Source organism: Eublepharis macularius, chromosome 1, assembly GCF_028583425.1.
Source record: "Eublepharis macularius isolate TG4126 chromosome 1, MPM_Emac_v1.0, whole genome shotgun sequence".
Taxonomy (NCBI): Eukaryota; Metazoa; Chordata; class Lepidosauria; order Squamata; family Eublepharidae; genus Eublepharis; species Eublepharis macularius.
In genome coordinates, this window is record NC_072790.1 from 21,440,541 (window position 1) to 21,566,439 (window position 125,899).

Below are 125,899 nucleotides of genomic sequence, written 5' to 3' on the forward strand. Positions count from 1 at the left end.
AAACTTTCAGTTAGGTCACAAGGTCTACAGGAAACCAACTCACACTGATCGGTACTTACACAAAAACTCCAATCACCACCCCCGACAGAAAAGAGGCATAATGAAAACATTAGTGGATCGTGCAAGACGGATATGTGAGCCGCACTTTCTCAATGAGGAAATTAATCATCTAAACCACGCACTTCAGGCAAATGGCTACTCCAGAAATGAAATCCGAAGAGCAATCAAACCCAGGATGAATCAAACAACCAAGGAAAAACAGTCTCCTACAGGAAAAGTGTTTTTGCCATATATCAAAGGAATTACTGATCAGATGGGAAAGCTTATGAAAAAGCATAACCCTCAAGCAGTATTCAGACCCACCCGAAAAATACAACAGATGCTACGATCAGCAAAAGACAGTAGAGACCCCCTCACCTCTGCAGGAGTATACCGTATACCCTGCAGCTGTGGACAAGTTTACATCGGGACCACAAAGCGTAGCATCCAGACAAGAATAAAAGAACATGAAAGACACTGCAGACTTGGACAACCTGAAAAATCAGCAGTGGCTGAACATAGCCTAACTCAAACAGGGCACAGTATCTTATTCCAGGACACCAAAATACTGGACAACACTTCCAACTACTTTGTCAGACTGCACAGGGAAGCCATTGAAATTCACAAGCATAAGCAAAACTTCAACAGGAAAGAAGAAACCTTAAGAATGAACAGAGCATGGTTTCCAGTTCTGAAAAACACCAGGCTACCAAAACATTCTATCCTCGACAATAGCCCTGCAGAGAAGATTAGCACATCAAGTACCAATCCATATGCAAAAGAACCTCCTCAGGATACAGTGAAGCCTCCCGCCATTAGCATTCCACACCCTGGGAAACTCTTACAGGATGACTCAGCTCAACCCCACCCCTCCTGAGTAGATACAAATGACCTACATCTTTTCCACACTGTGACACTGAGAGATCTCTGTCTTTTGGTGCTACACCTCTGAAGATGCCAGCCACAGCTGCTGGCGAAACGTCAGGAACTACAATGCCAAGACCACGGCAATACAGCCCGGAAAACCCACAGCAGCCATCGTTCTCCGGCCGTGAAAGCCTTCGACAATACATATTATTCCATTATTCCCCATAGCTATGGGAATTATTCCCCTTTATTCCCCTACAGGGAATATAGGAATATATTCCCTATACCTACCTATATTCCTGATAGGTAGATGCTTTAGGCTGATCCTGCACAGGGCAGGGGGTTGGACTATATGTTTTGTATGGCTCCTTCCAACTCTATGATTCTATGATTCTATGAAGCGTACTTCCCATTCTTTCCTATGGGCAATTGCTTTCTCCATTAATCCCTATGGGCAGGTGTGTTTTCCATTATTCCCTGAGGGCAATTGCTCTCTGCAGTGTTCCCTATGGGTTATCGTTTCCCATGGAATCCATGCTTATTCTTAGGGAATAATGAAAACAACGATTGCCCATAGGGACTAATAGGAACAATGATTGCCCATAGGAAAGAATGGAAAGCATGCTTACCCCTAGGGAAAAATGGAAATTGTGCTTGTTCATAGGGAATAATGGGGACAGTGATTGACTATTGGGAATAATGTAAGGTATGTCTGCCCATAGGGAATAATGGGAACCATACATGCCCATAGGGAATAATGGGGACAGCAATTCCCCATATGGAATAATGGAAATGATACTTGGCCATAGGGAAAAATGAAAAGAATGCTTGCCCTTTGGAAATAATGGGAGCACCGATTACCCTTAGGGAATACTGCAGAGAGTTATTGCCCTTAGGGAATAATGGAAAGCATGCCTGCCTGTAGGGAATAATGGAAAAAGCGACTACCATATAAAAAAGAATCGAAAGCATGCTTACCCTGAGGAAATAATGGAGACAGCAATTGCCCATAGGGAATAAATGAAACCATGATTGCCCATAGGGAACAATGGGGATGTTGACTTCCCTCAGAGAATAATGAAAAGAGCAATCGCCCAAAGGGAATACTGGAGACAGTGATTGTCCACAGGGAATAATGGAAAGCATGCTTGCCCATGGTTAAAAATGGAGACAGCGATTGCTCATAGAGACTAATGGAAACAGTGATTTCCCATAGGGAATAATGGAAAGTTCGTTTGCTCAAAGGGAATAATGGGGACAGTGATTGACCAAATGGAATAATGGAAACCATACTTACCCATAGGGAAGAATGGAAAGCACGCTTGCCCTTAGGAAATAATGGGAACACCAATTGCCCATAGGGAATACTGCAGAGAGCAATTGCCCATAGGGAATAATGGGATAGAGAAAGCGATTGCCCATAGGGAATAATGGGAACCATGCTGGCCCTAAGGGAATAATGGAAAGATTGCCTTTTGGGAATAATGGAAATCACCCTTTCCTATAGGGAGTAATGCAAACAGTGATTGCCTATAAGGAATGATGGAAAGGACGCTTGTCCAAAGGGAATAATGGGAACAGCAATTGCTCATAGGAAATAATGGAAACACCATTTGCCCCAAGGAAATAATGGAAAGCACGCTTGCCCATAGGGAATAATGGAAAACGTGCTTGCCCTTCGGGAATACTAAAAACACTGATTGCCCATATGGAATAATGGAAAGCAAGATTGCCCTTAAGAATGGGGAAAGTGATTGCCCAAGGAGAATGATGAAAACAGCAGTTGCCCTTAGCAAATACTAAAGACAGCGATCCTCCTCAGGGAATAATGGAAAGCATGCTTGCCCATAAGGAATAATGGAAACCATGCTTGCCCTTACTGAAAACAACAATTGCCCATGGGGAATAATAGGAACAGCGATTGCCCATAGAAAATAATGGAGACAGCGATTGCCCTTAGGGAATAAGTGAAAGCTCACTTGCCCTTAGGGAATAATGGAAACAGCCACTGCCCTTAGGGAATAATGGTAAAAGCAATTGCCCCTAGGGAGTAATGGGGACATCAATTGCCCACAGGGAATAATGGAAAACATCCTTTCTCATAGGGAATAATGTAGACAGTGATTACCCATAGGGAATAATGGAACGCCAATTGCTTGTGGGACAGATGATGAGAGAGGGATCCTCCATGTTCAGAGGCCATCTATCCTGAAATGCCAACTGCTTGAGGGATAAATGATTAGAGAGCGATCCTCCATGTTCAGAGGCCATGTGTCTTGAAATGCCAATTGCTTGTGGGATAAATGATGGGAATGTGCTCTTGGTGGCCAGGTCTAATCATTAGCTACAAACCATGCTAGTTAAGAATAGCTTATTCACAGCAATGAGCAGTGCATCTTTGATATAATAATAACAACAACAACAACAATGACAACAGCTATGCTTATGTACCGCTCTTCTAGAAATCTTAGTGCCTCACCCAGAGCCGTCAGCAAGTTAATGTTATTATCCCCACAATACAGCTGCGGAGCTGGGGCTGAGAAGGGTGAGTTACCCAAGGCCACCTACTGAGCTCATGGCAGTAGTGGGATTCGAACCAGTAGATTGCTGATTGGCAGCTGAACCCCTTACCCACTGTGCTGCAGCAGTGGCTGAAGACACGCAGCAAAGGCGGACCATTCAAACAGTCCTTGAATGCTTCCCAGAAGCATCTGGCTGACCACAGCTGGAAACAGAAGCTGGTCTAACAGCTTGCAGGTCCTTTGTTCCCTGAATGCTCCTTCCCCTTTAAGAGCGTCACAGCACAGCTTCGGCATCGTCCTGTATTTCAAGAGCCACATAGGATGGGAGAGCTTCAGTGCCCAGCAGCAGCTCTTACAGGAGCCCTTGCTGAGAAATCTGCCCACGGGCCCTGTAGTTGTGCACTCCCTGACAAAGGAGCTCTGAGGCTTTTGCCCCACCCCCGCCAGCCTGCAAATCTGCTCAGGGCTGTCCAATCTGCGAGAGGAGGGAAGGGAAAGCTTAGCTGTGCAGGACTTCTGCAGATCCTGCAAGGGGGGGGGGGACACACAAGGAGGCAGCGCTCTGGCCTCACTGTTCAAAGTGAGCCAGGTGCCTACACCGTTGCCCTTTGTCCCAGCAGCTCCACCCCTTCCTCTGCCCCCCTCCCGCTGGAAGCAGTGATTGAGTGGTGGATATTCCTCTGAAGACCCCCTTGCCCTCCTCCATTTACTGTTGCTGCTGGGAGCAGCGGGCATTGCCAAGCAGGACTTCCAAAGAAAGCATTCCTTGTTGGCGCCCTCCTAGCTTGACACGGTGGTGCAGCCCTCTCAAGGCCCCGCAGTGGATGTGCCACTGCACCAGGGTAGGGGGTGCCAGCAGGGAGGGCTTACTTCATGTTAGGTCCAGACATGTCCCTGCCTTGCTTGCACCTGTCCCCTGTGGTGCCGCCTGTGGTGCCGCCTGTCTGGCCTCTGACTGTTGGCTTCAGAGCCACCTAGTCAGCCTCTAGGCAAATGGCCCTCCTGGTAGTCAGAAGGCTTCACACTTTGTAAGGCCTCAGAATTGGGGTTTACTCTATTGGGGACTCTGCCCCTCTTTCAGCCATGCTACCCCTGAGGAGGCTGCCATTCACTTCAGGAAAAGATCTCCCGAATCTGGGAAAAGGAGCTTTCTTTATACCCTTCCCCTTCCTACCAGCGCTGCCCTGGTGCCAAACTTCTAGCCCTCAGGGTGAGGCCCAACACCTTGGCCAGTGTTGGCCACAACCCTATGATTATGCCCTCCCTCTGACCTTCCAGGGGCAGGTTGACCGTTCCCCCAACCCTGCCCCTTTCTGTGGGCTGTACCTTGTGGGCTGGTTGTTGGTTTGCCACGGCCTCTGAAGTTGGCCATCGCTTGAGTGGATCCAGGTGGTGCTGTGGTGCCAGCTCACAGGTCAAACTGGGCTCCGCGTCCTCGGGCAGCCGGACCGCCCTTGCTGTGGCTCATTTCCACTTCCTGCTGCCTTATCGCAGCTGTCGGGCATCTGCAGGAGCCACGGAGTAGCCTGGGGTTTCCATAGGCACACCTCTCCATCCTGCCGATGGGGCTTTTGCTGCTCATGCTGCTTCTCCTCACCTTGGTAGTTTGGCATAGTGGTTAAGAGCACGGGACTCTAATCTGGAGAACCGGGTTTGATTCCCCACTCTTCCACTTGAAGCTAGCTGGGTGACCTGGGGTCAGGCACAGCTTCGAGGAGCTGTCTCAGCCCCACCCACCTCACAGGGTGTTGTTTGTTGTGGGGATAATAATAACATACTTTGTCAAGTGCTCTGAGTGGGGGTTAAGTCATCCCGAAGGGTGGTGTATAAAAAGAACGTTGTTATTGTTGTTGCTATCATTATTATTTGAATTATCCGAAACACAATAAAAATAAGCAGGACACATGTTGTTGTTGTTGTTGTTGTTGTTGTTGTTGTTATTGCTGCCGTTGCCTCCAGGTGTCTTCCATTGGGGTAGGGAGGTGGGGGTTCCTGCAGAGCCTGACAATGGACAACTTGCAGCAGAAACGGAAGGACGGCCAAGAGTCTTTGAAGGAGTGTGTCCGGCTCCATCGCTGCTTCCATGTGGAGGGGGGCCTGAGAAGGGGCCTGAGAGATGGGCTGCGCTGCAAGAACAAAGGGCCTTCTTCCCGCTGCCACCACTCTTACCAGAACTGCTATTTTAAGGGTGAATTAGCAAGCAGTTTGGCTTAAGTTAGTGCAGATCTTTATCAGTGTATACCTTGGTCCGAACTTCTGGATTGCTCACGCAATAAAGAGGCGACAACTAATCAATACAAAACGTGTTTACTAGGATGTTGTGTAAGCCTACATTAGCACATACAAGCAAGAAACACACAAGGGCTAAGAAATACAGTTTGGAAAAATAGAGCCATTTCCATTAGCAGGGAACCCACTTGAGATCGAAGAAGCGGGGCGATACTTCACCTGATCACAGCAAGAAGCAGAAATGACAGCAGAGAAGCGGGGCAATATCCAATGCCTGCACTATATATGCAGAGTGAAGGTTGGGGGTCAGGAGAGGAATGGAGTGCGCCTCATGGCAGGCAGAGCCTGCTTAAGTACCCAAGAATGTACCCTGAGGCGGGGGCCTCCCGGGTGGTTCTCCAGAGGGGAGACAAAAGTTTGATGCCTCTATAACTATCTCTAATGGGCCACTTTAGGGTCTGAATGTGATTGTGACACCTTAGAAAGAGGGGACAAAGGAGGGAAGGAAGTGCGGGGCGGGTTGATTGGACCTGTCAGGAAGCTGGAGTTGTCTTGATGGAATCTGTCCTGGAATGTGGTGGTTGTAATTGATATGCGTCCATTAGGTGTTCTGGACAGTTGGCCCATAGCCTCCATCTCAAGGCAGCTTCCAGCAATATGCATATCCGGGCAAGGCTGGACTCCGTGAACGTGACAGGAGCCTTGTCTTGGAATGGCAGCCTCAGAGCAAACTGTACATGGTGACTCTCTGCTGCCTGGGAACATGGCTTCTCTCCTGACACTCTTTGTGGACTGGCTAGCAGGCTGCCCAGTGGCAGGGGCAGACTCAGTGACTGTCCTGCAAGGAGCTCCCCACGGGAACTGACCAGGGGGTGCCTGACCAGGCTCGCGGAGGGTCCTCCCAGATGGTGCTGTGCTGCTAGTAGCATGGCTCTGGGCCCAGGTGGGGTTTGTGCCCAAGGAGGCAAGAATCAGGTGTTGGTGACACAGTCCACAACAGCAGAGAGGCAGGAGGCAGGCATGGGCCATGCTGCCCCTAACAGAGTTCTTGACATAGTCCATAGCAGGAGGGGGGGGTCACTGGGAACACCACAGGCAAGCCCTGTAGCCAACGACTCACTTTTAATCACTGTGGAATGGCCAGCAAGTGCTCCTTTGCAGGGATAAAAAGTGAGGTGTTGCTAATACAGCTTGGCTGTTATAAAGCAGAATGAACAAACTTGGATTCTGCATTGGAATGCATTGTGTATTAGCAATCACTGCCCATACATACAACTCTGGTGTCGCTTATTCCGTATGGACACACAGGGTCTTCATTATTCCCAATGGGCAAGTGTGTTTTCCATTCTTCCCTATGGGAAAACATTGTTTCCATTAATTCCCTAAGGGCAACCACTGTAGCCATTATTCCCTATGGGGAAGCATGATTTCCATTAATCCCTAAGGGAAATCTTTGTCTCTGTTGTTCCCTAAGGGCAATCGCTGTTCCCGTTATTCCCTATGGGGTATCACTGTCTGCATTATTCTTTATGGTCAGTTGCTATTTTCATTATTCCCTATGTGCAAGCACGCTTTTTCTATCTGCAATCGCTGTAACCATTATTCCCTATGGCAGCATGCTTTCCATTAGTCCCTATGGGCAATTGCACTTTTCATTGCTCCCTATGGTCAAGCATGCTTTCTATTATTCACTATGGGTAATCGCCGTCTCCATTATCCCCTGTGGGCAACTGCTGTCTTCCTTATTCCCTATGGACAAGCATTAACTCTCTGTACCTTCATCACAAACTATTCTCAAACATACCTCTAACCATCTTTGCATGTACCAAAACCTTCATAAGCATACTTTCCCATGGCTAGCTCCATTTTAGGGAAGCATAGTCTCTTCTGCTGCTCTCAGCATTTGTCTAGAGGACTTCAAAAGTTCTATCCTATTCTTTAGAGTTTTATTACACATCACACCAGTATTTTTTTTTCCTAACTGGCCATTTACAGGGCTGTCTTCCTACTGGGATTTGCACCTTACATAAATTCACTCAAGGGGTGCTTCCTATTTCCTGGGGAAGTTTCTAAGTCTTCCCCTCAGCTCCTGATTCCCTTATTAAGAGTTTCTATCTTTATTTTCTGTTCCCTATTTGTGTTTAGGAGTTCCTGGACTTTATTTTCCAACTCTGCCATGTCCTCCTGAGGGGTTTCTGGTGACATTGGTGCTGGGTTCTGGGTGCGAAATACAATCTTTCCCTTTTCTCCTGTTAAGTTTGGGCAAATTTAGCTCTTACTCCTATAGAGTAAGAAACATATAGCGAAACATATAGAAAAGGCTACCTAGAGATGAACTGTGCTAGAGCTAGAAATAGAATGTGAACACTGCAAATAGATAAAGAGTCGGACAGAACAATGTATATGAATAGATAGATAGAAAGACAGACAGAAAAACAAAACCATTAGAAAAAAAAGATGCAAATAAATAGATACGCGATTGCCCTTTGGGAACGATGGACATCATTCTTGCCCATAGGGAATAATGCAAACATTGATTGCCCATAGGGAATAATAGAAAGTATGCTTGCCTAGAGGGAATAATGGGAACAGCAGTTGATCATAAGAAGTAATGGAAAGCACGCCTGCTTGTAAGAAAGAATGGGAACAGCGATTGCCCATAGGGAATAATGGAAAGCTCACTTGCTCATAGCGAATAATAGGGACAGTGATTATTACCCTTACAGAATAATGGAAATCATATTTGCCATAGGGAAGAATGGAAAGCTCTTATGAAATAATGGGAACACCGATTCCCCATAGGGAATACTGCACAGAGAAATTGCATATAGGGAATAATGGAAAGCACGTCTGCCCAGAGGGAATAATGGAGAAAGCGATTGCCCATAGGGAATAATGCAAATAGCGATTGCCCATAAGGAATAATGGAAAGCATGCTTGTCCAAAGGGAATAATGGGAACAGCTAGTGCCCATAGGGAGTACAGGAAAACACATCTGTTCATTGGAAATAATGTGAACAGTAATAGTCCATAGGGAATAATGGGAAAAGTGATTGCCCATAAGGGAATAATGGAGACAGCATTTGCCCATAGGAAATAATGAAAAGCACACTTGCCCATAGGGAATAATGGAGACAGCGATTGCCTGCAGAGAATAAAGGAGACAGAGATTGCCCATAGGGAATAATGGAAACCATGCTTTCCCTGAGGGAATAATGAAAACAAAACAGTAATTACCCATAGGAAATAATGGAGACGACGATTGCCCATAAGAAATAATGGAGACAGCATTTGCCCACAGAAAATAATCGAAAGCACGCTTGCCTATAGGGAGTAATGGAGACAGCAATTGTTCTTAGAGAATAATGGAGACAGCGATTGCCCATAGGCAATACTGGAAATCATTCTTGCAGTCAGGGAATAATGAAAACAATGATTGCTAATAGAGAATAAGAGGAACAGCGATTGCCCATAGGAAAGAATGGAAAGCACGCTTACCCATGGGGGGAGTAATGGAAACCATACTTGCCCTTCATGAAGAATGCAACATCCTAGTAAACATGTTTTGTATTAATTAGTTGCCGACGTCTTTATTGCATGAGCAATCTGGGTTCGGACCAAGGTATACACTGGTAAAGATCCGCACTAACTTAAGCCAAACTGCTTGCTATTGGGCAGATTTCTCAGCAAGGGCTCCTGTAAGAGCTGCTGCTGGGCACTGAAGCTCTCCCATCCTATGTGGCTCTTCAAATACAGGACGATGCCGAAGCTGTGCTGTGACGCTCTTAAAGGGGAAGGAGCATTCAGGGAACAAAGGACCTGCTTTCTGTTTCCAGCCGTGTTCAGCCAGATGCTTCTGGGAAGCATTCAAGGACTGTTTGAACGGTCCTCCTTTGCTGCGTGTCTTCAGCAACTGCTGCAGCACAGTGGATAAGTGGTTCAGCTGCCAATCAGTAATCTACTGGTTCGAATCCCACTACTGCCATGAGCTCTTGGGTAACTCACCCTTCTCAGCCCCAGCTCCGCAGCTGTATTGTGGGGATAATTATAACTTGCTCACGGCTCTGGGTGAGGCATGAATATTTCTAGTAGAGCAGTATATAAGCATAGTTGTTGTTGTTTTTGTTGTTGTTATATCACTGCTAATTGCTGTGAATAAGCTATTCTTAACTAGCATGGTTTGTAGCTAATGAATAGACCTGGCCACCAAGATCAGACGGCCCTCATTTATCCCACAAGCAATTGACATTTCAAGATACATGGCCTCTGAACATGGAGGATTGCTCTCTCATCATCTGTCCCACAAGCAATTGGCGTTCCATTATTCCCTATGGGTAATCACCATCTACATTATTCCCTATGAGAAAGCATGTTTTCCATTATTCCCTGTGGGCAATTGATGTCCCCATTACTCCCTAGGGGCAACTGCTGTTACCATTATTCCCTATGGGCAAGCAAGCTTTCAATTATTCCCTCAGGGTAACCGCTGTCTCCATTATTCTCTATGGGCAATCGCTGTTACTATTATTCCCTATGGGCAATCATTGCTTTCATTATTCCCTATGGGCAAGTGAGATTTCAATTATTCCCTAAGTGCAATCGCTGTTGCCATTATTCTCTATGGGCAATCGCTGTTACTATTATTCCCTATGGGCAATCGTTGTTTTCATTATTCCCTATGGGTAAGTCTCCATTATTCTCTATGGGCAGTCATTGATTCCATTATTCCCTGAGGAGGATCGCTGTCTCCAGTATTCACTATGGGTAATTGCTGTTTTCATTATTCTCTATGGGCAATTGCTGTCTCCATTATTCCCTGTGGGTAAGCGTGCTTTCCATTGTTTCCTTGCGGCAAATGCTGCTTCCCTTATTCCCTATGGGCAATCACTGTTCTCATTATTTCCAATGGGCAGATGTGCTTTCCATTACTCCTAAGGGCAATTGGTGTTCCCATTATTCCCTTTGGACAAGCATGCTTTCCATTATTCCTTATGGGCAATCGCTATTTGCATTACTCCCTATGGGAAAGCATGATTTCCATTATTCCCTAAAGACAATCACTGTCTCCATTTTTCCCTATGGGCAAAAATGGTTCTCATTATTCCCTATGGGGTTTATTCCCTATGGGGATTTCCATTATTCCTTAAAGGCAATCACTCTTTCCATTATTCACTAAGGGCCAGCACGCTTCCCATTATTCCCTACAGGCAATCGCTTTCTCCATTATTTCCTCCTCGCGGGCGTGCTTTCCATTATTCCCTATGGGCAATTTCTCTCTGTAGCATTCCCTTATGGGCAATCATTGTTCCCATTATTTCTTAAGGGCAAGCGTGCTTTCAATTCTTCCCTACGGGTAAGTATGGTTTCCATTATTCCATTTGGGCAATCGCTGTCTCCATTATTCCCTATGAGCAAACGAGCTTTCCATTATTCCCTTTGGGCAATCGCTGTCTCCATTATTCTCTTTTTTTAAATATGTTTTTTTATAATTTTTCCAGATAGAAAAGAAAAGAAAGTAAGTATAAGATAAAAGGAGCAAGAAAGTTTTCAGTACAATTTCAGTAGGCTTGCTTATATCAACGTTATAGTTCTCCAAGTCTTCTAATTAATCTCAATACCATTATAACTGTACGTTCTGATATTTCATACAGTATTGCCATCTTGTCGGATTTTATTCTGTTACCTTTGTGTAAAAGTCTTCTTCCACTCGACCACTCAGTATGGAAGTTAGTTTGTCCATTTCTGCAGTTTCTATTATCTTCTCTATTAGTTCCTCCTGTATTGCTTGTCGTTTCTAGTAGGACCCAGGTAGAATTCTAGCTGCAGTTACTACATGATTCTAGCTGCAGTTACTACAAGTGCATCTGTTCTTTGTTTATGTCCGGCATACAATTTAATGAAAAACTCTCTGGTTTGAGAACAATTGAAATTTGTAATACAGTTTGTATGAAGGCATGCACCATTATCCAGTACTTATGCACCTCCTTACAGGACCACCACATATGAAAAATGTCCCTGTGTGTTTCCCACATTTCCAACATTTATTTGACACATCTAGAAACAGAATGCGTATGACAAAGAACAAGAACTAGATAGGTAGATAGGATTGAAAAACAAAAGCATTAGAAAAAGATACAAGCGTAGCCTTTCTGATCTGTTTCTCTGTATATCTCTCTTACTAAGAATAAATATTTATCTATAGCTTTCTTTTTCGTTCCACCACCATCTCTTTCTATGTATGTCTGCCCTTTCTATCTCTTGCTATCATTTTCTCTCTATATCTAAATTGTTTTTAATATACCTTTATCTTCAGATACACAATATGTGTATCTATCTTTTTCTAATGTACAACTTTTTAATGCAAATTTTTTTCTTTTTTAAAAACATTCTATTTATCTACCCTGTTCTGTCCAACTATAAGTATTTCTGTTTCTAGCTCTAGCACAGTAGCGTTTTCTATCTTTCTTTTTATATGTCTCTTACTATTTTTTCTTTCTATTTCTATCTGTTTCTTTTTATGTCTTTCCACCATTATTGGAATCGATCTCTTTCTATGTTTATCTGCCGTTTCCTATCTCTATCTCTACTATCACTTTCTTTATCTATCACTTATCATTTTGTGTATATCCTTCTCTATCTTTATCTATGTGAATGTTTTTCAAAGTGTCTATCTACTTTGTTCTGTCCAACACTATGTATTTGTAGTGTTCGTATTCTGTTTCTAGCTCTCGCACAGTTGATCTCTATGTAGCCTTTTCTCTTTCTCGCTCTGTATTTGTCTCTTACTGTCTATTTGTGGTTACCTATATCTCTTATATCTTTCCACCACTATGTATCTGAATCTATCTATGTATATCTGCCATTTCCTATCTCTTTCCATCGCCAGATATTTTCTCTTTCTTTATCTCTATCATTTTCTAAATTCCTTTCTTTATCTTCAACTATGTGTATGTACTTGTATCTATTTTTTCCTAATTTTTTGTTTTTCAATCCATCTTTCTATCTATTTATTTATCTTGTTCTTTCCAATTCTATATCTATTTGCAGAGTTCGCATTGTTTCCAGCTCTAGCACAGTTGATCTCTACGTAGCCTTTTCTATCTGTTTCTCTGTATCTGTCTCTTAATCTATCTATCTGTCACCTTGTATTTCTATCTGTATCTTTTTTTATCATTTCACTACCAGCTATTGGAATATATCTCTTTCTATGTATGCCCTTTCCTATCTCTTTCTATCGCTACTGTCATTTTCTCTATACATCTATCTCTTTCTATATACCTTTCTCTAACTATCTTTATCTATGTGTATGTATCTGTATCAATCTTTTTAGAATGTATTTGTTTTTCAAACTTTCTATCAATTTAGCTATCTTGTTTTTTTCCATTCTATAGCTATTTCTATCATTCGTATTCTGTTTCGAGCTCTAGCACAGTTTGTAGCCTTTTCTATCTCTTTCTCTCTACTACCTTTTTCTCTCTTTTTATATCTATCCCTATCTATCCCTATACCTAGCCCTATTGTCTACTTTTCCCTACCTTTCTCTAACTATCTTGATAAGAAAAAGCAGAAATATATAGAAATGGATAGATTCAGATAGATAGTGGTGAAAAGACAAAAAAAACAGAAATAGAAAGTAACAAATAGTAAGAGACAGATACAGAGAAACAGACAGAAAAGGCTTCATAGATATCAATGGTGCTACAGCTAGAAACAGAATGCAAATGCTAAAAATAGATACAGGGTCAGACAAGACAGGATACATAAATAGAAAGATGGATTGAAAAAAAGAAAAGACAGATAGATACACATACACACATATACACATATACACATAGATGAAGATAGTTGGGAAAAGGTACATAGAAAACGATAGAGATAGATAAAGAAAGAAAATGATAGCAAGAGACAGAAAGAGATAGGAAAGGGCAGATATACATAAAATTCAGATAGATAGTGGTGGAAAGATATATCATTTTCTATTTACGTTTCTGTAACTATCTTCACCTATGTTTCCATCTATGTGTACGTGTATCCATCTTTTTAAATGTTTTTGTTATTCAATCTATCTATCTATCTATCTATCTATCTATCTATCTATCTATCTATCTATCTATCTATCTATCTATCTATCATCATCATCATCATCATCATCATCATCATCATCATCATCATCATCATCATCATGAATATACTGTCATACTGAATGAGTATATATTTTTATGTTCAGAATGGGAACCCTACAAATAGAAAGATTTGAACTGAACAAGATACATAAACAGAAAGATTGAAAAACAAAAATTAGAAAAAGATAGATACATAAACATACATATAGATGAAGATAGAGAATGGTATATAGAAAACGATAGAGAGATATATAGAAATAAAAAAGACATTGGAGATAGAAAAAGATAGGAAATGGCATACATAGAAAGATAGATTCAGATAGCTAAGGAATAGTAAGAGCCAGATACAGAGAAACATAGAAAAGGCTACATAGAGGTCAACTGTGCTACAGCTATAAACAGCATGCGAACGTTACAAAAGTTGAACAGAACAAGATACACATACATACATGTAGATTAAGATAGAGCAAGGTATAAAGAAAATGATAGATATAGAAAGAGAAAATGATAGAGACAGTAAGAGATATAAAAAGGCAGATATACATAGAAAGAGATTGATTCAGCTAGATAGTGGTGGAAAGATATAGAAAGAAAGAGATAGAACTAGGTAACCACAAATACACAGTAAGAGTCAAATACAGAGAGACAGATAGATAAGGCTACATAGAGATGAACTGTACTAGAGCTTCAAATTGATGTAGTCAGATAGAAAGATTTTGAAAGATATATAGAGTTTGAAAAAAAGAAAGATTAGAAAAGGATACATACACGAAGATAAAGGTAGTTAGAGAAAGGTAAATAGAAATCGATATAGAAAGAGAGAAAATTATACCTAGAGATACAGAGAGAGACGAAAGGGCAGGTAGAAAGGGCAGGTATATAGAAAGAGATAGATTCCGATAGATGGTGGAAAAACAAAAAAAGATACAGATAGAAATACAAAGTAACAAAATAGACATTAAGAGATAGATACATAGATAGAAAAGGCTACTGTGTTAGAGTTAGAAACAAAGCGAACGCTACCAATGGATTGGAAAAAACAAGATAAATAAATAAATAGAAGGATAGAAAACAAGATAGACAAAAATAGATACACATACATATAGAGAAAGGTATATAGAAAACGATAAATATCTTAAAGAGAGAAAATATCTGGAGACGGAAAGAGATAGGAAAGTGCAGATATACATAGAAAGAGATTCATAGAGATTTCATAGAAAGTGCAGATATACATAGAAAGAGAGAAAGAGAGTGGTTGAAAGATATAGAAAGAAAGATATATAGGTAACCACAAGAGACAAATACAGACTACACATACAGCGAACACTACAAATACTTATAGTCGGACAGACACGGGTAGATAAATAGAAAGTTTGAAAAAGTTTTTCATTAGAAAGTTGTACATTAGAAAAAGATAGACACACATACATACATATAGATGAAGATAGAGGGTATTTAAAAACAAGGTATATATATACATGTAGAAAGAGAGACAATGATAGCAAGAGAGAAAGGGCAGACATACATAGCAAGCGATATATTCTGATAGATGGTGGTGAAACGACAAAGAAAGATATTCAAGTTAACAAATAGAGACAGATACAGAGAAATAGATCAAAAGGCTACATTTGTATCTTTTTCTAATGCTTTTGTTTTTCAATCTTTTCTATATCTATCTTGTTCTGTTCGATTCTTTATCTATTTGTAAACTACACATTCTGTTTCTAGCTCTAGAACAGTTGCTCTATGTACCCTTTTCTGTTTGTATCTCTCTCTTACTGTATATTCGTAATCTTCTATATCCGTTTCTTTCTATGTTTTTCCATCACTATCTATCTGACTAACCCCTTTTGATGTACCCTTTCCTAGCTTACTTCTTTCTCTAGTTGTCTTTTTCTCTCTCTATTTCTACTGTTTTCTATTTACCATTGTATAACCATTCTCTAACTATACATTTGTATCTTTTTCTAATGCTTTTGTTTTTCGGTCCTTCTTCTGTTCTGATTCTTTATAGCATACATATTCTGTTTCTAGTTCTAGAACAGTTGATATCTATGTGCCTTTTTCTATGTTTCTATCTGACTCCACCACTATCTATCTGACTCTCTCTCTCTCCCTTTCCTATTGCTTTCCATCTCTAGCTGTCTTTCTCTCTCTCGCTCGTTATCACTATCGTTTTCTACATACCTTTAACTGTCTTCATCTATATGTTTATCTTTTTCTTTTTGTTCTTCAATCCGTCTTTCAATCTTTTTATCTATCTTGTTCTATCCGACTCTTTATCTGTTTGTAGCGTTCACATGCTTTTTCAAGCTGTAGCGCAGTTGATCTCTATGTAGTCTTTTCTATGTGTTTCTCTGTATCTGTATCTGTATCTTTCTGTGCCTTTCCACCACTATCTATCTGAATCTATGTATTTCTGTCCTATCCTAGCTCTTTCTGTCTCCAGCTATAGCTTTCGTCCTTTCTATATCTATCTCTATCGTTTTCTATATACCCCTTCTCTTGATCTACATGTATGTATGTGTGTCTTTTCTAATGTTTTTGCTGTCTCTCCTTTATCATCTGTCTGTCTGTCTATATTCTGTTCAACTTTGTATCTATTTGTAGCGTTTGCATTCTGTTTCTAGCTGTAGAAATCTGTTTCTAATCTATGTTTCTCTGTATCTGTCTCTTACTGTCTATTTCTTACTTTCCATCTCTATCTTTCTTTCTGTGTTTCCACCACTATCTATCTGAATTTATCTCTTTCTGTGGTATATCTGCCCCTTCCTATGTTTTTCTGTCTCTAGCTATCTTTCTATATATATATATGTTGTTTTCTATATACTATTCTCTATTTTCATCTATATGTATGTTTATGTATCTATCTTTCTCTAGTTGTTTTTCAGTCCTTTCTGTTTATGTATCTTGTTCAGTTCGACTCTATATCTATTTGTAGTTTGCATTCTGTTGAACAGTTGATATCTATGTACCCTTTTTTATCTTTCTCCTCTTATTCGTAACTTTATATCTGTTTCTTTGTATATCTCTCCACCTCTATCTATCTGAACCACTCTTTCTATGTATATCTGCCCTTTCCTATCTCTTTCTGTCTGTAGCTGTCATTTTCTTTTTCTGTTTCTATCGTTTTCTATATACCTTTCTCTATGTGTATGTTTATCTGTCTTTTTCTTATTTATATATTTTTCAATCCTTCTTTCTATCTGTCTTTCTATTTTGTTTTGTCCAACTTTATATGTATTTGTAGTGTTTGCATTCTGATTCTAGCTCTAGCACAGGTGATCTCTGTTGCCTTTTCTAGCTGTTTCTCTGTAAAGTCTGTTTGTTACTTTCTGTCTCTGTTCCTTCCACCACTATCTATCTGTCTTTCCACCACTATCTATCTGAATTTATCTCTATCTGCCCTTTCCTCTCTCTTTCTATCTCTACCTATCATTTTCTCTCTTCCTATATCTATCTCTATAATTTTCTATGTACCTTTCTCTATTTGTATGTATGAGTATCTATCGTTTTCTGATGTTCTTGTTTTTCAATCCTTTCAATCTATTTATGTATCTTGTTCAGTTCAACTCTATATCTATTTGTAGGGTTTGCAGTTTCTAGCTCTAGCACAGTTGATATCTATGTACCCCTTTCTCTATATCTTATTCGCTATTCATAACTTTCTATTGCTATTTCTTTGTATGTGCTTCCGCCTCTATCTATCTGCATATATCTCTTTCTATGTACATCTTCTCTTTCCTCTCTCTTTCTATCTCTAGTTAACATTTTCTCTCTTATGTGTATGTATGTGTACCTTTCTTTAGTTGATCTTTATGTAGCCTCTTCTATCTGTTTCTCTGTATCAGTTGCTTACAGTCTGTTACTTTCTATTTGTCTGTTTCTTCCTAACTAGAGCTAGATATAGTTTGACAAAACAAAATAGATAGAAAGAAGGATTGAAAAAAAAGTGGCAAAACATACACATAGATGAAGATAGTTAAAGATATAGAAATGGAATGCTCTCTCTCTCTCTCTCTCTCTCTCTCTCTCTCTCTCTGCTATATGCTATATGCTATATGCTATATGCTATATGCTATATGCTATATGCTATATGCTATATGCTATATATATATATATAAAGAGATAACATGACAGCTACAGCTAGAGACAGGAAAGAGCAGATGTATATAGAAAGACATTCTGAATGGAAAGACATTCAAAGAAACAAGTTATGAATAGAGAGTAAGAGATAGAGAGAAACAGATAGAAAAGGGTATATCAACTGTTGATATATATATCAACTGTTCTAGAGCTAGAAACAGAATGTGAACCTTACAAAGTTGAACTGAACAAGATACATAGATAGAAAGAAGGACTGAAAAATAAAAACATTAGAAAAAGATAGATACGTAAACATACATATAGATGAAGATAGAGAATGGTATATAAAAATGATAGAGAGACATATAGAAAGAAAAAAAGACATCTAGAGATAGAAAAAGATAGGAAAGGGCAGCTATACATAGAAAGAGATAGATTCAGATAGGTAGTGGTGGAAACAGATAGAAAGAGAGACCGAAAGTAAAGTAAGAGACAGGTACAGAGAAACAGATAGAAAAGGCTACATAGATATCAACTGTGCTAGAAACAGAATGTGAACTCTACAAATAGATATAAAATCGAACATAACAAGATAGATAACTAGATAGATAGGAGAGAAAGCAAAAACATTAGAGAAAGTTAGATACACATACATACATGTAGATCAAGATAGAGCAAGGTATATAGAAAACGATATCGAAAGAGATAAAATGATAGCTAGAGACAGAAAAGAGATAGGATAGGACAGAAATAGAAAAAGAGATAGAAAGAGAGCGATTCAGATAGATAGCAGTGGAAAGATATACCAGAAACAAAATAGCCTGCAACCATTTTGCAAATGGAGACATCTGAAAGAGAGATAGAGATAGGTAACCACAAATAGACAGTAATGCTACAAATAGATACAGAGTCAGGCAGAACAAGCTAGATAGATTGAAAGACAGGTTGAAAAACAAGAACATTAGAAAAAGAGAGATACACAAAAAAACATAGATGAAGATAGAGAAAGTGATAGAGATCGATATAGAAAGAGAAAAAGAGCTAGAGACAGAAAGAGATAGGAAAGGGCAGGTATACATAGAAAGGGATAGATTCAGATAGTGTTGGAAACACAGAAAGAGATATAGAAGTTTACGAATACAGTAAGAGAGATAGAGAAACAGAACATAGATATCAACTGTTCTAGAGCTAGAAATAGATTGCATATGCTATAAATTTTTATACAATTGAACAGAACAAGATAGATAGAAAGAAGGTTTGAAAAACAAAAGCATCAGAACAATATACAAATGCATAATTAGAGAATGGTATGTTAAAAATGATAGAAAGAGAAAGAGAAAAAAAGACAACTAGAAAAAGAAATAGATAGGAAAGGGCAGCTATACCTCGAAAAGGATAGTCAGATAGATAGTGGTGGAAAGACACAGAAAGAAAAACATAAAGATGTAACAAACACCGTAAGAGACAGAGAGCGAAAGCTACTCAACTAAATGTGCTAGAGCTAGAAACAGAATGCAAATGCGATAAAACAAAGATAGATATAAGAAAATTAAGATAGAAAATGATAGTTTGAGAGACAGAGATTGGAAAGGCAGATATACGTAGAAAGAGCTAGATTCAGAAATAGAAAGAGAGAGATAGAAAGTAAGAAATAGACACTAAGAAATAGACCCTCTATATACAGAGAGAAAAGTTTACATAGAGATCAACATTGTTAGTGCTAGACACTGTATTAGAGCTAGTTTCTTTGTATCTCTCTTTACTACTTACTATCTCTGTTTATTTCGCTTTCCATCTATATATTCCTATCCCTTTCGGTCTCTAGCTATAATTTTCTCTTTCTATATGTCTATAATAACTTTCTCTATCTTCATCTATGTGTTTCTACCTTTTCTAATGTTTTTGTTTTTCAGTCCATCTTTCTATATATCTAATTATCTATCTTGTTCTGACTCTATATCTATTTGTAGCGTTCACATTGTTTCTAGCTCTAGCACAGTTGATCTCTATGTAGCCTTTTTGATCTGTTTCTCTATATCTGTCTCTTACTATTTTTTAACTTGTATTTTTATCTGTATCTTTCTTTGTCTTTCCACCACCACCTATTGGAATATATCTCTTTCTATGTATAGCTGCCCTTTCTATCTCTAGCTATCATTTTCTCTCTTCCTCTATCTATCTCAACTGTTCTAGAGCTAGAATCAGAATGCAAATGCTTCAAATACATATAAAGTTGGACAGAACAAGATAGAAATATAGATCGAAAGAAGTATTGAAAGACAGAACAAGATGCATATACATATAGAGTTGGACAGAACAAGGTAGATAGATAGATAGTTTGAAAAACATACATTAGGAAAAGATAGATAAACATACATACACATAGATAAAGATAGTTAGAGAAAGGTATATAGAAAACGATAGAGAGAGATGTAGAAAAAGAGAAAATGATAGCTAAAGAGAAAGAGATAGGGAAGGACAAATATACATAGAAAGCAATAGCTTCAGATTGATAGTGGTGGAAAGACATAGAAAGAATCAAGTAAACAGTAAGAGACTGAGAGAGAAATAGAAAAGACTACAGAGATCAACTGTGCTAGACAGAGCTTTTTTTTCTGGGAAAAGAGGTGGTGGAACTCAGTGGGTTGCCCTCAGAGAAAATGATCACATGGCTGGTGGCCCTGCCCCCTGATCTCCAGACCTGATCTCCAGGTCTGGAGATCAGGGGGCAGGGCCACCAGCCCTCCGCGCTACTTGGCACTCTAACTAACTTAATCTATGTGTATATATATGTGTATTTTTCTAATGTTTTTGTTTTTCAGTCCTTCTTTCTATCGATTTATCTATCTTGTTCTGTCTGAATCTTTCTGTTTCTAGCTTTCTAGCTCCAGCACAACTGATGTCTATTTATTGTTTCTATTGTTTCTCTGAATCTGTCTCTTACTGTCTCTTTGTTACATTCTATCTCTAAATGTTTCTTTCTATGATTTTCCACCACAATCTATCCGTATCCATCTGCAGCATTTGAATTCTGTTTCTAGCTCTAGCACCAGGGCTTTTTGGGCTTTTTTTCAGGGGGAATGCGGGGAAACAGAGTTCCAGAACCTCTTGAAAATGGTTACATGGCTGGTGGCCCCGCCCCCTGATCTCCAGACAGAGGCCCTTGTCCTTGTCCTTGTGTTTGTTGGTGTGTCTCTTTTTTATTGTATTGTTAAATGTTTTATATATACATTTTAAATGCTGTTTTAAAGTGTTAAAGGATCTAATGCCTACTAGACACTCTGTTTTGGGTGGAAAAGCTGCATACTAATGCCCCTTTAAAAAAAACAAACATAAAATACATTTTTGTTTTCTTTGATATGACCTCATGATAAAGTTTGCTCATGCCCAGTAAAGAACTATCTCCTTGGAATATGAAGAAATATTCTCCTCTCTCAGGCTGACTATGTCAGAACTGTGGCTAGATAAAATCCTTACTCCAGTCTGCCTTCTGCAATTAGACAAAAGTCCATTGTTTCCAAAAAGCATTTAATGAAGAAAAAGATTATTATAGTCCACTGGCCTGAATGCAATATCCAGGTTGGTACATATGCATTGTTACCAATGCCAGGCAAAGCAAGAGATACATATTAAATATCATAGCTGACCCATCCTTCCCCCACAGTTCTCAAAATATTCCCTTTGAAGCTGCAAAAGCGAAAGCTTCCCCAAGGCCGGTTCTTGGTGGAACGTCGGTAGCCAAAACAATGCTGGTCTGTGAGATAGCTGCCTGGGAACCTCTGCACCTGGGGAAGAAAGCACTGAACACTGAAAGGATTAAATATGGAGTCGGTTAAGCATAGGTATACAAAAGAGCATTCTGATCCTGACATTCTGCCCCCCCTAAGAACCCCCCCCCCCCGGTTTATGTGGATAGCAAGAGTGGAACGCTTTCACCAGTCTAGGGGCATGGACATGTATAGCACTGACCCACTCATCAAACCCCGAATCAAAGTCCTTCCACCTAATTAGGTAAAACAGTTGGTTTCGTTTAATTTTTGAGTCCAGGATTTGTTGTACTTCGTAGTGGGTCTGATCATCGATTAACGTTGGAATAGGGGGACCTTTGATGTGCCACTGGTTATCTGTTGGAGCCTTTTTGAGGAGGCTGACATGGAAGGTATCATGCACGTAGCGTAGGTTCTTTGGCAAATCTAAAGCAACAGTCACTTTGTTGATTACTTTACGCACTGGGAAAGGTCCCAAAAACTTTAAAGCTAGTTTCCTGCTGGTTTGAGATAATTTTAGGTTTTTTGTAGACAGATAGACAAGATCGCCAGGTTGTAAATTCCATTCCGCCGCACGGTGGCGGTCTGCGTATTTTTTGTAGTCCTGTTTGGCTTTGTCGAGGTGTTTTTTGATTTGAGTCCATTGTTGAGCTGCTTCCCCCCACCACTCGGTGACGTCCTGAGAAGCTGTAGTTGGAGGGGGGAGGGCTTCGAACGGGAACGGCTTGAAGTGGAAGCCATAAACTACTTTGAAAGGAGTTTCTCCTGTAGACGCGTGTACACTGTTATTATAGGAGAATTCTGCTAGCGGGAGCAAATCAACCCAATTGTCTTGTTGGAAGTTGATGTAGCATCTTAGAAATTGTTCTAATATCTGGTTAGTTTTTTCGGATTGTCCGTCTGTTTCTGGGTGATGGCTTGAACTGAGCCCTTGTTCAATTCCCAGTAGTTGCAAAAGCTCCCGCCAGAAATTGGCAACGAATTGCCCGCCGCGATCCGAAATCACCTTGGATGGAAAAGAATGTATTTTCACAATGTTTTTCATAAAAATATCAGCTAGTTTTCTAGCGGAGGGGATGGTGGTGCACGGTATAAAGTGTGCTTGCTTGGAAAACAAATTGACCACGACCAAAATACAATTATGTCCCTTAGAGGGGGGTAGGTCAGTAATAAAGTCCATAGAAATAATCTCCCATGGTCGACTTGGCGTTTCTAAGGGTTGTAAAAGCCCCGGAGGTTTGCCCTTTCGGGATTTGGCGCTGAGACAGATGGGGCAAGAGGCTACGTATTGGGAAATGTCCTTGCGCATGCCTGGCCACCAAAATTGGCGTTGCACCAAGTGGAGCGTTTTTAAGTAACCGTAGTGTCCCGCTGTGGGGGCATCGTGACATCGTTGTAAAACATCCTTTCTCAGACATTTAGGCACATAAAAACGGTCTCCCCAAAGCCATTCCCCCGTGGCGGATTGTTGCAGTTTGTCTTTGGGTGCCTCCCCCCCTCCTTTTCCACTTCGGCTTTCAGCTTTTCTCTCCACCCCTGATCGGGTGACGGGGAGGGCTTAGCGCGGCTGCGTGTAGTCATCACACCCCCTAATTGCGTAGGCGAAAACACCGTGTCGACTGTCTCCTCCCTTTTACTTTTATGTTGGGGCATGCGTGATAGAGCGTCAGCGAGGAAGTTAGTTTTGCCTGGTAGGATGTTCAAGGTAAAATTGAATTTCGAGAAGAATTCCACCCACCGCAATTGCTTGGCATTTAGTCTGCGAGGGCTGCGCAGGGCCTCTAAATTTTTGTGATCCGTCTAGACTTCGAACGGATGTCGGGCTCCTTCTAGCCAATGTCTCCAATTTGTGAGCGCCGCTTTAACAGCGAAGGCTTCCTTTTCCCACACATTCCAATTTCTCTCTGCCTCAGAAAACTTTCTAGAAAGGAAGGCGCAAGGTTTGAGATTTCCGTCCTCTCCTCGCTGCAATAACACACCCCCAATTGCCATATCGCTGGCATCGACCTGTACTATGAAGGGGCGGTTTTCATCGGGGTGTTGTAGGACGGGTTCTGAGACAAATTGCTCTTTTAGCTGATTGAATGCTGTCTCGCATTCGGGTGTCCATGAGAGCTTTGCACCAGGTTTTTTTGCTTGCTCCCCCTTGTCTTTCGTTTTTAACAGTTCAGTTAAGGGGAGCGTGGTCTGGGCGAAATTAGCAATGAATTCTCTATAGAAATTGGCAAACCCTAGAAACAACTGCAATTCTTTTCTGGTTGAGGGGACTTGCCAATTTAATACCGCTTGTATTTTTTCTGGGTCCATTTTCAAGCCCTCTGACGATATACAATAGCCCAGATAGGTGAGTTTTGTTTTGTGGAACTCACATTTTGAAAGTTTAATAGGCAGTTTGTTATTCATGAGTGTAGTTAGGACCTTTTGTACAAGTTTCACATGTTCCTCCTCCGTTTGTGAGTAAATCAACACATCATCAAGATACACCACTACCCCCTGGTACAGAAATTCATGTAGGACTTCATTGATCATGGACATGAAAACCGACGGGGTGCCAGTCAAGCCGAAAGGCATTACTAAATATTCATATTGTCCGAGTGGGGTATTAAACGCGGTTTTCCATTCATCCCCTTCTCGGATACGGACATGGAAGTAAGCATCTTTTAAATCCAATTTAGTAAAGATCTTACCTTGGGCCACGACGTTGAGTAGATCTTTGATGAGTGGAATGGGGTAGGCGTTGCTAGCGGACACAGCGTTTAGTCCCCGAAAATCAGTACACAGTCTCAAGCCCCCATCCTTCTTTTTCACGAACAAAACTGGGGCTGCATGGGGACTATTAGCTGGGCGGATGAACCCCCTTTGCAAATTGAGATCAATGAACTTCCGAAGTTCGTCTCTTTCGTTGGGGCTCATAGGGTATAACCGACCCTTTGGTAGTGAAGCCCCTGGTAAAATTTCCACAGCACAGTCTGTCCTCCTATGCGGAGGGAGTGTATTGGCCTCTTCTTCTGTGAAGGCTTGAGTGAATGCCCTATATTGTTTAGGTATTTGATTAATTTCCTCTTTGGTGAGTAGAGCGGAATCAGACATAGTGGGATTTCTTCCCCGGTTTTGATCCCAACGATGATTTTTGCAAGATTCATGGGTGAAAGTAATACTCCCTTCTGCCCAATCGATGTGGGGGTTGTGATCACACAACCATCGGCTTCCCAGTATCAGGGGATATTTAGCTGTGGCACTAATGACAAAAGATCTGGTTTCCCAACGTGATCCCATGCCAGTTATGATCGGAGCAGTCTCTGTGGTAACCGGATTCATGTTAGTGCCATCCATTTGTTCAAAAATGACAGGTATATCCAAATCTTTCACTGGGAGTACTAGTCCATTAACTAAGGCAGGTGCAATAATGTCTCTAGAGCAGCCCAAATCAATAAGGGCTTGCACACGGATGTGCATCTTCTTGTCAGCATTTACTAACGTTACAGGAATGAACAGTATGGACCCCGGGGGTCGGTTTAACACTGGACCAGACTTACGTGTGATCTGCCGTTTGGGTCCTTTTACGACAGATCCATTTCGTTTCCCGACTCCGGGCTCTCGGGATTTCCTTCCCCGATCAGGGCTGTTTGATCGTCTTCGGTGATCTCCTCCAACTCCAGTCCTCTATCTGGGAAACTTTTTCTTGGCGCTCCCCTACTCCTCGGGGCAGCTCTGGGTACCGGAGAAGGGCGCGGCAGCGCTGGGCTGGTTAGGGGAGCTGGGCGTCGTAATTGGAGCGGAGGTCTTTGCACAGGCCGATATGGGCATTGCGCTGCGAAATGGCCACCCTGGCCACACTGTAAGCACAATCCCTGTTGCCATCTAGCATCTCGCGCTCCCCGGGTGGCATACCCAGTTCCCCTGCTCCCTCTCAGAGACAAAGGTGTGGAGGAGCGTCTTTGGCTCGGGGTTGCTGATGTTGTTCCGCAAGGCGAACTTCCAGGAGTCGATTTTCAACTTCGCAAGTCAACTGTATCCATCCTAACAGTGTAGGCAGATTGTCTTGCATGAGCGCTCGGTCTAGTAATTATGGATTCAATCCTTGTTTATACAAGATGATCTTAGTGGACTCCTCGCACCTCGGACATTTGGCAGCGAGCTGTTGGAATTGTGTGGCATAGTCTCTAGCCGACATGCTGCCTTGCCTAATTGCTTGCAACTCTGTTCTAGCCCGAGTTTCCTCCAAGGGATCTTCATATTGCGCCCGAATAGCATCCACTAACCCTTGGAGAGTTTCTAACTCGGGGGCCCCCACATTATATAGTCCCACGTACCAGTCCGCAGCTTTACCTTGGAGACGCGATCCCAGATGCTCTATCTGGCTGGCTTCGCTTCCAAACAGGTGTCCCCAACGATTAAAAAATTGCACCACTTGTACCAGGAAAAATCCCAATTTGGAAGGGTCTCCATCAAAAGTAGCGTCCAGTTTGACCCATCCCATGGGTAAATCCTGTCTGGGGGTTTGGTCTGGCATGGGATAAATGTCCATTGGCCCCAGTTGCAGCGGTGGCTGGCGCGGGTGGGAATACGGTTGAGGTTGGGGGACCGGTTGCCTTGGCGTTGGCTGCGGGTGCAGAGGTTGTAGGGGCGGAGGGGCCACTGGCCCCATTAGCGGTATCGACCCCGGAGACGGCAGGGGTCCCCTCGGTGTCGGCTGGCGCGGCGTTGGTCGGGTTGGCGCTGGTCGGGTGGGGCGAGGTCCCCTCTGCGAGGTCTGCGTTCCTTGAACCACCCGCGGCGTAATTGGTTGACTTGCTTGGGTTGTCGGTGGGTAAATTATAGGGGAAATCGGCCCGTGTGGTTGGGCCGGCAAAGTTCCTGGAACCACCGTCGGTGTGGTGGGCTGACTCGCTTGGGTGGTTGGTGGAGGAATTATAGGGGAAGCCGGTCTGCGTGGCGGTTCTTCCTCCTCCTCCTCCGTGTCCTCGCTGCTTCTGGTATCCGTGGTTGCAGGCTGGTCGGGGTACCGGTCCCCCGGACACGGTTCACCACCTTCTCCCATCAGGAGGGATCCCCCTCCAGTGGCCCCAATCACCTCACCCGTTTCCGACGGTTGCTGCGGCCATATCTGGTCTTGCAAGTTAGCCAGACTCTGGCTAATGCCAGACAGGCCCATTGGCGGGGCCCTGTCTCTGTCTCCCGCCACTAAAACTGAAAGCAGATGTACAGCATTGGCTAGACTCTCTTCCATATTCTGTAGTCTGTTCTCCAACCTCTGTACTCTGTCTGTGGACTGCTGCGGATCCCCCGTATCCCCAGTAGTTGGAGGGGTTGTCGGGTGGTCCGTGCTCAGCATCTGTTGCCACGGCAGGGGTGCTTCCACCCCTTGTTCCTCCTGCGACCGCGCAGCAAGTACACCTTTGGTTAATCCAGTGATTGCTGAAATCCCAGAATCAATGGCAATGGTTCTGCTCTGGAGCTGTGCCCATTGATGCTCTCCGACATCTGGTTCCCCCACTCTCGGGGTGACTTCGGCATAGTCCCAGCTCAGAGCACTTCGCTGGGAAGTATCCCCTTCCGTTCGCTCGGCCGTCCGGTTCCAGAACAGCCATGGACGGCCCTCAGCTTGCTCCGGTATAGATCCCAGGCTACGCCGGCTATCCAACTGTATTTGGGTAAACATCGCGCTGATCCTCCGCTCCCTCGTCTCTCTGGGCCGGGCGCCCCACTGCGTCGGGGTCGGCACGCTGAACAATGGAACGGCTGATGCGCTGGGCCTCGTTCTCTCTGTACTGGGAGCGAGGGTAAAAATGGTTGTAACCGTGGATCCTTGTCTCCTTGGCACAACTTGAGAAGATTCCGAGCCTCGAGGACCGGGAGAGACATACGGATCGAACAAAGGGTCCCAGGGTGGGACAGCTTTGGAGTCCGTTTGATCCGGTTGAGGCATTGGAAAGATGATTGGTAACAAAATGTCAGAACTGTGGCTAGATAAAATCCTTCTCCAGTCTGCCTTCTGCAATTAGACAAAAGTCCATTGTTTCCAAAAAGCATTTAATGAAGAAAAAGATTATTATAGTCCACTGGCCTGAATGCAATATCCAGGTTGGTACATATGCATTGTTACCAATGCCAGGCAAAGCAAGAGATACATATTAAATATCATAGCTGACCCATCCTTCCCCCACAGTTCTCAAAATATTCCCTTTGAAGCTGCAAAAGCGAAAGCTTCCCCAAGGCCGGTTCTTGGTGGAACGTCGGTAGCCAAAACAATGCTGGTCTGTGAGATAGCTGCCTGGGAACCTCTGCACCTGGGGAAGAAAGCACTGAACACTGAAAGGATTAAATATGGAGTCGGTTAAGCATAGGTATACAAAAGAGCATTCTGATCCTGACAGACTAATGGGTTATGTGTGCGTATTTGTGGGTATGTTGTCCTGGTCATGTGGAACTTTCAGAAGTACCTTTCTGCAGTGCTGATGTCATTTTGGAGTCTGATTAATGGAGATAGGTCTACAAATATGTGGATCACATGAGTTTGTGTGTGGCACACATGACCTTCTGTTCCTTTCCAAATACCATAATATCATGTCCATATCAGTGCTGCACATTGGAAGATAGTTTAGTATCAACTGTGCATTGATGTACCACCAAGTCTTAAGACCTAGACTGCAATGACTCGTGCTGGCCCTTGATTCGGGCTATCCAACACAAGAGTATGTAGAGATTAGGCCATAATATGTGACACTTCCTTCCACATGCTTCTGTGGTAGATATTGGGGAGCTAGAGGGGGGCTGTGCAGACATATCATCTCTCTCTCTCTCTCTCTTTCTCTGTTCATATGTTCACTGTTAAACACTAACGACGCATTTTGCTCAGTGTATATAGCTTTCACTGCCTTTATAAATTCTTGCCCCAGATCCATCTTTTCCATAGTCAAAAACACAAAATCCCAATTTAAATTGTCAAAGGCTTTCTCTGCATCTGCGAAGAACAGGCCTACCTCTTTTTCAGGATGCTTGTCGTAATATTAAATGGTGTCCAACACAACTCTCAAGTTATCCCTAATTTGTCTATTTGCTAAAAATCCGGCCTGCTCTTCTCCTACAAATTCCATTAAAAATCTCTTAAGCCTTTCAGCTATAATTCTTGCAAAAATTTTATAGTCATTGTTCAATAGAGATATAGGCCTGTAGCTCTTGACATTTGTTAAATCTTGTGACTCCTTTGGAATCAATGAGATGTTTGCTTCATTTCAAGTCTTTGGGAGATCTTTTTTCTTCATAATCTCATTCATCAACTTTTGTAGGGGCTACACCAGGTCTTTTTTCATTACTTTGTAAAATTTTGCTGAAATTCCATCTGGACCCAATGCTTTCCCTATCTTAGTTGACTCTACAGCTGCTAAAATTTCTCCCTCTGTGATTGGAACATTTAATGACTCTTTCATTGTATTTGAAATCTTTGGTAATTTGACTTTTTCTAAATATGCTTCTATTTTCTCTAAGTCTATCATCTTTTTTTGAAATAGTTTAGTATAATATTTATAAAATGTCCTTTTTATCCCATTATCTCTTTTCCTTCTTCAATTATCTTCCCAATAGCTCTTTTCTCCCTTTTCTTTTTCAATTGTCATGCTAAATATTTCCCTGGCTTGTTGGCCCCTTCAAAAGATTTTTACTGTAAAGATTTTAAATGCCATTCTAACTATTTGCAAAAGCCCTCAGCTGCTCTTGTAATATCTTTATTTCTTGAATTATTGTTTTCTTCCCCGGTCTTCTCTGTTAAGTCTTTCTCCTTCTTGGAAATTTTTTCCTGTATCTCTCGAAATTTGCTTTGCTTTTTTTTCCTTTTCCCTGCTGTTCAATGGGATCAAGATCCCTCTCATCACAGCTTTATAAGCATCCCATACCGTATGTGTTGGCACTTCCTGACCACTGTTCTGTTGAAAGAAATATTTTGTTTCTCTTTGGATGACTTCAATATTCCCTTGACTCTGTAAAAGATCCTCATTTAGTCTGCATCTAAATTTTCTAAATCCTGTTGAAACTTTCCACATCATTGGATTGTGATCCGAGCTCACCCTCGGCATGATCTCTATTTTCTTTGTGAGCAGACTTAACTCCTTTGTTGCCCAAATCATATCAATTCTTGAAAAAGACTGGTGTCTCACAGAGTAAAATGTAAAGTCTTTTATTTTAGGGTTCCAATTTCTCCAAATATCTTCCAAATTTTCTTGTACAATCAATTCAAAAAAAGATCTTGGTAGCTTCCCTGCCTTTTTATACGGTGGTTTTGATTTCTTATCTAGCTGCAAATTAACGACACCATTAAAATCCCCAGCCATTATGATTTGCTCATATGAATATTGATCCAATTTTTGAATTATTTCCTTATAAAAGTCATCTTTAGCTCCATTCGGTGCATAAATTCCTAAAACCAGGGTTTGTTGGGGATACACCAAGCGAAATGGCGAATGAACGGAGACGACGAATCTCTCCGAGGAAGCAATTCCAAAGTTTCAGCACCATGTCCAAGGAGGCCCTTTCTCAGGCCCTTTCCCATGTAGTCTCATTGTGTCAGATGTTGGGGGCACCTGAAACAAGACCCCTCAAAATGAGAATTAGTAGGGTTATATGGGAGAAGGCAGTTCTTAAGATATTAGTAGTTAATAACCACTCGTTATTAACCACTGAAGCCCCACTGAGAAAAACAAATCAAGATCATAGCACCGGGAATGGACCTCAATGGACCTTAGTGGTCCACAAAAGAACAAGAACTGAGAAGACCATTCTGTCTAATTCTATCACAAACCCAGGGAACTTCCACAGTGGTCCCTGCATTTGTATCTTGCTCCTCATCCCATTTTAGTAAAGAGTCCAGTAGCACCTTTAAGACTAACCAACTTTACTGTAGCATAAGCTTTTGAAAAACACAGTTCTCTTGGTGGTCTCCCATCCAAGTACTGACCTGGGCTGACACTGATTAGCTTCTGAGCTCTGATGAGATCATGGTATACGATGCTGTCTTCTGTCAGGTCTGTTGCCCACTGTCCATCCATATAGTTACCCAGCTTAAGATATGTTGCAATAGCCTCATGTACCTGTTCCCTTGGAGGAACCTGTACCTGATGGAAGGGGAGAGGGCCCGTACCAAACTCCGAGCAATCCGGCAGGGGTCCCGGCCCATGAGGGACTACACCACCGAGTTCCACCAACTTGCCACTAAGTGTCCAGACTATCATGAAGAAGTTAAGAAAGAATTATTCCAGAATGGCATGAATACGGACGTGTTAGACCGGGCCCTGATGCAAGATGACCCATCAACCCTCTTGGGATGGATCCAATTGGCGTGTGAGGTCGAAAACAGAACACAGGTAGTCAGATTGGTGAAGCAACACCAGCTTATGGGGGTGCAGAGACCCCCCGTATATAACCGTGGCCGAGCACCCTCGTCAGGTGGCCCCGGACTCGGCTGAGAGATGCGAGACACTCTCTGGAGACAAGGGCTGTGCCTGCAATGTGGGGGTGTCGGGCATTTTGCCAAACAATGCCCCCTCAAACCAACGTTCGACAGATGAGGCCAAAGACCCCCACTGGCCCCTCAAGCCCTGAAGGCTGAACACAAGCTACCACCCAAGTGGGGGAGGCCGGAGACCAGCTTGGATGCGGAAGAACACCCAGGCGACATGGAAGACCTGTGCCAGGAGAAAGAGAGGTACCTACTGCCGGGAAATGGGACAGATCTGCTGTAAGATGGCCCCGACGGCAGGTCGCAAAGGAGTCCAGCCCACCCCACCCCAGGCGAGGGAAAGGGGGGCATACTATTCATTCCCGTGATACTAGTAAACCCCAAAAGGGGAACCCATGTGCGAGTGCAAGCCCTGATAGACTTGGGATGCTCGCGCAACATCATGTTGCCCGCCTTAGTAAACGGGCTCGGCCTGGACACCCAAGAACTAAAAGATCCAATAGTATTCGAGCAAATGGACGGGTCCAGCATGAGTCCTGCCCCCTATGAAACTTAGCTGGTCCCAACAGGATGGGGAAACACTGGGAAGCCCGATCATATATAGTCAGCAATGTAGCAAAATACCCCTTGGTACTGGGGAGTCACTGGCTCTGGGATCATGACCCCTACATTAAATGGTCTACAGGGATAATTGTATTCAAAGGGGACAAATGCGCAGCACTTGTGTGGGCAAAGGTATGGGGGAAGGAGGCTCCCTCCCCACTGGAGGTTGTGTCGCTCATGGAGGAGGGGGAGGTCTGTCCCCCTCGAGTATCAAGACCTCCACTTAGCGTTTGATGACAAGGAGGCCAATGAGCTCCCCTCGTACCAAAGCACAGACTGTGCTATCGAACTAGTCCCCGGGGGAAAAGCTGCCTAAGGGCAAACTATACTCCATGAGCCCAGCAGAAAAACAGGAGCGGAGGAAGTTCATTGGCAAAAACTTGGAACACGGCTTCATCACCCAGCCAGCTCCCCCATGCTGTGCCAGTCTTGTTCATCAAAAAGAAAGACGGGGGCCTGCGCCTATGCACAGATTTTAGGGGAATAAATGCTATATCCATGTCCAATGCGTACCTGCTCCTATTAATTCGAGACCTACTGAGCGTGGTGGACCAAGGCAAAATTTTTTCGAAGTTGGACTTAAAATATGCCTACTTCCGGGTGCGGAAATGAGGGGGGGGGGACAAGTGGAAAACCACCTTCAATACCCCATTGGGACAATTCGATTACCTGGTCATGCCATTTGGCTTGAAAGGGGCTCCAGGTGTGTATATGAACCTCATAAATGAAGTATTGCATGAGTACCTGTACAAGGGGGTGGTGGTTTACCTAGATGTCGTGCTTATCTATACAGCGGATAAAAAAGCACATGTAGAATTGGTCCAGAAAGTGTTAACTACCTTAATGAAACACAAACTGCCAGTGAAATTGTCAGTGTGTGAGTTCCATAAAGAGGAGCTGGACTTTTTAGGGTACCACATTTCCCATCAGGGACTAAAAATGAACCCTGCCAAAATCCAAGCAATAGAAGGGTGGGTGGCAACCAGAAGGCAATTGCAATCCTTCCTGGGGTTTGCAAATTTCTATAGACCATTCATAAATAACTTTGCCCAAATAGCCCTACCCTTAACAGATTTACTGAAGACCAAGGGCAAAGGACTACAAGACAAAAAACCTAGCGCAAAGTTACACTGGACGGAGGAATGCCAACAAGCATTTGAAAACCTAAAACAAAGGTTTGTCTTGGAACCAGTGCTACAGCACCCGGACGAGAACCGTAAATTCATAGTGCAAGTAGACGCGAGTGATACGGCAGTGGGCGGGGTTTTATTACAGCCCGATGAGGAGGGGAAGCTGCGCCCCTGCGCCTATCTGTCCAAAATGTTTTCAGACACCAAACGCAACTGGAATGTATGGGAAAAGGAAGTGTTTGCTGTAAAACTCACCCTCACGATGTGGAGGCAATGGTTGGAGGGGGCTAGAAACCCATTTGAGGTCTGGACAGACCATAAGAACCTAGAAGACCTACGCGCCCCCCAAAAGTTAAATGCAAAGCAATTACAGTGGGAGGAATTCTTCTCCAAATTCGAGTTTACACTGAAATACTTCCCGGGATGGGCAAACTTCCTAGCGGATGCACTTTCGCGTATGCCTCAGCATGACAGTCAAAGGGAGGAGGTTATTGACACAGTGTTCTCACCCGCCCAACTGGGAGGAGTAGTGACGACGCGCAGCAAAGCAGCGAAAATGCAAAGCAGCCAGAAACCTGAGCTCTCAGAGTGGGGGGGGGGAGTAAAAGCTGAAGTGGAAAAGGAGGGGGGAAGTACACCCAAAGGTGAGCTAACCCAAATGGAGACAGGCAAATGGTATCGAGGCAGTAAGCTCTACATACCACACAGCTTACGGAGAGAAATCCTATAACAATGCCATGACTACTTAAAAACCCTCCACTTAGTACAACGGCAATTCTGGTGGCCCAATATGAGACAAGACGTCTCCCAATATGTTACTTCCTGCCCAGTATGTGTCATGGGAAAACCCAGGAGGGGAAAACTCCCAGAGCTCCTGCAACCTCTGGAGACCCCGCCCAGACCATGGGCAGTAATCTCAATGGACTATCACCGACCTACCACCCTTGAAAGGATACACGTGTATCCTGGGAGTAGTCAATCTATTCTCCAAACAAGCCCATTTTATACCTTGTACTACTATCCCCACTGCCAAAAAACTGGCTAAGCTGTTCATGAAGCATATAGTAAGACTACACTCCTTTCCCCTCAAGGTAATCTCGGATCAAGGCATACAATTTGTTGCCAACTTCTGGCAGGAGCTCCGTTCATCATCCTCAAACCGATGGACAAACTGAACGCACTAACCAAGTGCTGGAACAATTCCTATGATGCCACATCAATTATCAACAGGATAACTGGACAGACTTTATTCATTTCGCCGAATACGCATACAACAATGCGATCCAGAGCTCAACCGGAGCCTCACCCTTCAAAATAGTCCATGGATACGAAGGAATGGCCTTACCCTTCACAACCAACCTCGAATCCCAAAAAGTCGGGGAACTGGGAGAATGGTGGTCTACGTTGACATCACAGTGGGAGATGATACAAGAGACCCTAAAAAAAGCCAAGGAGGATTACAAGAAGTTTGCCGACCAGCACCGCACTGAGCAATGGAAACCACTGCCTGGGGACCGGGTGTACGTCTCTACCAAGAACTTTAAAAGCGACCAACCATGCAAAAAACTGGGACTCAAATACCTTGGCCCCTTCCCGGTCAAGTACTGAGATGAAAAGGACAAGCTGCAGGATAAGTAACTCAAAATATATCCCTTATACTGCTTTAAAGGCACAGTTCCAGAACACAGAACCTTTTAACTTAAGACAGTAACACTTGTTGGCTGTGGAACTTTTCTCTAAATCTCTTATCAGTTTGGTGTAGTGGTTAAGAGTGCGGGACTCTAATCTGGAGAGCCGGGTTTGATTCCCCACTCCTCCACTTGAAGCCAGCTGGGTGACCTTGGGCCAGTCACAGCTCTCTGGAGCTCTTTCAGCCTCACCCACCTCACAGGGTGTTTTGTTGCGGGGATAATAATGACATACTTTGTAAACCGCTCTGAGTGGGCATTAAGTTGTCCTGAAGGGTGGTATATGAATCAAATGTTGTTGTTGTTGATGATGATGATGATGATGATGTTCAGGCTGCCCATGAACTAGTTTGGACATAGACCATGGAAGTATGAAAGAGGATGCAAGCCTGTGCCTTTCCGTTCATTTTTGTAAAAGAAGCAGCCTGGTAGACTTCATCCTATGTCTGTTCTCCACCTCCTGTTTGATCCCCTCCCCAATCTCCGCCAAAGTGCTGTTGGTTTGTTGAGCGTCCTAGCTGGTTGCATCCATCAAGGTCTCTTGTCTTTCAGCAGTGCTACAAGGGAGCTGTCCATTCAGGACCAGGCAAGCACGTGGTGCCTGCCCGGGAAAAAACAAAAGAATTGAAATATTAATTAAAGAGAGAGGGGTGGAGGGGGGGGGGAGTGAAAGAGGCAATCTGTTCAGTCCTATGCCTGCAGGCAAGCTCTAATGAAAACCACATATGCTTTCTCGCTTCCCCCCAAGAAATCTTCGTTTGGGTATTAAAATACTTAAAAGGATTAGTCATTAAATACTTGCACATTTGGTTTAATTTGCTCCAAACTCTGTCACAGGGTTACATCAGAAAGCGAATAGTTTTATTCTCCATTGCAGTATTTACTGAGATGTTTCATTTCTTCTGCTGTTTGTTACAAGATCATATTCCCATCCCATGTGTCCAAAGGAAGGAGGCTTGGAAAAAAAAGAGCCGTTGCTGACTGATGGAAGAGAAATATCAAAGGGCCTTTTCAAGTTAAACAAAAAGCATTAATGGGAATCGAGTGTTCCCCATAGCAGCCTGACTCCTGTCTCTAATTGATGATGTTGATGCTGTAATAGCTGCCTAGGGAGGCAGTGGAGTGGAGTGGGTAGAACAGAGTTAGGCACATAAGGAGATTTGGATTTTGTTCCAAGATGTGATGTGTTCTGGGAGGGTCGTTGTCTTTTTTTTTCTACCTCTCATTTTAGCTCTTTCTTTCCAAGCTGTCCCCCAAAAGGTGGTTTTGGACTTTGGGATCCTCCATGGTGCTGCTAAACTGTCCCCCCCTCAAAGCTGATGGAACTGCTGACACCCCTGGTGGTTGCTAATATAGCCTTGCTTCATTAGGGAGGAGACAAAGGCCTTATTAAGACTGCAGGGCCTTTTGAAAAGGACAATTTGGATTTTTTTGAGGTGTGATGTGTGGTTTTCATCCATGCCTGTAATACATACCATTGCAATAAACTTGTGTGATTATTTTGTGCGTGCCTCTTTGCCCTTATTAGAATATCTACAGTTTCCAACATTCTTTACGATCTCCTTTACTTTTGAAACATTGGTTCACACTATGGAAATGAGCCATGGAGTCCGTGGGAAGTGTCTTTCATAGAAGTCAGAGAAAGGGACATCGGTCTAGATTATCCCCTTAGGGTTTTTTCTGTTGTTATCACTCTTTTTTTTTTTGCACCATACAACTTTTTATATGCCTTGAATGTTCTTTTAGAAGTGCAGCTTTTCTGTCTGGTTATGGTACACATTTTATAAAGCTCTCTAAAATGGGATGGATCCAGATGAGTTAACCGTGTTAGACTGTAGTAGCAAAATAGTAAAGAGTCCAATAGCGCCTTTAAGATTAACCAACTTTACTGTAGCATAAGCTTTCGAGAACCACAGCTCTCTTCATCAGATACATGCAAGGAAGACCAAGGAAATCCAGTGTCTGCACACAGAGGCAAGCAATGGCAAACCACCTCTGTTCATCTCTTGTCTTAAAAACCCAAGTGAGTTGATGGAGCCACACATGCAAACATAATCAGTACTACTAAGCCAAAGGGCTCACAGAAGAAAGGATTTTAGAAGAATTATAATAATAAATAAGATTTATAATAATTAAATAATAATAACAATTAAATAATAAAGAATTCTTATAATAAATAAGAATTATTTGAAAGAAGAGACATAAGAAAGTGATTTTCCCTCTATTCTGCGTATTTCAGATTGAGCCCCTCCTCCATTTTGTAACATAAGCCTGTATTCATTCTGTGGCTTGGGAGCCATATGTGTTAGCAGTCAGACTTGCCCTCATGATATTAAGGAGGCTTATGAATATGGCTATGCCATAAGCCCCTTCTCTGCATGCGTCTGAAACACAAAATATTGCCCAAGCAGGCAGAAATATGGAAACCAAATACCAGCTGGTTGCTAGCATGTGAGATGTCAGGTGAGGCCAGCTGTTAGCCCCCACACCCTGGAGATGTGCAAAAATCGTAAGACAAGAGGGTCTTTCCAGAGTTCCTGAATTAATCACTGCAACACACCCTACTGATGTTCACTTATTCATTCTCTTTTTCTCAGGTGACTCAGGGTTCTGATAGCCTTAACCATCCATGCATCGCAGATCGTTAATCATCGCTGATAACTTCAGTGCCACCTGGGAAGACTTTATCAAATTTTCCCAGTTTATTGTCTTGTCCCAGAGACAGCTTCCCAGTCCTTTATCCTATACTGGGGACTGCCATTAATTCATTGTTTCAGGGCAGAAGGTGCAATCTTGCCCCAGGGTACATTCCACAGTATAATTGGACTACCCCTCCACCACAGTTGTATGCATGATCTCGGATCCAGCATCCACTCTCAGACCTCTGTCCGAGCTCTTCTGCCTTGATGTGCTGGCCACTCAACACACTTTCTCCCAGACACCCTCTTCTGGACGGTGACTGTCACCCAATCCCTCAAACTCTATCCCATTTTCACCACTGCTTTCCATTTAGCTCTTAGTGTGTATTGTGTGTGTCTTTGCGTGCTGTTGATCTTTGTTAATAATCCCCCTTTTATTTGAAACATCTGTTCATTGAAAGAGTGCTCTAGCCTGGACAATCCTCGTATACACAGGTGGAGATCCTGAAGTTATCTACCTCTCACTGCCTTTCCTTGCATGCTAATTCCCCCAACTCCTCATTGGGAAACACATGTGGTCCTTTGTCATGCTACTTTGTGGCTGTTCTGAGCACTGTTCCCCAATACAGCACTTGCCACATGTTTCAGGACAGTGGGCAAAGTGTGTACTGGGTCAGGTTTGTGCTTGACCATTGTTGTATCAGGTAAGCTGCCAGCCTTCCTGAGGTACAGCCATCATGCCAGAGATGGAAGTCAAAGGTCTGACCTTTCTAACAACCTGTACCCTTCTTTGCAGCCTCTACACTCTCATCTTACCACCCATGTGACTGCTGGAAGGAGAATAAACTGGCCAGACAGAAGAGAGAGGAAAGCTACCACCACAGCAGCTGCCTGAGAGAGGGCACATCGGCTCCAGTGAGGGTAGAAGTGGTTTTATTCCCCTACACCCATAGTTCTCCAGATGCCTCAGCAATCTCACTCTCTTGCCTGCAGTGCCTCATACTGAGAACAGAGAGAGGGCCAAGTTAGATGCAACAGAGTCCTCTTGGCCACTCTGAAGATGCCACCGCCATTTTAGAGTTGTTTAAAAATGCTATTAGGGCCCAGTCCTGATCAGGCCAGCAACATGGAAGCTGAGGCATGTTTGTTCCCCCTCATCAAGTGCTGCATCAGTTCCTCACACAAAACCCCAGTTTGGCGGTTTTGGAAAGATACGGGGGGCGGGGGAATGGACAAGAGCACTGTGCTGTGGATAAAGATTGCAAAGAGCCAGTTTGGTGTCATGGTTAGAACTCTAATCTAGAGAGCCGGGCTTGATTCTCCAGTCCAATCCTCTGCTTGAAGCCAGGTGGGTGGCCTTGGGTCAGTCACAGCTCTGTCAGAGCTCTCTCAGCCCCACCCACCTCACAGGGTGATTGTCATGAGGATAATAATAACACATTTTGTAAACCACTCTGAATGTGGCATTAAGTTGTCCTGAAGGGCAGTATACAAATCAAATGTTGTTGTTATTTCATTTAGTTTCGTCCTGAGAGGGCTGAGAAGAAAGCTTTCCTCACCCAAGGCTCAGTTCAACTGCAGAAAAGAGAGACAACCCAAGATACACTGAGGTTCTCTGGTAATAGAGAAGGTATATACTTAATATGAATAGTTATATTTTATGTTATTAGATGTGCAAGTTTGGTGCGGTGGTGCACAAGGCATGCAGCAGTCATGTCGCTCTTTTGGTTTATGGGAATTGCAAATTGCGACTCTCTGTGAGCCACAGAGTGCGTGCCACTGACATAAACTAAAATTGATCTTTATATTTGCTCTGACATTAGTCACAAGAATTCAATCCTGCCTAACTTACGCTGCATTCCAAAGCATAGTTACACCCTCTTAAGACCATAGGAGTTAATAGGCTTAGAAAGGTGTAACTCTGCTTAGGACTGCACTGTTGGGATCAAGAAATATATTTCAATCTTAAATATATCTACTTGAGAACAAATTCCTTTGAAATCAACAGGGCTCAATTCCAGGTAAATGTCTTTAGGGGAGTTAATAGTGTCGCTGTGCAAGGTGATTGGCAGGTATAAATTGAATCATGAACCTGTTCTCAGTTGAAGCTGAATCACTATTTTCATCAAAATTGTCACATACACAAATGGCCACACAATCCCATGATTTCACGAGTTATTTCTCCAGCAGTGCAGAACTGTGGGCAGCAGTTCAGAGAAAATTGATTGTGTTGGTTGTGATATGGAATGAAGTTTTGGCTTGAATAAAAGAGTTACTAAAAATACAGACTCTTCTGTTTTGGGCATCCAAACACTCCCATTCAGATACTTCTATTTATACAAACCAGGCCCTATGATTGGAATTTTTCTTTTTAAAAAAAATACAACTTGGAGCCTCAAACTTGCCCACCAGCTTCAGGATGAAAACAGTACCTGCAGTGCCAAAAAAAGAAAAGAACTGGAACCACCTGGTGCAGATTAGCTGCAGAATATCCCTCTGCTATTTGCAATGGAAGCAAAGGTTTCCTTACAAGAAGCCAGGAAGATGTAGGCATTACTGGCAGGGAGGGTGGAAAATATCCCTCCTATTACAAAAAAAGGGGGAGATTAACAAGCTGCTTGATCAATCAGAACCTGTGTGGTGCAGTGGTTGGTAAACATGCCTGCTGAGGACAGGGGTCTCCAACATGGTGCCTGTTGGGCACCTTTACCCCCGCCTGGTGCCCACCAAGTGTTTTTAGAAAGTGAGTGGGACCAGGTGGGGTTTTTACCAAGCATGGCTTCTAATTGACCATTGGAGATTTGATTGGCTGTGCAGATTTTTAAAAACATTGCTTTGACACAAGCTGTTTCTACATCCTAAGAATCTTCACCATGTGACTGAAGGTAAGCTGCAGCAGCCATTTTGTGGCTGGCTCTGCCTCCTGCAGCAGCCATTTTGTGGCTGTGCCTACCACACTCCATTACAGTCAAAATTCCAAATGTGCCTGCAGGCTCCAAAAGGTTGGGGATTCCTGGACTAGGATCTAAGAGACCCAGGCTTGAAACCCCACTCTGCCATGGAAGATTGCTGGGCAATCTTGGGCCAGTCACACACACTCGGTCTAACTGAACTTACAGGGTTGTTGTGAGGATAAAAAGGAAGATGGGAGAATGAAGTGTGTCACTCTGGGTACCCATGGGTGAGAAAGACAGGATATGACATTTGTTTTAAATCAGATTTTGCTTACAGTTTGCAAAAAAAAAAGGATTGCTACTGCTTCTTCCGGTATTGCTACAGCTCTTTGGTAGGAAGCAGAACTGCTAAGTTCAGTATTCAAACTACCATTAAATATTGTGAGTAGAGCAATAAGTGAGTGGAGCTAGCAGAGCAAGGCACCTAATTTTAAATCTGGACCAAGCATTTTTTTAATGCACCAGACACAAAAGGTGCTGCTCCAGATAAAAACATGCAGTTAACAAAGAACGTTAGTGCCGTTCAGAGATCTGAGTGATCTACAGGGATACCTTCAAATCCCCACTTCTGATGATTTTCTCCCCCTCAATGTAAGTTTCTAAACATCTTGGAATGTGACTCTAAGCAGCAAAGCACATGTGCGCTTACAAAGAAAATGCCCACGTGCGGTGTAGTGGCATCCAAATTATAATCACATGCCACCCTTCCAAATTTTCCTTCTAAAAAGTGTTCCCCTGAAATATAGTTGTTAAAGCCATGAATCACAAAGGAGATTCTGGCTGTGTGTAGCTCAGATCCAAACTACACATTGCATTCAAAGACATGAAATGGCACCTCGAACCACACCTTTGTTTTTCAAATGAACCAACCAACAAAAAAAAAACCTGCTTCAGAAGCAGTGCCATCGTAAACAGAAATGCACCCTTTTAAAGACATTGAGCTCGGTCTTAGAAAAAATTAACTCTATTTAGGATTACAACAAAGGGCTGTTTGGAAGTGGGCAAGCGGGGACAGGAAGGGAAGAGTTAAGCAGTTAGGAGAGAGATTGTGGCTCAATGGTAGTGCATTGGCTTGGTTCAATCCTGGCATCTCCAGTTAAAAGGATTACATAGTAGTTGATGTAAAAGACCTTGGCTGGAGACTCTGAAGAGCTGTTGCCAGTCGGACAAAATTGATCTTGATGGACCAACGGTCTGATTCAATATAAGCTTCATTCATCTGTGCGTCTACTCCCTCTTTAGTGATACCACCTAACCCCTGAGAAGTTATTCTCTTGAAAACATTTCATCTGGGATACTATCCCACATTTACACAGAACATAGTTCATGTCCCTCTCTGTATGGCAAATGACTTGCTGTGTCATGGAACATGCCTCCAATGACGAGATCTAGGCTGCTTTAAAAAATCCATTTTCTGGTATGATCTGTTACCAGAACTGCTATTTTAAGGGGGAATTAGCAAGCAGTTTGGCTTAAGTTAGTGCGGATCTTGGACCAATGTATACCAGAGTCCGAACTTCTGGATTGCTCACGCAATAAAGAGGCGGCAACTAATCAATATACAATGTGTTTACTAGGATATTGCATAAGCCTACAATAGCACATACAAGCAAGAAACATACGAGAGCTAGGAAATAAAGGTTGGAAAAATAGAGCCGTTTGCATTAGCAGGGAACCCACTTGAGATCGAAGAAGTGGGGCGATACTTCACCTGATCACGGCGAGAAGCAGAGAGACAGCAGTGAAGCGGGGCGATATCCAATGCCTGCACTAGATACGCAGAGTGATGGTCGGGGGTCGGGATAGGAATGGTGCACACCTCATGGCAGGCTGAGCCTGCTTAAGTACCCAAAAATGTACCCTGAGACGGGGGCCTCCCGGGTGGTTCTCAGGAGGGGAAACGAAAGCTTGGTGGCTCTATAACTATTGCTAATGGGCCACTTTTAGTGTCTGAATGTATGATTGTAACACCTCAGGAAGATGGGACAAAGGAGGGGAGGGAGTGCCGGGCGGGTTGATCGGATCTGTCAGGAAGCTGGAGTTGTCTTGATGGGATCTGCCTGGAATGCGATGGCTGCATTCATATGCGTCCATTAGGTGTTCTGGACAGTTGGCCCATAGCCTCCATCTCAAGGCAGCTTCCAGCAATATGCATATCCGGGTGAGGCTGGACTCCGTGAATGTGACAGGAGCCTTGTCTTGGAATGGCAGCCTCAGAGCAAACTGTACATGGTGACTTTCTGCTGCCTGGGAACATGGCTTCTCCCTTGGCACATCTTGTGGGCTGGCTAGCAGGCTGCCCAGTGGTGAGGGCAGACTCAATGACCCTCCTGACCAGGCTCGCGGAGGAGCCTTCCAGCTGGCACTGTGCTGCTAGCAGCATGGTTGTGGGCCCAGGTGGGAATTGCATCCAAGGAGGCAGGAAACAGGAGTTGGTGACACAGTCCATAACAGCAGAGAGGCAGGAGGCAGGCATGGGTGATGCTGCCCCTGACAGAGTTCTTGACAGAGTCTTAAAACAGTCAAGTAGGAAGCTGGCATAGTCCACAGCAGACTCCATAACTGGGGGGTCACTGGCAACAAATCAATTCTTGCTTTGCTATTCCTTTTTCAATCTGTCATTTGAAACACAAGAAAAACTCACACACTTGTCTCTAGCCAGTTGGCATCCTTAGAAGGGACTCTGTGACTTGTAAGGAGGCTGGGGCCAACTCTTCAGGCCTGAGAGTTCCAGAGTTCCAAGGCTTTGACCCGTCAACTTTCACTTAAATGGGCTGCCCCCAAGAGGGTCAACAGGACAATTGGCTTACGTAGGGATTACCCATGCCTGCAGAACTGAGCTCATGGTTTATGTGATGGCATGACCCTTGTGAATCTCCGTTGGCTGTTGTCAAGAGGTTCTAAATAGCCACTCCCTTTTGTTTATAAAACCAAAAAGGAAGGGAAATTTCTCATCCCAGAAAAATCTTGGTGCTGGGTTGTATTATTGTTTGCTTGTTCATTAGTTTGCTTTTCCTATATAATTTTTTATTGTTAATTTTGGGACACTTGTGAAACAGAAACCCTTGGTTTTTTTTTCACTCGTTAATGATGATGAATTGGGGGAATTAAAATGTATTTTTTAAAAATATAAATACACACTCCCTTATGGACTCCACTGTCTCTAAAGTAACTAGATTCGGTCTGGGGGATGGATCATATGCATTTTAATAGCCAGAAAGGCATGAATTCTGAATCAGTGATGGAAAAAAGCATATGTTATGGTTCCTTTGCAACCATCCTGTATTCTTGGGTCAATAAAAGACTCATGCTTTAAACTCCATGAATAAATATGTGTTCAATTTTTTTAAAAAAGAAAAACCCACCTTAATCGTAAAAATCTCTTCATACTGTTGAGAAACAAGCAGCTTAAAAGATGGATGGATGGACGGACGGATGGATGGATGGATGGATGGATGGATGGATGGACGGACGGATGGACAGATAGATCGATAGATTAACAGATAGACAGTACTTCATTTCAGCATAAGGAGTGGTACTATTAAAACAGAGGCCTGAAATCAACACAATATCAACAAAACAAAAAAGTTATCTGCATTAAGCACAACAACAAATGTTGAGAAGTCAGTAACTGAGAGCCAAACTACAAGTGACGTCTTACACAGGTTGGACACTAGTCAGCTTCCCTCAAGTTTTGATGGGAAATGTAGGCATCCTGGTTTTACAGCTTGGCTCTCCATTACAGCTGCAAGACCAGGATGCCTACATTTCCCACCAAAACTTGAGGGAAGCCGACTAGTGTCCAACCTGTGTAAAACGTCACTTTTAGTTTGGCTCTGAGTGTTGCGCTCCCTTGGGAGTACTGACTCTCCCATACAAATCTGGAGTCTATATTTTCTTTGCAAACCTGGGACTTACTTCTAAGTAGACCTCCTTGAGATTGCTTCTCTTTGTCATATAGGTGACTACCAACATTCACTGGGGTGTCTCTGAGGCTATGTACATTCATAAAATTCATTTGGGCTTGCCATCATTTACGGGAGAATGACAATGTCTGCCAAATTTTCACTTCTGAAAGGGAATGACTTCAACATAGGGCTCATGCACCCGAATGCCAGACTCATCTTTCAAGTTTATACCACAATCTTGGTGTTATTTAAACACACCAGGGTGCTGTGTGTTTAATTAGAAGAAGAGACATATTTGCTATTACTGGTAGTGCATAAATATATGAGTATGCTAGATGATCTTCAATAATCTAAGGAAGCTGACACGGTATTATTTATTGCAATGTCTGCATCAATTATGAATGATCCTAATATAGGGTGCATCTTTAATACATCACAGTCTACAGATGTTTTCATTCTTGACTACCAGAGAGAAGTTTAATGACTGGCTCCGCTTCAAATATGGAGGAACATCTCGGAAACAATGTTAGGCTGCAGCTAGCCATCTCAGTCTGGTATTTCTTCCTCTTGAGGTGTTTGATATATAGTAATTTGAAAGAGTTTGTGAAGAAAATTCCACAACTGACTGTGACCCATTCTCCTACCCCTGTCCCAACCTTTTTCCCTTGAAGATTGTGGCTCATATTCATTCTGCTCCCCTCAGCCAAGCCTGAAACCTTGCCTTCCCCAGTTGCTTTCCTCATGTGGAAGAGCATCTTCTATTGAAGGAAGGCTCCTCAGACCAGAAGGCAGCCTCAGATCACCTTGAGCAGTAGGAGGGGAAAAAGCAGAGTCGAGCTCCATATTTCCCAGCCATACAAAGAAGGAAAACAACAACATTGGATTTACATACTGCTCTTGAGGATGACTTAACCCCACTCAGAGTGATTTACAAAGTATGTCATTATTATCCTCACAACAAAATGCCCTGTGAGGTGGGTGGGGCTGAGAGAGCTAGAAGCTGTGACTGACCCAAGGTCGCCTAGCTGGCTTCAAGCGGAGGAGTGAGGAATCAAACCTGGGACTCCAGATTAGAGTCCTGTGCTCTTAACTACTACACCAAACTGGCTTGTGAATGTCAGGCCAAGTGACATAATTCCTGTCTTTCAGTACCTACAAACTCCACAGGGTCAAAGCTGAGCCTCTTGAAGATCGGATCCCCCCTAGTTTAATCAGACTACCATACATGACATAGCAATTGTACTACCAAATAAACCAAGTGAAGGTGTTAGTTGCTGAATCAGTAGCTATTTCATAGTCCTCTTCTTAGCTGTAATGAATATGAAGCTTTAAAGAAAATTATTGCATGATTGGTGCTATTCAACCTTAACAAAAACAACAACAGCAATAACTGTGCTTATATACTGTCCTTCTGCACAGGTTAGTGCCCCACTCAGAGTGGTGAACAAAGTCAGTGTTATTATCTCCACAATATGGCTGAGAAGCTGAGACCAAAAGGAGTGGCTAACCCAACGCAACCTACTGAACTCATGGCAGGAGTGGGAGTTGAACCAACAGAGTACTGATTCACAGCCCAACCACTTAACCAGTATGCTACAGCAGCTCCCTTATAATAATAACTGTCCTTATACACCACCTTTCTGGACAGATTAGTGCCCCATTCAGAGCAGTGGACAAGATCAGTGTTATTATTATCCCCAGAATGCAGCTGGGGAGCTGGGGCTGAGAGGAGCAGCTTGCCCAAGAGGACTTGCTGAGGTCATGGCATTCTTTGGATACTTATTGATTTTTTAAAAAATTGTTTTGGTTTCTCACTGCCTGTATAGACGTTGCAACATTCTCTTGGATGAGAAGTTGCAAGTTTCTAGTAAAGAAGAATGGTCCAGTACAAGTTGGGACTGACTAATAACCGGGATTTAGGCAAACATGGTGTTTTAAGTGTCTGCACTTGTCTAGAGTGTTGACACATCAATTCATGAAGCTACCTAAGTCAGACCCTCGGTCTATCAAGGTCAGTATTGTCTTCTCCAAGGTTCAAAGTGGAAGTCTTTCACATCACCTACTGCCTGGCCCTTGTTTACTGGAGATGCCAGAGATTGAACCTGGGACCTTCTGTATGCAAAGCAAATTCTCTACCACTGAGACATAGCGCTTCTTACACACTGGAGAAAGAGTACTCTTTGTTTCACAATTACATGACTCCATCACAAGTGGATATCCTACCCTGGATGTCTCAACATCCAAAAGCAGCCCACACCCAAGTTCCATGTCATAAAACAAGTTTTAGAAAACAAAATATAGCCGTTCCTCTGCACAGAAGCAGCCCACACCCAAGTTCCTTCATTGGACACCCATCATTGCTGCATGCTGTTCCACAATTGTTTAATTTTGTTCGTTTGTTTATTTAAGAAGCGTTTGTGCTGCCTTTCCACCCAACTTATAATAATAATAACATTTGATTTATATACTGCCCTTCAGGACAACTTAATGCCCACTCAGAGCTGTTTACAAAGTATGTTATTATTATCCCCACAACAAACACCCTGTGAGATGGGTGGGGCTGAGAGAGCTCTGAAAGAGCTGTGACTGGCCCAAGGTCACATTTGAAGCTGGCTTCAAGTGGAGGAGTGGGGAATCAAACCCGGTTCTCCAGATTAGAGTCCCACGCTCTTAACCACTACACCAAACTGGCTCTTCCAGTTTGGGCCCCCAAGCTGCCAAACAATAAAAAAAACATTAAAATAAGTGCTAAAATGCATATATAAACAATGAACTGTCCAGTCTGATTCATAAATGTGGTAGAAAGTGCCCTCAAGTCATATCTGACTTATGGTGACCCCTGGCAGGGTTTTCTTGGCAAGAGACTAACCGAGGTGGTTTGCCCTTGCCTACCCCTGAAATCCTGGTCTTCTTTGGAGGTCTCCCATCCAATTACTAACCAAGACTGACCCTGCTTAGCTTCTGAGATCTGATGAGATTAGGCTCACCTGGGCTATCCAGGTCAGGGCAATTAATAAATAAGCACTGTTTTTTTTAAAAGGTCTTACTAGTACGTAGAGGACTAAATCCAAGTTCTCGACATCTATTTGGATCAGCAACTTTATGCATGTGTGCATGAGGGGGCAAAGTGGGTGATTGCCACTTTTGTAGCAACATTACTCAACACTGACCTGGGAGATATTGATGTTTCCTCCTCTTCAGGAGTTAAAGAAGGTCACAAATCCTAAATACCCCACCTCAAATCTTTATGTATGAAAAACTACCATGTCAGGTATAAGACCAAGTTAAGATCCTATTTCATGATATCTATCTAGTATTCCAAGTTGAGGACATTTAAAAAAAAAGAAAATCATAATCATAGGATCTTTTGTTTTCAGCTTGAAGTAGTATAGTTCAGAAATCGTTTTGCTATTTCTGCTGATATAAAATGGGCATCACTTTTGCTGGATTGGGTGAATTAGTGAGACATTCCAAAACTTGAAATAAAAATTTGTAGGAAATTGTTAAGAATTATTGCAGTGGTGAAGATGCACACTGTTCAAAGAAGGTACAATTCTGTTGTACAAGAAAAAATAAGTTTATGATTGTAATCTGGTAATGGCATTGGAGGGAATGTGATTTAATTAAGTACAGTTAACTGAATGTGTGTCTGCTTTATAAATGGAAGAAGGATGAAAGAAATCATGGCCCCTTTGTTTGTACCACTGCCATGGAAAAACAGTCTTGAAGCAAAGAAAATGTTACTCAGGTGGACAAAAGTTCAAAAGAAATGTTCAAAGATGAGGCAGATGATATCTATGAATAATGTGACAATAAATGAATGCGTTTGAGACAACAGAACAAACTAGGAAGATTACTAAATGAAATGAAGATGCTGAAAATACCTGAAGAGTTTTTCTTAAGGCTGTGCACAGCCTTAAGCCTATGTGCACAGAAGAGACCATTAGAAAAACTAACATTTATTTACTTACTGTATTTATAGCTCACATTTCTCAATGAAACTCACGGAGCATTATAAAATAAACCCATATAGCCTAAAGCATCCAGTGAACAATATATAAGAACTACATATGTTTGTGTTGTCAAGTTGCAACTGACTTATGGAGACTTCAGCAAGGGGCTTTCAAGGCAAGTGAGAAGCAGAAGTGGTTTGCCAGTGCCTTTCCTCTGCCGAGTCTTCCTTGGTGGTCACTCATCTAATTACTGACCCAGTTTAGCTTCTAAGATCTGACAAGGTTGGGCTATAGCAGGCTGACTTCCCTCCCATCTAATAGGACTAAGACAACAGAATTAGAAGGTGACATAAACAACAAACAGTACAGTACGTGGAATTAAAATGGTAGAAAACAATGCAGTAAAATCAGGAAAATACCTAGAATAATCTGTGTGGTAGATTGCAATCCATTTCTGTTATAAAGATGCCCTCTGGGACTTTTTCATTCTGCTATGGCCTAGAAAGGACATGTAAGAAAAAACTACAATCACCAATATACCTGGAATTGAATGGATGGTCTACGTTCACAGGTATGAATGGAATCGATGGATGGATTTTTATCTTCTGAAGGATCCTTCATGAAAATACTATGTTGAGGGCATTCCACCTGAAAACGTTTATCTAGGGTAATAGAACATCTTTGTGACTGTTAGCAGGTTGGAAGATTGAGAAGAAAAAATTGAACCACAGATTTGAGAAACTTTGCTGAGACTGAAATAGTCAATCAGCATCACTTCTGATGGAGGCAGTACTTCATAGCAAGTCTTCCATTAAGGATTTCAAAACTGTCCCCCAAAACAACAGACTTTGGCCCAGAAATGAAATACCAGAAAGGATTTTACTGAAGTAATAGCTTTCTTGACTGTGCATATAAACAATATCCATCCATCCATCCATCCATCCATCCATCCATCCATCCTCCATCTATCTATCTATCTATCTATCTATCTATCTATCTATCTATCTATCTATCTATCTATCTATCTATCTATCTATCTATCTATCTATCTATCTATCTATCTATCTATCTATCTATCTATCTATCTATCTATCTATCTATCTATGCCTATACCCATGCCTATACCTATATAACACAACACTGTAACCACCACCCTAATGGTGCATACAATGAATTAATTCAACATTTTTAAAAAAGGTAAAGGTAGTCCCCTGTGCAAGCACTGAGTCATTACTGACCCATGGGGGATGTTGCATCATGACATTTTCTTGGCAGACTTTTTATGGGGCGGTTTGCCATTGCCATCCCCAGTCACTTATACTTTACCCCCAGGAAATGGGGTACTCATTTTACCAACCTCGGAAGGATGGAAGGCTGAGTTAGCCTTGAGCCAGCTAACTAAACCTGTCTTCCACCAGGATCAAACTCAGGTCGTGAACTGAGCTTGGACTGCAGTACTGCAGCTTACCACTCTGCGCCATGGGGCTCTTATAATCAAGATTATAAGATGCCAGATAGGTGAAAGAGATCTAAATAATGATAAGCAAATGGAATCCTAATGAGTCTGGCATGAAACCATCCAGCTATTGAGAATCTTATTGTAGGGTTTCATACTGACATTGGACAATGCATGAGTCATATGGGAGATTTTAACAAAAACAGAGAGGGCCCTGACAATTGCTAACAGTTACAGAATTCAAGACCACCTAATGAAATAAAGCTTCAAGCCAGTTTCATACAAAGTATTAATTAAGTGTTATTAATTGCCATTCAGTTCATTCACAATCATTATACAGTCTCCCTCACCAGACATATAAAGTGCTTAGTGCATAACACAGACATTATTATTATTGGTAATGACCATTCCACCTCATACTATTTTTTTGTTTTGTCCAGTAGTTCAATTATTTGTATAATGGTCCAAATGGTCACAAGTCCATTATAGGTCCAATAGCACATAGATAGAATCTTGAGACTCTTATTGTAGGGTTTCATACTGACATTGAACAATGCGCGAGTCATATGGAAGAGTTTGACAAAAAGCTGAAATCATTCTTGCTGTTGATTAGTTCTCCCTGGAATCTTCAAGAGAAGAAAAGGGGACATTTATCATTTTGACCAGGATGACCAGGACAGAATGACAAGTTATTTATCCCCTTTTCATTTTCTGTGATGCTACTTGAAAGAGAGTCGCTTCATTGGCAAGATACCCAAAGCCAGTGTGCCAACACAATAGTGGTGTTCTCTGCCATTCCTATACTACAGCAGAATCTCTGCCATGCCATAGAATGTGCCATCCTAAGAACATTTTCCTGGGAGTAAGCTCAGTTGAACAGCCCTAGGTATGGTTCTGAGAAGACATGCTTGAGATTGCTCAAAGAGTCTCTCTACATAAGACATCTTACACAGGACACTCAAGTGACTTACTTTCTGTGTGGTCTTATGTTCAAGTGTACTCTGTCTCTCTAGCAGTGCTTGTGTATCCACAATGGGAGAACATTCGCTTGAGCCTCTCATGTAAGATGTCTTGGGTAGAGAGACTCTTAGACTAAGACTCTTTGGCCCTGGAGGCTGGAGAGAAGAGGGTGGAGTTCCCTCCTACAGAATCTTTGCTCTTCCGTAAAGGGCTGGGTGGTAGACTGGTTTCTTCTCCAGCAGAGAGGAGGGAGGGAGGCAGGCTGTATGTGTGTGTTGTGTCGCCCGGGAAGACAGGATTCAGTTGAGCGCTAATGCTAACCATCCCCTTTAGTTGCGTTTGGCCCAAAGTGCTATCAAGTATCCGTCAGCCATCTACAGTGAAATGTTAAGCCTGGGAAATGAATGCAGATGCTTCCACCAGTGGACCGCTGCCTCCTGCAATCTGTCCCTCTTTTGCTTGGGGAAAGTTTTGCAGAGGGTGTGTGTGAGAGAGGGGGGGGGGAGACGATCGAATAAAAAAGCCAGTCCTAGTGGCACAGACCAGCTGTCTTTACTCTTACTCAGAAGTTACTCCCACTGAGTTCAATTGGGTTTATTCTCCAGTAAGTGTGAATGAAATTGTAGCTTTCCCTACATATTCCACTCCTTTAAGTTCTTCTATGAGTGGCAACAGTTTCCAGGATTTCGATCTTCTAGGGTGTAAAAAAGAGTGATATACTCAGATGATCTTTGGGGAGACTCAGGTAGGAACCAGGATTCTTTCCTTTCTATAGTCCCCAACCCCGAGGTGCTTCCAGAGAGATGGAGCTCCACAAATTTCAGCTGCATCCCTGGAGTTTCTTTAGAAATCCACCCACACCCCTGACCCTGATCTGAAGAAGCCCCATTCACAAGTTACAATAAACACAGGTATACCCTGCATGTGCAACCTACAGCTGTTTGTGAGGAAGACCCAATGTGTTTAGTTCATTTTACAAATGAAACTGGGGACCAGTCCCTGGATCAATATCCCCTCCCTTCCACTTCCCTTCCTCTCTGCCCTCTGGTTGTGATCCCACACAGTTTTAGAAGGGAGAGGTGAAATTGACAGAGCCTTCAGGGAGGCAATGAAATTGACAGACCCTCCGAAGAGCGATCTCCTGCGGCTCCACATGACAAACACAGGGCGTTTGTGTAGCGAGACTATAGATTGGGTCCCTGGGGGAAAGGGAGGGTCAACCCTTTTAGCTGTTTTAGGTGGGTAGCCCTGTTGGTCTGCAGTAGAAGAATAAGACTGGACTCCAGAAACTCTTGGAAATCTAGTTAGTCTCCAAGGTTCAACTGGACTCGAAACATACCTTTTTAGTTGGCGACTTTGGGAAGCCCAGCTCAACCAGACAGACCTCAGACTCGGGACAGCAGCTTCGGTGGGGCCTGCCCTCTACATTTTCCCTCGCCCTGTCGTTGTCTGGGCCGGAGAGGTTATGCCCCGCAGGCCTGCGTGCTTGTGTGTGTTTGCGTGCTTTTCTGTTGTGCTGCGGGAAGGCAGAAGTTCACCTCTTCCTCCTTTATTACGGAAGGGATCTCCAGCCTTCGGAAACCAATGTAGAATCCTATTTAGGCATGCCTGTCTAGCAACCAACCAGAGGACACGTGGAAACATCCCCAACTTGGGCAGCTACCTTCCCGCTTGAGTCCCTCTCAGTTCCTTGGGCCCGAGGCTGAAGCTGGCTGTGATGGGGGAAGGAAGACGATTTCAGAGGGATGGCACCGCAGGGGGGCAGAAGAATCGTCCCCTGCTGCTGCAAACTTGATTCACAAGCCCCTTCGGTTCTGATACCTTTAATCCAGAGATGTTTCCAATGAAAGACATACAGAAGCCTCAGACGGACTTCCAAGCAAGCTCCCCGCGTCTGTCGAATTCAACCCTAAATCCTGATGAGTTAGCCGTGTTAGTCTGTAGTAGCAAAATAGCAAAAAGTCCAGTAGCACCTTTAAGACTAACCAACTTTATTGTAGTATAAGCTTTCGAGATCCACAGCTCTCTTCAGCAGATGCATCTGACGAAGAGAGCTGTGGTTCTCGAAAGCTTATGCTACAATAAAGTTGGTTAGTCTTAAAGGTGCTACTGGACTCTTTGCTACTTAACCCTAAAGACACTCAGAGAGGACACCCATTGTTATTGCACGGGAGTAAATCTAAGGTGAAAGCTGCATTGAAAGTCCTTTAGACTCTGCCCCTGAACTCCTTGCTTACATTCGCCATTCCAGGGGCGACTTGTCAGGTGAACAGGCCGTGTGGACGCGCCTGCTTTATGGTGGTCCTCCTGAACCGAAGTCCTGTTGACACAAACGGGGTTTCCTCACCGACATTTCACGGAGATGTTAATCCACAGACAGCGTTTCACGTGTGAACGGGCTTCCCGTTTCTTCGAAAAATTTAGCCACTGATTCCAATTTGGGGCGGCTGTTTCCCCCCCCCCCCCAGACTTTCTTTCCCGTCCTTGCAAAATCCAAAGACTACAGAAACAAAGAAAATAACGACCTTAGGCGCTACAGATTGTCAACCTGTGTGTGTTTTTGTGTGCGTGACGGACGCTCTAGATTATTCCAGGAAAGGGATAGCTGTGCTTGTCTGGGGGGCGAGCCAGACCCTTAAGAGGAGATGTCGCTTCGTCAGGCGCCTCCGCTTGCAGAGAGGTGGGGGAAGAAAATAGCGGAAGGTTGCTCGAGACCTGCCGGCTGGCCGCAAATCCACCCGCTTCCCTTCGCGTCTACAGGCGAATATGCTTTTCTGATTTACTTAATTCATTGAGGCTTCGATCTGCAGGAACTCTTGCCTGGAAGTAAGCCTCATTGAATAAGATGGGACTTATTTCTGAGTAGGCCTGCTCAGGCTTTCACTTGAATATGACCAAATAGGGAGAAATCAGAAATTTCAATAACTAGTGAAGCGCTGTATTTGAGTAAACTAGTTTAAAATATAAGGATCAAGTCCGTCTGTCCGTCCGTCCTTCCTATGAAGGAGGCTAAGAAGTCCAGGTCTGTAGCCAGGATGCCACTCCAGGGGTGTGGGGAGGGGTGGGGGAGGCTGAGAGCGCTTGTTACTGACCCCTGCCCGTCTGGAAAATCGCACTTTTCCATTTCAGACAATGCATTTCCATTCTAGTCGTGTGCCTTTGTCCATTTGTATAAAGCAAAGAGGGTCTGACTGACAGCTCCTGTTAGCTTGCCTGAACAGATACCAAGAAACCCTCCCCAAACCTGGACCTTAAAAAAAAAAAGAGAGCGCGAGCGAGCGAGCCACATGTCTCTTTGCCGGCGGCTCCTTATTAAGACACCTTCGCGGTTTAAAACACTTTCAAGCGCGCCGAATTAAATGGCAATTAAGAGCCAGTTACACCCGCTTCGACCTCCAAGACTGGCAGCCTCAAGTAGCCCGTCAGCAGGGAGCGGCGCTGGCAGGCGGTGCCAGTTGGTCCCAGGGCTCCCTCGGAGCTAGGAGAGCCACAGATTCCAAGCCTTGGTGCAGATCTCGAAAAAGAACACTCGGGTTAGATCATGTCAGAACGCGGATCCAGACTCCCGAACCCGTATCTCGGGCGGGATGGTAAATAAAGAGGGCAATGAAGTTGGAAACTTCGCAGCCCCTAAGCCCTGGAACCCGAAAACAATCCATATTTTTGAGCAGTGCACGCACCCTGACACATCTCCCGCCTTCCTGGAATTTGTTTTGTTCACAAACACAGTTGTGTGTGCGTGTGTGCGTGCGGGTGCATAAAAGGATCTTTGCCAGATCCTTTCCCCTAATATGTGCACATATGTAAAAAGCATCCAAGTGATACTTAGCGACGCCCTAGAAGTTATTTCTTAGACATGCTTGTTTTAAAATCCGGCGTGATTTCATCTAAGGCTGCTCCATCTCAAAGAATTGGGGAGGGGTGGGTAGATAAACTCCATCTATTCTTCCTTTAAGAAGAATCTAAACGCGGTACTTTAATTCAGAGAGAGAGAGAGAGAGAGAGATCCAATTTCCTACACTCCAAATCTTTTGATGTGAGTCAGTAATAGTATTCCAAAATAATACAACCGAGGAGAAAGAAAGCTTACCTATTGAACAGGAGGGTTGGACATTAACCTAGCCTGTTTTATGTTTTGGACTTTGCTCTTCCCAAGAAGATGTGTCTTAAAAGGCCCGTTTCGAAGAGCTCAGGTCTCCCGTTCTGCTGGCTAAGGGGGGAAAACCCCGTTCTAAAAGAGCGAAGGGAAAAATGTATAAAAACGTTGAAAGAACCGCCAGTTCCTTATTAGGGGAAGATACAATATTTATTCCTTGTCTCCTGGGATGAAGCTGCTCTATCTATTGTCCTCCCCGTTCTCCGTGCTGATGCTTAATTTTCAAAACTTCTATATTACCAAGGGACCTACGACATCAGCCAAAGAAATACCCAGCAAGTACAAATTCTGATTCGGGGAGCTGCTTTTGTGCAGAGGGAAAAAATTGTTCCTACAGGTTTTTAAAAAGGGTGCAGCGGTCGAAAAAAGCCGGCGAGCCATGCAGACACACTGGCGAAGTCTCTTTGTGATTAGATAGAAATATTCTAGATATACATATAAGTGCGTGTGTCTATATTTATTTTTGTTTTCCCCAAATTTGTGGGAAAGGGAAGAGAAGGCTGGATACCCCCCCCCCCCGTGGCTTTCAAAAACGCTGTTGTGGGTTTGGTGCTTGGTGAGGCGGCTTTTCTTTCCTTTTAAATTTGGAGAAAGGATTTAAGCTTGAGCGTCTTTCGGAGAACCCAAAATGTCAACGACTTTTCCAGGACTCGTCCATGATGCGGAGGTATTTTGTGTGTGTGTGCGCGCGCGTGTGTATGTGCGTGCGTGCCTGTGTGTGTCTGCCTATGCGGGTGTGCGGGAGCAAGACGGTGCGCGCGTGTGTGTGCATGGTCGAGTGTGCCCGTTGTGTGCTTGTTTCCATTTTTTCGTTAATCCACATCGGACCGTTAGGTTTAATTATAATCCGGCTTCAGACAGAACTCGGAGAAGGGAAAGGCCGAAAATTCGTTATGACATCTGTCGCCGTCAACTGGGCAACCGCACTGCCGCGTCCAAACGGGCGCAGAACGAAAACCGAATCAGAGCCCTGAGAATTTCGGGCCATGGAGGGTGGGAAAATGAACTCCGTCCTTGCCAGCGAGCCAAATGGAAAACTGGGGGGGTCGGGAAGGATTGACACCCACTCAGGTGGTCGGAAGGGGAGATTTTCGCAGAGGGATTTTTCTTTCGGAAACGGAGAAGGGTGGATGGCGCATAGGGAGCCGAGAGCCAACGAGAACCGGGGTGTCTCTTCCAGAAAGGGGTGCGCCTCTAGCCAGGGTTGGGACCGTGGGAAGCTTTGGGCGTCTCTTTGCTCGCCGTAGACCGAGATGGAGGTCCGCAGCTGTCGGGCTGGGTGCCTTCCGAAGCAACAGCCTGGTGCCTAGACTGTGCGGACTCGCGGCTTCCCTTTACAGGGGTCTCTCTTTCTCTTTCTCTCACCCCCCCTTTCCTAAAGGGACTAGCACCAGACCCGCATGGCGCCAAGCCCAAGAGTCTGGGGCAGCGTGTCTGTTCCGACCAGCGATGCGGGACCGGGGTGTCGGGGAGCCAGGCTCTTCTCCATGTCCCACCTGCCGGATTGGGGTTTACCTTCTCCCTTCTCCCTTTCAGATACGGCACGATGGATCCAACAGCTACCGCTTGATGCAACTGGGCTGCCTGGAGTCCGTGGCCAACTCCACCGTCGCCTATTCCTCCTCGTCGCCACTGACTTACTCCACCACCGGCACCGAGTTCGCCTCGCCCTACTTCTCCACCAACCACCAGTACACCCCCCTGCACCACCAGTCCTTCCACTACGAATTCCAGCACAGCCACCCGGCAGTCAACCCCGACGCCTATTCCTTGAACTCGCTCCACCACTCGCAGCAATACTACCAGCAGATCCACCATGGCGAGCCAGCCGACTTCATCAACCTGCACAACGCCCGGGCCCTCAAGTCCTCCTGCCTGGACGAGCAGAGGAGGGAACTGGGTTGCCTGGACGCCTACCGGCGCCACGACCTCTCGCTCATGAGCCACGGCTCCCAGTATGGCATGCACCCCGACCAAAGACTCCTGCCCGGACCCAGCCTCGGGCTGGCCACCTCAGGAGCCGAGGATTTGCAGGTAAATCGCGCTTTCTCCCTCTCCTGCTCTCCAGGCCAACCTCTCCTATGCCCCGGTGGGCTAGAAAACACCCAGCCAACCTCCCCTCCGGGAAGAGAAAGTCCTGCAAGGCCCGAGAGCCCGGGAAGTCACCCGGTGACCCAAAGGCGACTGGGAGCATTAGAGGCCTCCACCTTGCTTCTCCTAAAGCCACCGCTTCCCTCAAAACCTCCCGTCCTTCTCAAAATGAAGACCCGCGGAGCCCTAAACTTTTCAGATTTAAAAAAAAACGGTGAATCAAATATCAGTGCAATAATATAGGGGGCCATAGGAGCCGCACGGTCAGAGAGAGTGAGATTCGGGTCCAGTAGAACCTTAGAGGCCAACTCGATTTCCAGAGTATGAGCTTTGGAGAGTCCAAACTCCCTTCGTCAGATAACATGGAGTAGAGGAAAAGTACGGGTCTCTGTCTAAAGCGCCGCCAGGTCGGTTCAACCCAATATCTACTTATTCTGGGTAGAACCGTATCGCATCTCTCTGCTTTCCTACATCATCCCCTTCCCACTCCACGCGTCTCTTTGTCGCCATCTGTTTATTTCTGGTTCTACCCGCCACTCCAAAATACGCCCTCCTTTTAATACTGCCAAATTCAAGTTCACAGACTGTCAGGAAGACGCAGAATATAAATCCTATCCTAGGTTTTTAATTTCTCTCTTTTTTCCTTGCATCCTTTTTAGTTCTGATCAATTCCAATTAAGAGAAGTTGCAGAGTATAAATCCTGGTCATCATATTAACAGCGCAATCCTAAAGAGAGTTACGCACATCTAAGCCCATTGATTTCAATGAGCTTAGACTGGAGTAACTCTGTTTAGGATTCCTCTGCCCGTCTTTAATTTTAGGCGGCGATGTGGGCTTCAGTTTCTTTCCCTGCGTTCGAAAGAGGTTTTATTGCGGGCAATTCCTCCTTTAAAAGCGTTTAGGTTTAAATTATCGTTTAAAACAAAAGTTAAACCAGCAGTTCCAGGCAAAATCCATCTCCTCTCTCAGCAGTTGGAGAACGACTGGGACAAGAGAATATTTTTCGAACACTGCAGGGGAAAAGGCCCCTTTGGCTCACCCAGGTAATGAGGCAAGGCTAAAATCAGCCGAGCCCGTGAAAAACAGCTCTCTCCAACCTGACTTTCTATCTTGAAACCCACTCCACAATTTTCTACGCTTCTGTCTCACCCCTTCCCATTCTCAACAAGAACACCCCTTATGTTTCCCTCCATCACTCCATCTCCAAATCTGCCATTTGCTATTTAATTTCAATAAGACCTATTTACTCCTTTTTTCATATATAGCCACGTCTGCGGCTGATTTTGGAGGGGGGGGGGCTGTACATTTCCCCCAAATGCCCAGCATAAAGGCTTGTGTTTTTTTTCCTTTCAAAAGAAGGGATTAGTGGCGTTTGCAAGGCAGCAGACAATACCTAAATCCCGGGCAAGAAAAAGCGCCATAGTTTATCCCATTTTCGACTTAGAGCCATTCAACTGGTCATTTATGCAATGCCATCCGAGCAAACAACATGTTTCTCTCCGACCCTCCCCCCCACCCCAAGAATTACATGGCAGGCTCATTTGGGGGGACTTATAACAAATACCCTCTTTAAAAAAAGATAAGCATTTTATTTTCGGCCGTTTCCAGGGTTCCAAAAACACCGAACAGGAGAGACAGAAAATGCGTGTTATGCTTCTCAGCTGCAGGAAAGGGTGGGTTTCCCCGTCAGGCACGATTTAAGTATAGGCCATGTTTTTCTGTCTTTGCGCTTAAGACTTCGTGAGACGCGGCGAGTGCATTGGGCGACTCCCTGTAAGTTCATTTGGGACGGTTTTGTTTGGCTTGAAAACGGTGGATAATTTTCACCTTGAACTTTTAAAGCGAGGCTTTTTTTCCCGAGGCAAGGAAAGAGTCGGCGAAGCTTGAAGGCTCCTAGCTTGTCTTTCAGCCTTCTTCTCTCCCCCCCTCCCCCCCTCCCCTCCTTTCCTGGGTCTATTTTCTTTATCAACATATGCCTCATTTCCAATGCATCACATGTAAATATACTTCCCCCTGCTCAGAATGTTAAGTGAACGTCCCATCGTTCGGAAGGCTGTTTAAGTCAGCCGAACAGATGCAAGGAGTGCTGGAGCTGGAGTGGGCATCTTTGAGTCCCCTAAAAAGATTTTCCATGGGCAACAAAAGAAACTGTCACACCTTTTCCCGTCACAGCCTTAATTTATGCTCAGTCGCCCAGTTTTTTTCCATATTGATTTCATAATCACTTTAAGGCAGAACACTTAAACTCAAAAGAGGCCTTGAAGGGAGGGGGAGGGGGTCCTAGGCCAGTCTCAATATGGCGAAAACCGAGGCGCTGGGGAAGAACGGGAGGGGGGGGGGCGGACTGTAAAGATTGTTTTTGTGAAGTGGGTTTTTTAAATTATGCACCGACTCTTTCTCCGCATGTACTTAACTCTTCACGGGCTGTTGAATAGGTTAACACCCTTAAAGGTCTCTTTCATGTCCCTAACCCCGTTTGTTTGTAAAGGAAAATGCGTCTTTTAACACATTTTCAGGGTGCAAAAGGATTTAGGGGTTGCGTGGCAGGGAAGTTCATCGGGGGACGGGTTTCGATTTTTACAATTCCGATCCCAACGAGTATGGAAAACCCATAGGGCCGTTGTGATGAGCCCAATCGGTGGAGTATCCGCATCCCAGGAAAAGTCCATGCGGAAACTCTCGCTGTTTTGCATGGTTCTATACAGCAGTTCAGTACTGCGAGGTTTCTTGGAAACACCCAGTCACTGCTCTTCTATGTAGGCTTCAGAAGCCACTCTCTAGGTCTGTCTGTTGTTTCGCGCATCTGTCTCTACAACTGACACTAATTCTGAGAAATACGAATGCCCCACTTACCTAAGTAGCCCATAATGGCATGGCTGGGAGGGGGAGATGCCCTACGGTTATATCATCACATTCATTTCTGATAATATTTTTTTTCCACCAAGATATCCCTTTGGAAACGTTTGGCTGCCCATACCGGCTTTCTTCCTTTTTGTCTGCCTGCCAATCAATCACGCGAACAAAAGATCGTCGTATCTGAGAACAGGGAAACGTGGGGTTGATTCTGAGAAGGAGCTGTCCTCTCGTACGGTTCTGAAACATTCAAGGCCGGGATTTGTAGCGATTTAGTAGGAGAGATCAAGGTAGAGATTTAAATCCCACGTTCGCTTCAGTTCTCCCAGGGCAGCAGTCAGAATGCAACATCTTCGCTCACAAATTCCAGCCATTTATTCTACCAGTCTTTCCAGCCATTTATTTTACCACAACGACTTTATATCTGATTGTGTTGTTGTTCTTCTCTTTCCAGGGCTCAGTGGAGGCCCAGTGTGGGTTAGTGTTGAATGGCCAAGGTGGCGTGATAAGGAGAGGTAAGCAAATGGCAAAAAAAGTTTCTATTGTATTGTATTGTATTGTAACTTTCTTATCCATCCGTCTTAAAAATGCGCTCCGGGATACAGACGGGAACTCAAATTACTTCTCTAAATTAGTGAGGCCTGACCCCCCCCCTTTAAGACTGCTTTGTTTTTCAGTGACGTGTAATAAAAAAAATATTGGAAATCTACTTGGGAAGAAGAGTTTTAAAACAAACGGCGGGTTCCGAAGTTTCTAGGCAGGCCTTTATTCACCGATACAATCAAGTTAATTTATAGGGATCAGAAACGAGAAAGATCTGTTGTCTGTCTAGTAGCTTAGTTTTCTCCATTTGCCTTCTCTGTTTCGTCTGTTTCGAAGGGATTATCCAGCCCAGATTAAAGCTAGAATTTTTGTTGGGGGGGGGGGAAGGGTTTGCAATAATCTTGAAATAAATCGGGTGTGTGTTAAGGTAGAAATCCAGCAGCTGTAAAAGCCAACTGGGAAAGCTATCTTGATCTCATTTCTATCCACCACTGGAAATATCAGAAGTCTGAACTGGGAGGAGTGGAGAGTATCAGTTCCGCCCATAACTCTATGGTGGGAACCTAAAAGTATTAGGTCTGTGAAGGATTAGCTTACCTGAATCCTAGCGATTTTGGACTTTAGATAGGCGTCACGTTTGCTGTCTTCTGTCCGATCAAATATAATAAAAGGGGAAGCAAAAACAACACCCCCCCAAAAAAAAGAATTGTTTTCAGAACTAAGAAGGAGAGGTGAGCTGAGTTGGGGAGGAGGAGAATGTATGCTTTCCCAAAGATACACCAAAGGAAACTCGGTCCCCCTCCCCACAGGAGAAAGAGAATATTAGGATGCAGATTAGAATCGGACAGAAGAGCAACATCATTTGCTCGCTAGGGGTGGTATTTATTTATTTCCATCATTTATTTGAAATCCAGCGGTTAGTAACGTTTATTTTAATTATCTCCTTTCTCTAAATTGGTATTTTCGCTGGGTAAACCGACGCCCAGAGTCGGTTCCCATTCTAAACACACTATCTGGAAATAACTCGGCTGTGGGTATTTTCACTGGAATAGGTGGGGTTGACTGGGAAAGGAGCGCCTATCCAAAGTCGACTGATGACTGATGAAGAGAACTTGATTCTCGAAAGCTTATGCTAAAATAAAATTGGTTAGTCTTAAAGGTGCTACTGGACTCTTTTTGATTTTTTGTAGTTCACTTCTCCGCTGTGTTTGAGTTTTGTTTCTAGGGCGAAATGAGAAAGGTGCCGGCGCGGGTGTGTTTATTTGAGAGTGTGTTATATATTGTTAAATCATTTAACTCTCCAAGCGTTGACAAACGCGCGAATAGTGGAATAAGACTGGAGAGCGGTCGCTTTAAAGATAGCGCTCATTGTAACGGTGTCGGTGGTGCTGAATTGGACAGCTCCTTGCCGGTCGAGTCTTCCACTGCTGCAGCAAAACTACTGCGTTTCATTCCCAGCAGAACTTTGGTACAATCCGGCCCACCAAGCCAGAACCGTTAGTTTCCCTCACTTTAGGCAACAGTGTTTTTTGTAAGTAAAGAGCCTTGGAAAGCCTTGGTATCAATCCCCATATTAACGAATGAGAGACACCACTGATCGCAATTCGCCTAAAGCCCGGATTTCTCCTCCGTAAAGGGAACTTTCCTTTGTATACACCGCTGTCCTTTGGGGGGCCGGGAGTTCGACCTTTTTCCTGTGAGCTATTGCGCACTCAGCAGGAATTTAAAAAAAGGGGAGGCTCCGAAAATGGGGCATCCATTGACGGTTTCCAAATTGGGAAGAAGGATCCATTTCCTTTAGATTCTGGGATTTGGATTCTGTTAACAGAGTTTTGTTGCATTTGCACAATTCCTCCCCCCCCCCCCACAATAAGGGGGGGGGATGTTTATTCCACCACCTTGGAATTCTGTTCGTATTCATTACAAGACTCTTTGAGTCGGATAGTTATTGAAAAGGATTCCCATCAAATAGCGGAATTGTGTCTCCGCTGCTTGACTGGACTCTCTAATCTCCCGTCTGAAGGAGATTTTCTTTTCGAGTTGATGTAAGTTCTCCTGGTAAGGAACTTCCAATTACCTGAGCGGCTGATTGTAGTTAAGAAAGGCGGCTGGGCCGCTCTCTCCCCACCCCCTCGGTTTTTCAAAAGGCGATCGAGTTATTCAAGGGTTTAAAGATTGATAGTCAAGGAAATCCAGCATGAAAAAAAAGTAGGTCTGTTTCTCGACTGATCTTTAGATAAGCTCAACGGCTCCCGCACTCCGAGCCATTTCTCTCTCTCTGGTTGAAGTTAGGGAGAGATATCAAAGGCCAGCGGAGAAGTTTCAAATGTATATTCAAAACACATAACAATATTTTGTACGACTTCAAAAAGGAAGGGGGGGGGGGGTAGCGGCTTCAGCGCCTTGAATTGAAACCAACTGAGTTTCTTTCCTGTAAAGCATCGCAACGGCACAGGTGCATTCAGCGGCGCTTGCCGGATATAATGAATGGTGGCAGGTCCACGGAGGAAGGAAGGAAGGAAGGAAGGAAGGAAGGAAGGAAGGAAGGAAGGAAACAAACGAATTTCTCACCCTTAAGACAAAGAAGATTCTAACTTCAGAGTTCCAAGAAGGATGGGGAGCGGAGGAATTTAGCTCCAGAAATTAATTTAATTTTCTCTTGTATTACTGCTCTGGCTTTTTGCTCACGCAATAAAGACTGATGATGATGATGATGATGATAAATACACAGAGAAGGAAACTTACATCTGCACAAAAGAACCCCAGCTTAAAATGAATCCAATCTCTTTCTCTCCAGCCCTGGCACTAGGACGGTCCATTGTTCTCTGGGAAAAATATTAATAAATACACTCGTTATTCCCCCAGCTGAACAAATCCCTCGGCCCAAGCCCGAACTCTGGCCTACTTGCCCCCCTGCCCCGGGTTCATCCATCTCAGCTGAGGCATTGTTTCCTCGTCTTGAGTTGGGGGAGGGGGTGCTTTTTAATGAGACTCGAGAAAGACTGGGGGGGGGGGCTTGACTACTGGCTAGCTAATGATCATCCAGAGCCAATATCTGCCCCCAGTTCAGTGGCCGAGGTCCCAGCGCGATCACTTCCACTTAATGGTGTGCAGGATTTCGCCCGCAGCCGCGCCGGCCGCGCCATCACAACCAATAATCTTTACTTTACCTACTGTGAGCGTATCGATAGCTTCTCTCGCCCCAGGCGCCTGCTTTGATATGGTAATCTTTCTGAGGACCCAAATTCTGCAGAGATCATATTAATGTTGTACATACAGCCTGGCGCGGCTCTGCCTTAAAAGTTGAATATTCAGATTGCCCGTTTCAAAAGAAATCGTGGGCGAAGAAACGAGCCTTCTATTTACAGGACTGGCTGGGGCTTCTTTCTCTCCCCCTCCCATGTCCCCACCCACCTCTCCCTCCCCGCAGGGGTTTTATTAGAGATTCCTTTTTAGGAATTCTTCTCTGCGCTGTAGTTTTCAATCTGGAACTTGTTTGGTATGAGATCTCCCCCCTCCCTTTAAAAGCGTGGGTCCAAATGGAGGTCTTCAGCCCAATCTGGGGAGGGGCCAGTGGTCCCCCCATCACTAAATATTTTTGGACTTCACAAAAAGAGGCAGTGCGGTGACACTTGGCCCTCCTCTGTCGTTTTATGAGGTGGCAAACCCTACCAAAAAAAAAATCCGACTCTTGTTTCCCTTTGTGATCAACTGTCTTCCTTCCTCTGCCTGGGGCTAATTTCAGAAGCTTAAATACCGCTATCGCCCCTGGGCCATGGAGAGAAAAAGGGGGCCCGGGCTATCGGCAAGCTCTTTTTCTCCATTGCCCTTGGCAACGTAAAATACAAACTACTTGGAATCAAAAAACATTTTGCGGGAATTAATACGATCTGAACTCTTCCCCTTTTAAGAGAGTTTGAATTTGTCAAATCGCTTTGGAGGTGACTGACGGGAGAAGCACGAAACGTGCGCGCCGAGCTGGGAACATTGTCAGATCTTATTTGATTAAAATAATAATACTAGTAATAATAATAGTAATAAAAAGGGGGCTCTTAAAAGCCTCCGCATCAGTCACAGAAAAATAGCCGCCTACCCAATAAAGCGCCTCCAACACGCTCTCCTCGGCTGCCTTTTATCTGTTTACTTAAGGCAGCCGCCCCGGCAAAGAGAAACTCGGAGGTTTGATCCGGAGCGCTTTGATCTGCAATTTTAATTCGAGGCACTTAATGATGAAACTGCAGCCTAATGACTCATTCAGTGGTGGAGGGGGGGGGGAGGAAGGAAAAAGAGGGTTTTTTTAAAGTAGGGGTGGTGGGAGGGAAGGTAAAGTCCAAACATTTCTGAAAGCTCAGTTTCTTTGCAATTTCTCTCTTTCTTTCTCTCTCTCTCTCACACACGAACACACACACATTCTGGCCGAATATACCACCACGCATATGCCCTGCTAGAAAAGCCCGCTCCGGACTGGTAGGGGGGCGGCGGGACAGAACAGGGAATGAGGAAGCCCAAATAGATGGGCCAGGAAAGAAGCGGGCTGCGTTCGTTTTAGACGCCGAAACAGCAGGTAAAGGAAGAAGGGACGGTGCCAGGGTTTCTGGCAGGATCTGTCCCAAAGGAGCGCCAGGAAAGAGCAGCTACAAAGTCTGGCCTTCCCTCTTACTTTCATTTCAAAATCCTCGTCCTCCAGGCCGTGGTTAAGCAATCTTCCTTGGACGTAACGCTCCATTGGGCTTACTTCCAATAAATACGCAGCGGATCGGGTTTCTTATCCTTCTTTCTATAGCCGATGAGGGGGGGCAATCAGTGCACAATATGAGGGTTGGATTCGGCCTTTTTTCCTGGACTGGTCACCCGCATTAGCTTAGCAGTCTTTACAACAAACTTGTGAGGTAGGACAGAGCCATGTCCCACCTTATCTGGAGGCGGGGATGAGGTTGAATGACTTCCCGAATGAGGTTTGAACCGATACTGTTCATAGGGGCCTGAGGCTGCGGTCCTAAGAAAAAAAATCGTGGGTGTAAGGGGAGGTGAAATGGACAGAGCCTTAGGGGAGGCAAAGATGAAATTAACAAACCCTCTGTGGAGCTCTCTCTGCTGGCTCTGTGAAGAGAAGTGAAATAGCTTTCAGCTCCATGCATCTGGCTAAGAGAGCTGTGGTTCTCAAAAGCTTATGCCTCAATAAAGTTGGTTAGTCTTAAAGGTGATACTGGACTTTTTACTATTTTTCAACTACAGACTAACGCAGCTACCTCCTCTGGATCTATTGCATATAGAAATATTCATATATTTTCTCTCTCTTTCCCACACGTCTATGCCCTTCTGTTCCTTCTGGTTAAATCTTTTACGTTCTGTTCATTGTGATCTCTTCCCTTCTCGGCTCCTTTCTTCCCATGTCTCCAAAAGCTAAAGTCCCGTTTTCTCCGAGGCGGGGGACCCTTCGTGCAGACTGTCCTGAAAACTGTTTCCTGCCAAGCAGAGCTCCTGCGCCTAAATGCTCAAGATTGGGTAGCCGCGTTAGTCTGTCTGTAGCAGTAGAGAAGAGCAAGAGTCTAGTAGCACCTGTAAGACTAACAAAATTGGTGGCAGGGTATGAGCTTTCCTGAGCCACAACTCACTTCTTCAGATACCTTCAGATATTTGAAGAAGTGAGCTGTGACTCCGGAAAGCTCATATCCTGCCACCAATTTTGTTAGTCTTATAGGTGCTACTGGACACTTGTTCTTTCCTAAATGCTCAGACGAGGCTTCAGAATCCAAGGCGCTTGAATGAGCCACCAGCGCATCTCTCTGCGCAGGATTATGGCGGAGTATCGGAGCGACGCTCTTCCAGCCTGATGCGTCCTTAGTAGCAAAGCACCGCAGCTCTTCTTTCTTGCTTCCCTCTCCCTTATATTCCAATTCCCTCCCCATTCTTCAGCTCTTATCTGCCCAGATCTTGATAATCCTATAATACCTATAATTTGCTCCTAATGCTGCGTCATTAACACGGCTGTCTGTCTCTTCTTTCTTTCCAGAAAGCAATTTGAGTCCCATTAAAAACCTTTAATGCGCTTGTTTAATTAATAGCTCCAGCCGAGCTGATTTCAGATGGAGTCACAACAATAAGGGGGGAAGGGGGGAGAGAGAGAAAAGAAGGAAGCTGGAAGAAGCGGGTGGGCAAAGGGAGCGGTTGCAAGCACTGCGCCGAGTTCAGAGACTTCCGGGGAGGGTGACAGCAGGATTGGAGCCAATGCTTAGACTGGCACCTTAGAGACCAACCCGATTTCCGAGGTGTAAGCTTTCGAAAGTCAGAGCAGAGATAGATGCTAAGCAGGGAAAGATTCGGGTCCAGTAGCACCATAAAGACCAGCCAGATTTCCCGGAGTCCAGTAACACCCTTGAGACTAACAAAATTTGTGGTAGATCTGAAGAAGTGAGCAGTGACTCAGGAAAGCTCACACCCTACCACAAATTAGGTTAGTCTTATAGGTGCTACTGGACTCTTGCGCTTTTCTACTGCTACAGACAGACTAACAGGGCTACCCATCTTGATCTATCAGATTTCCAGGGTGGAAGCTTTCCAGAGTTAGAGCTCCCTTCTTCAGACATCTTAGGCGAGTGGGGGAATAGTTTGGTGTCAGATTGACACCAAGAATGTCCGGACAGTTAGCTTTGCCACATGCCTGTCCTGAAAAACGGGGTGGGGGGAACAAACTCACCCCCGAACTCTCTGAAAAGAATTTGCCCTTTCCCCATTCAGTTCTATGGTAACACTTCGCAACCGTCCCATAGAAATTCCATGGCAGTCCATAACACAAACCAGTAAGCCAAATATCACCACGTTCATGGGGGTGCGCGGCTGATCTGAATCGTGTTGATGGGCTCCATGGGGCTTGATGGGCGTCGAAGCCACCTTCCATCAAGCATTTTCCACCTCTTTCCAACTTTGGCTCCGCTTCCTGGCTGTTTGTATGCATCTAAGCTAAAAAAGGGTCCCATTGTCTAGTTACATCTAATAGTGGCAGCACATAGCGAGAAGGTCACACCAGCGTCATCTCCTTAGGCGCAGTTGGATCCCAAGGCCTGAAAGGGGCTGTTGGGAGTTTGTCAAAGAGATTAAAATGGATGGCTCTGCCATATGGATGGAAAGTGCCTCCATCAAGAATGCTTGGTGGGGTATCCTGTGCATACTGTGTATGGGCCTGTTTCCTCTAGCAAAAAGAATGAGATGTGGGATAGGAGGTGGCTGGATTTACAATACAGGGAGGTACCAATAACATCCATGATCTCATCACAAATCGGTGACACCTGCAAGTTACAACCTCAATCTTTTTTTGATCAGTGCTAGTATAAAAATGTGAACGCTAGGAACTGCATCACGTAGGAGTTTTCCACGTCATTGGGTGAACTGATGGTCTGCCTGTTAAATGACTTTGGATGGGTGAGCACATGTAGATGTTTTAGCAAGACTATTGGTAATGTGTAATATATAAAATAATAAATCAATGCACTATTAGAGAATATAGGGCACCATTGAAGGTTCCACTTTTCATCTTGGAACAAACCATGAACTTGTCTAACCAGCTTCTGAAAGGACTTTGATATAGTACAAGTCATTAATTTGCCGCTGCACCCCTTGATCCTCCTGGGGAGGATTCTTGAATGTTATATGTAATATAAATTATATGCTGAAACTTGTAAAACGAAGATAAAAATTGGCTGCAATATTGTAATATGCTATATTAAAAGAATGATTATGTATATGTAATATATGATTGATAAATAATTGTTTTCCTGTTGGTCTTAGGACCTATATTTCAGGAAGTGTTACATCGGGAAAAGCCAGTTTTTTTCACGATAACTTCCAGGTGGTGGCTGGAAATACCCAGGATTTCAACAAATCTCCTGGCTATATACCTCAATTGCCTGGAGAAAATGGCTGTTTTAGAGACGTTATATTCTGCGGAGGTCCCATCCCCTCCCTCTACAGGCTCCACCCCCAAAATTTCCAGGAACTTCTCAACCTGGAGCTGGCAACTCTAGGGATATTTTCTATCTTATAGGGCTGTTGTAAGGGCTTTGGAGATAATATGTATAAAATTGCAAAGGGGAATTTAAATACGAAGGCAGTCAACAGCCCAAACCAGGAAGCCGGGTATCACTACATTCAGGGGGATGCGCAGCCCAATCCAAGGCATGTTAATGTGCTCCATGGTGGTTGGTGTTACTCATGATGAAGATTCCTTACCATTACTTGTATACTACCATTACCATTGTCCTGACCTGAATAACCCATGTAAGCCTGATTTTATTAGATCTTAGAAGCTAAGCAGGGTTGGCTTTGGTTAGTAATTAGATGGGAGACCTCCAACAAAGACCAGGGTTTCTCTGCAGAAGCAGGCAATGGCAAACCACCTCTGTTAGTCTCTTGTCATGAAAACCCCACCAGGGGTCACCATAAGTTAGCTTTGACTTGATGGCACTCTACACACCATTACCATTCTTTTAATATTACCTCTCAGTACCAGTTCTTGTAAAAAAAAAATAGATTAGAGTCATGGTTGGAAGAAATGCAATTAGAAAGGGAGAAGAGAATTTGGCGAAAGTGGGGCCATGCTAAATTGCCCTAAACCCAACAGGATCTTGGCACAGAGTGAAAGAAAGCACAGTGTGGTTCTCCCCACTTTCCCACAGCCCTGTGGAATCCAATGAGAGTGAGAGCCAAGCTACAAGTGACGCCTGACACAGGTTGGACACTTGTCAGCTTCCCTACAGGTTTGATGGGAAATATAGGCGTCCAGGTCTTGCAGTTTGGCTCTCCATTTAATTGAAGTTTGCAGAGTGGCAGTCAATGGGAGGGAGAACATGCGGTCAGGAGGGGAGTGCAGGCGTCGGGCTCTCGCCTCCCCCCCTTCCCCTCTGCTGTGTGTGTGTGTGTGTGGGTTTCTGTAAACTTCAATGAAATGGAGAGCCAAGCTGTAAGACCAGGATGCCTATATTTCCCATCAAAACTTGAGGTAAGCTGATAAGTGTCCAACCTGTGTCAAGTGTCACTTGTAGCTTGGCTCTGAGACTGGGTCCCAAGAAAATAGACCAGGATGTATGGATTTCAGTTCCATTCATTTCCAGAGGACTGAGTGCATGAAGCTTTTCTAGCATCACACCCATTGCATGGGATGAAGGCCCTGCAATCTCAGGTGGGATAGATCTATGGAGCTATTAGTAACCAGGTACCAGTTACCTGAAGGCAAAACAGACGGATTCCTTATGAGAGGTGAAAATTGCAAGCCTTGGTGGATAACTGTTGAAAAACACAAGACAACAATTACACTCGGTTGAAAGCAATGAGGTTTACTCCAGAGTAGAGGGGTGCAGCACTGAGGCTTAATTCTAAACACTAATTATTTTAATCCTAAGCATGCCCCCTGAACTTTGTGCAATTGATGTCTCCCCACCGCTGCCACTGGAAGAAGGGAAATGAAGAGAGAAGACTCTCTCTCTCTCCCAAAACACTCAGTGAATCACATCTTGAAACTGACAGCAAGTTCAGGATGAATTAAAGGCAGCTTTTCTTCAAGCAAGTGATGCTGCTTATGCACCTGTGCTTATGCGCTTGTTTTTCATCTTGCATTGGATTATAAGAATGACAGGCTTGTTCCCAATTCTTGGTAACCACCAAGAGAGATAGAACACTCTTTGCACTGTAGAGGATATCAGAAGCCAGAGGGAATTAGGTGATATCCTTGTACATTACTACCATCAGCACCACAAATATATGTGTAATTTATGGCGCAGGTAGACAGGTGAACAAGTGAAGAAAGTGTGCCATTTCTAGAGATTCCTCTTACAGAGGTTCATGTCTAGAGGCTTCCCCTTAAAATGTCTGCTTGCTATTTAGGATGCTTTCTTCCAAGCGCAGCCTGATCATATGTGTGGTTACTCAGAAATAAATCCAAAAGGTTTTGTAGGATTTTCTCAGATTTCGCTATTACAAATAACCATTTCTATATTTTTTTCTCACATCACATCAAGGATGTATTTAAGATGAGTACTTGTTTTTCTAAAATCTAATGTACACTGGGATATTTGTAACATTTTCCTGTAAAATAAAGCCCATTTGCCAGCCAGAAAGGAACAGGTTTAATTTAATTTCTTGAGATTGTGAAATATGATAGAGATCTTTGCTCTTTTAAAGAAAAGCCACATATTTGAGGCTTCTGGTTTCCGAGATACAATTGAAGAAGATCCTTACATTTTTGTCAGACAAGATCACAAAACATATCTAAAGGATTTTTGTTAGGGATCGAGCTATTCACTTGCTGAGTAATTATGTGATATTTAAGAATGCCTCTTTAATACTATGAGGACCCTCATTTTCTGAGATAAGGAACTAAATGTAAACCTGAAGAGGGAAAAGAGGGATTTCAGTAAATGCTACCCTAACTCATGCGGTGAGTTCCAAGCAGATGAATACCTGGAGTACAGGAGGAAGAGCTCGCATTGTGAATGTGAAAACAACACCAGCTCAGATTCTCTGGCTAATCTTGTGACAAAGTGCACAATATGAGCTCAGTTTGTCTGAGATGCTCTTCTGTAGTATATTTGGCTTAATAGTTCGTCCAGCCTACAGGAGTGACAACTCAGCTAGAGAATGCTGGGTCTGTAGATTGCAAAACCCACAAACCACCAGCCCAACTCAGGTTCAGTGCTGGAATTTCACAAGTACATTGAGAATGGAGGCAGGAAAACAGCACCACTTTCTAAAAACTATGACCCAAAACAACTGCTTCAGGCCATTTCCTGGTCAGGTCTTCTGGTTTAAGAGGTTTGGAGATTGTAGTTTTGGAATGTAAAGAGTTGTGGTGGTGAGGAGAACAAAATGGTCTCTCTCTCTTTCTGCCTGCCTTCCTGTGTGTGGGTCTCTCTCCCTCCTGTCTGTCTCTCTACCTCTCTCTCTTTATCCACAAATCTGGGAGGCTCAAATCCTTTTCCTGGCTGAATTCATGAAAAACAAAGTGTGATGTTTTCTAATTAAGCTTATGTCTTGGCGAACGTGGTTTTTTCATTCCATGCAAAGTTGTTCTATAGAAAGGAAAGACAAGAACTAAGTACATTTTCTCCCAATGATTGCTTTGGGAAACCCATCCTTATACTGGAGACAAACTATGGTTCTTTGTCAGAGGCAATCCAACACGGTTACTGCTTCTGGTATCTCTGCTCCTATTCTGCATCCTAGTCACAGTTCAAAACTTGTCCTCTAAGTTTATGGGGAACTACCACCCTGCTCCCCCACATGAGGCATCCAGCTTGAAATCCTAGTTCCAATCGTCTTTGAAAAAATGGCTGCAAGAACTCCTCCTGGATGTTGGTAGGCCACCCATGCTGCACCCAATTCACAATAGGTGCCAACTGCACATCTCTATGGGTTTCAGAGCTGAAAGCATTTTTGGGCCTTTTAAACTATCATCAAAGATTTTTGCCTAACTTGTCCACAGTATTGGCTCCGTTGCATGAGTTGTTAAAGAAGAATGTTCCATGGAAGTGGGCAAGGGCTCAAGATATAGCATTTCAAATGTCAAAGAATTTGTTACAATCCTCCAGAGTTCTAACACATTTTGACCCTAGATTACCCATCGTTTTGGCTTGTGATGCCTCCCAGTATGGGGTGGGGGCAGTTTTGTCCTATGTATACCCAGATGGCACAGAGAGACCGATTGGATTTGCAGCCCGCATCATGTCTCCAGCAGAAAAAAATTGTTCTCAGCTCAACAAAGAGGCTTTAGGAGTGGTTTTCGGAGTCAACAAGTTCCACCACTATTTGTATGGCCGGGCGTTCACCATCCTTACAGACCATAACCACTACTCACACTTTTGGGTGAACACAAACCAATCCCTGCCATGGCCTCCAGCAGGATGCAGCAGTGGGCTCTAACCTTATCGGGCTACCAGTATGAGATTCGATTTCGGCAGGGTGGACAACATTCTAATGCTGATGCATGCAGTAGGCTTCCCTTACCTGATTTCCCGGCACTGGTACCAGACCCAGGAAATCTGATCCTGCTTGTGGATTTGCTCAGTGGCACGCCTGCGATGGCAGAGCACATCAGCTGTGAAACCCGTAGAGATGTGCAGTTGGCACCTATTGTGGATTGGGTGCAGCATGGGTGGCCTACTCACGTCCAGGAGGAGTTCTTGCAGCCATTTTTTCAAAGACGATTGGAACTAGGATTTCATGCTGGATGCCTCATGTGGGGGAGCAGGGTGGTAGTTCCCCATAAACTTAGAGGACAAGTTTTGAACCAACTTCATGACACACACCCTGGTATTTCCAGGATGAAAGGAGTGGCCTGTGGGTTGGTTTAGTGGCCCGGCTTGGATCGGGACATTGAACATTTGGTGGGATCTTGTGCTCATTGTCAGGACAGTCATCCGACGCCCCCAGCTGCACCGATCCACCCTTGGGAATGGCCAACTCAACCCTGGGCTAGACTACATGTTGACTTTGCAGGCCCAATTAGGGGCAAAATGCTGATGGTAGTGGTGGATGGTTGTTGTGGGTTTTCCGGGCTGTATTGCCGTGGTCTTGGCATTGTAGTTCCTGACGTTTCGCCAGCAGCTGTGGCTGGCATCTTCAGAGGTGTAGCACCAAAAGACAGAGATCTCTTGACACTGAGAGATCTCTGTCTTTTGGTGCTACACCTCTGAAGATGCCAGCCACAGCTGCTGGCGAAACGTCAGGAACTACAATGCTAAGACCACGGCAATACAGTCTGGAAAACCCACAACAACCATCGTTCTCCGTCCGTGAAAGCCTTCGACAATACATCGTAGTGGTGGATGCCCATACTAAATGGTTGGAGGTACAAGTTATGTCTTCCATCATAGTGGGACAGCTAAGACAAATATTTGACACTTTTGGCTTGCCGGAAATCTTGGTCACTGACAATGCCCCGACTTTCACAGGGGCCACATTCAGGGAGTTTATGGAACGCAATGGCATTCAACATATCCTCACTGCCCCCTATCATCTCTCTTCTAATGGGTTGGCAGAACGGGCAGTGCAGTCAATGAAATTGGGATTACGATGCATGGGGCAGCTACCTTTAGAAACTCAGCTAGCCAGATTCCTCTTGTAGTACTGAGTAACTCCCCACACCACAGCTGGGGTCTCCCCTGCAGAGCTTATGTTTGGTCTGTCCCTCCACTCACATTTAGATTTTTTGCAGCCAGCAGTAGGTACTAAAGTGTGTCAGGGCGAAGCGGCTATGCATCATGGACGGCCCCCTCGACCTCTTCCCCGTGCTTTTCAGCTGGGGGACCATGTCTGGTTATTGGCTTTTGGGAGTGGGAGACAATGAGAGTCAGGAGTGATAAGGTGGCAAACAGGGCCAGTATCTTTTCAGGTAGAGCTGTCTTCAGGACAGATAATTAAAAGACACCTGGATCAGATCCGCAGGATGTCATCACAGCATCAGGAACACCAGGGGGTGGCAGTAGCAATGCAGGATGGGCCAACATTGAGGGGCGGTGGGGAGGTCTCAGATGTAACAGGGGAAGTGGACAATTCCACCACAGGGGATTATCAACAATCACGAGCAGTTGCAGAACAGCCTCAAACATCAGGAGTGACTGAGGCTCAGCCCCTCCAAGGTGATAGAGGTCAAGAACTGCCACAGATGAACTGGCCCCAGGAGGTCCAGGAGATTACGAAGAAAACCAGATAGATTAACATTCTAGATTGAGTCTTAAAGGAAGAGGGGTATTATATCGTGGCAAGTTGTGAATTTGGTGGTGTTCCCTTATTGAACTGTTTTCCCTTATTGAACTGTTTAGGCCAAAAAGCCTGTGTAGTAGTTTAGTGTCATTTTCCCTTCATGTGGTGGGCTGTTTGTTCTCTACCAAGCAGAGGCCAGGGAAGGCCCTGCTTTTGTTAAATAAAACTTTCAAACCTTTAGACATGGCGTGCTGATGGAATTATTACACAACCAAATAGGTTTCCTAGTTTATAAAGTGCTTTTCAAAAAGAAACACAAGATCTTTGTGATCAGAAATTACAAAGGGATAATAAAACTGAGAGTGTCCACATGACAAAGACCATAGTGGTGTTCAGGGGAGGTTACCAAAAAGCCAGCAAAGGCCTGCATCAGTTGGAAGTTTCAAGAACTGCCTGCTTTAGGGCAGTTCAGCGGATAGGCTGTTTTGCTGCAGCTTTGGTGCATTTGGTGGAAGGGAGCCCTTCTGGGTTGAGTTGAATGCAGGTAACACCTTTGTCCCATATTTTCTTTACATACCATGAGGAAACTCAATTGACCACCTCATCCCCAAAACATCTATGAGAGAATGCTGTAATTTATATGTGAATGACCCGCACCTAAACATATTTACCCTTCTTCCAGCCTGTGATTTGTTTTCATTGACCAGATGCCAAAGCAGAGTTGCAAATGCATCCTTCTAGTTGTTGCTTTAATATCAGTTTGGTCTTCAAGCAGTTCAAATTGATGAGGCTTAATTTGGTGCCATGAAAAATTTCAGCTGCCTATTTCCATTCCTGAAAGGGCCAAGGAAATCCCCTCCCCCCGCAACCTCTGTCCAGAGCTGCTATAGGCAGCCTGAAACTGGTTCTTATTGAATAGTAGCCACCCACCCCTCTAGAGACAAGACACTTTGGAAAAAGGAGAAGGGAGGAGATTTCTGGAGCTTTTTGTTATTCATTTCATAGAAGGAAGGTGACATAGCATAGCCTGATGTAGTCAGATCTTGAAAGCTAAGCAGGGTCAATACTTGGATGGGAGGCTACTGAAGAAGACTCTGCAGAGGAAGGCTCTGGAAGAGGAAAGCACTGCTTCTCACTTGCCTTGACAACCTTTTGCTGGGATCAACATTGGTCGGTTGCACTGTATGTTGTTATTTATTTCAAATATTTATAAGTCTGCCTGTTTCCTGACCAAGTCAGGTGACAATAAAAGACACATACAATAAGACCATATAAAGTGCATAAGTAAAGCACTAAAAATACAATCAACCTTTTAAAACACCAGTTTAGAAACATCCCAGCACATTATTCTGCACAATTTAGAAACATCCCAGACACTCAGCACAATCCTAAGCACAGCTACTCCAGTCTCAGCCCATTGAAATCAATGGGCTCAGACTGGAGTACCTCTGCTTAGGATTGCACTGTCTGTCTACTCTAAATGCTTTGTGGAAAACTAAACTATTCCAAGTTTAGTTTTACAGCCTCACCAGAGAGGTTAAAAACCTCCCCCCCCCCACCTCTTCCAGGATCCTGTTTCACAGGCACTGAAGAGGCTAGGCTGTTACCAATCTAGGCCCCCTAGACAGGAGAGGCGCAGCCAATAGGCCCTGCTGGGAAGAGCAGAACTACCAAGAGAACATACAAGGGGAGGTGGCCTTTTAGGTCATGAAAGGCTTTTAAGGTCAACACTAGCACCTTGAATTAGAATTGTCATAACAACAACAACAACAACAACAACATTCAATTTATATACTGCCCTTCACAACAACTTAACACCCACTCAGAGCAGTTTACAAAGTGTGTTATTATTATCCTCTCAACAATCACCCCGTGAGATGTATGGGACTGAGAGATCTTCAAGAGAGCTGTGGCTGACCCAAGGTCACCCAGCTGGCTTCAAGCGGAGGAGTGGGGAATCAAACCCAGCTCTCCAGATTAGAGTCCTGCCACTCTTAACCACTACACCATACAACACAGGGATTGGTTGCTCGAAAGAGGACACTTAAAAAATGCTACTAGATGTACCTGAACTTTAGACAGCACCGGATCCACTTATTTACATCCTGGCCATTGTTTCTAAAATCCTGGAATAAATATGCCTACCTGACCTCTTGGTTAGCTCCCTGGATTGCTTGAAAGGGGGTGACTTTCGGGCATCATCTCCATCCGTGGTGTTTCAAACCTTTTTGAAGCTTGACGAAACCCACATGGAAAACGGCAACATAGGTGGAAACAAAATGTTTTCCCATTGAAGGAGCAATTATTTATTCAGCACAAATTGTTTGCACCCATATGGCTGGGATTGAAAAAGAGAAAGATGAATATTTCATTGAGTCACTGTCTCACTGTTTGTAAATTGTGGGCTTAATTTGTCTCTTCCTTCGTAATATAAAGTGCATGAGAGTCTCTATCTGCCTACAGATAAACATAAACAAGAATTGTGCCTTCCAGTATAATTAACCTCATTTAACCATTATATGCGTCTCCAGAAATCTGGATAAGCAGAAACAAGTTACCTACGATTATACATATGTGGAATGTGGGAAGCATGGATTTGGTAACAAACAAATACAACTCTTTTTCTGATAGGTTTATAACATTATGCATGGAATAGAAAATGAACAGGGATAGCTTTTTCTCAACTCATGGGCACTCAATAAATTTGTTGAGAAATAGTTTCAGTGCAGCCTGGGTAGCCAAAGTCAGCTGGATCTTGTCAGATCTCAGAAGCTAAGCAGGGTCAGTACTGGTTAGTAATTGGATGGGAGACCTCCAATGAAGACCAGGGTTGCAGAGGCAATGGCACACCACCTTTGTTAGTCTCTTGCCAAGAAAACCCTGCCAGGGGTCACCATAAGTCAGATATGACTTGAGGGCACTTTCTACCACATTTATGAATCAGACTGGACGGTTCATTATTTATATATGCATTTTAGCACTTATTTTAATGTTTTTTTAATTGTTTGGCAGCTTGGGGGCCCAAACTGGGAGAGTCAGTTTGGTGTAGTGGTTAAGAGCGTGGGACTCTAATCTGGAGAACCGGGTTTGATTCCCCACTCCTCCACTTGACGCCAGCTTCAAATGTGACCTTGGGCCAGTCACAGCTCTTTCAGAGCTCTCTCAGCCCCACCCATCTCACAGGGTGTTTGTTGTGGGGATAATAATAACATACTTTGTAAACAGCTCTGAGTGGGCATTAAGTTGTCCTGAAGGGCAGTATATAAATCAAATGTTATTATTATTATAAGTTGGGTGGAAAGGCAGCACAAACGCTTCTTAAATAAACAAACGAACAAAATTAAACAATTGTGGAACAGCATGCAGCAATGATGGGTGTCCAATGAAGGAACTTGGGTGTGGGCTGCTTTTGGATGTTGAGACATCCAGGGTAGGATATCCACTTTGTGCAGAAGGAGTCATGTAATTGTGAAACAAAGAGTACTCTTTCTCCAGTGTGTAAGGAGGGCTATGTCTCAGTGGTAGAGAATTTGCTTTGCATACAGAAGGTCCCAGGTTCAATCTCTGGCATCTCCAGTAAACAAGGGCCAGGCAGTAGGTGATGTGAAAGACTTCCACTTTGGACCTTGGAGAAGACAATACTGACCATGATAGACCGAGGGTCTGACTTAGGTAGCTTCATGAATTGATGTGTCAACACTCTAGTCTCTTGCCATGAAAACTCCACCAGGGGTTGCCATAAGTCAGCTATGACTTGACGGCACTCTCTATCACCACCAGGTTCAGGACAGACAATATTGCTTCACTCAGTGGGTAATTAAACTGTGATGGCTACAAATATAGATGGATTCCAAAAGGGTTAGATTTGTGGAGGGGAGATCCTCCATCTTCAGAGGCAGGGGTCCTCTGATTCCCAGTTGATGGAAGGCAGCATCAGGCAAGGCCTTGCTCTCTGTGTGCTGTTTGTTGGTCCTCAATGTAACTGGTTGACCTCTGTGTGAAACAGGATGCTGGACTTAGATGGACCACTGGTCTGATCCAGAGAGGTCCTTCTTGTGTTCTTATGCAGAGGTGGAGTTCTAGCACATGCCAGCCAAATTCACAGGATTCTTCTTTGATCTTTTTTGAACCTCATCATCTCAGGATGTTTCTCCATATGGACCTGCAACTGTTGATTAACAAGTTCTGACTGAGGACTTAAATTCCACTCAAGCCTTTTTCTTTGGAAATGTCCACCGTGGACCAGACTAGGCACTCATAGGAGAGGAAATAGTAAGGAAACTGAATGCTACTGATCTTCTGCTACCGTCAAAAGTTATTTTAATGTATGCCATACAATTTTTCATTATTCTCACATTTTTAAACGATAGTAATAGATATACAGTAGATTAATGACCTGTGCATCAATGCCATATCCATGATTCTGCCAGGGTGGGTAGAGTGAGGGCCCACATTTTGCTTGGGGTGGGGCACGAAGTGCCTCTGTGTGCCATTCCTGCACACATGCTCTCTGTCAAGGGAAATGGGACCACTCAGCACAAGAGGCACGAGTGACCTTCTTTAACTATATATTGAATTCTATCCCTTCACTGTGAGAACAGAATGGGAGCTACTAAAAACCACGACTGTCCTACCAGATAGTTTTGTGTTGGTCAGCAGTAGAAGATCAAGATTTGAGACTGGTAACATCATAAAAAAACAACAAGATTTTCAGGGTATGAGCTTTCTAGACTCAAATCTCCCTTTGTCAGATCTGATTAATGGAGTTTGACTCTCAAAATCTTGTACCATGAAAATCTTGTTGGCCTTCAAGGTGCTACTGGATTTGGATATTGCTGTCCTACCAGAATCACTCTGCCATAGATTTATTGGGGAAGGTGGCATGCTTAGAACATGGGCATCAAAGTTTTTTTAAATATTGGAGGGGCACTATGCATACTTGATCTTAACCATTCAATAACTCCAACATGGCAACATGGTCTGAACTGAACTGAATATAAGAGTCAAGAGGGTCCACTCCTAATATATGAGTACCAGATATGACTCAAATGTGAGTTAAATGCATTGGAAGCTTTACTCATATCTATTTTGCTTTTGACAGTAATTCTTCATAATGCCCTACTTTCTGATGTAACTGTAGCAGAATTAAACTCAAAGCACTCAGTTTTTATTTTGCTAAAAGTCTCAGGTGCAAAGCAACAACGGGAGACCACCTGGATAACAGAACAGGAGAAAAACAATTCTGGGAGTAATACAATCAAAAGGCAATTGTATACTTATTTCACAAATTTATCAATGTGCAAAGAGCAAAAGTGCATAAATCAATGTTATAATTACAATAAATAATGCAATAAATATACAATAAATAGTTACAAAATCCGACAGTCCATATGTGCAGTCATTTTTTACTTGGCAAATTCCACAGTGAAATGTTCAACATTAGAGAATGGAGTTTTAGGAGTACCAACAGTCCATGCAAGCACTGGTGTTAACAGTGGGCATAAGACATAAGTCTCAGGTGGGCTGCGTCCTGGAGTCAGGCAGACAACATTTGGCCTGTGGGCTGCATGTTGGAGGTCCATATGCTAGAGTGTTAATTTCTGGCCCCAGCTTGAGGTGCACCTGGGTGCCATGAAAGAAAGACTCGGTGAAAGGGAATATTGGATCCAACTTGGAAGAGAGCAACAGCATCCAATCAACCTGCGTACAGATATTTACTGCAAAGACCAAAAAAAAAACCAGGAAAAGAAACAGGTAACAAAAGAGGTTGAAATGAAAAGAACAACCTTGGGAGTATGAATACCAAGGCCAAGATCAAAAAAGCGAAAACTGTATTAAATTACAAAATCTTTAATCAGATTTCCAGTATTAAAAACTGTGCATTAAAAATCTATTCACTTTGGTTTTATATGATTTGATTAAAGCTTTTGTAATTTAATTAATGATTTTGTGATTTAATACAGTTTTTGCTTTTTTGATATTGGCCTTAGTATTCATACACCCAAGATTGTTCTTTTCCTTTCTCCCTGTACAGATATTTACTGTCATCAAACACAGACACAATCAGTTTAAAGTGGGAAGGTCTCCTACTTGCAAAGTTCTCTAGCTGTAAGAATAGTTCATGTATATGTTATTGGCTTGCTATGCCGTGAGTGTCTGGAAAGGGGTGGGGGGATCATAGGTGATCTGTCTCTTTAATTAATAATGCAGGAAGTAAAGTTCTTCTTCATCACACTCAAGGACACATGTGCTGTACATTACCACCATATGATGCCAACTTTCTTAGGAAGCTGACCATCTATGACCAAGTCAGACCATGTATTTAAACAAACATAGGGGACAAAGTATTTTTGATATTTCTTGATCATACATCATCTCAGGAACTGTATAGTGGAAACTGGTACAGACATGGGTAACTAAATGGGGCAGGGCAAAGAGATGAAACTGCACATAGACATGTCTGGCAAATTGTCTGGCAAACTGCCTATCAGAATGATAAATGGGCAGTGTTTGGTGAGACCCACACTCCTTCATGGGGAATCTCTGTCAGCCAACCGATGTCAAAAGTAAAGAGCATGTCATCTCACCAGTATCTCCAAATGTAGCACTTTTCCTTTCTAAAAACAAAGAGAAAAAAAGGGGGGGGGAACTCAACCCCCCAAAAGTGAGTAGTGTGAAAGGGTCAAGCTAGCACTACAAAAGTGTAACAAAATTACATATATTTATTATAGAGTGTACAAAAATCAATTAAAAATTTTAAAAGATAAAAGTCTGAATATCAGACCGCATAGTAAGTACATACACAGTTGTAATATTTCATACACAAGGATGGATTGCCCAATGACCAATAACAATTACATTAAAATAAACAGTCTCTCACAGACACTTGATGGACTACCTAAAAACGAATGGACCATATGCATTTCGGCCCCTAAAAGGCCTCCCTCGGTGGTCAGTGTATTATTGTGATAAGCCACACACATCCAGGAGTAAATAAAACCAATAATAGTTATACTGAAATTAAACATTAAAAGCCAAGCATTGCTATCTGCAACTGCCAAAGAGAGGAAGAGAAAACAAATTATACATTCAAAACTTATTGACATGTTTTTTATGGAATTTATAAACCAAAGTTTTAACCATTATTAGTTACTAGATTAGTTATTAGATGAATGGTTACTAGGATTTATACACAGAACCATGAATTGTTTCTCAATTTTCCTTTCCCTGTAGCATAAGAGAAAATGTTACCTGTTCTGTTATATGGGACAAAGTATAGGGATATATTCGGTGATATCACTGGAGTGGAGTCCAAATCTCTAGTAACTTCAGCAATAAAAAATAAGGCTTGTTTTTATTTATAACCCTCATCTGGTGATCTCTGTCTTCATTTTGCTTCTCCTATCCAGTGGACATTTGGAACTCATTTTTTATACAGAGAAATGGTTAGGGTGTTTTGGGTATCAACTGCGAAATGATGATGTTGTGAAAGCCAAACGTAGAAAAGGAGAATCACAAATTACATAATGAACTGCAGTGGTAAGAAAAAATCTGAAACCTGAGGGAAAGCCCTGTAAATATTGACACCTGCAGAGACTTTAAAAATATGTGGCTTGCAGAGTGTGAGTTTATGAAGTACATAAGCTATGAGTAGGAGCCGTAATAGCCAAGACTAGGTCAATCTTGTTGGAAGCTAAGCAGGGCTGGTACTTAGATGGGACGGGAGACCACCACAGAAGACAGCAGCTGCTATGCAGAGGAAGGCCACGGCAAACCACCTCTGATCCTCTCTTGCCTTGAAGGTCTCATGAGGCGGAACTTCACGGGGTTGCCCTGAGTTGGTTGTTACTTGGCAGTTTTATAGGTGACGAACTCTATTTTAAAATAATCAGAATTGTTTCAAAGAAAAAGTAGGGCATAAATAATCCAAAAAAGTAGCTTATATGGGACGAGTGATACGTGATTAATTTTTGATGCCTATCCCCAGTACTCATACAAATTCAAAAGCATTACTAGGCACAGCACGAACACTCCTACAGAATGCAGAGAGATGTTTTGTGTCTGTTTTGACGGAAGCTGGTCTAGGCAAACGCCAGCTCAGGTAGCTAGCCTGTGTCCCACACAGTTTGAAAGTAAAAGGTTGCATGTTTGAATTCTTCCGGGGGTGGGTGTGGGTGAGTGTAATTCACATAGAAGTCTAGATTATTAGAACTTTCCTCCTCTGATATTATATAATAATAAATAATAAATAATAATAATAATAGATTTATATACCACCCTTCAGGATGACTTAACACCCACTCAGAGTGGTTTACAAAGTATGCTATTATTATCCCCACAACAACAAACACCCTGTGAGGTGGGAGGGGCTGAGAGAGCTCCTAGAAGCTGTGAATCACCTAAGGTCGCCCAGCTGGCTTCAAGTGGAGGAGTGGGGAATCAAACCTGGTTCTCCAGATTAGAGCCCTGCTGCTCTTAACCACTACACCAAACTGGGTGTAGTAAGCAGGGAATATTGTATTTTGCACTACTGCATTTATATTCTGTTGTGCAAACCTCTCATTTGCTTTTCTTACAGAGCAATCCTAAAAAGAGTTACTCCAGTCTAAGCCCATTGAAATCAATGGGTTTAGATTGGCGTAACTCTGATTAGGATTGCACTATTAGTAGAATCTGGGAATGACTTTTTCAGTGCAATCCTATGCAGAGCTACCCCAGTCTAAGCCCACTGATTTCCATTGTCTTAGATTGGAGCAACTCTGCCCACGATTGCACTCTTTACCACCTACTCTGCTATTGCTATTGGGTTAATAGGTCTGCAGGAATCCTCTGAAAAGACGCAATTCCATAAATTATAAAATAGCAGTACAAAAGTGGTGTGATTCTGCAACAGTGGCACAAGCATGAAATCCTGTTTCTCAAGAAGTCCATTTCTCACCACTGTCCTTATCACTCTCAATGACAGGTGCATTGGTAGCCCAGCACATGCAGGTTCTATGAGCCTGAAAATCTTATTGTGTTTCCAAAGAAGAAATCTGCGAGCACCTTCTCCCACCCGTGCATCATCAATGATTGACAGTGCATTTGCCAGCAGAGTTCTACCCTCCTAAGACTTCCGTGACCTAAGAAGCTTGTAACTCTGCTTAGGATTGCACTGACAGTCCTTTAACTAGTCAATGGGGCTGGATGCAGCTCATCGATCACAAATGTTCCTGGCTGTAAACTTGTAAATTTTCAAATAAAAGTTAAAAAACAAACAAACAAACAAATGTTCCTGGCTTGAAAGAATTAATAAATGCATGCACTGGCATCCCCATTTTCACTTCCTCGGTCCACTCCTTCTCCCCAGCTCAACTTTGGCAAAGGTTGTCATCTCAGGAAAGTAATCTTTAATAGCATTTATGATCAAACAAAAAAGAAGGAAGGAAGACTCTCTAAACCAAAACGTAAGAAGGTTTCTATTTTTTTTCCAAACCTGCAGTTCTTAAATCTGTTTTTCAGTGTGACAAAAGTAATAAAGGCATAATTAAATATTATAGTATCGGAGAGACAAATGTCCACCTCCTGTAATTCAATAGATTGAGGACCTTAAAACCTTTTCAATATTTGAACGTATGGCATATAGATGACAATTATGCATGGATTTATTTTTAGATATTTGGCAACTTTTTACAGATGCATATGTGTAGATAGCTTAGGCAAGCCTGATCTCATCAGATCTTGGAAGCTGGGTTGGGCTAATAAGTGGACGGGAGACTGCCATAAAAGACTAGGCTTGCTATGCGGTGGTAGAAAATGGCAAACCAGCTTTGTTAGTCTGTTGCCTTGAAAACCCCAACAGAGGTCGCCGTAAGTCAGCCATGACTTGACAGCACTTTCCACCACCACATGTGTACATCTCTCATTATTGTTGCTATATTTTTTATTTTGTATAAAGTTTGTTGGAATTTAAACAGAAACATAAAAAATAGAAATAAACTTGAGGCATTCCCCCAATTGAGCTCCGAAGATATTTCAGTCTCAAACTCTTGAGTTCCTTTCTTAATATATAGCTAGTCTCTCTCTCTCTCTCTCTCTCTCTCTTAGGTGGTACATGTGTCGTTAACCCCACCGATCTCTTTTGCTCAGTTCCTGGCCGCTTATCTCTGCTCAGCTCGACTTCGAAATATAAAGTGACAATTGCAGAAGTGAAGAGACGCTTGTCCCCACCAGAATGCCTCAATGCCTCTCTCTTGGGGGGGATTTTGAGAAGGTAAGACAAATCAAAGCACAACCATCTGAGAGGTCCTTTGGTGGGATCTTATTTCTCTTGTACAGGAGGTAGCAGACAAAGGAGGTAAACAGACAAAATGGCATCCATCCTCAAGGCTAATATGGCACACAGAGGCTGTGGTCACAGGCAGGAAAATGGTGCCCTCTCTGGGATCTGCTGTCTTAGGTTATTGCCTGATACAACCACGGTGAAGCTAACCTCAGTCAGCCCCTCTGACTTCACAGCTAAAATAAATGACTTATTGTACTGTCAATGTAGTAGGACAAGACTGTGAGTGGAGAATGAGAAGATTTCTGGCAGTGTTACCTTTCCAATCCTATCTGGTCCTGGTATATTTAGGACTAGAGTCCAAATAACTGGTTTGCTTTCTCCTTTCCAGAATCTAGGGGGCTGCTATTGTCAGGGGGCTCCCTTTTGAAACCCAGAGGCTGCATTCAGACATCACAATGAACCACTGTTTATGAACAGTACTTGGATCCAATGTCAGTTATATATGATATCAATATGCAGACAGTCCAACAAACCAGGGGTAATGGGTAGTCACCAAGCTGGGAATACAAGATGCTAGGATTTGTTACTGGTTTCTTAACAGCTTGTGGGCAGTTTGTTGTGATGTCTGAATTCACCAAGTATCGTTTATTGAGTAGCAATGCTCCTTGCAGTCATTGGGCCACAGAGCTGGGAAGGGAGGGGCAGAGAGGTGATAAGCAGACAAACTGGGATTTGTTCATGAGCCTGGATGTGTTACTTATGTCTGGTAGACTACTGAGAATTTGCTGCTTAAACTATGGTTTCTCATGGCATCTAAAGGTGGCCATAGGTTCAAGGAGGGGAGAAGGTTCCTTGAACAATGGTATATTTGGGTTAATGTCCCTTCCTGTCTGTGAAGAAAGGTCAAATGCCTAGCCATCCCAGACTTCTCACAAAGCAACTTCCAATGCTGTCCTTCCAAAGCAGAATTACACCTTTCTAAGCCTATTGATGTTAATGTACTTAGAAAGGTGTAATGCTGCATATGATTGCGCTGTTCAGCATTCTCATTTCTCTACTTTGGTTCTGAGAGTTTCCATCGACTGTGAACCTCTTAGATGTCGGTTGGGAATGTGAGGCTTTGGGTAGACACAGGTGTAAGTTTTTTTGAACAGAAAAAATGGGGGAGGAATGGAAAAAAATATTAAAAGTTAAGTTTGCGATGGATCCGAAAAACATGCTAGTAAATATCTTACCAAGCAAAATTACAAAAATACACAGTAAATTATATAAGTAGATGGTGCCAGAGCAAGAGTAATATTTGCAGCAAAATGGCAGGCAAATTTGAAGAAATGGAAGAATAAACTGAATGAATATGTGACGATGGCAAAATTAACATCTTTTCTACCAATAGACCAATTTTAGAATTTCAAGAAAAATGGAAATAATATGAAGATAGAAAAGATAGAATAAAGGTATTTAAATAGAAGTGTAATATTAAAAAGTAAATTTAAGTGAGTGCTATAATGTATGATTTGATTGTAAAAGATTATAGATGATGAATTTTATGTTTGTATGTTTGTAAAATGAAATAGTAAAACAGCAGCAAAGAAAAAAATGGGAACTGATGATAGATCAAACAAAAGAGGCTTCAGTTTCCGCATTCTCCCACACAGAGCAAAGTCCAAGAACGGGGGCCGTTGCTTGAGAGAGAAGTTAGACCGACTGGGCCTCAACTTGCCTGCAGGGAGGAGGAAAGCGGCAAATGTCACCCTCCTGACATCCTTGGTAGAAGGTAGGACTTGGCATACCGACACGTGACGCTTTCATTATTGCCTTTCCGAACGAGGGCTTTGCGCATCTGCCACACAATTTGACACAAAAGAAAGAGACTTGCTTGTACAAAAAAGCAGTGGTGGAGATGGAAACTGAACCAGATCCAGGTGTTCCGTCCTTCAAGGGAGTAAAAAAAAATGGTGCAACGGGGAGAAAAATTATTTTATTCAGTTATACTGACCCTACATGTTTCACCTCTGGTCTTTCAGGAGGATTTTAGTTGTTTGTTTGTTTGGTGGTGGAGAGTCCCCTCAAGTCATAGGTGACTTATGGCGACCACTGGCGGGGTTTCCATGGCAAGAAATGAACAGAGGTGGTTTGGCTTCTGCAACCCTAGTCTTCCTTAGACAGCTACCATCCAACCAAGGCTGACTCATTACTTACATCATTTCTATCCCATCTTTCTCTACAATGGTGACCCAAAGTAGTTTATACTCTCCTCTCCTCCACTTTATTTTCACAACAATCCTGTGAGGTAGGTTAGACTGTGAGTGTGTGACTTGTCCAAGGTCACCCAGCAGTGTGGAGATTTGAACCTGGGTCAGCTCATTCTCTTTTTTTAATAACAGAGATGCCACACCATGAAAATGCAGCTGTTAACATAGCAGGATGGCTGCTATTCCTGTCCTCAGTCTGCAGAGTAAAATTGGTAGCCTTCCTCCAGCCAACGAAGGCTACCTCCAACTTTAGTTGTTCCACAAGTTGGAGGAAGGTACTACAGGCTTGTGGAAGACTCCTTGCAGGATGACGGAATCCAACCTATGTACATTACAAACTTAGATGGATTCACTATTGTGAATGTTTCACTATGTTTCACTATTGTGGTTTCCCAGAAAGAATATTTGGAACCTTTGTTTGGGAAGGATGCTGAGAATTTGCATCATAGGAAGGCTCCTTTCATCAAAGGAAAGTGCCTCTGCTTGCAGGATAGATTCACAGTAGAGATGAGCACAAACTGGGAAAATGGTGGTTCGTGGTTTGTCGCATTTCACGAACCATGAGCTGGCATGAAATTACCCCGTTCGTGAACTGGTTCATTTGGTTCGTGAATACATCACTTCTAGGGCAGCAGAAGGTCTGCAGAAAGCCCATCCTCCGCATTACCTAGGAAACTGATTGATTGGCGCCAGGATGTCTGCAGTGACAAACTGAAAAATGAACCAAATGAACCAACCTAAAAATCATCGTGGTTCGTATGAAATGCCCTCAAAAAACTGCTGGTTCACAAACCAAAAGACAGCCCGGTTCGTGATGAAATTTGGTTCATATTTCGGTTCGTGCCCACCTCTAATTCACAACATTCTACCCTAGGAGTCTTCCAGTGCCATCCTATTGACTTCAATGGTAATGCAGACAGACCTGGGCCCTTTTTCAGTATGAGTTATGCCCCACCTTCCAATTCTGTTTAACAGCCACACTGAAATGCAACCTTGTGCTCTGAGTCCCACACCCTTTGCTGAAGGTTGAAATCGCCTCAGTGCCTTGTTCGATGTTTGCCCTCCCCATGGAGACACAGACAGCTTGAGCCTACGCTGAGCCAGAGAGACGTTTGTTTTCCTGGCATTGTCTGACAGCTGACCAGGAAAGTGTGTATGATTGGAAAGGACAGATTCTGAGGCTGAGCTAAGACAGAATGCTCTGGAAGGCCCCACTGAAGGGACGTGGCCGCGTACCTTGACAGGCTTCTGCTGGCAGGTGTGAGGAGCAGCGTGAAAATTCTCCTGGGCCTTCCCAGAACTGAGGGATGCTCCTATCTTGAGCGAAAGCCAAAAGTAGGCCTCCAAGGAAGAAGCTGATGTGTCTCTCTCCTACCCTCTCTCCCTTGCCTGCATAATGTTCACCATTTGTGCAGGTTTACTTGGAAAGGCGCACGGAAGGGGAGAAGGAAGGGAAAGCCTTTGCTTTTTCACCCAGAGGAAGAAAGAGGAGAAGGATGTATAAGGATAGAGAGAGAGTGAAGGACAAAGCAAAGCAAACCAAAAAAACCTCTTTTGGTGGGCTTGTTTGTTTCAAATAAGTATGCTCAGTCTCTAAAATGAATGCAGAACACCTAGGAAGTGTCTTTAACCTTCTTCATAGATGCTTTAAGGTAATGGGAGGGATCGTGGCTCAGTGGTAGAGCATCTTCCTGGCATGCAAAAGGTCCTGGGTTCAACCCCCAGCATCTCCAGTTAGAAAGAATCAAGGAGGAGCTGCTGCCAGCTTGAGTAGGCAATACTGACCTTGATAGAACAATAGTCTGATTTAATATAAGGCAACTCCATGTGGTCAATGGTGTGACATTGAACCAATGGGAATGTTATCCCCTTATAAAGCCTCTACACAAAAATATCTACATTTAAACAAATAACATAAGGCAAATTAAAATTATACACCAACTAGCTGTCTTTTGTATTTGGTTCCACGTCAGACCATCAACTAGCTAAGGTCTTTGCAGCTGAATTTAGTAAATAACCAAGGAATGAATGGATTGTATGTTATATTTCCATCTTAGGTTGGAACATGTTGCCCAAATGGTGGCTCTTTTCCCACAGTTCCAGCCGATTACTACTTGGACAGGAGGCCACCAAGGAAGTAGAGAGATGCTGTGCACAGGAAGGCAGTGGCAATCCACTTCTTTGTGTGTCTTGCTAGAAAAACCCTTGAGCGGTCGCCATAAGTAGGCTACACAGTTCACTTTGGAAATTCCACTTTGGTCCGTCCATCCGTCCGTCCTTCATTCTTTCTTTCTTTCTTTTAAGAAATTGTCACCACATAGTTTTTTTCTCTCTAAAGAGAAAAGAAAACAAACAATTCCGCTGATTTTACATTTGTCACAGTTTAAAAATACTTCTATCCTACATTTCCCACTACCAATGGGACAATTTGAGTTAATTTACAGCTTTTAAAATTTATTTATGTTATTTATAGTCTGCCTTTCTCACTGAGACTCAAGAAGAATTACACAGTGCGAGTTAGTACGGTCAGTTTCAAGAATATTTCAGTAAGCAACATAACAGCATCTATAAATGCAAATTTGCAAAGATTTAAAACCAGCAGAAATCTGAAATATTGAAGCAGAGCATTAGCTCTTCTAAGATTGACAGATTAAACAACATAAAACAACTTTAACTAAAACAAGCTTAAGCAAAAGTTACCAGTCAGTAGTCAAAAGAAGCTGCAGCTTGAGAATATGAAAAGTTCCCAAAATATCCAAGATCCAGAGGAGTTAGGCGTGTTAGTTTGTAGTAGCAAAATAGTAAAGAGTCCAGTAGCATCTTTAAGACTAACCAACTTTACTGTAGCATAAGCTTTCGAGAACCACAGCTCTCTTTGTCAAATGCATTTGTCAGATGCATCTGATGAAGAGAACTGTGGTTCTCGAAAGCTTATGCTACAGTAAAGTTGGTTAGTCTTAAAGGTGCTACTGGACTCTTTACTATTCTCCAAAATATCCAAGTGGCTTTGAAAAATAATCAAGATCAAAGTGACTGAAATGTGTTTCGAAAAGCACTGATCTTGACAGCTCCCATTTTCTCAACTTTGTCCTCTGGCAATGCTGCTGTACCATTAAAATAGTCATATGGTTGTACAACGTCTGTCCAGAAGGTGAGGGAGCTAGGACGGGATTGCATTTCACCCTGCCCACACCAATATAGCCTTGTAAATGCAATGTTGACATTGTGGTTTACATTGCTTTTAAAAGACTGTGCCCATATTGGTCCTGTAGTGATACTGGCACATTTCTGGAGAACTGAGCAATACATCTTCTCACCCTCCATGCATCTGATGAAGACAGCTGTGGTTCTCGAAAGCTTATGCTACAAATAAGTTGGTTAGTCTTAAAGGTGCTACTGGACTTTTTACTACTGAGCAATACCTGTGTCAGCAACATGTAACATTTGTCCCATTCAACACAAATGGTGTGCTATCTTTGGATTCATAAGTGGAAAGAGGGGCAGGGACACTTATTAGCAGGGAGCAAGAAATTGGTGCATTTATGTGGCCTTTGGGGAATTTCGAGCCATAGCTGTTCCTTATTGTCAGCCAATGAATATATTGGCTCTGTTGCTTCGTAACAATCCAATGTTGCTGATGGTGGAAAGTACCGTTAAGTTGCAACCGAATAACAGTGACCCACTGTTACTGGCACCAAAAGATTTTTTTTGTTTCCATCTCTTTGAAATTATGTAGAGATTTGCTTCCCTTCAGTGGCTGCATGGCAAGTAAACAAATCTCTTTCCTTAGAATGCAGAGGGACATTTGTCACCAGATCTGTGACTTGTTACTGCACTGCTGCTGAAAATTCAGTTGCATCTCTTATTTTTTACAAGTAAACTCATTTGCTGTGCTTTCAGTGTAGTTTATCACGGGATGTTTTTTGTGAATGAGATAGAGTAGGGAAACTGATGTTGTCGACATGTTTATGGTGGTATTGTTTGATGTTCAATCATCTGGTTGAACTGTGGCTTTTGCTTTGAAGATATATCTATTTGCATGTCCTACTGATTGCCAATATTGACTTGGCATGCCATCTTCTCATGGAATTACCAGACAGATGTTTTAAATCCCCACCATCTATAACTAATGGTGCCTCAGGCTTGTGCTAAACAGGGAGTGTGCAGGGATTCTAAACAGGTAGACTGGGATGTACCATTTTAAACTGTGGGGGAGAAGAGTTCTTAATACTCTTCTATGAAAAAATGCCCTGCGTATGACAAAAGTATTGCAGCAGGGAGAATGGTTCTAGCCCGTCCCTTCACATGCCATGCTGGCTTTTCATTTACAGGAAATTATTCATGGCCTTTGGAAAACGGAATCCCTAAACTGGAGCCTGAAGTGGTACAGTCCGTTCCACCTCAGCATTTTAATCCTTCCTTATACTGAGATAAAGGGAGTGGGGGAACTTAAAGGGGAAGAACTGAGAGAAATACAATTAATTAATACAATTAATTAACCATTAAATGTTGCCTATTAAACCATATATTTATTAGTTTGATATTCAATGTATTTTATTTTACTTACTTCATTTATACCCTGTCTTTCTTCCCACTGTGGGCCCAAAGTGAGTTACATTATTCTCTTTCCTCTTTTTTATCCTCACAACAACCCTGTATGGTTGGAACATGTATGACTGGTCCAAGGTCACCAGTGAGCTTCCATGGCAGAGTGGGGATTCGAACGTGGGTCTCCCAGATCCTAGCCTGACATTTTAACCACTACAATATACTAGCTGCATATTATATTATCTCCTGACTGCATTTGAGGGCATTTGAGGCCAAGGGTGATCCTTTCCTGGGCTATCTCTTTGCAACTCTGACTAAAACACTGAGCTCTCGTTCATCCGTTAGTCAGATACCCTGTGATAATCAGCACAATTCGAAGAAGAATAATGCTCTCGTAGTTCCACTGAAGTCAGAGGGCTTAGAAAGATGTAACTTGGTTTAGGAGTGCCTTCTATTTCTCCCCTTAAACTTTCCTCAATGGAACTATCCCATTAAATGCTGATGACAAAACTGTAAAGTAGATTAGGACAAGAGTCTTTCCCGAAGACTCCTAGTGTGAACTTCATAACTGAGCAAGGAGTTTACCTAGTGTAAGAACAACATTCTAAAACATACACCAGTATTATGCAAGGTTGGAAATAATCTGCTGCAATTTTATGTGTAAATGAGGAGCTATAGCATTTATTTACTTCATTTAAACACTTACATATCAGGATGCAAGAGGAATATATTTACTCCTCAGTCTTGGTTTAGTCTTTAGAATGTTGGAGTCACCTGCAGGAGATCTGACTTCAGATTCCCACTCCGCTATGCAGATCACTGAAAGATCTTGGACTGGTCAATCGGTCCCACCTACCTCACAGGGTTGTTGTGAGAGGGAAACAGGGAAGCCGTAACTATGCACGTAGCCCAGATCCCCATAGAGGAAGGATGGAATTAAAATGTATAGAATGTATAAACGCCTCAACAACAATGTGATTCTTAGCCTCACCTCCAGGGTTTACTTAGATGCTGCATCCAATGAACAAAAACAACAACATTAACATTCGATTTATATACCGCCCTTCAGGACGACTTAACATCCACTCAGAGTGGTTTACGAAGTACGCTATTGTTATCCCCACAACAAAACACCCTGTGAGGTGGGCGGGGCTGAGAGAGCTCCTAGAGGCTGTGACTGACCCCAGGTCACCCAGCTGGCTTCAAGTGGAGGAGTGGGGAGTCAAACCCGGTTCTCCAGATTAGAGTCCCGTGCTCTTAACCACGACACCAAACTGAATAGCTCAGTCCTATTTAATAGACCATATCTTTTGAAAGCCATTGCTTGCAGCAGCGGTTCCTAAACTTTTCAGTATGGTGACCCACAAGTCCAAATTTACTTTGTATGTGATCCATCCGGGGCTGGTCCAAGAGATTGAGAAGGAGCAGGGGACAGGTGGTGCAAAGCTGAGGAGATCCAGGGAGACAGCAGATGCTGGCAAAGGGTGGGGGCAAGTGGCTCAGTGCAGTACATCTCCCACAGCAGGTAGAGGGCAGTGAGATATTTCAGGGGGCTGAACAAGAGGTTGGACTGCTGAAGAGGCAGTGCCAAGACACAGCCGGAGTTCACACTCACCTCCTTTTTCTCCTCTCATTTTCCCATGTGCTAAACAGTTCCCATTTACTCTCCAGCCTCCCTCCTCCTCATTCCCGCTACTAATGTAAAGTTACAAGTTGCCAGACAGCTTTCTTCCCCTTCATTATTGTCGCAAAGGGGGAGGGAGTGGCAAGAAAGAGAGAAGCTGGCATGGAAGAAGAGGAGAGAAAGAGGAGGGTGCAAAGGGCAGGAGCTGCCATTAGGGATGGCAGGTCTGTGACCTACTCTCAGAGGCGTCGGGGAACATTGGCTTACAGCACGCAGACTTTTCGGGTGGGAAGCTTTGGAGAATTGCTGTGAAGTTCATATGCCCTGCGAGTATTTTTGCTGATCCCTCGGCTACTCATTTAAGACAAGCTTCCATGTTAATTAAACAGTGGAAACTCACACAATCAATAAGCATGGGTAAGAAAGAGGTGAACAATCCTTACATGCACATAAAACACTCAAGGAATCAGACGCCAGGGGAGGAATGATAAATGTGTATACACAATATTAGCTGTTGAAAGCTATATACAGACCATCACTTGGGAGAGATTTGGAGATGGTGCAGCAAATGCAGGAAGCTAGCGCTGTATGTAGGGTTGCCAACAGGCCTGGGAAAAAATGTCCTGCTTCTTTAACAGAGGCTTAATATGTGAAAATGGACAGCAAAGGATTTCATGGCATGGAAGTAAATAATATCCCTGTAAGTCTATATTGCCCAGGCAAGCCTGATTTCATCAGATCTTGGAAGCTAAGCAGGGTTGGCTTTGCTTAGTAACTGGATGGGAGATCTCCAAGAAAGACCAGGGTTGCAGAGGTAGGCAATGGCAAGCCACCCCTGTTAGGCACTTGCCTTGAAAACTCCAGCAGGGATTGCCATACGTAAACTATGACCTGAGGGCAGTTTCCACGACCATCAAGCCTCTCTTAAAGGGACAGATGTTTTTTCTCCAGCTGGTGGGCAATCCTAACTGCCTGTCCCCTGTACCTTCATTTATTTGTCTACGTATCTAACTTTGATCTCATTGTCTGATCAAACCAGCTCTTCAGTCTTCCACAGAACTGAAAGCTATTCTGGAATACTCGAAATAAGTCTATTACCCACAGGGCACAGCAGAGACATTAATTTTGGTGTGAGAGTAATTGCACACACAGTCTCACGCACACATTCACAACTATGTCCATGGGATGGTCATTATAACAAACTGAATCAACAACCTACATAGTGTAGGGGTGAGAGTGACAAACTAGGATCTGGGAGACCCAGATTCGAATCCCTGCTCTGCCATGGAAGATTGCTGGGTGACCTTGGGCCAGTCCCATCCTCTCAGCCTAACCTACCACACAGGATTGTTGTGAAGACAAATAGAAGAGAGGAGAGAGATGTAAGATGCTTTGGGTCTCTACTGGGGAGAAAGGTGGGGCATAAATGGAGTAAATAAACACTGTTTGAAAATTAAGACAGCACATACTATATACATGTGCTCTCTAAGTGTACATGTAGCCTTTTGAAAGGAAAAAACATTACATTTCCCCCTTTTAACTAATAGTGAACTTGTTTTAAAAGAACAGCTAAAGGATCCACACTTGACTGGGACAGGAAGTGACTCTGATTCAATGTAGTTAATTTCGTGTTTTTCCTTGGAGGCTAAGTGGGGGTCGGCACTGATTAGTACTTGGATGGGAGAGTACTAAAGGTCACTATGGAGAGGCAGGCAATGGGAAACCTTAAAAACCCTCAGGGATTGCCATAAATTGGCTATGACTTGATGGCACTTTCCACCCCCACCTCCAAGCAAGGTATTCCCACAATTTGCTGGGCTCGCACTACAACCATCCAGATCCAAGCGAAGCTCCTATGGCAGCACCACAAGGGCTTGGCTTGAACAGAGCTAGTGGCAATGCAGTCCCAGGCCAGGAAGCAGTGCCAGCCACCTCCCTGTTGCTGGTGAGTGGGAAGGAGCTGAGCTGACACCATGCATCAGCAAGCCACTCGTGACACTGCACCGAGCAGTCATTAGGGTTCCTTGCCTGGAGAACCGTCTGGGATTGCAGGCGCATTGTGAACCAATGGAAGGATGAAGGTAAAGGTAAACCACCCCTGTGCAAGCACCGAGTCATTACTAACCTATGGGGGGACATCGCATCATGATGTTTTCTTGGCAGACTTTTTATGGGGTGGTTTGCCATTGCCTTCCCCAGTCCTCTACACTTTACCCCCAGGGAACTGGGTACTCATTTTACTGACCTCGGAAGGATGGAAGGCTGAGTCAACCTTGAGCCAGGATCGAACTCAGGTCGTGAGCAGAGCTTGGGCTGCAGTACTGCTGCTTACCACTCTGCACCATGGGGCTGATCCTGGAAGGATGAAATGAGATGGTAAATTCACTTTCCACCTTCATCCCCATTCCATTTGGGAACCTGAGATGCACAAATTTTTAGCAGCTTTCCCTTTTTTTCACACACCCGCATCTAGTGAGGGAAAGTGGATGAACATAACGCTTTGGGCATGTGTGGTTTTGATCTCTTTGTGCCCCAGATCAATAGTTAAATTCCAATCAGAATCCTGCCACAAATGGTCTAATAAAGAGACCATTGGAAACCAAGCATCAGGAGAACATGAAAATGCTTTCTAATCTCTTTCTCTCTTTTAATATAATTTTTAAATTTTTAAATAACTGATACAGAAAAAAAGAGAAAAGGTAGAAATTTAAAACTTTAAAGAAAATTGAAGGTACACATTACAAGGACTATCGTACTGCAATAAACATATAACCTTTAAAATGCAATTTCCAGTTATATCACATGTTCATGCTCAAAAATATGTTCTCTTTCCATCTTAAAAGAGCATTGTGTTTTCATGGACTTCCTGAAATGTCTCTTGAAGGACTGGAGACCTCTAAGTTCAACATGAGCTCAGTGGTGGGAGAGAGGAATAAGCCAACCCCCACCTCTATCAATCGGTGAAAATTTACTATGGGAATAACTCAATTCTCAGCCTGAAATGGCATTCCGTGGGCACAGTTTGGGGGGCAGGTAGATACTCCCCTAGGCAGGTTCCCTTTACCATCTGGATATTGTTGGTAAATTGATATGTTGCCACTTGTACATTATATGTAGCATACCCAGTACAATAGGCTGCATGTAAGATGACTTCACTGGGCTTTTCGTGTGTTTCTGATCAAAGGGGAAGCTCTCCATTTGGCCAGAGATTTTGGCTACACCTGTGAAACGGAATTCCCAGCTAAGGCAGTTGGGGAACATCTCGCCAGACAGCACATGGAACAGAAGGAGCAGACAGCCCGGAAGAAGATGATCCTAGCAACAAAGTAAGTGCAAATCCAGGTTATTATATTCCCCTTTGGAAAAGGGACATCAGGCCATTCCCAGACCTCCAACCCCATTCTGAGTGCCAAGGCTTCACTCCAGGTTATGTAAATGCATTACATGCCAAGTTTGGAAGCCAGTTGCACCCCAAACTGGTAATGGTCTACTTGTGTGAGCAGTGCAACACTGCAGCTGTGAAACCACACAAGATCTTAGTCTACCCAGCAGCATTTGCAAGCTACTATTTCCCCCTTCTGGTAGCCAGTCTTGAGATGCATTCTGTTTTCTCACCAGACAACAGGAGCAGCCATTTCAAAGTTATGCAACACCCATGAACAGAGTTTGTTTGCACCAGTTGACTGCTGAGGGGTGGCCACTGGGGCAATGAATCAGGGATAGCTATTTTAAAAAAATTATGTTACTATTGCCCTCTGCTGGATGGAATTAGAATCACTCAGCTATATCTGTATGGCCAGTTGTTTCCTTATCATTCAAGAGACAGAGTGTTGTGTTTTCATGGGCAAGAAAGATCTGTACTGTTTTGAAGGACTATACTCTCCAGGTGTGGAGTTACTCCTGCAAAAGTTTCCCTGAATTCCATATATGTGCAGATGTGTAACATGAACACCTTGTGAACATTATAAGATTGCCTAGTCACACCATACAAGTATAAGGTGCTGTTAAGTTGCTGTTAACTAATGGTGACTCCATAGAGTTTTCGAGGAAAGAGACAAACAGAGACGGTTTGCATTGCCTTAATCTGCACAGAGACTCTAGATCTCCTTGGTGGTCTCCCATCCAAGTGCTAACCAGAGCCCACTCTGCTTAGCTTCTGAGATCTGAAGAGATTGGACTAGCCTGGACCAACCAGCTCAGGATTCATCCGGCTCAATGTTATCTCCTCTGACTGGCAGCAGCTCTCCGTGTCTCAAGAAGAGAAAGATCATTCCTAGCCCTGCTATCTGAGATAGCTTCTAGTTGGAAGTGGCAGGATCGGAACCTGGAACCTTCTGCATGCCTAAGTAGAGGCGTAAGTCTGCACTCTGCCATCATGGGCCTCACAGCAGGGTATATGGTGCCGTTTCATTTAACTCTTCTCACCATCCTATGAAGGGAAAAAAGAACCGAGGCAATGAGGATCCAACCCTCCTCCAAGGAACCTCCCTGCAGCCAAGGGAAAAGTTGGAAGGCTCCTTAGGTTCGGTGGAGGGAGAGGGTAGGGGTTGGATCCACCCCCATGGACCCTTGTCAAATCCGTACAAGGTAAGTGTTGCAGAGTGGCGTAGTGGGTGCAGCAGAGCTCGTGTGTGTGAGTGCATAGTAAGTGCAGAGGAACAAACTTCCATACGGAGCCCGGTTTAAGTTTTAGAAAAGAAACACATGCCCTTTATTTAAGGAACTCCACTGATGAGAGGAAAGAGTAGAAATAGCATTCTAATCTAGCTATCTAGTCTGTGATGCCGAGAGATGCGGGATGGTTGTCCTGCACTCAGGGCTCAAAGATAGAGGGGAGGGAGAGAGAGGTACAAGGCAGAAGGAAGGAAGGAAGGAAGGAAGTCCCGAGAATGCCAATCTACATTTCAAAGAACAGCAGAAAGGAGGGATGCACAAGCGCTGGCCCTTCTGTCTCTCTGACTCTATTGTGTCCCCCTCTGTAACCTGAAACTAAGGGACAAGGTCAACTCCTTTTCGTCTTACAGTAAAACTAGTTCTGGACCAGTATCTGAGAGACCCAGGTTCCAAGATCCATTGTTCTATGAAAACATGCTGGGTGACCGTGAGCCAATCATCTCCTCTCTCTGACTTACCACACAGGAGTGTTGTTGTGAGGATAACACTGATGAAGGGGGAACCAGGCATGCCTTCCTGAACTTCTCGGAAGAAGGGCAGAATAAAAACTAAGTAGATGGATAGATGGAAATTAACATGTCTGCCATTGTTCAGCATGAGGCCATGGAGAAGGCATTTAACCCTTCCAGCCCTGCAATGGGCCGTATTTGGAATATTCCCACCCCATCTGTTTCCAGGCCATGCTGTACATATTGAAGCAGGAATGAATGTCTCTGCAAAACAGCAAAGATCCTTTCAGCTTTCCAGATTCCTCCCTGAATTTCTTTTTGACATTCTCAATGGTGGTGACGCGAAGCACAGAGATGAGATTCGGGTGACCGCAAATATCTTCAACTGTATCAAAGGCTTCCATGAAAGTAGAGCCGTCTGATCCCCTGAAAAGGAAAATTTCTTTCCTACTTGATGCTTAACCCCTCTTCAAAGAATCCCCTTTGGCTATACCAGCATGCAGTGGTCCAAAAATCACACAACTGACTTAATACGGAAGGAAAGAAACCACCACTTTTGCAAGGCTGCACACAGGAGCTCGCAATCAGAAGTTCTGAAATGCACAAACAGACCAGAGGCAAATAGTCCCCTCTGTGCCCTTCCCCTTCCCCAAGGGGCCATGAAGAACTGTTACTCTCCTGGGGTTCTGAATACCAAATGGAATCTTAAAACATTTACCCAAGACCGAGTATTGACTGAGGGAGGGAAGGCAGCCTGGTATAGCTGGATCTCACCAGATCTCGGAAGCTAAGAAGGGTCAGACCATCAAGGAAGACTCTGCAGAGGAAGGCACTTGGGGCAAACCCCCTCTGCTCCTCACTTGCCTTGAAAGCCCCTTGCTGGGGTTGTTATAAGTTGGCTGCAACTTGGTGGTGCATATGTACATATGTGTCTGCAGAGAATGTTCCACATCTACTTGCATATCAAGTGGCATTTCAAAGTCACCTCTTCCTGTGACATGTGACAGAACCTCACATAAGCCACCCTCTCTGAAGAAAGGGTGGCTAAAAATTACTCTGACTGACGCTTGTGCTTTTCACACTCGCTTTTGGGATCCATGTTTTCATGCTGTAAAGACTTAAATCCCACCAACAAATATTCTCAGCTATCATTTTAAACTAGTTTCAGGCCTATGTGATTTGAAAATCCTTCCTTCCATTATATAATTAGGATATGAAAGAAAACCATCCTTATATCAATCCAAGGGAATGGGAGCATTGAAACTCGAGCAAAGGGAAGGTTTCTCATTATCTTCTGTGAGGAAGCTTTGGTCCACACACTGCTGAACGGCCCTATATATGAAGCTTCCTATGGCCACTGAGATAGTGATGTCATTTTAGACCAGAGATCTCCAACAAAATGCCTACAGGCGACCGAGCAACAGCTGATGTACTTTACAGCACCCAGTCACTTCATGTATAAAGTACAATGTACTTTATAGCACCTAAGCCCCTTCCAAGGGGACTTGGAAGGACCGGGGGGAGGGGAAGCATATTTAGTATCACAGCCTACCGACTGACTGGCTAGTAAAGCAATGAGTTCCTACCAAGCACGAACATCATGGCTGTGTGTCCTTGAACTGGCCAAAGATTGAGAATCTTCTGGGCTTGGAAACTTTGCTCAGTGGTTCTGCACGGAGAAATCCCTCCCCCTAACTAAAAGAATATCTCTTGGCCCCAGCAAAACACTCAGCCTGCTGCTCATGGCAGCTATTTTGTGACTGGCCCTGCCCTCACGGTAAACGTTTCATGCCGGCACCTCCAACATCCCAAAGAGCCCACAAGCTCAGCAAGACTGGGTGACCAATAGTTTTGTCCAAGTGGTTCTCAGCGTTCTAGATGTAGGCTCTGGTATATCTTAGGAATGATCTTGAGTCTAAGGAATGAATGAAGAGAGTTTATTCAGGAACTACAATTCTGACTGAAAGCAGAGAAATAGAATAGATACTAATTACCTTACTAAAGTGGGAGAGAGGGAATTCCAGGAAGAATCAGAAAGTAACCTAAGAATACCAATCTGGAGAGAAACGCAAGAAGAAAAGAAGAGAGGAGGAAAGAAGGACCTCATTTTGCTGTCTGACTGTCAGACCTGCTGCCCCCTGCAGGTGTTCTGCGTCTTCTGCCTTCTCTCTACACAAGACGTTGTCTTTCCAACACTAGCAACTGGGGCTGGTGATCTGGCCTGGATTTCGGTTCTGACTTGTAGACTCTTTCTGAATAGCATTGAAAGAGAAGCGGAAATTAGTATACAGGGTGAAAGTGACAAAATTATATTTTTTTTCTAAATGTTCTTATATTTTTTTCTCAAGTCTCTTTGCTGCTCTTCTTTTCTTTTACTCCAAAGGCAAATACTTAATAGAGGTCTGAGGTAGGTTTTTTATTTGGTATCGCTATTAATGCAACCCCAAATTGATTTCTGTGACTTACTTGGGATCTATTTTACCCCCATGTTCGATTAGTACAGTACATATTTTCTCTGGACAAGGGAATGACTAGCTTGTTGTACCAGGCAGTTTTCAGTGGAGGACTATGGAAGGAACATGCTTAGAATGAAAACTATTTTGTACAGAATCACTATATAGTCAACAGATGGTATAATGGTAACATTAGGTATAAACTGTGGTGTGTGGATAACGTGGTGTGAAGAGAATTGTTCTGATAAGCTCTTTTTAATCAAGTGTGTGTCCTTTCTGATTCTAGGCAAATCTGTAAAGAATTCCAGGACTTGCTAAGCCAAGACAGGTCACCCCTAGGATCCTCAAGACCCACCCCAATATTAGACCTCGACATCCAGAGACATTTAACGCATTTCAGGTATGAACTTTTGAAATCTGGTTGTGGTTCAGTGAGAATGCAGAGATTTGAAATGTTGGTGGAAATGGTGGGTGCCACTTTCTGTGCTGAAATTAGAATGAAAAGTTACTTTCATAAGAAGCATTACATTAAAAATTCACTACTGGGAGAGGGGCTATTAACCATTCATTTATTGGCTTATAAGGGGGTTAGACAACCTTTTTTTGTCCCAAGTGCTGCAAATAAATATACCTCCTTCCTGTGAGGATGCTGGACTACTGGGAAACAAAATGGTGGGCATTTCAGCACAATCCCAACCTTGAGAAAGATAGTTTATGAATCAATGGCTTTATGTCCAGAATAAATATCAGTATGCAGAAAAAGTGAAACAAATATTCCTTAGGAAAGTGTTGTTCTATGCTCAGAAGTGTCAGACACCACACCTTCAGAGGAAATGAGTTAAATGGTTTAACAAAGTTGTGTAAAGTTCACATAATTGGACCTATATAAGGTAGCCACACCCTAATACCCCTCTATCCCTCAGATGGGTGTTGCAGTAAGATTATTTTATTTTTTCTGAATACATTTTAGTAAGAATTTTAGTGATTGTACTTTATCTTTTAAATTTAAGATAGATAGAATAATGGATTTATCTATCTGTGTCTGTCTGTCTTCCTGTCTGTCTGTTTACCTCAGGTGCCAAGCAAAATGGCTTAGTCAACATACATGCTAGGGGTTTAGACAGGGCCATCTTATTCATAAGGCTGACTAGGCTGAAGCCTAGGGGCCCTGCAGGGAATAGGGGCCTGTCAATTATTTTTTTTTGCTGAGGCATGCCCTGACATAAATTACAATTAATTATATAACTTCTATTAATAAGTTAATTAACTGCTTCCTTATTGAAGTGAAACAAATTATTTCTTATATTAAAACAGAAAAGAGTCCAGTAGCACCTTTAAAACTAACGAACTTTATTGTAGTACAAGCTTTCGAGAACCACAGTTCTCTTCATCAGATGCATGGAGGGTAAGAAGAAACTGGTCAGATATATAGGTGGAGAGGGGAGGGGGGAGTAGATGCAATCAGTAGCTTCTGATAATGGGATCAGTTTGCTTCTGATAATGAAATCAGTTACTTCTGATAATGAGATAACCATTCATAGTCCCTATTCAATCCAAGCCTGACTGAGTCAAATTTACATATGAATTCCAATTCAGCAGCTTCCCGTTGGATTCAGAATCTTAAAGGTGCTACTGGACTCTTTTCTATTTTGCTACTACAGACTAACACAGCTAACTCCTCTGGATCTTATATTAAAACAATTATACATAAATTATATATTTTAATAAATAATAAAATTTGTATGCACTTCAAAATATTACAGTATTGAAAAATTATACCCCCCATGTGCTTTCCTGAAGAGCTCTCATGCAATTGTACTCACACAAAAATATTTTAAAAATTGTGAATAGATTTCTTCAGGAGACCCTCAAAATGGATATAGGGCTATGTACTGCTGTCTAGTACCTACCCTACCAGGGTCAGGCTTTCCGCTGTAGTGAGGTAAAAGATTGAAGTGCAGGAGGGGGCCCGAAATACCTGAAAGCCTCGGGGCCTGGCCGTGGGTTAATGTGGCCCTGGGTTTAGGGATCTTACACAGGGCTTACGTAGAATTTTGAAAGGGGAGCTGCTTGGATTTTTCCTCATTTGATGGTGGGAAGTGCCATCAAATCGCAGCCAACTTATGGTAACCCCATAGGGTTTTCAAGGCAAGAGATGTTCAGAGATGGCTTGCCATTGTCTGCCTCTGTGTAACAACCCTGGACTTTCTTGTGGTCTCTCAACCAAGTACAAAACAGGGCTAACCCTACTCAACTTCTCAGATTGGACAAGATCTGGCTAGCCGGGGCCATCCAGGCCTGGGTTCTCTTTACTTAGGTCACAATATTTCTCCTAGCTTAGCTCTTGTCATGCTCCTCTATATGGTCCCAAACCTGAGAAAACTTCCTAGAAGTTGGCTGCTGGGAAGGTGGGAATGAGGGTTGTCAAGTTCTGGGGCCTTGGTCACCCTGGGCCCATGAATCTCAGAAAGTTATGTGAATTATTTTCCTATGAGGTTTGGGTTTTGTTTGGATAGTGTGAGGAGAGGAGAGCAGAGTAGAAGTTTGTCTGGGGACCTTTGGTGGTTCTCAGCAGCATGCTGGGCTCTTGTAGAGTAGCCCAGGGATCCTACAGACTGGAAGAAAAATCAAAGCAATTCTTGGGACTTCTCACATTGTTCTCTGCCAAGGGATCACAAAGTCATTTTAAATTTCACAGAATTGATGTACCTATATGATGAATTTTTCCCCTTATTGGCTGTTAAGATTATGATGTGAAAAAATGAAAGCTCACAAACACTTGTCTCTGACCTGGAAAAGGCTAAAATGCCATCGGAGCTTTAAGTCCATAGTCTGGAGTGGATCAGTCCTTTAATTCCAGGATGTTTATAAGCTGAAAAGTTCCCCCTAATGATCCCAGAACGCTTTCTCTTCTCCCATTCTGAACAAAGAAAGCAAAGTTTGGATTTCTTGAAGCTGATGGAACAGGAAAAGGGGGAAGTTATGTTTTCACTGTTGCATCTAATTGGCCGCCCTTAAAAAAAAGATTGCAAATCACAGTTAGGTCTATGCAAACAACACAGGGTAGGTGTTACCGGCTTTTCTTTACTGATTTATTTACTTTATTTATAAGCTGCCTTTGTCATGGGAACATCTCCGCATTCCCATCCTTCTGTTGTTTTTAACTTTAAATTTTTTCTGCCCTCTCCGGTGCATCTGATGTAGTGTGCACTGATGAACAAAATGAATTCTGTTAGTCTTTAAAGGTGCCACTGGACACTTATAATTGACCAGGAAAAAAAGCAATCTTCAGAAGAGGTCTTCTTCTGGGATTGACTGAAAAACCAGAGAGGGGCAGGTGTGAATACAAATTGTGACTCTTTAACAAAGGATTGGCATTTGAAGGGGGGAGGGTGATACTCTGCTTTTGCTAATCCTTGTTGTTTATGGCTACAATATGCTATATGTCACATTTACAAACTCACAAGTAGACCCCATGAACAATAGCAAAGAACATAAAATATTTTTTCTAAGATAATATTGGGGGAAGGGTCATAGGACTTTAAAAGTTCTATGCATCCACCCATGGGTTTAGATACTTTAGAATAAGCAGGGCAGGGAAGAATGTGTCCCTCTTCAAGAATCCTCCATCAGTCACAGCTTTTTGTAAATATTTGATTGCAACTTCTGTTGCAGGAAATATCCAGACTTGGCCAATACTGGAAACTGAGAGTAGACAGATGGTGGCATTCTGTTCTTATCCGTCCCTTCTCCCTTAGAGAATGCTGATATTTCCTTTGCGACAAGTCTGAGCTCCGTCAGCCTGGGGGTGAAGGGATGGGGTGGGAGTACCAGAGACCTTGTGATGGCTGCCAAAGCAGAGACCAGGTCTTGGGGGCTATTTGGCTGGTTTTTGTTTCCATGGACGTATATCGTTAAAACATGACAGAGACTTGCCTTCTCTTAAGCTTCCAGATATGATTGCATATGCTAAACAAAGCACAGACTAAAATGCATTGGCATTAGGTACCAGCAGCCGCTGAAAGAGCTGAGAACAACTCAAATGATATGAAAAAGATCATTATTCCCTAAAGTATGCTCAACAATGGTTTTATTCATAGGTTAAATGATTTGTTTCAACTGATCATAAATCTGGCAGTCAACATTGGTCATTGCTCCAGAATCTATGAAGCAGGAATGCCATTTGGTGACAGAGTTTCCACGTTTCAGACCACTTGTGCTCCGTCTTCAGGAATATCTATATTGCTAGCCAACTCATTTGTTCCACACACTGAATAGCTGTATATGCAATGAATATGGGCCTGTGGTCCAACTTTGCATGCCAAAGAGACACATTCCTTTATTTCCTAAAAAGGCAACTGGTTTATAATGTTGCAATAGGAACAGTACAATAAAAAAGTTCCCAAGGGGAAGGGCACTGTTTCACTTGCAATTGAATCTGGAATGTATCTGAGAGTCTCTCTACATGAGACATTTGACATGTGAAGAACACGTGTCAGGAGATGCAGTGTTAATCAAGAAGGGTAGTTTAAAAAGACAGAGCCGGTGGCAGGGCAAAGACTTTGCTATACACTGGAGCTGTGTGAAGGGGCTGTGAAATGTCAGGAGGGAAACTTCAGCCCATTATAACCCCTCCAGGTCCAAACCCGGCTCTGGAAGGCAGCTCCAGCACATTTCCATTCCTTGCTGCCCTCAGAGATCCCTCAGAGTTTTAGACTGGAGAGGTGAAATTGACAGAGCTTTCCTGGAGGCAAAAATGAAATTAATAAACTCTCTGAGGAGTGCTCTCTGCCGGTTCTGTCTTTTTAAACTATGCTTCCCAGCTAACATTGTGTCTCCCTACACTTGACCAACATGCATTGAGGTGTCTCATGTAGAGAGACTCTAAGGAGAAGGCCTTTAAGCCATGTTGGGCTTAATGTAGTATCTACCATCTGATGTAGTATTCAGCAAAGATGTTTTGGGTGATGAAGGGTCTTGTCAGCTGAGGATATCTCTGTCTAAGAGAAACTGAATAATTTTTTACACCCTGATGTGGTACTTTTGCTACTTGTTCTTCAGAGTAGAGGCAGTTTTAGCTCATGGGCTACAGGGGTAACTGTCCCAGGACCACACTGGAAGGGGCTCCTGGGGCTGCCCAGTCCACCAGGGGCCAAACTGAGGGACCAGGGGGTGGTAGACTGGTGGTGGGTCAGTGGGGTGACTGGTACCCCACACATGCACAAAGCACTTGCATGTTCCTGCATGCTCTTGCCTTGCCAGCTGATGGTGTAATTTACAGTGCAATGCGGAAGTGACAGGTTGTGCCAGGGGCAATTCTTAATGTTTGGGGCTGATTTTAAGAGGCGGGATCAACCTGTCACTTCTGCATAGGGCTGGAAATTATGTCATTGGCTGACAATGCAGAAAACAGGCACACCCATTCCCTGCACTTCCCCCCATGCTAGCCAGATGGCTAGTGGGGGGGAGGTAGCTGGCAGTGGCTGGGGGCAAGGAATCCCTGGGCCCCACTGGGAGACTGGAAACCCTGCCACAGCTCCACTGCCACACCAAATGAGGGGGAAAAGAATAACACAAGCAATCTCTTGCCACCATTTGCATGCGCTGTCTCTGCGACCCAGACAGCTGTGGCTCAGACAGCTCCTGGCCACCTTACAGGGGGTGATGGCTGATCCTTGCTTGGCCCTGATGAGGGGTGGGGATGGCAGTGGTTCTGGGGCCCCATCCGGAACGTTTGCCCAGGGGCCCAGGTTCACTAAGACCAGCCCACTAAGCTTCATAGCCTGAGACATAGGAGGGGGGCTCATGCAAATGGATCCTCCCTCATTGGATTTTAAGAATAAATAGCATTTGTGGTGCCCCCTCCATTTGGATTGAGATTGGGGAAGGAGTTCATCTGTCCCACCATTTCCCAAACCTAACCCCCCCAATCGTTACATGCCTCACAAATATACAGGTGTTTGCTTTGTCTCATTCATCTGGGCTCACATCACAAGATCTAGATGAAGGTGACATGGATGCTTTGAGAGATATTCACTACCTGTTCTGAGTTAGATCCATTCCTGGTCCAGTTGTGGAAACCAGTGATGAGAAGAAGACATCGGCTAGTTTTTAATTCCAAAAGGCTTTAATGTCAAACAGATGTGTGTGTGTGTGTTATGTCCTATCAAGTCGCCTCTGACCTATGGCGACCCTATGAATGAAAGACCTCCAAACCAGCCTATCATTAACAGACTTGCTCAGAGCCTGCAAACTGGAGGTCGTGGCCTCTTTTATTGAGTCCAGCCATCTCGTTTTGGGTCTTCCTCTTTTCCTGCTGCCTTCCACTTTTCCTAGCATTATTGACTTTTTCAGAGAATCTTGTCTTCTCATGATGTGACTAAAGCATGAGAGCCTCACTTTTGTCATTTTAGTACAGTGTTTAGATAGCTGCTGCCAGGGCAAATTGCCATAGCAATGGCACACCATGTTTGTTTCCCTAAAGCAGTCATTTTAATGCACACATGTGTGCATATCACACATGCTAGCTATTTGTCAGAGATGCTTTAGGCTGATCCTGCACTGGGCAGGGGGTTGGTCTGTACGGCCCCTTCCAATTCTATGATTCTATGATTTTATGTCAGGTTAGAACCGAACTCTGGACATAAAATGACGTGTTATGTTTTCTTCCATGTTCCTTTTAAAAGAGGGTTTTAAAAAATTCTTTCCCAAATGCAGTCACTGGAACCACTTTTTCAAAGAGGAGAACAGCACGGGTGGGAGAAAGAGTTCTTTTAAGTTAACCCTCCTTCTGCTTCAATTTTTCTCACTGGAAAACATTCCAACCAAACTGCTACTCAGGAAAATTTAGGGATACCTCCCCCTCAAGTGAATATAAACAGTTTAAGATCAACAATCCTATATCTCCCTTTTGAAAAATGAACTGTTTTGCCATGTCAGTTTACTTTGTTACACTTTAATTATTGATCACGCAGGTCAGGCCTTTCAAACCTTAATTCTCACTGGAAAGTCCTGAAAAGAGGGGGGGAAATAGGGGAACACAATGGAAACCTTTTTTGAGTTGGCGTCTAGTGACAGGAAACTGTCACAAGTACCTCCAGATGTATTGGTTGGTATAGGAAACTCTGGAATAGCACCATTGTCTCCTGCTACAAACATGTCCAGAGCAGAGATCATACATACATTTTTAAGCACCCATCTACAGGCTTCTTAGAGTGTGGGTTGGACCAGGGGATTCAGACCTATGTACACAAGTGTTTCCTACAAATAGTGATTCCCCACTCCTCCGCTTGAAGCCAGCTGGGTGACCTCGGATCAGTCACAGCTTCTAGGAGCTCTCTCAGTGCCACCCATCTCACAGGGTGATTGTTGTGGGGATAATAACAACACACTTTGTAAACCACTCTGAGTGGGTGTTGTCCTGGAGGTATATAAATCAAATGTTGTTGTTACTGTAATTTGTCCAACTGGTCTAGCTTTGAGGGTTTTTAGCTTGTAGACAATTCTATTGGGAGTTGTGTGGAATTGTTTTGCAGAAATTAATGGCTGCATTTTTAAAAAGGTAAAGCATGCCATTGAGTCACACCCCCATAAAATTTCACCCCGTGGGATTTTCAAGGCAAGAGCGGAGCAGAGGTGGTTTGCCATTGCCTTCCTCTGTATAAGAACCTCAGTCTTTTTTGCTGGTCTCCCACCCAAGTATAGACCACAGCCAACCCTGCTTAGGTTCTGGACTCTAGTGAGATCAGGCTAGTCTAAAGCTACTGAGGCTGCTATGCTATGTTTTACATCAGCAGAACCCTGTAGAAGTTGATGAAGTTACACTTGTTTATACCTACTAAAGATCTAGTCACTTGAAGCTTCAGACCTAATGTGCCTACCAGAAAACCGGCCTTTGAAGTTGTATCTAGCCTGGATTTTTCTCTCTCCCCACCCAAGGTGATAAATATTTTAGTGGCCAAGTCCTGAATTTCAGCATAACAGAAAATCTGCGTACAGTAAAATCTTCAGTCTTTCTCTCTCTTTCTCTCTCCGTCTGACAGTTTGATCACTCACGGCTTTGGAACACCAGCAATATGTGCTGCCCTGAGCACTTTCCAAACCGTCCTCAGTGAAATGCTGAACTACTTGGAAAAACACACCACGCACAAAAATGGCGGAGCAACAGATCCTGGCCAAGGACACGCCAACTCGGAGAAAGCCCCCCTGCGGAAAACTTCAGAGTCTGCCGTGAAAGAGGGCAAAACAGAAAAGACTGACTAGTGACATCAAACAGAATTTATTGCCAGAGAACCTCCCTGCTGATATATTTTTTAGAAAAAACATATATCTATCTATATACATATATATATCTATGTCTCTATATATCTCGGTGAGGCTGGTTTCTCTCTAGAGGACCAAACTGAATGAGGAAAAAAAATGGGGTTTCAAAGTAGCAAAACTCACAACTTACCTGATCCTGAGAATGGCAATGTACAGTAAATATGTGATGGAGATTCTCTCATTTAAAAAACATTGCTCTAACCTGCGTTGTGTGTGTGTGTGCGCGTGCACGCGCATGCGTGCGTGCGTGCGAGTGCGAGTGTGTGCAGATCCATTTGACCCTTCCTATTGGTGCAGTGACGCTTTTTTCCTTAGCCCTTCCGGACTTGGAGGAAGCAGCAGAATGCTACTGGTTACAGGCAAGGTCTGAAAAATCCCCCCAACACCCTCCCCATCATTAGACTGTGAAATGAGGGACTGAAAATATGGTGACCAGGGAAATGCTGCTCCCGGGTGAACTTGTCGTCATGTCACCTGTTGGTTGGACAAAGGAGAAAAGCACGCTTCTTTTTGTTGCTCTCTGAGAGAAGATATCGAAGAGTACGTGAAATGGAAATGAAACAACTTGCAGATCTTGAGCATAACAAACTCTGTGTTATTGGAGGGGCAGCCCTGGGAACGTTGGGTAAATCCATATAGGAGTTATGCCAAAATCTGTCAAGGATCAGTCCTTCTACTTCAAGCTTTGAAGTCCACTCTGGCAAAGTTGTCACTGGAGGAATGAGCCCTGACTGGTGAAGGGGTAGCCTTTGGACCTCTATCCAGAGCCACCAGCTCTCCTTCCCTTCATCTTATCTTGTGCAGCAAACCACATCTGGCTGCATGCTATGATGGATCGGTGTAAGTGGCTGAAGAGATAGTGTGTTGCCTTCTTTCCGTGATGTTCCCTCTTCCCTTCCCTTTCAAGAGTTTGTTTAGTAATGTGACTATGACTCTATATGCTCCCAAGATATAAATTCATGAATGGGCAGTTTGTCACAGACCAGTGAATTACCAAATTCAGGTTCGGAACAGAAGCAGCGACTTGTAGCTTTGTTCTGACAACTAAAACAAGTCACATGCATGTCCATGGGGAGGTGGGGGACTGTGACAAAAATCCCCATATCTGACCTACACAAAGTCACTAGACTGTATACACAAGTCCCTGGTGGGGAAAGTGCTATCAAGTCGCAGTTGACTCATAGCAACCCCTCCTGGGGTTTTCAAGGCAAGAGATGTTCAGAGATGGTTTGCCATTGTCTGTCACAGCATAGCAACTCCGGACTTCCTCGATGGTCTCCCATCCAATTACTAACCAAGCCTGACCCTGATTAGCTTCTGAGATCTGATGAGATCAGGCTTGCCTGGGCCATCCAGATCAGGGCACAGAAGTCCGCAGATGGGTGTAAACTGTACATACATAGACTTGTGCACAGGAACTGTTCACTTGGTCCAGCCCATATGCGTCAGATTGGGAGAATGGCTTGCCATGGTGATCCCACTGTCCTCCCCATCATCTGTATATTCACTGTACACTCTTCCAGAATCTGAACAAAAATTTCAGAAGCAGGCCAAGAGGTACAGGTTCCAATCAAGCATTTTTGGGCAGACATAGACTTCATACTTGTGAACTTTCAAGCCTTAGATGTTGCCAAGTTTCTTCTCGTTATTCTCTTCTGAGCTTGTTCCATACAAGGAGTGGTAAGGTTGTACCTATCCTGATTTGGATAAGTCCAGATTACTTTACCAGATAGGAAGTCTAATTTGTTATTCTAAAGTCAGATTTTCAGATAGGGCATAGTATGCACAGATGACATCATCCAAGTATACCGGGGTAGAGGACCCCAAACATTTGTTCATTCATCCATCCTCTCTCTGCATCTGTAGCTGTCCCTACAATTTCCCTTCTACAGCAATTTGAGCACAACCTTAACACTACAGTGTTAATACACCAATAGCCTGGGCTTAAGAAAGAATCCATGTTCAAGCCCTTCTTCTTCCTCAAATGCTCCCCTTTCTCACAAGACTTTGAAAATCTAAAGGACTTGCCTTTGAAACATGCCTTGGTCTATAATGTCAGTAGTGTTCCCTGTGGAGAAAAGGTGGCATGGTATAGCCCAGTCTTGTCACATCTTTGTTGCTAAGCAGGGTCAGTCCGGGTCATCAGTTAGATGAGAGACTTCTAGGAAGATTGCAGTTGTGCTGCAGGAGAAGGAAATTGGCAAACCACTTCTGCTCTTCATTTGCCTTGAAAACTGCTTTATGGGGTCACCATAAGTCTGTTGTGACTTGATGGCACATACCGACATAGTATTGTCTGTTCTTTTTCAACCTGTTCTTGTGCCTTTAACAAAAGCATCCTCTCCAGGAATTAACAGAAATTATGCTGAGGCTAAAGTATCACTCTACTATTCAGCAACAGGGCCAATTGAAAAGATAGTTACCCTAAGTCCATGAAAGCATTCCTTGAGATTTTGCCCATCTCCCTGTTCATTTCTTTGGGAACCATCAGAGTCCATCCTGATAATATCCCAGCACTTGAATTTTGGAAAAACATCAGTACAGGCAAGTGATCAGCTTGAGTTATCAGTGTAACATCAAGACTCATTTAAAATCTGGCTTTACTTGTGTGAACTGAAACATTACAAGCTGTGATTTCCTAGTTTCAAAGTCGGAGTTTCGAAGTGAAGTGATCTTGCTTCTTTCTCAGCCAAGTTGGTTGAGAGTAGAAGAGCAAGATTCAGGTACGGTAGCACCTTAGAGACCAACTAGATTTCTAGGATGGAGCAAGAGTTGGGTCCAGTAGCACCTGAAAGGCCAAAGCTCCAGGGAGCTTTGACTCTCGAAAACTCGTACATTGGAAATCTAGGGAGCTTTGATTCTCGAAAACTCGTACCTTGGAAATCAAGGGAGCTTTGACTCTCACAAACTCATACCCTGGAAATTTAGTAGGTCTTTCAGGCACTACTGGACCCAACTCTTGTTCTTGCTTCTGTCTTCAGCATCACAATGCTCACAACAAATTGGCTATTCATATCAGCAAGGTGGATTTGGTTTGCTTTTGCAAAAGTCAGCTGCTAGCTTATTATCAGATCTTAGCATACCTATGTGCAGCATTCACAAAGGTCTGTGGCACAGTTTGCTCAAACTGACTGGTGTGAGATGAGTGAGTACTGCACATGCTCTGCTTAATCATGTTAGGATGCCAATTGCAATCCTAAGAGTTACAGCCTCCTAAGCTTGTCAACTTCAGTGGATTTATAAAGATGTAACTGAGTTTAGAATTGCACCCTTATTCCAGTTTATGCCCATTGATTTCAATGAGCTTAGACTGGAGAAACTGTGCAAAGGATTGCACTGTTAAGCACTTATATATGGATTCAGAGATCTAAAAATGTAGACAGTTGCTTCAGGGCTCAAGAAAAAGAAAGAAAGATTAAATGGGTATGAAATGGTCCCATTAAAGCCAATAAAACTCTCCATAGCTAAACCTTGGTTTCTCACGTTCATTGCACATCTGATGCCAATGTAACTTAATTAAAACAAAATAGTGCTAAACTTTTAATTGTGTGAATCTTGTGGATGCCTTCCAAACCATTTGGACAAAATTATTGTACTGTAATACCTTAGGCTTAAGAATAATGATTGCTTGTTGGATATGGTGGTGATATTCTCTGTGGGACAAGGGAAGCAGGAGTCTGGCACTCTGAGATGTTCTTAAGGAGAGACAGTGTCACTGGCAGAACTGGTTATAGGACTGGTTGTTGCCATCATTCCACCTCTCTTGCTGTGCTCAGCATTAGAGATCAGGCATATCAGTTACCTTTATACATTCAAGAGAGAGTTGTGCACCTTTTCAGATCAAAACAAGAATGAATATTTGAGATTTCTATATTTGGAATTAATGGGCTTTGTAACCTCGCCAAGGCAATTTCATCTTCCACTCAAAAAGGCCTTGTCTTACAGTGCAATCACATGTCTAAGTTTACTCCAGTCTAAGCTCATTGATTTAAAAGGGTTTAGACTGGAGTAAGTTCACATAGGATTGCACTTTTAATTCTTCAACACTGTCTAGAATTTCATTGTAGCCCTAGAGCTGTTTTCCCCTGCTTGCCTCTTAGAAGTTTCATTGTTTGGTCCTGAAAAATCTTTTGTTTGTCAGCTGCTCAGTCAGTAAGTGAGCTCTAAACTAACAGATGACCATCCCTTTTCTCAAACGAGAAAGCACACATACTTACATACGGACCTTGTTTTTAAGTGTACCTCTAGAAATATTTGGAACCCAGTGTTTCCTGTAAGAACAAATGTCACATTAACAGCAACCTACCATGGAGCGTATGGTGGGGGGGGGGGGGGAAACCAGGTTGGTTGCTGCGTATTGTGTGAAATGACCCTCGTGGTCAATTCCAACTTGGTGTGTTATAAAATATAACAGCCAAATTTCATGTACAGTCTATTCAAATCTCTTTGTAAATATTGCTCCCTACTCATATCTTCTTTTGGAAGTTACTCGCAGGCATGGTTGCTTTAGAAAAGCACTAACATGGTGGCATTTAAAAAAAAAAAAACAATTGCTGCCCCAAATGCACCCATCTCTGCCCCCAGGTAGTCCTAAGTGGGTTTTTTTCCCTTGAAAAAGACCTAAAAACCATCATTTGCTCTAGAAATGAAGAACTGGGCAGAGCTGCTGATGAATCCAATTTGATTGTGATCTTTGCCTCCAGAGACTGAAAAGGCCGCTCCAATAGAAAGGGCAAGAGAAAATGGCATTACAAAATGGCATTATGAAAATGCAGGCCGACACAAATTCTGCTGGAAGGGTTCTTTTCCAGCTAGTCTCTCTCTCCTGGATATGCTACAGGCTCAGTAGAAGCACTGGTTGTGAGATGGGGGAGGGCATTTTCCTACATCAGAGAAAGGTCAAATCTCAGTTTCTTTAACTGATATAATTTTTTTTATATATAAAACTTTCCTTTTGTATAATCGATTCCGTTCTGTACAGCATCTGTCGTAATTGTACTTAAATGTGAGTAAGCACTTGATCACAAGCAAAGCAAAGCTTGTTTCTTCCCACCCTCCCCCATTTTAATGCACCAATTTATAATTTGGTGGTGAAAATGCATCCCCCCCCCTTTATATTTCTGTTTCTTATGACTTGTCCATTTGACATGAATCTATAAAGACAATGACCACATTGAAAAAAAAAGCATTTCACGGCAATAAAATCTATGTTGAGTTATGCTCTGGGGAATCTGTTTTTTGTCTCAGAGGTTCCCAAATAGCACTTCCTTAGTCACCTGTCTTCTTTTATTGTCTGGGAAGCAATCCAGTGCCTTTAATGGCTGGAGTTGGAATCCAATAGGCACAGTTTTCCCCACTGTTGCATTCTCTTGTCACCCTAAGTTTTTGCCTTTCACACAATTCACACAGTGTGGTAAGCAAAAGAGGAAGAGCTCAAGGCTATGCACATTTATGTAGAAGTCCCACTGATTTCATTGGGGCTCGCAGAGGTAAATGTGTTTCAAATTGCAGGGGGAAGTATATGATCTCTCATCCTGGCTTAAACAGAGACTGGGATTTCCTTACACATTATATTATCTAATAGCTCAACAGGACTCACTGTTTAGAAACTTTAGTGGGATTGTCTCTTCTTAACATGTAACATACTACTATAAACCCTTACTGGGGTCAGAATTTTTATGGTTCAGACTACCTCTTCCTGGATCAGTTGTTGTTTTAGCTCACTTAATGACAACTTGGCTTCTCTGACCTGTGTGTGTGTGAGAGAGATGACTTCTCTCATCCCTTATGAGGTACAACCAAATCCATTCCAGTCCCTGGGAATCACACCTGAAAGAGTTATGACCCTGCCAAGCCTCTCTGTTCTCCAACTCCTCCTCTTTCACCCACCCCCCTTTTGTGATTTTTGTTATAAACATCTCCAAAAAGATTTCCTTTCCATAAACATCTGAACAAGTGAGCTCTGACTCAAAAAAGCTCAAGTTAATCTTTAAGGTGCTCCTGGACTTTGGCATTAGACTTTTCACTCCCTCTCAGCCTAATCTACTTTGTAAGTTTATTGTTTCGAGGATAAAATGAAGGAAGAGGATATGATGTAGTAAGCTGCTTTGGCTCATGATTGGGGAGAGAAGCAAGCTATAAATCTCCACATAAATAAATTCTTCCATGACTGGAGCAATCTCTGTGAGGTGGGGGTTAGGCTGAGAGTGTCTGACTGGCCCGAGGTCACCCAGTGAGCTTCCATGGCAGAGTGAGGAGTCGAATCTGGATCTCCAAGATCCTAGCCTAACATTATCACCTTCTATACCATGCCTGGATTGCAACTGATTTACATTTACAGGGCCCTTGCTCCCTGCACCCTCTCCATCCTCCCCTCACCATCTCTGGCCACTTTCTTCATACCCTTCAGGCATCTGATGAAGAGAGCTGTGGTTCTTGAAAGCTTATGCTACAATAAAGTTGCTTAGTCTTAAAGGTGCTACTGGACTCTTAACACAACTGGAAGACAAAAAGTTGATGTTTTCAGAGATTCTGAATCTAATATAGGCATAGTTTTGAGAAAGAGAAAGAAAGAAAGAAAGAAAGAAAGAAAGAAAGAAAGAAAGAAAGAAAGAAAGAAAGAAAGAAAGAAAGAAAGAAAGAAAGAAAGAAAGAAAGAAAGAAAGAAAGAAAGAAAGAAAGATGGAGCACAGTGCATTGAGTAAGAAGAGAACAGGTGTCCCCCCAGCTATTGCAGCTTTGGTTCTTTTAGAGCTTTAAGTATCAAAATGCAGTTGCAATCCAGGCATGGTATAGTAGATGATAGTGTTGTGCTAGGATCTGGGAGATCCAGATTTGAATCCTTTCTGGGTCTGGAAACAAACAAGTGAGCAATGAAACCATCAGGGTAAGGTGTGCTCCTTTCTGCCTACTCCCTTAACAAATAGTGGCCACATTTTGGCCCTGTCTTTCATGAACAGGTGAAACTGTTCATTGGCCCTTGAAAGTCAGCATTGTCTATTCTGGCTAGCGGAGGCTATCCAGGGTCTCCGGCTTTCCATGTCACCCGATCCCTGATCTGTTGAACTGGAGATGCCGGGTATTGAACGTGGGACCTCCCACATGCCAAGCAGATGCTCTACTATGACCCCTCCCTGCCCAGGGCCACATAAGCAACCCAGGGACTAGGGAGAAACATAATCTTGGAGGCCTCTCCAGTACCCCCTTCTCAAATGTAAGGAAACAAGGCAACATCTTAAAGTACAATAAGTATCATATTTCCTGGATAGCCCAAGTGAGCCTGAACTCGTCAGATCTCAGAAGATAAGCAGGGTCGGCTTTGGTTAGTAATTGGATGGGAGACCTCCAACACAGACAAGGGTTGTAGAGGGAGGCAATGGCAAACCACTTCCATTAGTCTCTTGTCTTGAAAATCTCACCAAGGGTCACCATAAGTCAGCTACGACTTGAGGGCAGTCTCCACCATCAAGAGACATATTTAGTAATAATAATAACAACAACAACATTTGATTTATATACCACCCTTCAGAACAACTTAACACCCACTCAGAGGAGTTTACAAAGTATGTCATTATTATCCCCACAACAATCACCCTGTGAGGTGGGTGGGGCTGAAAGAGCTCTGAGAGAACTGTGACTGACTGATTGATCACAATGATCAATTCATTAATAGCCACAAACACTGATTCACTAGATAGGCCTCCTATTTGACTCGACAAGCCACTGCCTTGGAGTTCAGAGGTGAAATGTCCTACTACCAACATGAACCAATAAATTGGGGGTCCTCACCCTCGGGGGGTTGGCATTCTCCCCCTCCCTGTACACCTGACAAGGCATATGCAGAAAGGCAGCAAAAAAAGGTTCATTCTCTTTTTTCCAGCACCACATTATAAATGCACCTTCACCTGTAGACATTCAACAATTCCTATCATCTGACTTGATACTCTACTTGGATAAAAACAAGAACAGTATGTGTACCAGTGCCCTCTGCTGGAATATGTAAATAACTGCAGCTTATCTATACAGGGTTGGTTGGAAGAATAATTACAGCATACCCCTGTATATTCGTTATTTTTATGCTAATTTTTATTTTCCCTTTTCTCTCTGATTGGGGACCCAAATTGGTTTTCACATGCACACTCTCCACTCAGCCCTCACAACAACAATCTTGAGAGAGTAAGTTAGACTGAGCGAGTGGCACATGCCCAACGTCGCTTGGCAGGCATCCCTGCTTGAGCGAGGATTTGAATCCAGTCACCCCAGACCTTAGTCTGGCACTCTAACCACTATGCAACACCAGCCTCTAATGGCAAAAGGCCTGTCTCTGTGAAAAGGCTTGTTCATAGAATTAGGCCAACCCTCATGTTTTCAGAAAAATGTGATGCTTTCCATGGTCATACATTCAGAGGAGTTGGCTGCGTTAGTCTGTAGCTGCAAAATAGTAAAGAGTCCAGGAGCACCTTTAAGACTAATCAAATTTATTGAGGCATAAGCTTTTGAGAACCACAGCTCTCTTCATCAGACGAAGCTTATGCAACAATAAAGTTAGTTAGTCTTAAAGGTGCCACTAGACTCTTTATTATTCAGAAAAATGTGACGGTGGAGAGTTATTTGGTCTGGAAACCCCCCCAAATATATTCATGGACATTGGAGAAATCAAGCCACAAGATCCTGGGTGGCATTTGGGTCTGATCTGGCCCCACCTTTGTTTGAAACCATGCATTGGTCCAAACAGACCTGTAGGCACATCCTATGCTGGTAAACTGGTTGGATAAAGCAAAATGGCAGGCAAATCAAAAGACAATCAAGGGAGCCTTGTTTTCAGGAAGGAGATGGCTTCTGGCTATTTGCAGGACCAGTTTTTTTCAATTTTATTTCTGCTTCTATCTCTTTAGCATTGGTGGGCCCTACCCTGTGGAACGGCCTGCCTGAGGAGGTCAGGAGAGCCCCCACTATCATAGCTTTATGATGCAAAACCGAATTATTCAAAAAGGCTTTTGTATTGTAGGGAGGGGCTCTCAGGTGCTTCGCTAATGAGTTAAGGACCCTAGACTTCACCAGTATGTTGCCTTACATACTACCTGTTGTCTTAAATATGTGCTCCTATGAGCAACTTGTGCTTCATGTGCGCTAATATCAGCCCTAGAATTGCTTAGTTCGGTTTCAACATTTCTTCAACTCTATATTAGATTCTTACTAATGCTATGTCTTTGTAAAATTGTATTTATTTACCCTATGGCATTGTTTATGGAAATGTCCTTGAAATTGACTACTAATCTCACTCTGTGTAATCCACCTTGAGTCTCAGTGAGAAAGGTAGACTATAAATTACTATTAATAGTAGTAGTAGTAGTAGTAGTAGTAGTAGTAGTAGTATAATAGCAGGACTGAAAGCAAGCCTGCATTGGTTGGCATGGAGTACCAGCAAGAAAGTGACCACAGTAATGCTTCCCATGTTTCACTCTGAGCCTCACAAGAAAAAAGAGAGTCCTGGTAAGAAATGCAATTTAATTTGTCCCTCAACAACAGCCTGAGATACAGAAATCAGATTCAGCAGATTATGCTTTCCCAAGCATGAGAATAGAGAAAGTTTCTCCTGGTGAATGATTTTGTAGGCTGGGCAGCTGCAGAAGGTGCAGGGCCTGGGCCAGGAAAAAAAAATGGCTTCCCTATTATGTTAGAGCCTATAGGGGAAGGAGGGCGGCATGGAGGAAGGAAGCCTGATCTTGTCAGATCTCAAAAGCTAAGCAGGGTCAGTACTGGCTGGGTGAACACCAAGAAAGACTTTGCCAAGGAAGGTCACCTCTGCTTCTCACTTGCCTTGAAAGCCTCTTGCTGTGGTCACCACAGGTCAGTCACGAAGGCACATACATCCATAATTTCATGTGAGGGATGTGGAATGGTATAATATAGCCTAATCTCATCAGTTCTTGGAAGCTTAGCAGGTTCAGTACTTGGATGGGCAACCACCCAGGGAGACTCTGCAGAAGAAGGCAAACCTCCTCTGCTTCTCACTTGTCTCGAAAGTCCCTTGCTGGGGTTTCCATAACTCAGCTGTGATTTGATGGCACATCCGCATGGAGATAGAGCCACATGGCTACAAATGAGCACGATGGTTTAGTTTGGCATGGGCTGTATTAAAAAATTAGGCTCTCTAGCCATTCAGGCTGTCAGTTCACTGGGACAAAAAAACCCTTTTTCTCTGCTCTTGCGCTAGTAATGGCAGTGTGAATTGCCAACATCAGCAGATAAAGCTGCTTCCACCCAGAAAAAAAAGCCTTAACATTCGCTAAATGCTCATGCATTCAGCTGCAGTTTAAAGGGGCGCTTCAAAGGCCGACTGAAAAGTTGGCATGCCCACCCAACAGGACTGAACGTGCCTTGGACATTTGAAGAGGCTGTTATTTACAGGGAAAGAAAGAGAGTGTGAAGAATTCATTTGAGGGATATTGGTAAAATAGGCCACACTGACATCTCACTCTCTCTCTCTGTTCCCTTTTTAGATTCATCACAGTCCAAACTTATTTGGGATGAAAAAGCATCAATTCGCAGAGCAACATTCAAAGACAATTTGACAAAGTGGAGAAAATGTTCCTTCTTTTATCTTCTTTAAATACCAGTTCAAAGAGAATCAGGCCAGCTTGCTTTCTCCACCCCCCCCCCCCCGCTTAGATACAATGTAACCTAAAAGAAACATGCTTTCTTTATTTTCTTTAATACTGTCTCACAATCTTCTTAATTAGTGCCTTAGAAATAACTTAAGGATGTATTCACAATGTGTTTTAAGCCTAAAATATCATAAAAGTTTGAAAACAGTAACTTGAAATGCAAATGCATGACGCAAGAGAATCTACTCAGAAAAAAACCCAGTAACCCCCCCCCCTTTAATTTGGCAAAAATAAACAAGAGTCAGATTCATAACATTCTGCATCATTAATTTAGTTCAGAATTGGACAGCACAGTGTGGAGTAAAAACTCCCCACAATGGGGCCAGGAACAGACTTAGCAGGGGAGGGGGGTTGAAAAAACCTGAAGGAATCCCCATTTTGCAGAAAATTCTGATATTAAAAAGATACAAAAGAAGGGGTTAAAAGGGGGGTGAAGCTTCAGGCACAACAATGGCAGATGCCTAAAACGAAGCTCCGCTAGCCTTACACCCCTCTAAGGCAAAAATCTCCACTTCAGCCTTAAATCAAGGTAAAAAGATTATGGGTAAAGCTGGAGGGGAAAAAGGGAAAGCCACAGCCACAAAAATCAGCGTGGTAAACCCCGAGGGAAGAGGGAGAGGACAGAATAGCCTTGACCACGGGAACAGCTAGCTCACCTAAAATGGAGGCTGCAAATGACTCACTTAACTCTGACGAGCTGCAAAAGCTTGATAAGGACATTGATAGGAAAATCAATTGTATGGAAGATAGATTAGCTTCCAGAATTGAAGTCTTGTTAAAGAATCAATTGAAAGAGATAAAAGACTCGATGCAACAGATAGCACAAACTGCAGACACAGCTCTTGAACTGGGCATAACGTTGCAGAATAATGTGCAAGCAATGCAAACTGAAGAGAGTTGGGCAAGATCAATAATGCTTGAACTGGATAACAGACTAAGGGAAAATAATTTAAAAATTCGCGGCTTTTCTGAAAATGATGAAGAAACAACAGACTTGGCAACTTTTCTTGCAAGATGGTTAGCAGAAGAAATCAGACTGGAAGAAGGAATTATGCCGATAATAGAAAAAGCCAACAGAATTGGAGCACCCAGTATCCCACTGAGATCTGCAGGCAGAGACATAATTGTCAAATTTCTGAACTACAAAACCAAACCAAAAATACTTCAGGAAGCCAGGAAAAAAGGCCACTTCACCTTCCAAGGAAAGAAAATACAAATATATCAAGATTTATCTAGGGAAACAATAGAAGCAAGAAGGGAGTTCAAGCCAATTGCCTCACAACTACAAGAGGCAAATATTAGATACCAATGGACCTCCTCAAATAGACTAATTGTAAGACTCCAAGGGAAAATCTATCAGGCAACAGACACCAGCAGTGGGCAACGACTCCTCTAAAACTTGCACCTTGAGCCACAAAACAAGCAGCAAGAACTTCCTTGCAGAGAAAAGAATATGAATCAGGCAACACTTGGAAGATGGAGCAAGATTCTAATAAAATAAAGTGTCTAGACAAGGAAAAATGGCCTAGCTTTACCCAAATATACAGCTGAAGCGAGTTATAAGCTCCACATCTGAACTGGGGGTGACGTGGGGGTGAGGGTGCCTCCAAAGTCCTTAGCTCCCTATTAGGATACTTCCCCAGAAATAGGGGTGGTTTTTTTTAACCCTATGTTACTGGCCTTTGGGCAGTAACTCAGGTGGATACTGTCTTATGTGAATAATGCAATTCTTATCTTTTTTCTATTTCTTACTTTTCTATACTTTTTTACTCTTCCTTTTATTTTATTTTATGGGTTTCACGGGGGGATCAGAGGGAGAGAGGGAAAAGCTTAAAGCAAGGGAAAGTTGTTGGAGGGAGGGTGGGAGAGAATTGTGGATTCCAAGTGAATGTTTTGGGGGATATGTTGGAAGGGAATTCTGGGTTTGAATTGGTTGTTTAACTAAAACATCTGTTCAATACAGTTGCAGATCAATCTATAGCTGGAGAAAACAAAATTTGATGAGACTGCTAACTCTGTCCTACAAACACATGGAATGTGCTAGAAGGTACCATGTAGATGTAAGGTATTTCAAGGCACTGAGTCTTATCCGATTAACAACCAGGCAAACAAATATCTTTGGAATTAACTGATGGCACTTAAAATTCTATCTTTTAACTGCAGGGGGCTGAACAACAAAATCAAAAGCAAAAAGGTTATGACATCATTACTGAAACAATGTCCAGATATTGTGTTCCTTCAGGAGACTCACTTGAAATCACAGGCAATGACAGTATTTAAATAAAGCTGGTGGCCTTGTCAACTGCAAGCACCGGGAACATCGAATCCCGGGGAGTAGCCATCTTAATTTCTAGGAATATTAGGTTCACTTGTGAAGCCATTGAAAAAGACCCTCAGGGAAGGTATATATTTGTAAAGGGTAACCTAGACATGAACAAAATTACTCTAGTGTCTTTATATGACCCAAACCAAAACCAACCCCAATTTTTACTTGAAACTCTAACCAAATTACAGAATTTCCAGGAGGGCAGGGTGGTAGTAGGAGGGGACCTTAATATGGTGGCAGACCTTAAATTAGTCCATTCAACCCAAAAACAAAGAAAAGGCAAAAAGTAAAAAAGGCAAAGAGGCCAAAAACAAACACAGAATTGATGAATATCTTGAAGCAGTTTAATTTGATAGATGTCTGGAGACATCAACATCCAGGAGAAAGGGACTATTCCTACTTCTCCTCTAGACTAGGATTTTCACTAGGATAGACTACATATTAGCAACAAGGAATTTGCTGGAGAAAATACTTTCTACTAAAATAGGACCACATAACTGGTCAGATCATTCCTGGATTGAAGAAACAGCAATGACAAATGTTGGCTGGATTTTAAACAAAAACCTTTTATTAGATAAAAGAATATATGAAAATGTCAAGGTGAATTTACAAAACTACTTCAAAATTAATGAAAACTGTGGCATCACCCCAGACTTTGTATGAGATGCCATGAAGGCAGGTATTAGAGGCTCTTTCATCTCCCTAGGTTCAGCCTATAGGGAAAAAAAAGGAAAAAGTGAGAAATGAAATATTACAACAAATAGATGATTTGGAACTTAAGCACAAACAATCAGGCAGCAAAAAATGTATCAACAACTCACCTTAGAATGGAAAAAATTAGAAATGTTAGAGATTACTAAAATTAAAAAAAAAAATATTCCTAAAACAAAAATATTGGACCAACCCGCCAAGAACAATTAAACTATTGGCCTGGAAAGTCAATCAGAAAAAAGCAGCTAAATTCGGACTTCCTGTTTGGGATCCATGGAGGTCTAACACAGCTCTGGGAGCAGAGCTGACCGGGCTGCCGTTTTCAGTGACCGGCGGGGGTAAACAAGCCCGCGGTCCCCTGTTCTCAGGCGGAGAACAGGCTTTGAACGCTCAAGTACCTCAGGGCGCGTCGATCTCGGGCGAGGGGGGGTTCTGCGCAACGGACTCTCCCCCGTCCCTTGAGGTCCCACCCTAAGACAGGTTGGCTTATATCTCTGCGGCAGTTCTGGGGCCAGTGACGGCTGGCATAAGATCTACATGCCCAAGCATCAACAGGAGGAAAGAAGGTGAAAGAGAAATCTGAGTTTGAAGCAGTGATTACAACCCAGAAAGACGTTTGAAAAAGTAAAGATCACTATCTCTTGAAACGGGACGAATTACTTAAAGCAAAGAAGCATTAAAGGGGACTTTTAAACTGCAACAGTTTGATTAAAAGTAGAGGAAGACTCGGCAAGAAACAGATTAGTAAAAGGACTAAGCTAAAAGAAGTAATTAGAGAAATCGGAGGATTGTTGTTCATACCTGTGGTTGTGAGGAGATAACAGACTGGGAGAAAGTTTCTACCATCGCGAGAGCTGCTGTGAGGAGACGGGAAACAGGAAGTACGTAATTGTGATAGAGCTGCTGGAGAGAGACGGCCCTAAGGCAGACAGGAAGAGGGCAATCGCCATCTTTGAAGAGGGAAGGGCACGGGCTTCAGCAGAAGAGGAAGTATGCCATATTGGATTACAAAAATATAGAAAAACCATAGAGAAAAGACGCCTGGCATTTTGGATCTTGTAAGTGCTTCTTTTTTTTCCTTTTGAAACCGGGACATTTGAATTAAATTAAATTAAAGGGACACTTAGCCAAGCGCCACGGAGTTAAGGAAACGAGCAGATTCGTGGGAGCGAGGCAAGTCAAGCCCCACGATGTCGAAAAAAGAGTGGCAGATGGCTATGGAAAATTTAGACAAAAGATTTTCGGAAATGTTAAAGGTCCAGCAGGAGCTGGTGAAAGAGATCAAAGAAGTTAAAGAGACAGTTAAAAGTGAATTGGCAGAAATGAAAAAGGGAATGGAAGCAACACAGCAAAAAGTTAACGTGGTGGAGAAGGCGATGGAGAATCTCTCAGACACGCAACGGAGAGATATGAAGACGATGAGGGGCAGAATGGCTATTGCGGAGAGCAAGTATATGGAAAAGCAGCTAAGGTTTCGCGGTTTGCCGGAGATGGAGGGAAAGACAGCTCAAGAGCAAGTTGCTGAAGTGTTAGCTGGATACCTGGGGAAGGAAGAAGAAGAAATCGTGGCTATCCTGGATGTGGCGTATCGTATAAACTCAAGACTTGCGACCCAGAGGAAGTTACCAAGAGACGTGATTGTGCAATTTACAACCAGAAATATGAAAGAAATGATTGTGAGCAAGCAATTCCAAGACCCATTGGAGGTTGATGGCAAGACGGTGATTATTATGAAGGAGTTACCTAGATCGGTGTTGCTTGATCGGAAAAAATATAAAGCCTTAGTCCAAATTTTGAAGGACATGAAAATAAGGTACAGATGGGAATTACCGGAAGGGCTGGCATTTGAGTTTGGAGGAGTGAAAAAGCGCATCAGATCTGAATTTGAAATGGAAAAGTTTATGAGGGACAATGAAAAGGACTTACCAGCAACAAGGCTATGAATATGCAATGTAAGGTTATATCTTGGAATGTAAATGGACTTAATTCACCCAATAAGAGAAAAAGTACTTTTCACTGGCTATTAAAACAGAAATGTGATATTGTTTGTTTACAAGAGACTCATATTAGAAAACAGGATGTAAAATATCTAAAACTGAGCAAATTGGGCACTCATTTTGCAGCAGCCACAAAAAAGAAAAAAAGGGGAGTGGTCCTGTATATTAGAGAGGAGCTGCAGCCAAAGTTAGTGTTTAAGGACCCAGAAGCCAGATTTTTAGCGGTGGAATGTACATGGAATTCAAAGAAAGTGCTGGTGATTGGAATCTATGCACCTAATGGAGCAAAAGAAAGCTTCTTTGAGGATTTGAGGAAGCAATTAGATGAACTTTCTTACGACCAGATAATTCTTGCAGGAGACTTCAATGGAGTTACAAATTTGGAGCAGGATAAGAAATCAGCAACTGCACAAAAGAAAAGAGGACTACTACCAAAAACTTTTTTTGCATTAATGCAGCAGGAAACTTTGGAAGATGTATGGAGAATACAGAATCCCAAGAGCAGACAATTCACATTTTTCTCCGCAAGACACTCTACTTTATCACGAATTGACATGATCTGGGCCTCAAAGGACTTAGTGTTATGGACTAAAGAGGTGGAAATAATGCCTATGGTAGGCTCAGATCACAATCCAATTATGTGGAAGTTTGGGAAAAGAACTAAGAGGAAAGGATGGAGAATAAATGAGGACGTTGCAAGAGGGAGAAAACTTGGAGACGTTGAGAAGGGAAACTAAGTTCTTCATACAATACAACATGAATCGAGAAGTACCAACCAACAAGGTATGGGATACCTATAAGGCAGTAATTAGAGGCATACTAATGGACTTAAACGGAAGAGCCAGGAAAAAACAAGAGGAGAAGAGACAGGAGATTACAGAGAAAATAAAAGCCAAAGAAATACTATTAAAGAAAAGACCAGGGAAGAAGAAAATTTACCAAGACATTAAAATTTTACAAGAACAGTTGACAGCAATGAATAATAAAGAACTGGAATGGAATCTGAAGAGAATGAATCAAAAGTCGTTTGAAGGAGCAAATAAACCTGGGAAATATTTGGCATGGCAATTGAAGAAGAGAAAGGAGAAGAAGACAATAAATAAAATATGTGAGGATAATAAAGTATATCTGGAACAGACTGCTATTAGTAGAGCCTTTTACAAATTTTATGCTAAATTGTATAATAAAAAAGAGGTGAATAAAGATTCAATAGCGACATATCTGGGGAAAATGAGGCTCCCAGTGATCTCGGAAGATTGGAGAAATAAATTGAATAGTGAAGTGACAGAGGAAGAGATAAGGAAGGCAATACAGTCAACAAATCTGGGTAAGGCGCCAGGGCCTGATGGACTCACAGCTAAATTTTATAAGGTAATGGTTAATGAACTGGTGTCATTCCTAAAAGAAGTGATCAATGGTGCTATGAGAGACCAAAGAATTCCAGATACTTGGAGTGAAGCTAACATATCATTGATCCCTAAAGAAGGACAGGACTTGACTAACGTCAAAAATTACAGACCTATTTCCTTACTTAACAATGACTATAAGATCTTTGCGAAGATCTTAGCGGAAAGAGTAAAGGGATGGCTATCCGAAGTTATTGGGGAAGAACAAGCTGGTTTTTTACCAAATAGACGAATTAGAGACAATTTAAGGACAGTTATAAATGCTATTGAATATTATGATAGGTGTTGTGATAAGGAGGTTGGGTTCTTCTTTGTGGACGCTGAAAAAGCTTTTGACAATTTGAACTGGGATTTTATGTTCACCACTATGGAACAGCTACAGTTGGGAGAAAGATTTATCAGAGCAGTAAAAGAAATCTACAGAGACCAGAGTGCAGCAATTGTGGTGAATGACGAGGTGACTAAGAAATTGACTATAGGCAAAGGTACAAGACA

At 43.3% G+C, this 125,899-nt stretch overlaps 1 protein-coding gene across 1 annotated transcript; it reads left to right on the plus strand.

The window, feature by feature from the left end:
• Positions 1–55,159: 55,159 nt before the first annotated feature.
• TFAP2D (transcription factor AP-2 delta) lies at positions 55,160–108,237 on the plus strand. The gene is made up of 8 exons (XM_054996886.1): positions 55,160–55,198; positions 56,068–56,565; positions 59,931–59,991; positions 83,798–83,963; positions 85,631–85,749; positions 95,584–95,725; positions 100,262–100,375; positions 108,018–108,237. The coding sequence occupies exons 1-8, from the start codon at positions 55,160–55,162 to the stop codon at positions 108,235–108,237; spliced, it is 1,359 nt and encodes a 452-aa protein (XP_054852861.1).
• The last annotated feature ends 17,662 nt before the right edge of the window (positions 108,238–125,899 follow it).

What these genes read in the sequence shown, in the direction of transcription:
- TFAP2D (XM_054996886.1), top strand. Translation starts at nt 55,160, where the DNA reads ATGTCAACGACTTTTCCAGGACTCGTCCATGATGCGGAG. An exon ending in GACTCGTCCATGATGCGGAG is followed by an intron (nt 55,199 to 56,067) that starts GTATTTTGTGTG and finishes TCTCCCTTTCAG; the next exon opens with ATACGGCACGATGGATCCAA. An exon ending in TTGGGGGGGATTTTGAGAAG is followed by an intron (nt 83,964 to 85,630) that starts GTAAGACAAATC and finishes TCTCCCACACAG; the next exon opens with AGCAAAGTCCAAGAACGGGG.